The sequence below is a fragment of the Misgurnus anguillicaudatus genome, chromosome 5 (genome assembly GCF_027580225.2).
Source record: "Misgurnus anguillicaudatus chromosome 5, ASM2758022v2, whole genome shotgun sequence".
NCBI classification, from domain to species: domain Eukaryota; kingdom Metazoa; phylum Chordata; class Actinopteri; order Cypriniformes; family Cobitidae; genus Misgurnus; species Misgurnus anguillicaudatus.
The window spans coordinates 20,979,226-21,101,121 of record NC_073341.2 but is presented as its reverse complement, the minus strand read 5'-3'; the positions used below and the strand labels follow the sequence as shown (position 1 = coordinate 21,101,121).

Below are 121,896 nucleotides of genomic sequence, written 5' to 3'. Positions count from 1 at the left end.
AAGTTGTCCAAATGAAGTCCTTAGAAACACATACGTATTACTAATGATGAATAAATTTTGAAAAGTGAGTTTTCAAAAGTCAGTAACGTGTTTTCTTTACTGTAAAATAACCACAGGTAACAAAGTCCTGTACCAACTGACAAGTCAGTGAACTTTCACGGTTTCTTAAGTTCTAAATACCTGCGTCTGAAATGGATATTGGTAAATAAGAAAGCAGTAAAAACCCTTTATTTACTTCTTTACTTGTTCACACTGGCTGTTGCATATCAATTTAAGACTTGAAGATTATACAGCTCATAGAGGATTACAGGCTCTTTAATGTGAACAGCTCCATTATATTTTGTTTTATGCTCTTGTGCACAAATACATTTTTAAAGGCACTATTCATGCATAAACACAACCAAACCATCTCTGCAAGGGCATGAGTGGGCAATCCTTGAATAAGCTGAAATGTGGACCATACCACATGCCATTCAAAAGTCTGGCTACACTATATGGAAAGCTTAAACGTGTTATGCTCTGTAAATTTCATCATGTCGGCCCATCTTCTGAGACCATGTCCTTCCAAAGACATGAAAGAGGCATCACTGGAATTCAGCTTATTCTCATGGACAAGTTTTCATGTATTCCCATATGTCCTAGTTTGTGCTCGAGTGTCTGTAAAAGAAAGGAGACTAACAAGGTGCGTGCACGTGGCCAGCGATGGATAGTTCCCTCTGCTCTACTATACATTGGAAGCAGATGACCATATCAGAAGTCTACGGTAACACAAAGTCAAAGGGTTTGTCTCTCCATCCCTGTGCAACAAGTCATGGTTTGACAAAACTCTCATCACTCTCTCCAGAACGAGAGAGAACAAATAACAGAAACAAACCAGAGACATAAAAATTATCCTGAATGTCGAAACATTTTGGGTAATGCACTGCTTATTGTCAAAACATTAGGATTAAGCATACAAACTGCACATATCACTTAAACTGTACTGTTATCAAACACCTACGTTTCTATTTATAAAGATAAATAGGCTAGCTGCAAATAGTTTCCCTATATTCCAAGCCAAACCATTCCCTTTAAACACACACAGATTGCCATTTAAGCACTGTAAAGGCTCTAACCAATGAGAACACTGAGAACCAGTTCTTTCATTTTACAGTGCGGTCTCAGGATACTATTATTTTCCCTATCATAGAGCCACAGTGAGGCTGAAAGTAAAACCATGTGAGGTGGTTGTTTGAAGAGGCAGAGATGCTATAGGTGGGGGCTGTGATTTTAAGAAAAAAAAAAACATATTTAGCCCCATCTGGTGGTCACCGGTCACCTATACAGAAAACCCGGGCACTGGATGGTGAACTGATCAGTTGCTAATTTTTAAAAGTTATATTGCATACGGTGTGTACTGTAAGTGTGTGAATGAGCAAATTACTGTACAATGAAGGTTATTTACATATTAATGCACGTATTTGCTGTAATATGGGTGATGGAGAATCCTTGACTAACCTTGCAAATAAACTTTAAGCTAAAGAAACTAGAAAGATACAAAGGTGCAAATAAGCACGAAAACAGGCCCCGCTATGCCATTATGTTTTTTACTGGTTAGTGGAAGAATTTACTGGGAAACTAAATGTTTAACCAGCTCATAGGAGTGTGAAGAGAGCTGAGGGGGCGGACAGCTATGACAGCACCCTGTCCCAGCGCTTCACACTATCTGAACGGGTCAGTGAGACAGAACATGTTCTCTTCAGAGTCCCTGCGTGTTACGGTGTGTCACTACAATCATTAACACACCAGTGACTCCTACACATACTTTACCAGAAACCCCTATTAGCTTATCTGGGGAAAAGGACAAAAGTGACACAAAGCATCATTACTAGAACTGATTTCATTAGGGGACTACAGGGGCCAATATCTTTGCCCTTATTATAAAGTGTACCTGAGGTTAATGGAGACACCTCAAAAGGTAAAACATAACATCAGCCTGGTTTCAATTACAGATTTGCACAAAATATACCTGGGAGCGGCCGGCCACGTTTGAGGTATTTCTGGGAAATTATAGTACTAAAATTATTTTTTCGATACATTTTGCAAAGTTAATGCTTTCTTTGGACATATTTTCAATTTGCATGTTAGGTTTGGGCAAGATGAAGTGTAGGATACACACTACACAGAGGATTTAGTTGTGATAGTTTTACCTGTAGGCTGCTGTATATTTATTTGGAAAGTCAACTTTGTTACACAAAAGGATAATATTAAATTTTTTTTTGTAATCTATTTAAAGTTCATTTAAATAACCTAATTAAAGGCTAACTTTTTTATTGATCCTGTATTCCAGATAATGTTCATTGATTTGAAACCAAGTGGGGCATGTTACACAAGTCACCAAGTTCACTCGTTGTTTGTTAGTGTATAGAAATGGCCTTTCTTTGACATATAAAACAGATCTAGAAAAATATCCATAAAGCATAAATAAAATAAAAAAACATTTGAAAGAAAACACAAACATTCACTACTGTTAAAAAAAATTATATATTATTACAAATAAATTGGATTCAGTACTAGATTTCTGGTTTTACGTGTGCAATGTAAAACATGCCAATGCAAATGCAGATCACCTGTACTTTCAAATATCCAGCCATAAATTGATTCCAGTAAAATTTAATGAACAGCATTCATGAAGGCTTTTAATTGCGTATAGTGTGCAAATTTGAATAATTACTGATGGACTTTTATCTGAGAAGCATTTAGTGATCCAACTGTCCATTATGATTCAATTGCAGATCATTTCTCTTTATTTTCTCTATTTGATTTTATCTCTTTATCTACTTTGTTTAACTTTAAACTCCTTTTTAATTTGGCGGCTCCCCAGCTTCCGTCGTCTAATGGGATAGAAAAGCGTCCATCAACTTCTACTTTAGAATCTTAGTGATTGCGCATCCATAGATGCCAGACTGACAGCTGCATCTTGGGTATTATTGGACGATGCCACCATACTGAGGAGGGCAAGACTGTCCTTCCAACACATACAAGTGTGGAGAAAAACACAATATGTTTTAACATTTCTTAACCAATTTTAGGGGTTTATATTCTACGTTGAGTATACACAAACATTTCTCTTCCAGTTACTTATAATCTCGACAGACTTTTGTTTTTAAATTATTATTTGACACCCTGATCAATACAAAACTGATTTAGACACTACTGGCAACCGTTGACTTCTCTTCCGAGGGGCGTGAATTCAAAATATGTGTTCGGAGTGTCATGTGTGTGGCTCGTTGTGTCAAAATATGTGTTTGTTGCGTCAAGTGAACCTATGTGCATCAAAATACGTGCCTGCTCCACACTCGTCGAAATGGTTTATGATAAAGGAGGCGCTCACGTTCACAAAATACTCGCAAGACACTAATTTAACACTACTCTGATTACAGATGAGATTATCATAAACTTCCTCGAAGCGCATGCATTTTGACATGACGCGCCAAACACATATATTGACATGACAACCCACACACATGACGGAGAAAATAAATGTTTTGACGAGCTTCGAACTCTTGAACCCTTGAAAAAGAAGTCACCGGCCAACACTGTCAAACACTACAGTAGGGTGGAAGGCATAATTCAATGTGGAGAGGATGTAATTTCCAATAAGTGCTAACAGCAAGAATTTTTAACACAATACAGTGGTTCATATAGATGCTAAATAGATGTATACAACAATCACTACACATAAATTCAGAAAAAAAGTTGTATTATGCTTTAGTGTTGTAGTTCACAAAATGACATTTTTTCTAATTTTATTAATAAAACACCTGCATTGTATTTGGATGTGCAAGTGGATGGCAAGCCATGGAAAGACAGTTCAGAATAAATGGTTAAGTTGATTTCAGCTCTTTAGTGTTTGTTCATTTTTATTTGCTTATAGACAAAGATAAATTCTCACATATCTGCAATGCCTTTGATTATTTCATCAACTTCTCTGATGGCATACACACATACATGCACACCCATGCACGCACGCACGCACACACACACACACACACAGACAAGAAGTGCCTAATCATATTTATATTCCACCAGTGTTTTAATGCAGTGACTTGCAATGGTCTTGGTCTTGACTTGGTCTTGGCCCCTTCAAAATCTTGGTCTTGTCTCGGTCTGTCTTGGTCTCGGTCATGACTTGGTCTCGGTTTAGGTGGTCTTGACTACAACACTATTATGCTTATTGAGTCCTTATGTATAGCCCTAACCTTAGAATTTGGAGAGTACTGTATGTATATTTTGTATAGGTTATGTAATGCGAGTATTAAAATGGCAAACAAGCCTCAAGGTGGTAAAGATTCCTATTTACATGCATACAACAAGTTGCGATTTGGTGACCATTTACAATATATAAAGTACTGTGCAAAAGTCTTAGGCCACCATGCCACAATGAGATTTGTTGTTTTTGCAATGTTATAGTGATCATATATAATTATCTTTAATAAAATACATCCAGAAAATACAGGAAATGTGTATGTAGTATTAAAAACTGTATACAAATGTAAACTGATGTGTCAAGTTTTTAGGGTAACCTCCCCTTCCACTTGAGCAATAGCAGGAAACTGCAGGATCTCTTAAACCTAAATGAAAGTAAATTCTAATTTTTAAATTTTAAAGAAATTAGTTTTTTTACTTCATTCTGCTCAAAAACGCTCAAGATGTGTTTAGTGCCAAGAGAGGTCACACTAAACACTGACGATGCCTAAAGAAGACATTTAGTCCTGAATTTTTTTTTTTGTACATATTTCCTGTATTTTCCTGTAGTTTGTTTTATTATCTTAATAAAATAAAATTTGAAAAATAAATGTGAATGGATATTAAAACTTCTAAAAAACAAGTCTGGTGGTGGTGGCCTAAGATTTTTGCACAGTACTATATTAATAAATGATATTTTTAAATGAAACCAGGTTTAGGGTTAACCACATATAACAGAACCATAAAGCAAAAAAACGTGCGAGTAATCTATCAAAACATTTATTTACATTTACGTTTATCCATTTAGCAGATGCTTTTATCCAAAGCAAAGATTTTTTGTAATAACATTCTTTATACAGTATTAAGCTGGGAAGTGTCTGCTACAAACTTGAAAACATCTGAAACATGAAGTGCAACAGACAAAAACTAACAACAAACTAAAAGGGATATTATATTTTAATAGCAATTACACGCACGGCTGACTTGCTCACAATAAGTCCAGGAACAATAAGAAAGTAAATTCAAATAGGTCTATTTTGATTTCATGTTTAAGCAGGCACAATCTTCAGATTGTTTGTTGGATGCAACAGATGCTTACATGCATGTATGATGTCAGGGTCACTTGGTCCATTAAAAGGCTGCAGCACCATGTTCAGTGTTAAAAGAGTAACTGTACTGTAAAACAAACAGAAATAAACCAATCAATAACAAAGCTGTCCGTTCAACAGCATAATCCAAACTAAATAATATTAACAATAATATTTCAGTTTTTGCATCACAACATGCTTTGCAGCATAAAACTGTATCATTTTATCTAATGGCAAAGTCTGTGTATTTCTTTCACCTTCTTGCTGAAAGTTTTTTTGTTGTTTGTCTTGCTGAATGCTGAATGGCGCCCTCATGTGTATCTGACCAAGAAACACATGCCACTTTGTCCTATTATAAGGCTAGACTATAAGTTAGCATTTTACACAGTACATCAGAAGGATCTGGGATTCATGCTTATGTGTTATAAATAACTGAATTACATAAAGTTTAAACACAGCAGTAGAATAGTCTGCTGTAAAAAAAAACAAAAAAACTAAATAAACAACACAGGGCAAAGAGATAACAAATGTGGTATCACGTGTAGGATTATTTAAAGGTAAAAGGACTGTAAATGAACAAAACTGTAATGTGTTTCTTTAACCCGTTAATTGGCGCTGTCCCGTGAACGGGACACCTACGTTTATTTCAATATTTTCTATGTAAATGTTAATCTATCACGACACACTATATATTGTTGGAAAGGTCTAAGAATGTAGTTTTCATATTTCAAAACCTTTTAGCAGTAATAATAATGCAGTAACTGTAATTTATTCATTTGTGACACAAGTATGCAGCAAACCTCAAAGCAAACCAGCACAAACCTCAGTTTTTTGACAATTTTATGTATTAAAAATTATACTATATTGCATTTTTATTTATTACAAATAAATGTAAACTGCTTTAAAAAAAATTATATTTTCACCTCCAGACACTTCTCTAAAAAACGTTGAGGTTCTTTAAAACCAAAAATTACCAAAATTAAAACCAAAATTAGGCTTCTAGACCAAAAAAAAAAAAAAAAATGCCAGAGTTATATTAATTTAAAGGTGTATATCACCTTTTCACCGACCCCCCACTCAAAAATGGCTGCGCCAGTTAAAGGGTTAAATATTGGCTCTTATGACCAAAGATGTTTTGATGAAGGGTTTTGCTTAAAGGTCATGTTCTTTCTGACCCCATTTTTTAAACCCTAGTTAGTGTGTAATGTTAGTGCTATAATAGCATAAATAATACCTGTAAAATTATAAAGCACAAAGTTCATTGCCAGGCGATATATGCCAGAATTCGCCTTTCAAAGCCTACAGCGAATGGCCGGTTTGGACTACAGCCCTCTACTTCCTGCTTTAATGACGTCAGTAGAACAGTTTTTTGACTAAACTCCGCCCACAGGAATACGTCAGTCGCCAGCAATGCTAACAGCAAGCTAAGCTGCTATCGAATCACAACACACTAAACAAACTACACATTACGTACATTCGTTACGTATTTCTGAAGGAGGGACTTCATAGAACAAAGAAGACATCAGCCTGTTTTTAGGACAGTGAAAACAGCGCTATACAGATAAGTAAATTGTGGGAAAAATACCGCATTTTTTACATGTAAAACATGAACACATGTTATTGCACACTGTAAACACAATCAAAGCTTTAAAAACACAGAAGGAACACCTTTAATTTCTAACAATTTTTTAACAAAACATACAGAATAATTCAAGTTTCTTTTTACTTTACATGTAAAAATAATCATGATTAAAAAAACCAACAAATATACAAATACTGTAATTTAACCAGAGTAAAATACTCATAGATGTTATTCAGATTCAAAGCACTAGGTGATGCTGGAGGATCACACAACAGCGTTTTTCTTTTCAGAATCTCTTTCCTCCCTCCCCTCGTCTGCTTGAAGTAAAACTGCAAGCTCCACCATCATGTCACATGTCACACGCCGCTTAGTTATAATAAAAAGTCAAACACAGTACCTGACTTAGTAATAAATAAACAAGTATGTGTGTGTGTATGTGTGTGCGCGCGTGTATAAATGATGGATGGGAAGGAATGGGGTGTTATCTCAAAGTGCATGTATCACTGCCTGCCATTTTAACACAGGCCCGTGACAGAACAGTGACATGTGGAACATGGGCGGCAGCCTCCGAGATGAGCAGATCTTCATTTCCTGTTCCTGCTCAGAGCAGGTGAAGATATGTGACATGTTGTCTTCATTAATCCCCCCCTTCATTTGAATATCTACCCGGCTGCTCTCTGGGTGTCCGCCGACTATTTTTCTCCCTCACATCACTTCACATGACCATATGTGCAGTCAGATACGCATTCACATGGTATGGAAATACTTTAAAGCAAATCAATGAGCTACACACTTGCAGACAGTGACATACTGCGCATATAAGTTTGTCCCACTTGTTTTACTGTAGGTACAGTAGCACACATACACACCCACACGCAAAATCATTAGCCTCCCTTCAATAACATTTTTTCAGCTGTGCAAACTACATAAAGACGTCAGCTCAAATCACTAACTAATTAACACTTAAAAAGACACAAATTAGATATGCGTGGCTAAAAGCAATTATAATCTCTACGAGTTTTGCAAATCATTTGGGAAATGAAAAGAATGCGTAATTGCTGGAACCAACATCTTCAAAAAAAAAAAAAAAAAAAAAAGAAATGGCTCAAGTGACGCTTGTTAGGGAGCAGTCTTATCGACGGACGCGATTGTGATTACTACGCTTTCTGCAATTACATGTGCATATGTTTAATGTCACAAAATGCCTCTTTTTAATGAATGTGTTTTTAATAGAATTAGCAATCAGTCAATTACGATGTACGTCAGGGCCCTGAGCAGACGAGTTATCATCAAGAGACTAATGAGAAATACGTGCCGATTCTTACTGCAAATATGTATTCAGCTGTCGGCCAATAAATGCTACTGAATCGTAAAAGTAAAACCGACACCGTTTTGGTAGCATTTTACAATGTCGCACACAGTACATGCTATAAACTACAGGCTACAAAAGCGACATGAACAACACTAAACGGCTCTAAAAAAATAATCACGAGTACCTGTAAATTGCTAAGTGCCAACTTAAATACACAATAACATGCGCCCTGTAATGTAAATGACCTAAATGTTACTGTTTAGAGAGCACTGTTACCAAATCACTTTTTGCTTTTTATTTGCAACATAAAAATTCCACCTCCCAAAACCAATCTGACCCTGTCTGTGAAAACCCAGCAAAAGTCATTATTTTTATTTACTGTTTTCTGCATAAAATGATCTACATAATGTAAAGAACATTCTGTGAAAATATAACCTTGATATCTTTAATATTAACTGGGGAAGGCCATATGCAATTTTGTACAGGATTTTACAGACAGGGTAACACATTGCACTTCATTTAAAAAAAAATTATATATATATTATATATAGACATACAGTATATAGACATATGTGCTGTGCATATTCGTATTTCCGAAAAAAAAAATCCTTTGTTCATTAAAAAAATTAATTCATGAGCGATATATGACCAATAGTCCCTGCATCAGATGCATCCTTGCTTTCATTTCTGACAAGTTGGCAGGAAAGCTGCATTCCAGGTCGGAGATGAGTCTGAAGAACAATAGCTGTGGATGCTTTCACACAGATTCTAATTATCAGGGCAGCGCTCCGACTCCGTAGCCGTCAGCTCTCGCTTCTCCATTAATCTTATGCTGTCGCCCACCTCACTAAACCCAGTACTGTTACACTATCTCTGCTTTACTTCATCTGCAGAGTCTGTGTTAGGCTGTAATTAATGAACCCCCTCCCCTCCCGATAGCTGCTGCTTTTAATCACAGACTGCTTCCAAGAGAGACGCACCATGAAAAGTGTTGATGGGGGTTACCATAATACTACAGTATGTACAGTATAATGAAATACAGAGAAAATGGGCAATAAAATGCAATTGTTTTTGTAATATTTCTATTTGGTTATGATCTATAATAATGCACAACCCATTATCTTGTTTTTTGTACATTTCTGTATATTTATATTTTATAAACCTATGTGCATTATTGCCAAAGCATTCTCTGGGTATTACTGATATTAATATTTGCACTACTATTATATTATTATTATCATCATAACTATTGATCTACTATACTACTTTATGACCTTGTTTGTCAAGGCTAAGTCTCATAACCTACAGTAATTATAATGTTTAGATTAGGAGAATCAAAGTTTGAATTCACTTGATTTCACTGTGATTTCAGTTTTTGACCTTACTCAGTCAATATTAAAGATACCAAGGTTATATGTTTACAGAATGTTGTTATGAAGGATGATTTTTGTTGTTGTTGTAGAAAACATTAAATCATAAAAAAAAAATTAAAGACTGGAAAATACAGTACTGTGCAAAAGTCTTAGGCCACCATGCTACTATTAGATTTGTTGTTTTTGCAATTGTATAGTAATTTATCATATGTAATTATTTCTCAGTCTCTTTATTAGAATACAACCAGAAAATACAGGAAATATGTAGTATTAAAACAAGAATAAAAGTATAAGCTGATGTGTCAAGTATTTGGGTAAACTCCTCTTCCACTTGAGCAATAGCAGGAAACTGCAGGATCTCTTAAACCTAAATAAAATGAAATCCTAATTTCTCATTCTAATCAGTTGACTAAGGACTTCACAAGTCTCCTCAAAAAAGCTCAAGATGTGTTTCGTGCCAAGAGAGGTCACACTAAATAAATACTGACTGATGACTGAAGAAGAAATTTAGTTTTCATTTTTAATTTTGTGTACATATTTCCTGTATTTTCTGTTTTTATCTTAAAAAAGAGTGAAAAATAAATATGGATGGACATTAAAACTTTGCTAAAACAACAAAGCTGGTGATGGTGGCCTAAGACTTTTGCACGGTACTGTACATCAGAATCATTATGATCACAATTATGACTATAAACAAATGTACATAAGTCTGGACATTTTTGATCACTTGGGTTCTTATTAGTGAGTGTTAAAAAGATTTGTCGTTTCAACTTAAATTTTCAAGGCTATAACTTACTTTTTTGAGTTAATTCAACTTAAAAAATATTAGTTGACACAACATTGTTACACAATTTTTTGTGTTAACTAATATTTTTAATTTGAATTAACTAAAAAAAAATGTTAATTACTTTTTAAGTTGAACCAACTAATCGGTTTTTACAATGTGTGTGTAAAAGCATGCTTTGTGTATTTGCTGTAAATATTTAAGTCTTGAAAATCCTTATTCAGTATTCTTTCTTTTATAAAACCTGTTTACTGACCAAACCTGACAGCTGCCTGCTCCCTGAATGCACAGTAATAACCTATTTCTATTATTAGAGTTCATAATAAGCTCATCGTATCATAATAAACCCGTATTAGTGGATATTTTTAGACTTTCCATCTAGAATCACAATGACTGACCCAGACAATAAACTAATAGCACATCACAAATGTGATACTGCAACCCGTTGTAAAAAATAATACATTGTTGTTTCAACTCAAAATGCTGGGTCGTTCTAACCCACTGTTGGGTCAAACAAAAATATTTTCTGTGTTTGTCCATCATTTTTGGTCTAATGCTGGGTTGATAAAACAATACATGTGTGCATATATAAAAACTGTGATCTCTGTGCCAGTGACATGTAGTCCACCTGAGAAGCATACTGTATAGTGTGTTAACTTACTTCCTCCTCAATCTCTTGTGGCGATTTTATGGTAATGCCCATTAAATGGACTGGCTGTATCTGAAAAAAGAAACACAAATCAATGACACATAAAATCAGACAAAAAAACAAGATCTTTAATCCGCTTTCTCTAATTTTCCCTCTGTGTCTCTGACAATAGGAACTAAGCCCTTATGACAGGGGCCAAATGGCTCTCCATGAGCCCAGCTCTGCCTGTCAGTGCAGCATTGACTCCACAGCAGAGCTGAACATCTGGGTGGGGGGACCTCAAAGTTTGATTTGATTCATTAAGTTGCTCCATTCCATACATTTATAGCAGTGTACTGTAATCATAGAGGCATTAATTACTCACTAATTTGACAAATTTGGCTTTTTTTATCATAATCTCACTGCAGTTCTCACACGAACCTCTAGGGAGAAATTGTGAAAAAATGTGTTGTAGGCATACCATGATTCTAAATGTGTTAAGGAAGCACTTACTTCATCTCTGGATGTGGAGACACATTTTTTAGAGATCGTAAATGGTATATCATCCAAGGCTGCAAACAGAGAACACCACGTGATGTTACAAAAAATACCATTAATCCAATATTCTCAACAAAATCCTTCCTAATCAGTGCTGTACATTACGAAAATGCATTTGACTTAACCTAATAGTCGAAAACGGCAGAGCACTTAAAGTTTCAAACTCTCTCAAACAAAGCCAGATGAAAGCCTTCTTTATCCGCCACTGTATTTGAGTCTCCCCCCCCACCGCCCGCCCGCTCTCCACCCTCTTTCCCTGTTAATTACTCTTGATTATTCCTGATCCTGTCTTGTCAAGGAGACGTTCGACTCCAAAAACAAAAGCCCCACTCGCACACGTCGAAAGAAAAAGGGGAAAGAGAGAGACAAAACATTCGCCGGATATCAATTTGCATGAAAATGAGCCCGAGCGCTCGGCTCTCGGAGAGAAAGCGCGAACGAGAAAGAAAGAGAGAGGTGGATTCAAAAGAGGACTTGCCAAGAGTACGGTAGTATAATTAGCATTCTACCAAACAAACGGGCTTCAACAGAGCTATAATTAAGCAGGCCCGTAATTAAGTGTATGCCCTTTATCATAATGATCATGGTTAAAGCGCCTTTGATGGCTGCCAGTGGGTTATTAACGGCGTAACCCCGCGCCACACGGCGCCCACGCAAGAATCAGGGTGTCACGACTGTCAGGCTAAAGAGCGCCCCTTTGTTTATCAAATACATTAGAGCCCAAATTAACACAGGGTGACACGACCGCACAATAGCTCCCATTGACTGCACTGAAGAAAAATGTCCATCCCCCCATGAAAATATCGGAAGGCACCCAACTTCGCTCATGGAAAAGATATTGAGAGTGGCATCTAACGGCAATGCTATATATTACCAACAGACCATGGCTTCTGCTGGCGTGGTAGGAGGAAACTGTAAAAGATCTCTTTTCGTAAGGTACCTGGAGGTTGATGGTGTAAAGTGTTATGCGGAAAGAATATCTTAAACTGGTTTCATTACCTTGGCAAACGCTGAATGACTCGTTGTCCAGCACTTTTCCAGAGCAAATATGTGCAAAAACGTATCACGTCCTGTATTTTTAATGAATATGTCACCAGATGAAAAAGGTGATAGTGCTGGGTTGTTAAAATCCATGGTTGGGAAAGTATGGATAGATCATAGACTGTAAAAAAAATGGACGTAGTGTCCGTGACGTCACCCATAGGTTTCTGAAGATCGTTTTTGAAGTTTAAAGTAGGCGTGGCCTGCCGTCGCCAACTTGGCCGCACGTCACCGCGCATCACTCGCGGATATCCGAAAATGGGTAAAGAGGCGGGACGTGGGTAAAGCTGAGATGACTGGTTGCTGAAACCACTGTAGTGATGGCAGTGGCTGTTCAACCGTCACTCAAGTGGCCACGCCCTTAATAGAACTTTAAAGCTTAATATAATTAAACGGAGGAGTTACAAAAAAATCACCCCCCTCACAGTTGTCATGAAGGGCAAAATTAGCTATACAGACCAAAAACAATTTTTGTACCAGGCTGTAAAAATATTATTTTCTATTGTAAAGTTGGCCATTTTAACATGGAGGTCTATGGGAATTGACTCCCTTTTGGAGCCTGCCTCTAGTGGCCAGTCGATGAATTGCAGTTTAAATCACTTCCGTATTGGCTTCATTAGAGAGATCGGAAGATTGCCCCTCAGGATAGACCCAAACTTTTGGGGTGAATTAACCTAAAAAATGTTGGAAAATCCCTGCATAGGTTAATTTAAATCTAGTCTTGCGTAGCCAGAACCATGGCTGCTTTAAATGGCCAAGGAACGCCCAATATGACTGATACATAAAGCAACCAATCACGTTTCGCTTTGTGCCGCATCACGTTTAGGGGTTGCCACAATAACAGACTGATGTCCAACCACTAAATAATTAATTCACGGACGTCTGTGAAGTTCTTAACAAAAATGGCAAACATGTTAAAATATCTCTTTTAGATTACACTAACCGTTTCAAGCAAAACTATTAGACGTCGTTTAAAGATGACATGCCGTACATTTTGGCTTGGTGATGTTTCCAGGCTTGACCGTTAAAGAACACACACGCCTCCCGAAAATCCTCTGTAAATCCTCTATAATTCAGACAATCAGCATCATGCAATATGCATCAGACGTTCAGCCGGGTGTGCCTCATTTGTCTTGAAAAGTGAAGCCTCTGGCTCTTCGATCGCCCCCTGGTGGCTGGCTGCAGTACAAGTCATAAACCCCGCCCTCTCCATTCAAACGAATAGGAATGACTCTGCTCTAAATAAAAAAAATTACACTCCCAATAAAAATTTCCAAAAGATGGTTTTGGTCGTTTAAGGTTATCACGCTGATATATGTTCAATTGTTCAATATATATGTTCATATATGTTCAGTTGTTCAATTGTGTTCATTTTTGTGATGTTTCATTTTAGCATATATAAACAGGGTGTGTCGTTATGTTTGGCGTGGTTGAATTGGAGTGTTTGGGCAGAAGTTTGATACCGCGGCTTCGCCTCCTGCTCCACCGATGTTTCCTTCTGCGCATGCCTTGGCTCCAAACTGACATTTTTATGTAACATGGTGGTGACAATGGTCGGACATTTTTAGCTTCAATTCAATACAATGGAAGGAGGCGATGTCGCTTCGTACATCTTTTTTTACAGTCTGAGGTTGAGACTAATTTAAACCCAACTTGTGGGGTTGTCCATATTTTACCCAACCATGGGTTAAACAACCCATAATTTTTTAAGTGATTTTCTTTAGAGTTAAATTATAACTCTTTAATAGACAGAAACAGACAAGGTCAAACCATTTCATCACAGTTATCAACGACATACTCAGAGGTTTAGTGGATTTTTTAACACTCCCATGGATGCTACGTTTATGGCCATCAGGCAGAGCTCAGAAAATCTATCACCCAGCTCTGGAATAGACCATTGAGGTCATTTCACCGGCACAGCTTGGATAATCAAATAAAGATAGTAACAACCTGTTTCGGTCCATAAAAATGCGAATAAACATGTTCTTAAGCTTTGTTGAACAACTGTGGGGCGGAGAAGATCTAATGGAGAGCTGTTCGCTAGCTTTGATGAATCAGGTTCACGTCAAACGGATGAAGGTGGAACTTGAAGGCCACAGTGCTCCATTTTATTGTTCAAGCATTCAATGTCTTCAATCAGAAATGTGCTTCGTATTCACCTGTCATTCATATCTGAAGCACGTACACACGTACTTATGACCTGATGGCAGAATTTGGGGGCAACTGTGCGGAGAGAAAAATTGATGTGAGTTTGGGGTCATGTCAGGCAGGAATGTTAAGGTAATGTTTGTCCAGACTGCTGCTGCCTAGACTGTAAGTCATGAAGGTAAAGTATGGCGCCTGGCAGATTCTGTTCATATAGTTTAGAGCACAGGCACCCTGATATACTGTATGTGGAGGAGTATAAGTGAGAATATCAGATGTGGCTGCAAACAGTACAATGGCAGCAGAACATCAGTGTTAAAGGAATAGTCTACTCATTTTCAATATTAAAATATGTTATTACCTTAACTAAGAATTGTTGATACATCCCTCTATCATCTGTGTGGGTGCACGTAAGCGCTGGAGCGCGCTGCGACGCTTCGATAGCATTTAGCTTAGCCCCATTCATTCAATGGTACCATTTAGAGATAAAGTTAGAAGTGACCAAACACATCAACGTTTTTCCTATTTAAGACGAGTAGTTATACGAGCAAGTTTGGTGGTAAAAAATACAACGTAGCGCTTTTCTAAGCGGATTTAAAAGAGGAACTAAATTTTATGGCGTAATAGCACTTTTGGGAGTACTTCGACTCGGCGCAGTAACACCCTCCCTCTCCCATTATGAGAGTGAGAAGGGGAGCGGACTTTTCAGGCGAGTCGAAGTACTCCCAAAAGTGCTTTCAAATTTTATTTTTGCGCAAGTTCCCTCTTACGTCACTCCTCCCAGGGATTCCCCAGGGTCTTAAAGCTCGTAACCTGCGCAGTTTTCAAAAACAGGGCTTTAATTCTGTTTACAAACTTAAAGACGTAAAATAAAATATTTATATATTTAGAATGATGGATATAGAATGCACAACATGTGTTTGCTTATTTTGTTCACAAACATGAACAACATTATAATAACAAGGAACTATGTTTCTAACCACAGGTGAAGAGCTGTCGTTCAAACCACACAGGTTTGTGATGCAGGGGTGCGTTTCCCGAAAGCATCGTTAGCTAACTACTGTCGTAAGTTTCGTCGTTACTGCCAAAGTTCAAGATTTGGTATTTCCCGAAACCATAGTTCAAACGAACATTCGCAAGCTGCATCGCAAACTTGGGTGGTTTGAACGACAGCTCTTCACCTGTCGTTATATGTAGACTTACATTGATTATGCTTTTGAACAAAATAAGCAAAAATCATGAAGTACATTCTATATCCATCATTCTAAATATATTACAATTTTATTTTACATTTTTAAGTTTGTAAATTGAATTAAAGCCCTGTATTTGAAAACTGCGCATGTTCGCAGTCCTACGAGCTTTAAGACCCTGGGGAATCCCTGGGAGGAGTGACGTAAGAGGGAACTTGCAAGTGAATTAAATATCTTGAAAATAAACGACAGATAACTAAATAACGATAACAAAATCAGTCTTCCGATGCAATATATGTTATTTACAGCAATAAATTAGTACTCCACCTCCCACGTGACATCATCAACTATGTTGTTAAACCAACATGGATCAAAAGACGAATGTGCGACAAAGTTACTATGCTTTCGGGAAACAGTCGTGACAAGGTAGTTTGTTTCTCCAACTATGCATCATACTATGATGGCTCAGCAGTGAGTAACGTCGTTGTTCGGGAAACGCACCCCAGCTTGCGAATGTTCGTGTGAACTATGGTTACGGGAAACACCAAATCGTTGAACTGTCAGTAACGGCGAAACAACGACAGTAGTTGGCTAACAATGCTTTTGGGAAACGCACCCCTGGCTAGTGACTAAACTGATCCTTGTAACAAATACCTTCTGGAAAATAAAATGTTTCAGTTTTTAAAATATGCAGGGAGATGGCGAGCATGGATCACTGCTATGTGAAGAGGTTTGGCAGCAAGAATCCAAGGATCGGTAGTTCACATTGTATACTATACATTTTACACGATAACGTTAGCTCAGTGTAATAGGTGATACACATTAGATATGATATATGAACAAAGGTAAGTTACTTGTCATTTATTTAGCTTGATATCAGAAATAAACTTCTCTGAAAGGACTCTGGAAAGTCTACCGGAAGTTAAGATTGTTCCACAAAAGCCGCTTGTTTATGCTGTTATATTGCTGCTATAACCATCTATAGCATATGTGTATGTAGAGCTTCTATACAACCATCAACAGATCTTCAAAGATGATGAACATAGGCTTAAATATCAATAGTTATACATACCAAATACTACAAATGAGAATTCAAATGTTTTGGTTTGCCAATAACTGACATGTGATTAAACGTCTATATAAAATGACTGTACTCAGGTCTAAAGCATGTTATTAATTGTTGATTGGAGCTGCGAGATCAGCATTGGGATTGGTCAGAGTACGTGAATGATGAGGGTGTGCTGGAGCGAGTGCAAGCGTGGCTGTGAGGATCATTGCCTTATTAATAGCGTTGTCAGGTGTTGTGAAAAATTTAGACTTTGTCATCCCCATAGCCCCCGAGTGCTGACGGATGGCTGCTTCAGGCGGAGAAGAGTTCCCCTACACGCCGCTCTGAGCTCTAATCCTTCACACTTCCATTGTTGGATGCACTGTCACACAGGACTTCCACCAGCCGTGCTCGCCACACCGACACACACACACATCAGATTTATACATAGGCTAATGCTAAAAGACTGACAGATGGAGGGCTCGGTCAGCCAGCACAGCACACTTCATGAAACAAAAAATAATTTTTTCCCCAGAGAGGGAGAAAATGTTTGGTATGAGTTTCGCTGACAAAAAACCTGTAGTGCTTGCAATATGCAGTAAACTTTTTTAAAACAATGATAAATTATTTTACTATGTGAAGTTTATCAGGGCAGAGGCAAAAACGTTATATAAAAATTTCAAAGAAAAAGAAGCATAATATACAAATGTGTTTTTGTGCACCACTGGACCATATTAACTATTTAATTTATTTTAAAACTATTTAATTTATCTTATATTTAGGGTCATTCATTTCTCTCATTTTCCATCTGTTATGTAAACATGCACAGCACTTACATACAGCCAATGTTGCATTAGCAGCACAAAGGTCACAGGTTTGGTTCCCAATGAAAGCACATACTGATAATAATGCAATTACTGAGTGCACTGTATATTGCTTTGGATAAATATGTCTGCTAAATGCGTAAATGTTAATGTACTGTTTAATAAAATACTCATATTCAGTTATAATTTAGCAAATGCTATTATCCATAGTAATTTACAGTTTACTTAATCCAATCTTCCTGAATCAACCTGAGGTTACACAGACACAAACAGTAAATCTAGCAGCAGTAAAATGCTTTGTTTTAAGGAGTGCTTTGGGCTTAATGCACGTATTTTCAATGTGCATGCATGCTGTATAACTTTCTAACAGTCTTTAACAGCCATTCAGCCATTCTTCCCATATTTTACCTCTTTACCCCAACCCACACAATTAAATCTCCCCACACTGACAATATCCAGCCAAACCACAGGAGAGAAACAGCAGACTGGGTCTGACTCGCTGCAGTAGCAGGTCATGCATAAAGGACAATAGTGCAAGTGGATGTGAAAGTTGGTAGGTAGGGCAAATTGCCCAGTGGGTGTAGATGAAACTTGTGCACAGAAATACTCAAGATGGTATAGGTTAGACCTCTTAGGGATATCCCAGCATCCCTTTCTCTGTACGGAAGACCGGCTCCAGCCACAGACCTTCGTTCTTTGCAAGAAAAATCGTGCCCGCCGCCTAAAGCCATCTCACAGACATATTGTCGTTTATTTTATCGCCCGGGTTTACCATCTGTGCCATTCCAATAGAAGCTGCTGCCTGGTGAAGCCAGAGCCTGGGCGTGGAGGTCTGCCCGGGCCCCTCCAAAGCCCAGCCTGGTCATTAGTCAAATTGCCTAATGAGAGAGAATACAAATGGCCCCCTGCCCTGACAGGAGGAGTTTTGGAAGTGTCAGCGCTCCTGACCCGTGCTATGAGAACAGATGACGGCTCGCTGCTATTTTCAGCATCTTTTAATGACTCTGTCGAGGCCCTTGCCATTCCGTCTTCTTCCATTCTGAAATTTCATTTCATTTATAATTTGTACCATTGTGTCTCGTCATAGAAATCACTGGTAAAAAATTGTATTAACAATTTTCTTTTATTATTTTGAGAACAATAATTCGAAATGATTTTGATTAAAACATGTTCCTGACAAAAAATAGCTGGGGATATTTAATTAAAAATATTGTAACTTTTTTGAACTGGTCCAAATTAAAGTATGAAAAACTACTTTAACAAATAAACATTGCTTGTGTGTATGTATGCAGAAAACACTTGAATCCAAACGTTGCAGAACAGTTGAAAATCTGTTTAAATCTTTTTTCAAATAAACAATTATGAAAAAAGTGAGACGGCATGAGGGAGAAATGCATACAGTAAGGTTTATTTTAAATACGTTTGGGTGTAATGTGCCCTTGGGTTCAGTAGACTGGGGTCTTCCAGAATGAAGGAAAGACCAAATGAACTGAAGTGAAGGCTGACAATTAGCTTACAGAGCAGAAATGAAATGCTTCAGAGCCACATCATTTCTATGTTACTGTTATGTGACCTTAACTCTCATGCTCTGTTTAAAGCCTTTAAAAATGTCAAAAAGAATAAATAAACATACAAAACATATTTAACCCTAACAAAAAAGTAAATATTTAAAGAGTAAAATGCTTCCAAGACTTAGTATTATCTTTAACTAAATGATATGAACTTATATTGCTCATATCATATTAGGGCGGTTCACATTTCGTGTAAGAGGCTTTTGACACCTGGTCACTTCATGTTTTTTTCTCTGATCAGATAGCTATCCGATCAAAAAAAAAGACAAGGTATAAATGCCCTCCGAAACGTTTCCGAGACGGATTTATATCCGATCGCTCAAACCACTTCAGGAGGGGGTCTGGGATGCATTTCAGACGGACAAGTGTAAATACATCTGGTTGATGAAACCACATATGTCAGCGCTTTACTTCTCCCAAACGTAAGCACTGTTTGCCAAGAGCGCTTGCGACATTGCGTGGCTGGCGGTAGGTTAATTTTCGTTGAGACAGACATGTCAGTCAATTTCAAATGTACATTAGTGGTTACCTTGGTGTCATCGTCAGATAACAAAGTAAAACAAATGGAGCCGGACTCGGGTTTAATTTTCTCGGGTTTGTCTTGGGTTGGGTCTTTCTTTGAAAAAAAACTTATTTATGCACGTGTAAAAAGTGTTTCCGGTCATTTCGGGTCGGGGCATTCCAGAGTAAGGCCGGGGGGAACTGGCGATGATGGAGCGCACATCATGGCGCTTGGATGAGCCAACAGGCTCCTGTTTCAGAGGCGTAACCTGTGGAAGCAGAACTTATTGAGTTAACGTGACATAGGGTTTAAAGTGCTAATCCGTCAACAGGTTAGACAGTGAATGTAGATGTTTCATTCTGCAATTTATCTATAAATCAAATCCAAGTGAGATTTTTAACAGAAGTTTTTTTAATTGGCAGAATTTCATATTTACAATAATATTTTTCATTTTTGTTTTTGCTGTCAAAGGTATTGATTTATTATTTATTCAGAGGTATCAGGGACTGCTTTTGTAACATGAGACGTGCATCCCCTGCCCAACATAGAGTAAGTGCTGCCTTTTGTTGCATAAGCGTCATCTTAAGTTTTTTAAGTTTTTTATTTTTTTAAAGCGGAGGAATGAATAGGGTATTTGCATTTTGCGTGGAAGTTAAAGATCGGATTGATATCCGTTTTGCCAAGATGCGTTTATGTGGCCTAATGTAAAACAGTTCAGATAGCTATCTGATCAGAGAAAACACATGAAGTAACCAGGTGTAAATGGCCCTAAAACAGCATTGAAAACGCAAACGCATTTCCTTCTGCTTCCCAACACGGCATTCGGAACAGTTAAAGCATTTACATTCGGCTGTGGTCTACATTCATCTACATTCAAAATAACGTATGCGCGTGCAAAACACGCAAAATGTGAACCGCCCCTAAGACTTGTTATATTGCATCCACACCAAAGTAGCTTTACTATCCTGAATAATAATAATTTTTCTGTTAAGTAAACACCTACATTCTGATACAAAAGAAAGTTGAATCTTCAATAATATCTACCAAACGTGAAGGCAAAAAACTTTTTTATTTACACAAGCCGGTGAAGTCAATCTCAACAGAACAAGAGGGCTAAAAACACAATTAAAAGTTAAATACAAAACACTAAAATCAAGTGGACTAGGGATTAGTAAATTGGACTAGAGAGATTAGTGCTGGCTCGGGCACGTGAGAGGTCTAGTGTTACTGTAATGCTAGCACAGTGATCTGCAGTGCTCAAGACTCTTAGAGTAAATGGGCTCTTGCCTCTCTGGAGCACGCACGAGCAGCAGAGCTGGCAAAGGACCCGTCGCTAAATTGCGTGTGCCGGATGGGCCGCAGCAGAAGGCGCAATTACACCAAATCCCCTCTTAATTAGCGGTTCTGTGGGTATGCTAACTCACCATGCTGGAGCAGGAGGTAGGGCATGCTAGGAAAGGGACATTGAATTGTACTAGAAAGAGAAGCAAATTAGGCACACGAATGGCGTTGGAGTCACGTGATGGCCCGGTTTGTGCCCACGAATGTAGGCTATGGTCGGCATCAAAGCTATTTTGATCCAAACAAGCGTCCCGTAATTCCACTGGCACTCCAGACTACACAATCACTGGCATGGAGCCTCAAAAGATCCCCTCAGAGCCGGGGAGCGTTATTAAGTTTTCCATGTTGGCGGCTGTAGGGCGATGTAAAGTGGCACCTCGGCCCGGTGAGTAATGATGTGTGCCAGGACTCAGGCAGGAGGGATGACAGCATGAGAGGCCTCGTTGGCAGCCACTGGTGCAGCCATAGGCCCATTCATCATCTCCTTAAACCAATCCACCAATGCCGCATCGCCATTCCTCATTAGTTATGCTAATCGCTGTAGCATTACGTTTGTGGTGACAAGAGGCTGAGCAGACACTGTAGCTCGATATGTCATTCAAAGATGAGATTATGTGCATAAGGTTTGACAGCTACAGTTTGGCCTAACAAACAGTGTGGAATTGACACAGAGATCTAAATGAGTAACCGTGTAGAGTAACAGGCAAGTGTCTAGTTGGGATGTCTATACTCTTAAAAATTCTCGGTTGTTTCAACACACAGTTAGGTAAAATATAAAAAAATCCAACTGGAGATTAAAATTAGACTAGAAAATGTGCACATTTGTCCCATCTATGGGGTCAAACAACACATTATTTTGTGTTAAAATTAATTGATGCAAACCCATTGGTTGGGTTTGTTTATATTTTTCTAAACCATATATTAAAACAACCCATCAATTTTTACTGTGCGTTCACGGCAGACATGAATTAAGCAAATAAAATGCGCTATTCGCTTGTAGTTGGATGCTTAAACATTTGACGCAAAAATGCTCAATTTAGGGGTGTGGTCCTGGTCAAGACAATCTCCTGAATTTAAAACTGAATGTCAGAATGGGAAAGAAAGGTGATTCAAGCAATTTTGAGCGTGGCATGGCTGTTGGTGCCAGACGGCCGTTCTGAGTATTTCACAATCTGCTCAGTTACTGGGATTTTTGCGCACAACCATTTCTAGGGAATACAAAGAATGGTGTGAAAAGGGAAAAATCTCCAGTATGCGACAGTCCTGTGGGCGAAAATGCCTTGTTGATGCTAGAGGTCAGAGGAGAATGGGCCGACTGATTCAAGGTGATAGTAGAGGAACCTTGACTGAAATAACCACTTGTTACAACCAAGGTATGCATCAAAGCATTTGTGAAGGCACAACAAGCACAACCTTGAGGCGGATGGGCTACAACAGCAGAAGACCCCACCGGGTACCACTCATCTCCACTACAAATAGGATAAAAAGGCTACAATTTGCACAAGCTTACCAAAATTGGACAGTTGAAGACTGGAAAAATGTTGCCTGGTCTGATGAGTCTCGATTTCTGTTGAGACATTCAGATGATAGAGTCAGAATTTGGCATAAACAGAATGAGAACATGGATCCATCATGCCTTGTTACCACTGTGCAGGCTAGTGGTGGTGGTGTAATGGTGGGGGGGGGGTGTTTTCTTGGCACACTTTAGGCCCCTTAGTGCCAATTGGGCATCGTTTAAATGCCACGGCCTACCTGAGCATTGTTTCTGACCATGTCCATCTCTCTATGACCACCATGTACCCATCCTCTGATGGCTACTTCCAGCAGGATAATCCACCATTTCACAAAACTCTAATCATTTCAAAATTGGTTTCTTGAACATGACAATGAGTTTACCATACTAAAATAGCCCCCACAGTCACCAGATCTTAACCCAATAGAGGATCTTTGGGATGTGGTGGAACGGGAGCTTCGTGCCCTGGATTTGCATCCCACAAATCTCCATCAACTGCAAGATGCTATCCTATCAATATGGACCAACATTTCTAAAGAATGCTTTCAGCACCATTAGAGTGCAGATTACATTGACTATGGAGTGCGTTTCGTACAGAAAAATGTTCACTTTAAACCATAGACTGTAAAAAAGATGGACGACGTGTCTCTATAGACTTGTAAAAAAGGGATGTCTAAATATTTCGACATCGTCATCAAAAATTACGTCATTTGGAGCCAAAGTCTGTGCAGTAGTGGAGCCATGGTATCAAGCGCTGTCTGTTTTCCCATTTTACACAATCACAGATACACAAATAAAATAATATGCACATAAAAATTATATGCACTTTAAGTCTTTTTGGATAAAAGCATCTGCCAAAAGAGTAGATGTAAATGTAAATACACTGCCACCAAATAATAAAAAAATGATAATACTGTACATTATGACAATACCTGCTACATAATCCTGCACTAAGAATTTAATATGGAAATGTGTCCATTGTTGCAGACAATAAAGTCTTCATACAGCTGTAGAAAAGACTTAAAAACCAAGCAGGCGGCACACATTCCAAACGGCCTTTGGGGGGCTCGCTTGCCCCTTATCAGAAATGACTTCCTTCTCCGAATCTCATTGCGAGTTTAAATCGTGCTATGTATTAGGGGCTCGTTAATAACCAACTTAACGAGTCCGTAGACCCATTAAAAGATCTTTAAGAGCATATTCGATCATAAATCTCCTTAACCTATATTTAATGGCTGGATTTCGGGGGAAATATTTTTATCAAGTTCTAATTAGATGTGCGATAACAAAGACCGCTGAACATGAGGGCAATGGGAAGGCTAGACAGGCCCATCTATTGAGGGCGGCCATGTTTGATGGGCTGGAGACTAATGAAAGAACAGATCTTATTCTGGGCTGCAAGATGGACGGTTGAGGAATGAGACCCAGGACTGTGATTAGGCCGCCGGGCAAGTGACTCTCATTAGTCTTAAATCTCCAAGAAACTTACGGGCGCGTTTGGAAAGAAACAAGAGCACATTTATATCCGTAACAAGAGCAAAAACTATTTTTTGGGGAGGAATTAGAATTTATATTTAATGCTTTAACTTTCATAATAATGTTATGTCTTTGCATCATTAACTGATAAACAAACCAAGTATTGATGTAACATATCACATCATTCTCATGTTACAAGCTATAGATGCATACCCTCTCTATCTACACCTACTAGTAATGATTAAATACCTCCCTGTAGAAAGCTGAATTAATACATAGGCAGAACTTTGGATCCAACAGTAGACTTGGGTTTAGTTGCATTTGCTATCTGAGGCATGCACACAGGCCAAGCAAAGTTGTAAACCCCCTCTGCATTCTCCACAGGCTCCCTCTGCGTAGGCCACGGGAATAAATCATTAATAGGTTTTTTGGAAAAGAAGCTGTATGCAGTCTTTCATGCCCTGTCGCCAACCTGAAGTCCTTGGCTCCCTTTCAGAACGGTTTTATAGCCCTGAAATTGCATGGCTTAAATCGTGTACCCATCGAAAGTAAAACACAGCTGTAAATCTGTTCTATGTCTATTCCCAGCGAGCCCCCCCACCACCAGCACCCATCAAATATCCATACACAATTCATTTAGGGCAATTTAGCTGATGCTAAACAGAATCAAGGTGAACTTTCAATGGGCCACGGGCTATCAGAGAGGAGGACTAGAAAAATGGTGGCCTAGCTTTGGGGGGCTTTAATCAAGTAGCTCCTCAAGGCTAGCCATCCAGCCATGGAGCAGCCACACTTAGCAGATGAGTTTTTGTGTCGCTAGCCGAGTGCGCGTTCTCTAATCCTTCAGGCTAAAGTGTTTTGGTATTGTAAAATATGGCCGCACGGGCGGAGAGAGCCGGCGGGCTACACGAGATTAGAGTCACGATTAAAAGCCTACGGGATCCTCTTCGACTGCCAAGCGCGAGTCACAGCGCACGGTCTGCACCCAGAGATAAGATGGAACTTTTGTTTGAAACCTGATGAGAGGCTTTCTAATGAAAGTGCTGGCCCAAAAATAATCTTTTTTCTCTGTGTTAGTCAATCAAAAAACAGTGTGCTTGGGGACGGGTAAAAAAAAGGACGGGAAATAAGTCATTTTGCATAATCTGTGAGCACCTTCTGTAACAATTAACTAAATTCCACAGAACTCCGAGTATCAGTCATATTGGCTTATTAAAGATCTTGAATTATAGGAGCAATAAATCCGTGGAAAAATGAAGCGTACCCCGGCCTGTCATCACTATTTTAACTTCAAATACGCGAGAACATTCGATAAGGCTGAAAAGAAGAGATTAATATATGCAAATTAAGTCAAGCATTTTAAAAGCCCCCCAACAACTGTCTCCGATTTTTTTCGGTCTCTTATTACGAGCCGTTATGTTTTATTCATACACCGGCTCACCTGTCATTTCATAAGCTCTAATATTATGGGGGTATTATTAAAGTGCGCAAAGTGGCGCTTTAATTGGAAAGCTCTGTTGCATTTTCCAATTATTTAGAGTAAATTAAATGCAGATGCACATTCTTTAATAAGGAAACTAATATCAGTTCGGGAAAATCAAAAATCATTGTCACTCTGATATTTTGTGGTAATTCTAAAACATCCCTGCGTTTTTATCTTTCTCTCCCTCTTAACCGAACTGCCTTTAATGCATTTGGGAATAATTGAGCACCTTATTAAGGTGTATCAAAGGCGCCCTTTGTTGATTAAACTGATACATATGTTAATGTGTTAAACTATATAGGGTAATTGAATAACTGTGAAAATGAAATTTGTTAAGAGACAAGGAAGAAAATGAATCTGACAAGCATGGAAAAATATAGGAGCCTACCTATAAACATGGCTTACAGTATCCATGATATTGTTCATTCAACATTGCATGTCACATCTCATACGTATGTGAAAAAAAATCAAGAAATTAAATAAAAAAGTATATACTGGAAAAAATAACTTTCCCAAAAAAGGCTGTATTCAAATCCATCAATTCCCAGATGTTGCGAACGGCTCTCTTTCACACGGGTTTCTTCGCTAATTAGGAAATATTCCCTTCAACCCATCATGCTAAATGAAAAATAAATGACATCAAAAATCTGCCGAACTTCAAAGAGACTGTGGTGAAACAAAGTAAAGGTTGAGGACTAAAATGAGCGTAGATTGTCAACTGAATGAGGGTGTGAATTAGTTTTTAATGCTCAGGTAATAAATGTCAAAGCACAGGCACCTCAAATCCACACATAACGTGTGTGAGGATGACACGTGAGTCTCATCCACCGGGCTAGACTTTAATGCGCTGGGCCTTTTTCAGCATGTGTGTGTGTTTTGGTGGGAAGTGACGGAAGGTTTAATCAAGAAAGCAGGCAATTCATCAATCCTGAAGGAGCTCGTGCTACGAGTCTGACAGAGCACACATGGTTTAAGCCCAGCTCGAACCTGGCCAGCTGTCAACACACACACATACACACACATACATATATGCACGTATGCATGCGCCCCGAATCCCCAACGATTAAGGCAAATCCAGCTGTCTGTTCCTAATGCCACCCTTGGTCCACAGGTCATAACTCAATTAATAAATGAAAAGCTTTTGGTGATCCGGAAGGTACAGATTGTTGTATAAAATATTTTGTTTAGTAGTTATTTATGTTTACATATATGACAATATGGCAATTTTTGTCCATACTCCAGATGCAATAAGCCATGCTCATGTGAAGACATGGGTTCGATTCTGATTTCATTGGGATATCTTCCCAAAACTTCCCTGGTTCTCTACATTATCTACTAACAAGTTAAAAGTGCCTTGATTCATGAAAATTTCAGAGAGTTTGAGAGAACATCTACATTAACTAGAAAAAAACTGGAGCACTTTACAATAAGTTTGTATTCGTTAACATTAGTTAATGCATTGGCTAACATGTTAATTTTATTTCCTAATATATTTTTTAATTTTAAAGTTGTAAATGTTAACATTAGTTAATGCACAGTGAACTAACATAAACAAAAAAATAAATAAATACTGAAAACGATTTGCTCTCTGTTGCATCATGTTGGCTAATGCATTTACTAATGTTAAAGGTGCGGTGTGTAAATTTAGTGGTGAGGATGCGAATTGCAAGCAATGGATCAGTCCACTGCTCTTTTCTCGCTTTTGAAATGCATAGAAAAGCTACGGTAGCCGCCACTGACGGAGACAAAGTAGTAAAAAAGTTTGTCCGTTAAGGGCTTCTGTAGAAACAAGGCGGGACAAAATGGTGACTTCCACGTAAAGGGGACCCTCAGTGTATGTAGATAAAAACGTCTCATTCTAAGGTAATAAAAACATAATGGTTCATTATTAAAAGGTCTTTATACACCCCTGGTAATATAGTTTTGTATATTATTTTGCATTTCTGTCAAGAGATCCTTTTAAGAATTACACACTGCACCTTTAACAAATACAACCTTATTGTTACAAAAATCAATAAAAACCTGATTACATTAGTATCTAAAAAAAATAATTTTAAGGGTCAAATAAAGGCACTCAGGGTAACAACTGGCTGTTAGCACTTATTACAGTGTAGACCAGTGGTTCTCAAACTGGGGGCCACGAAATGGTGCCGGGGGGCCCCAGTTTTATGACATTTTATAAAACACATTAATTTATCATGAATTCTGTGTAATAAAACTTAAAAAATAAGGCTACTAACCAACAGCACTACATTGTACAATTTAATAAGTTTTGTTGAATTAAAATGTTCTGTTTTAGAACAACTTTGTCATAAATTTTCTTTGGGGGGGCCGCAAATGAATTCACTGTACTCAAGGGGGGCCGCCCGCTGAAAAAGTTTGAGAACCACTGGTGTAGACCACATACAGTGCTGCTTTGAACACAGTTACTGACGGTCACAGAGATGATGTTAAAGGAGGATCAATAGAACACAGTACTTGCGTTGACAGAGTCATGATTGGTGGCAGAGCACGTGTCTGCCTGTCAGTCAAAAGGCATTACCATGGCGACAGGGAAGCAGAATGCCATAAGCCATCTCACTGACAGAACCTTTCCGTTTACTTCGGCCTCACTCGAGAACAAGTCAATCTGCTGTCACTTTAACCACGTGAAATGCAAGGGGCAGAGTTTAATGTGCCACTCACTTATATTAACCACTGAAAATCATCAGTGTACCTGTAATCACGCAGTTATGCATAAAAATATTCACATGACTGGCTGGGTAAAGTCTTGCTTGCTCTGATAAAACTGAAGTGGTAGATAATAAATTCATGAATATACAAAATAAGGATGTAATAAAATGTAATAAAAACTATAAAACTATATTTTAACCTAACAATTAATTAGTCTTTTTCTAAAAATGGGACACTTTTTAAAAAAATAATTATTCGTATTTAAAAGTTAATGAACAACCTAAGGGAAAAAAACGAATCACAAATGAGATGCTTTAAAAACTCAATTGTTTCCCATAGAGAGCAATGACTTCTGCTTTAGTGTCCTGCTTGTACATGTTTTTTCTTCAGTCTTCTCTAAAGTCTACGAATAGATTTACATTTCCAATTATTTTTTAGCAGACATTCTTATCTATAGAGCCTATCAAATGAGAGAACCTTCAACATTTTGTCTTAAGGTCCAATAATAAGCACAGTACACAAAGTTATGAGTTTACAAATGTCTCGTACTGTCCTCTAATTTAATTCAGCAAACAAAATTCACTAAGAACTCAATTTGAGCTGCGCTGTCCACAATAACTGTATAACATTAGATGTAAAGTAAATGACTTTCTCAGAAATAAAAAAAAAATAAAGTTGATACTGTGATTGATATGATAACTTAAAGTTTCATGAGTCATGATGAGACACCAAACTCTCAAGAGCAGTTCCATTTTCCTATTGGACAGACCATGAGAGATACAACCCAGCACAGGGAGATTTCTGTCTTTAAGTTACAGATAAGCTCATCCTCACCACATGGTGTCTCTCTCCAGCCAGAAAAAAACAACAAACAGACACACACATTCCTTTAGGCCAAAAGTTAAAATATAGACCTATGAAAACAGGTTTTTTAGCCTAAAGTGAAAATATCTGTGCATAAAAATATGTGCGCAACAGTGTTAGACATGTCATCATGCAAACTAGAAAAGATTGTTCAAAATTATAATTTGGCCACATCTGCCAAATGTATCAGCCGTAACTAATTTATACTAGACAAAAAGTTATATATCCCTATCCTTATAGCAAAAAATGCATAAAATCACATGTGATCACACAGCCCAGTCACACGTAATTAGTCACGCAATTTTTTGATTCTTTTTCGTGATACCGTCACGAATTTCCGCGTTTTTTCGTGATTGTATCATTAATCTCTGTTTACGTGTCATTTTCATTACTGTGTAAAAGATACTATAAGTGCGCCACAACACTGCAAAACTGCGGAAAAAAAGTTGTATTTTTTGACAAACTAACAGGAAATTGTATACGTGAACATAACAAACATGAAGTATGAGTGATTACAGACAGCTGGCAAATGTTTTCAGGTGTCTTATCTCACATAAAGCATCTGTTATCATGCTTTCAAACCATCGTGTCACTTGATCTATTAAGTGTAACATTATAGAATACAACAAGTTACAGACCTATTAAAATATATATATTTTTTTATAATACTGAATATAGTCATTATTTTAGTGATAAAAGAGTGTAATAAAAATCAGGTCAATATTATTTTATTGTAAGGGGACTGACCTGATTTGGTGTAAAGGTTGGGGATGTGGTGTTCATAATCCGGTCTGACGATGTTCTTTTTGGTAGGACTAGATGCTGGAGACACAGGGAATTGTCTAGGAAAGAGAGCCAGAAGTGAGCCCATTAACAATGTGCAAGTCATAGATATGGAAAATAATGAGAGGAAACACTGTAGTCATTGTAAAGAATCTGGAAGGAGCTGTCACACACAACTGGAAAATTCTGCAATGATTTCACTGTGATCAACTTCTAAAAATATAAGTGAATGAAATAAAAGCATTTAGATTATCAAATCTGCAGTAGCGGTACTAAATGTAGCTATTTTATCAACATATTACACTATTTTAAAAATACAATAAAAGTGTTAGTGTCTGTTGGTCTCCATGCTTAACCACAATGAGTTTCTGACTTCATCTAATCATTAACCTTCTATTTTCTCTCTATTCCTGCCTGTGGCTCATAGGTGCCTGTGAGCGCTTGTCATAGGGACAGTGGTAATAGGAAGTGTTTCCTTATCCAGCAACACACACATACACACATTAACAACAACAACAGTCCAGAACAATTGTAAAACTCTTGCACACACACATGCACGCACGCCCGCACGCGCACATACACACACACGCGGGCACACACACTCTATCAGCGTGCAGGGTTATTAGTGTCACACCACATGGACAGCTAAACTTTTGGACTTTACCGTTTCCTTGGAGCATGATACAGGTTCGCTTGTATCTACTGCAATAATTTTGCAATAACAAATGCAAAACATTTTCTGAGCCAACTTTTCCAAATAAATGCATGGAAGTAAAATACAGTGTTGTGCAAAATTCTTAAGCCAGGTCACCAGCTATGTTGTTTTAGCAAAGTTTTAATGGCCATGCATATACATTTTTTGGTTTTTATTAAGATACAAACCGGAAATATTTACCAAAAAAATAAATAAAAAACAAAACACAATTTTTTAAATAAAATAGCTTCTTCTGGCAAAAGTCTGTATTTAGTGTGACCTCCATTGACACTAAGCACATCTTGAACTCTTTTAGGAGACTGACGTCCTTACGTCACTAGTTTAGAATAAAAAAAATAGGGTATTATTTCAATAGGTATAAGAGAGACTGTAGGTTCCTGCTATGCTCAAGTGTAATGGTCCATTCACACCAGCCGCGGCAAAGGCGTCAAAAACCGTAGTTTGGGGCTTGAACATTTGAGTTTATTCGCCTCAATCGCGTGTGAAATTCTAGTATATTATGCGGAAATTTGCGTCATGGTCGGGGCTTCTGCGACTTCGCTGAGACTCGGCTCGCTTCCTGCAATCACGTCTCTACTACAGCAAGGTCCTGATTGGTTAACGCGGGGCGGGAATCCACCGAAGTTCAGATTTTTTACTTGCGGGTTTCCCGCAGCAACGCTCAATTCGCGCCGCGGGATGCCTAATCGCGTCTTTGCATTGACTTAACATGTAAATCACTCGCGCTTGCCGCCTCTACCGCGTCTGGTGTGAACCCTGCATTTGGGGAGCTCACACTAAATACTTGACACAATGTGGAACTTTTAGCGGCATCTAGCGGTCAGACTGTGAATTGCAAGCAATGTCTCAGTCCACAGCTCACCCCTCCTTTCCGAAACGCATAGTGAAGCTACGGTAGCCATCACAGGATAAACACGTCATCGTCTGAGAAAACATACACTGTAAAAAATGTGCTCTAATTATGCAGCTGGTTGCCAGTAACTTACTGTAAAAGAAAAAGACTGAAAATGTTTCATGTCCATTTAACTTTGAACAAACTGTTGTCAGTAAATAACATAAATGTAAACAGTAAGTTACTGCCAGCTAGTTGCCAGTAATACCCAGAAATACTGTAATTTCTACAGAATTTTTTTACAGTGTAGTAACAAAACCCGCTCTGTAGTACAATTTGTCCGTTTAGGGCTACTGTAGAAACATGACGGTAACTTCTATGTAAGGGGACCTGCGGTGTATGTAGATAAAAACGGCTCATTCTAAGGTAATAAAAACAATACAGTACATTTGGTAAGGTCTTATATGCCACTGATAATATAGTTATATATATTATATTGCATTTCAGTCAAGTAATAAAAGTCCCACATTGCACCTTTAACTTAATAATTTTGTTTAGTTTTTAATGCTGCATACAAATTTCTGGTATTTTTAGGTTGTATTGTAATAAACAAGCTGATAAATAATTATATATATATATATATATATATATATATATATATATATATATATATATATATACCATTATATAACCATTGCTTAAACTTTTGCACAGTACTGTATTACCGGTTAACCAACAATGTTAATTTGGTCATTCTGAAAAAAGAATCAATCTGATGAACATACAAAACAATTTACAGGACGCTGTGTAACAAAATGCACCTCAACCGTTCTTAAACGTTGCATTGACAAAAAAGCTCCTGGAGATCTCGAGTCAAACTGCCTAACCATATCAGTTTTGGGGAAGAGCAAAAATAGCATGCGTTGCAATTCATGGACAGTTTGAACCGGCTCTCCTCATCAATCAAGTGCTGGTGAATTACACTCTCTGACTCACTCACAGGAATCAATAAATCCACTGCCGCGCCGCCCGAGTCTCTCTGCATCAGAAGAGCTGCATAATTCTGCTTTAGACATGCTTTGAAGACCAAATGAGCATCTCCAACAGGTTACAGAACGCATCAGATGCATTAAAGTCAAGCAGAGTCATGTTTGGAAGAAGATTAGGGGCAAAGTGACACCGCCAAGGGGAGTAAGATGTCATTTAGGCGGAAGGAGAACGCGAGTTTGAGAAGGTAAATGCGGAAGCGGATGTTGGAAAAGCTTCTGAAATGCGATATCAATGCAAAGCAGGCGATGCCTAGATGTTGAAAGCAGAGGAGTGGTGCGTTTGAAATAAATGGATCAAGTGGTTGATGTGCTTGGGGCAAGAAAAATGCTAAGTAAGTTAGTTGGAGCTGAAGAATTTACTAAAACAAAAGTGAACTAGAACAACATCAACATTTTATTTTTGGAAGATTTTTAATAAAACTCTATATCTATAAAAATATATCAAAGTATTTTTTTTATTAAATGTTTATTACACATTAGATTACACCAACAAAAGGATTAGATCAGACAGAAATAAGTCTTCCAAATATCCATTACCATGTTAGCACATTCTATGTGTCCAGCAAACAGATCAACATATTCACCTGAATTACTGACTGGAAACTTTGGCTCAGCCCCCAGAATGCACCTCTGAACGTAAACACAACCCAGTGTTGCTGTGAATGGCTATTCTGCATTTCTATCAGGTGTGATGAGATAAATAAATGCAGTAATTTCTATCAGGCGCAATAAAACATGCTCCCTGACAGCCTGTGGTATTTATGAACTGAAGCCTGCAACTCAGATTTATTTCTCTCGATGGGGCCGACTTCTCCCTGTTCATCTGCATCAGCATTTGCCCGTGTTCAATTCGGCCCAATGGTGAATTTTTAAAAGGTTGGCATCAATCTTGTGGAACCAATTGCCACATTTAATGAAGACTTTCCTTCGTTTGCAAAGGTTGACTCGAACGCAGGGGGGAAGAAAGCCGGGGACACGGCTCTCCGCGCGTCAGACGTTTCACAAACAGCCATAAACTGAAAAAGAGACGGTCCGGATGCTCTTTCGTCGAAACCGGCCTCAACCAACCCCAGTCATTGGAGCGGGCGAAAACAATAGAGACTGATACCGTGCGATGCAGAAAATGGAAATGAGATATATTCAGTGAAAAGCCTGTTTACGCCACGAATCTGTTTGGACGTAAAACATCACCATTTTGATAAGGTCACAACAGAGATAAGAAAACTTGGTCTTTAACGAATTTACCATCTGAAAATGATCTGATGTCTTGTATGCGTTTAAAGTTGTCGTTTTATAGTGTCAAGCATCAAACAACTCTCCCAAACTTTCTTTTTGAGCCGCCTCGAAAAGTAACAGGAAACTGGCTATGGTAAAATCAATGTAAGTTTCAGGAGCAAGCATTTTTCTTATCTTCAGACCTGTCAAACAGTATAACCGTACTCAATCCCAATTCTGTTGTTTCAACACGTTTGGGGAACGCAGACTTTGAGTAACATATGGCAAATCAATTACACATCTAATTCCTAAAATACAACCACGCAATATACATCGCAACATAATCAACAGCAGCGCAGGCTTAGATTACGTTGGCCGCTGGAGTTTTGAGTACGATTAATCATCATTCAAACATTTCACAACCGTACTGACACACATCCCTATTGTGAATATTTAATTAAAACATAATACCTCAAAGAATTAAAATAAGACTAAGATGTAAACAATTACATCATTCACCATAGTATATGTACACTGTATGAGAGTTTACAAGGCCGATGGTTGCTTCTTGTGACATTTTACATCCTCTTCAACAAGCTCCAGTCAGATCCAGTGAAAGCAGAGCATTCGTTGAGTACACCGCAATGAGAAGGTTGGAAAGATTGGAGTTTGAAGACAGACAAAGGACTGGAGACACTAAGAGGACAGTTGACGGTTGATTCCTAATAAGGCAAAATGGAAGACAAGTTGAAACAAAAGACGGGATCTCGAGAATATGGCTGGTAGGTGGAGGAGGACTGACTTGGGATGGAAGGTCTGGACAAATTAGAGCCAAGACTTCAAATGAGAAGACAGGCACATCACAGCAGTCTAGCTGGACTACAGGAAGATGGACTTCACTTTAAGAGAAAAAAATGGGAGAATTTACGAAACAGTTGCACCACTTTTGTGTTATATTACAGCACGTATGGTTTATTCACTAACCAGCTTGTTGCATTCAGAATTGCATTCAAGAATCATGTAGTACATTTCTAATATATTCTCAACTCAACTCAACTCAACTTTTATTTATAAAGCACTTTCAAAACCATAAAAATGGACCAAAGTGCTGTCCATAAGTGTAAAACAGCTTTAAAATTACACATAAATTCTAATAATTCTAAAAAACAAACAATAAAACAAAACATCATCACATGACACCACAAATCAAACACATAATCACTCACAGTTCCCAGACCCAATCAAATACCGAACGCTTTCTAAAATAGGTACGTCTTCAAACCTTTTTTAAAAGTCTCCATGCTTGGCAGGGATTTCAGTGGTAGCGGCAAATCATTCCAAAGTGCAGGGGCCGCAACAGAGAAGGCTCGATCTCCACTACGCCTCAGTCGAGATCGAGGTACGGTTAGCAGCATATTCTGAGAAGAGCGTAATTGGCGTTGAGACCGATATGGGACTAACATATCGTTTATGTATGTAGGAGCTTGGTTGTGTAATGCTTTAAAAACAAACGTTAACACCTTGTATTGGATTCTGAATTTAACCGGTAGCCAGTGGAGGTTTATCAATCACTTATGCCTAAATAAAGAGCATTACAATAATCTAACCGGGTTGATAAAAAGGCATGCAGAACAATCTCCATATCATTGTATAAAAGGATGGGTTTTAATTTATATATATATATTTTGTGTCATCTCGTTTGGTAACCAGTGTTGGGGGTAACGCATTACAAGTAACGTGTGTTACATAATAATATTACTTTTTCGGAAGTAACGAGTAAAGTAACCCATTACTTTTTAAATATACACATTACTATTTGAGCCTCAGCCAAGAAAGAAAAAGTAACGCAAAAGTAATGTAAGTATTACTTTCCATAAAAAGTGACTAAGTAATGCAATTAGTTACTTTTTTGGGGAGTAACATAATATTGTAATGCATTACTTTTAAAAGTAGCTTTCCCCAACACTGCTGGTAACTGTCAAGAGTCCTTCGAATGATCTTGTGGCTTTTGCTGACAAATCAACATTAATGTCCTAATCCAGATAATGCAGCAATTGGCATTATAACACAAAGCAGGTTGAAAATCGGGACGAAAGCTATTTCATCAACTAATTTTTGCAGGCAATTCAACACTTTAACACGATTGCAAAGAGCCAATTAGTAATAGTAATTTCAATATCAAAACACCCAACATCACACATAGAATGTAATAATAATGTGTTACGTAATAATATTACTTTTCTGAAGTAACGAGTAAAGTAATGCATTACTTTTTAAATGTACACATTAATATTTGACTTACTTTAAAAAAAAGTAATCTGAGTTACTTTTCAGTTAATTAATTTGATTAAAAAAAATTATGTACTGAATTAAACTAAACGTAGTGATGTAGAATTACACATTATGTATGTACGCCAGTTTGAGTCAGAAACTGGGATGGCAGGCCAGAGCTCGACATTTTTGTGATGGAAATAAGCAATTTCTGAATGCAGAACTTCATATAAAACACCTGCAAGGCCTGAAAGAGATCAAGCCTCAGCCAAGTAAGAAAAAGTAACACAAAAGTAACGTAAAAGCAACGTAAGTATTACTTTCCATGAAAAGTAACTAAGTAACGCAATTAGTTACTTTTTGGGGAGTAAATTAATATTGTAATGCATTACTTTTAAAAGTAACTTTCCCCAACACTGCTGGTAACTGTCAAGAGTCCTTCGAATGATCTCGTGGACTTTTGCTGACAAATAAAAATGAATGTCCTAAACCAGATAATGCAGCAATTGGCATTATAACACAAAGCAGGTTGAAAATCGGCGTTAAGGGACGAAAACTATTTCATCAACTAATTTTTGCAGGCAATTCATTACTTTAACAGGATTGCAAAGAGCCAATCAGTCATAGTAATTTCAATATCAAAACACCCAACATCACACGTAGAACGTAATAATAATGCGTTACGTAATAATATTACTTTTCTGAAGTAACGAGTAAAGTAACGCATTACTTTTTAAATGTACACATTAATATTTGAGTTACTTTTTTAAAAAAAAGTAAAGTGAGTTACTTTTCAGTTTAATTAATTTGATAAAAAAAAATAATGTACTGAATTAAACTAAACGTAGTGAGGAAGAATTACACATTATGCATGCACGCCAGTTTGAGTCAGAAACTGAGATGGCAGGCCAGAGCTTGACATTTTTGTGATGGAAAATTCAATTTCTGAATGCAGAACTTCATAAAAAACACCTGCAAGGCCTGAAAGAGATCAAGCCTCAGCCAAGTAAGAAAAAGTAACGCAAAAGAAACATAAAAGTAACGTAAGTATTGCTTTCCATGAAAAGTAACTAAGTAACGCAATTAGTTACTTTTTTGGGGAGTAAATTAATATTGTAATGCATTACTTTTAAAAGTAACTTTCCCCAACACTGCTGGTAACTGTCAAGAGTCCTTCGAATGATCTCGTGGACTTTTGCTGACAAATAAACATTAATTTGAAGAGTTTCTTTGCAAAAACAAGATAACTCTGTTTTTTTATATTTGAAAAATCTTGTTGTTTGGTTGTGCATTCCAATTAATATCAATTCAACGGCAGTTGTTTTTTTTTTTATTTAAAACTTCATAATTTAAAAAATACAGCTAAGTAGCACCATAAAACAAAATAATAACATGATAACATAATAATAAACATGTTTTGTCAAAAATGTTAAAAAAGGATTTATCTCGTTTTGCAACGAAACTCTTCATTACCTAATCCAGATATTGCAGCAATTGGCATTATAACACAAAGCAGGTCAAAAATCTGCAAAGTTAAGGGACGAAAACAATTTCATCAACTAATTTTTGCAGGCAATTCATACTTTAACAGGATTGCAAAGAGACAATTAGTCATAATAATTTCAATATCAAAACATCACACGTAGAAAACTCCATGGGTGGCTGATGAGAAACTCAAGGAGGACAAGTCCATTTCTAGGCGGAGAAATTGAACATCTGTCACGCTGTGGACAAATTCTCCAAAGCCTCGGATGGAGCAAAGATTAGGATAAAAATGATATATAAAAATAATACGCCGCGAACTGAGCGAAATCTGGAAGCGGGTGTTTTGACACTCATCCGAGATGCTGGATGACAACACCTCAGCGTTCGCTCCGAGCAGGCAGCCCACACAACCCATAGCGTGTAGACAGCTGCTCTCTGCAGTGGCGCCTTTCCTGCTTGTCATTATCCCACTTAAAGTTCCATGTCAGGTGTGGAGGAATCTTGAAGAATTCGGCTGTGGAATATAGGAGCGTGGATTCTCTAAAGAGCCACAGATCTTTGCTGATGAATCTATTGTTTGTGGCACTGCTCAGTTTGAGTTTGCTTGATGTGTATGGAAATTTGCAACCTTTTTAGGGTTTTCTGGGAAAGGGTACACAGAAGACTGTCTGAAAAAAGCGGATTTGGAGACGCCGTCGCGACAGATCTCGTACAGGGCCTGCCTTCCCTGAGAACCGGTAGATCTTCTGTTGTTTACAGTGCTGATGTTCAGCAGGTGATGTGCAGGTCACTGGAATGAACAGAGTACAATCGCTGACACACATCCATCAGCGCTGTATCAACACTGTATAGAGCACTCAGCACTTAAGACTTTTCCATAAACAATCTTTTTTTAGGGGAAGAAAGCACATTCACTATAATGCAATAGGTCACAGTTGACTTATATTGAGATATTAAATTGTTTAGAGACAAAAATACATGATAAAAGTTATAGAACTAAGTAAAATATGCTAAATAATGTACTAAAATGTGAACTATGTATTTTTTTTAGATCTTTTTTATGTCAAGATCATGAGAAAAATCACTGTAAAAAGGTTATCTTGAGAGATCGAGATCTTTTGTAAGTATCAAACTCTCACAGAAATTACATAGTTACCTTTTATATTATGATTATTTTACGTAAAATGTGATTTAATGTGATACGATCATATAAGATGTAAAATGTAAATCTCAAAAGTATTAATATGGCATAGCCTGGAAACCCATATCGCTTTAAAAAAGTTACCACATATCTTTACTCATTTAATTTTGTTGAATTAATGAGTGTTACATTGATATTCTGGTTTGTATTGCTTATAATAAAAACATAAATCAGTTCTTTCAGAAAAAGTAGTTTTTTGGTGATTGTTTTTGTGTGCGTTTTTCTGGAGGGACTGATAAATAAATGTATTTTATAATAATATTTTTATAATAAATATTTTAATTGTTTATTTGAATATTAACAAATATTAAATAACATCAGCATCCAGGATCACAATTATTAATTTTTAATGCAATCTAAACTATTAAAAAGTTGCAAAGTTTTATAAGTCCAGCCCAAGTGATTCTTTATTTACTGACCTCCAGCAGTGAATGAGAAGAGTGAATCATGCGAAAGCATAAAAAAAGCTTTCAGCTCACAATTGGAAATATGCTTGACCTTTACATTTATATTGTTCCGCTTCTGGATATAAACTCTATGCCTGCGCTATATGGCCCTGTCATTCAGAGAGAAATGCCCCAAACCTTGATACTATGAAGAGAAAGAGAAACTGAAAAATTAGCACAAGGCAACTTTATGTTCTCTGTCAATCTAGAGGTCAGATATCAGAGGGAAAGATGACAGTTTTATCTGGAGGACAAATAGCACCAGAGGCAGATGTTCAGGTCTGGTTCACCCTGAAGAACAACAACCCTAAAATCTACGGCTGATGAACTGGACTGACCCAATGCAAAAGAAACGGGGCTCACGTTGACATAGGCAATGAGACACCACAGACTGATCAAAAATAAACAATCACAGAGTAATGCAACAACATACAGTCTTGTTTTATGTGTCCATATAAGGTAATAAAGGTAATGAAAATAAAATGTTGAGCTCATAATGTCATGGTAGTATTAAAAATATATTACATTATGAACACACTGTGGCAACTTATAATGTTTACAATATAAAATATTTTTTAATATAAATAAAAAAACCGTTACATTGCGACCATGCTTTTGGATTCATGCTATTCGAGCCAATACATTTAAAGCCATACATAACTTTGTGTTTTGTTTTGCCAGTTGGTCAAAATTTTACAAAAACTTAATAATCATATTTTATTTTCCCAAATCCTCACAGTGTCACCCTTAAATTTCACAGGTTTATTTACTTGTCATTCATTTTAATACCTGCTTTTACATTTCTTACTGTGGTGTTTGCAAATCTTGGGATCTTTTATGTGTCTATAGCTAACATGAGTCAAAAGAGTGCACACACATATCTCTACGATGTTCTGATTCAGAGATATAGGTCCTGCTAAATGATTGCTGGGGTATTCTGTTTGGTTATTAGGTGGTTGCTCTGCAGTTGCTAGGGTACCCGGGGTGGTGGCTAAGCTGTTGCTATGTGGTTGCTAAGGTGTTGCTATGTGGTTGCTAGGGTTCCTGGGTTGTTGCTAGGCTGTTGTTAGGGTGTTGATATGTTGCTTAAATGCAAGCACCACTAATAATAAGCTGTTTAAAAAACCTATTACAATTATGACAAAATGACAATTTTTTATAATGTAATAAATTCCTCATAATGTAATAATTTATATTAAATTATGAGCTTAGGATTTTATTACTTTTTTTTTAATTATTACACTATGAGCATTTTATTACAGTAATACTATGTGCAGTCAGGGTTTCCCGCAGCACTTTGCAGTTCGGGTGGCCCGCCTAAGCTGGGAAACCCTACCGCCTTAACTAGGTCGTCCCAAAAAAATATATAATTTCGCTGCACAAAAGGCCATCAAGTGCATCTCGCAGAATAGCACGGACGCGCTTTACAACGCGAGCGGGCACGCGCACCACACAGCCTATATGAGGGGAAGACGTGGTCCGTCACTGTCTGGATGATAACTAGCCAGTTGATAAAACATGTGTCTGTGAGAACTGCAAGTGGACTTATGTTTTGGGTTTATTTAAGCCTGTTATTGTATTCGTCTATAGTTCTTGCAAATTTAAAGTAAATTAGCTGGTGATTTTGTTGTTTGAGCAACCTGCTAGCTAGGTTGAACGTGCCTGTTGATTCAATATAATTGTTGAGCTCTCTTGCTCACGTTATTTATGTGCATTATTTACATGCAACACTCCTTTAAGATAATGTAATTAATAGTGGGAAATAATCCGTTTTTACAATCTTCGCGCTATCTATCATCGTTCGCCAGACGTTCTAAAACATCTGCTTCAGTTTGTGTTTATTAACCCTATAGTTTCACTTCATCACACAGCTATTCCCGTTATCTGTTCAAAGCATTTAATTCATTAATAATCTTGTATGTGTTTGTTTTTTGTCATAGTTTCTTCAAATTTAAGTTTTATTAGAGTGTTTTTATTAAAAATATTTTCATTTTACATCATGATGCTTACGCCCCACCCCTTTGATTGTCCCCAGTCCCCGCCCATTCGCCCAACCCTACCACCTTAACTAACAAAATTTATGCTGGAAACCCTGTGTGCAGTTATTAAGTTATGAGTTGCTAAAAGGTTTTATCAATAAAACCTTGTATTTGTTAACATTAGTGAATGCATTAGCTAACAAGAAGTAACAATAAGCTATACCATTTTTGCATTTATTAATCTTTGTTCTTGCCAATACAGTTATTCATGTTATTTCATGATGAATTAACTAATGGTAACAGTTAATACCTTTGATTTTAATAATGTATTAGTAAATGCTGAAAAATATATGTAGCCACTAAGATGAATAAATGCTGTAGTATTATTCATTGTTAGTTCATGATAGCTAATGCATTTCCTAATGTTAACAAATACAACCTTATTGTTAAGTGTTACCCATTTTGGCTGAATATATAGAGAAATCTATGTTGGTAAATTTCAGTGAAGCACTGAAATAGCAAAAGAAAGTGAGATTATAACAGTTTATAATATGCAGTATATCTGCACAAATATTTGCCAAACTACCAGCAAGATAATGGGGTCATTAAACATTTATTTCTTATTGACCGTTTAATATATTTTCAACAGTAAACATAAGCGTTTTAGTCTTTCAAACACTGCATATTCAGAAACAACACCACAAACTATGTACAGCTCTCATAATTTTTGTGATTTACTGTTTTCTACATAAAATCATGCTGCTTAATGTTAATAAAAGTATGTGAAAATATAACCTTGATTTATTTAATATTGACTCAGCAAGATCATGTCAAAGATTAAAATCAATGAGAAATCAAACTTTGATGCTCCTATTCTCATAAATAGATTATAACACATGGGATTTCACAGACAGGGTCACACTTTTCCCATATTTTACTATAGTTCTATATCAAGCACATTCCAGATTTAATTCTGTTATACTTCATAAAACAACAACAACAAATCAAGTAGGTCCTAAAATCTCTTAGATAAGAAACTTTGAAGATTCACAGTTTTTTACTTTATCTCTAATCTAACATAACTTTGCCTTCTAAGATACATTGTGCAGATGAACAGACTGCAGATTCACAGATTGCAGATGGACATTCACACAGATGTAGAGCATGGAATGTAATAATAAGTGCACGGTCTGCGATCACAGCAGGAAAGTGGGAATCATCGCTCTGAGATACAATTTATTCTTCCCATACTTGAAAAGTGGCATTAAAAGGGTGAGGAATTAGCGGGGTGAGACGGAAGTGTGTGAAAGTGTAAAGCAGGATGTAAGAGCACATCAAACGATTCTCTGCTCTAACTGCCCCTACCAAAAACACACAGCACAAAGGGCTTTAAACAAGCTATGAAGCCATGGTACGCTTAGGAAGGTTTGTCCTATTGCACGCAAGTTCAAAGAACAAAACCTCAGATGGAGTTTTAGGCAGAGATCACTGATATGAAAGTAACGATGATCCTAGAGACTTTGTAAGAATCGATCTCAGTCAAAAAAGGCGCCGGTCCCAATTCGATGTGATCAAAACTGAGCGAAAAATACAGTATGCCATACGTTTTTGGACCGCAACTGGGTGTTTACTTATTCAGCTGATGAGATATTAAATATGCTTGTGTAAGATAATAAACCAAGCAAACTTGCAACTACAATTGACAGACAGAGATCACTTTGAATTTTCATCACGAAATTGCATCCACTTGGATTGCAGATTTACAATTCCATCTATGTATACCGACCACTGTGCCTCCACGGCCCTCTGGCACATTACAGTTGGCACCATCTACAGTACTCCTACATGCCCCCAGCCAACCTCTCCACTCTACCAACCACTGAGAGAAGCAGTGATTGTTTATTTACTATTTACCGAGGAAAAACCCAGCTACTTCCTGCTTATAAATAATTGACATGTTTGAGTTGGATGAGGTACAAAGTCACTCTCGCTATCGGTCTTCAGACCTGCAGGCTGTGTGTTTGTGTGTGGCTATGGGGCAAACTGTGTGTGTGTGTGTGTGTTTCTGTGTTTGTATGTCAGACCACACAACAGACTAAGCTCTTCTCACGGTGGTCTCTCAAATCACTTTGTTGAACTTTAGAGTCGTGAAGGAAAACTTGCCATTTAGCAGACACTGCTTAAGCCACCTGCACTGTGTTGACAATCCTCTAAGGAGAATCTGGGGTTAAGTGTCTTCCTGAAGAGCAAGGCTGTGATAAAGCACAACTCATCTCATTGTCTTATCAGCATTCTTAACAACCATTAACTCCCCTGTCATATTATTATGTCACACCTAATGATTTTAACAAACCTTGACACCGTTGCAAAGGACATACTCTATGCTAAAATATTCTACAGCCTTGAATTTACAGCACAGCTTTAAAACTCGATATTGCCTGTATTATTAGTAGAGATGCACAGATATAAAAGTTTTCCACCAATACCAATAGCCGATTATTCAGGCTGATATCTGCCAATACTGATAGTTTGGTGGTTTTATTAACTTGTATTAAATAAATTCTGAATATTACATTTTCTGAATTTTATTCATTCATATAATGATCATTAAAGGGACACTCCACTTTTTTGAAAATATGCTCATTTTCCAGCTCTCCTAGAGTTAAACATTTGATTCTTACCATTTTGGAATCCATTCAGCTGATCTCCGGGTCTGGCGGTAGCATTTTTAGCATAGCTTAGCACAAACCATTGAATCTGATTAGACCATTAGCATCGTGCTAAAAAATAACCAAAGAGTTTCAATATTTTTTCTATTTAAAACTTGACTTTTTGTAGTTACATCATGTGCTAAGACCGACAAAAAAATTAAAAGTTGCGATTTTCTATGCAGTTATGGCTAGGAACTATACTCTTATTCTGGCGTAATAATCAAGGACTTTGCAGCTGTTAAATGGCTGCAGCAGGCGTAGTGATATTACGCATAGGCAAGGGCCGGTATGAGATTTTGGCGGTATGATATAAGCAAAAATACCACAATTTCACAGTATTGCGGTTTTGACATTGCACTACTAAAATTTTTAGACGCCTACGTATACAAACAGCAACTTTTTAACTGGACACAATACATTTTATTTTTAAGCAACATATAACATGTAAGCTGGGTAAAAACAAGCCTTTTAACTCTTTCCCCGCCATTGACGAGATATCTCGTAAATAAAGAGAAAACGCTTCCCTGCCAATGACGAGTATTTCCGTCTTTCCGCTATTATCCACTAGGTGGCGCCCTATGGCAAGCGGCTGCATGTCCGTTTCTGTTTTAAAGATCGCTCTGAAATGGATCTCTATGAAAAGTCCGTCACAAAAATGGAATTATCTCTGCTTTTTGCTCAAAATGTGGTGTTTTTGCAGAAACCTACCCATATTCAAAAGCTGATTAAAAAACACTGAACCACTGAAGTTAGGATGAAACTTTTTTTGTTTGAAAGCAGAGGGTCTGTTCTTTCATTTGGTATATTGTATGTTTATATATTTGAAGAAAAACATTTTCTGGAAGGCATTAAACTTTTGTGAAAATCATGAAAAACGCTGGCGCTGGCTAGCAACTTTTTTTAAAAACGCTGGCGGTGAAAGAGTTAAATTATAATTTTCCTTCAAAAAAATATATATTTTTGTAATATATATTAAATGTAAATTACATGACTTAATGATTTAATTAATTCTGTGTAAACACAGCTCATACCTTGGAAACGTTATCACAGAAAATGTTAATGGTTTTGAAACCTTGACTCTAAAACCTTGGTATACCTAACCGGTAATCTGCCCATGCCTAATTATGCAGCACCTGAAAATAGTCCCCTGCTACTCAAAGTAACAAGGGGACTATTTTCGGGCAGTGCGTAATATCACTACACCTTCTGCAGCCATGTTACAGCAGCAATGTCCTGGATTATTACGCCAGAATAAGAGTATAGTTCCTAGACATATTGGCATAGAAAATCCCAACTTTTAATTTTCTGTCGGTCTTAGTACACAATGTAACTACAGAAGAGTCGAGTCTTATATAGGAAAAAATATCGAAACTCTTTAGTTATATTTTAGCGAGATGCTAATGGTCTAATCAGATTTAATGGATTATGCTAAACTATGCTTAAAGTGGTTGCGCCAGACCCAGAGATCAGCCGAGTGGATTCCAAAACTGCAAAAACCAAATGCTTAACTCTAGGGGAGCTGGAAAATAAGCATATGTCCCTTTAATATTGAACATTAAACTAGTGATGGCTCTTTACATTTTCTATACACAGCTCAAATTCATTGCATTTTCCTGTTCTCTTTTGATTGACAGGATATATCGGCCATGACTATGGGCTGTTTTTAAACTCATCAGCCGATTATAGTGTTAAAAATTGCTCTTATTGGCCAATACCGATTATTGGCCCATATACAGTATATTTGTGCATCTCTACATATTAATTCTTGAAAACTTTATAGGAAAAAAGTATACACAGTTATATATACCAACCCAATGAGGGGCTGATATTTCGATGCATTATGCTAGAAGAGGAGTACATTTTAAATGGGCATAAAAGCTGAAAATATTTCTATAATTGACATTAATACACATGACCATAATGCTTTCATGTGGACTCCAATGTTTAACCTCTATAATTGTTGAAAGTCCACATTTTTGCATATTTTTCCAATTATACTGTTGGTGAAATGTCTTACCTGGCAACATCAGAAGTGTTTGTAGATGCAGACGAGGTTTTGTTTGCTGCGTCCTTCAACTTAGTGATTTTTCCCAACTGACACCAAATCCCCAAACTATTCATCTCTCTGCAATGAAAATACATAACGTTGATGCAAATGAAAGCATTTGAGGTCATGTGCTAGTGAATGCTAAATACAATCCAACGCTAGTAAGAAATATCAGGAACTGCTTTAAACGCTGTTAGAGTAGCGGCATCAGTACAGAGAGGCATGATGCCTGTAGCAGGCCGCAGGCACTGAGGGGCACTACAGGGAACAAAAGCTGGTCAAAAACACAAAAAGACAAACCACAACAACGATTCACTTTGGTTTAAAAAAATTGGGAAATCAGGAAGCATAGTAAACATGGCTTCAGGATATTTACTTTTTTTCTCTATTTTTCTTGGAGGTAAAAATGACCAAAACTTCTGCATCAAACACAGCCTTTAAAGGGATAGTTCACCCAAAAACCGCATCTAAACCTGCAAAAGAAGATATTTTGGCACACAGTTGATTGTAACCATTAACTTCAATACTAGGAAAAACAAATACGACAGAATTCAATGGGTACCATCAACTGTGTGCTTACCACCATTTATCACAATACTTCCATAAGATTTTTTTCCTACTATGGAAGTCAGTGGTTACAATCAGCAGTGTTCTTACCATCATTTATCAAAATATTTTTTTGTGTGTTAATCAGAAAAAAAAAACAATTCATACAGGTTTAGAACAACATGCAGATGAGAAAATGATGACAGAATTTTTATTTTTGGGTGAACTATCCCTTTAAAAACATCAGTCTGTGATTTTAACCTTATATATATATCCATCTCACCCTATATATGTGTAGTTAGCAAGACCATGCTTGGATTTTCCCTGGATGATTAGATCACATATAGCCGTATCAGTAGTGTGTCTGGGGACCAACTTGACACACAACCTTTCCTTCTTCAAAGCCTGTTCCTCTATAAGAAAAAGACAAATAAATAGTATTAGTTAACATAAACAAACCCTAATTATGTCCCATAGTGTCTAAATTTTTCTATATATGGTACCGTCCCAGTCTTATAACTATGAGGTACGTATGCATTATCCAAAGCCTACATTATAGATGCAAACACATTGTATGACCTATTCGTCCTTGGGAAGCACTATAAAAATGACAAACAATGTAATGATCTTTTTAAAAAAAAAAAACTACCTATTTTAAAACGATTTATTTACAGAGACAAGCTAAATATATATATGCATTAATATTTGAACACCTTATAAATGCAACTTATATGTGCCAGGCCTTGAAGCACCGGATCGGCATATAAAGGCCATCACGATTACATAAAAATGGCATTTGTTGGAAGCTAAAGGGGAATCTTCAGTGCCAAGTGTATAAGAAGGATATTAAGGCAGATTTTCACCACGACTTGATTGAGAGTGAAATGGCGATGCAGTGAGCTGAAGCATCTATTAAACATGGCTTTACCACAATAAAGCTTTGCATTAAAACGCGGCCCGATGAGACTTCATCTTCTTTTCAGTCATTCCTCCAGAACCCGCTACCAGTCTCGCCCATATTACTTCTGGGCCCATCCCATTCGTTCCGAAGGAGCGCCGGGCGAGGGCCGTGTAAATGCAATAATAATGAAAATAATAAACATGCTGCCCCCACTCCCAGAGCCAAAATAATATTACATTCTCAAAGGCACGGTGAGAGGAGCAGACGCTGAAGGAGAAAAATACATAGCACTCAAAAAGCACTAAACCATCAAGGGAATGCATTTCATTAATATTAGATAACCACCATCCACTCCCGCTCTGCACAAATAAATACATAAATAAATAAGCACATCATAAAGAAAAAGCTGGGTTCTGGCAGAGATAAACAATGACTCATCGTTCTCTTCTCCTCCTACCTCCGGGGCAAAATGTTTATTTTACTCTCTCCCACTATCATAAATTAAGCTAAACCTGAGCCCGCGAAACATTCGCATTCACAGCCTCGAGAGAAGCACTCCCTCAGGACGACTAGAGAGAGGCAGGATAAAAGAAAAGAGGAAAGAAGATTATTTTTAAGAAAACTCTGCTTACGGCTATCCATGGTGTCTTGAATTGAAGTGAAGCCCTCGGGCAGAGTTTCTCTCAAGTCCATCAGCTTCATGTCCACAACTACGTTGCATAATTGCTTATTTAAAAAAGTGATATAACAGATTATGTAAGGTTAAGCATAATAATGATAACAATTAACTTGTTTAATAAAATACTTTGCAGAGTTAAAATTATAGATGAAAATGTGCAATAAATACATTAATGAATTTGCGTATGAAGTATGTATTTTTCAAGTATGCACACATGGTACTAAATGTACTTTGAGGAAATCAGTATATACCATAAATACTTCTTACTGGCCATTAAAATGTCGTTTTTTATTTAAATATATTTGTTTGGTTATTTTGTGTATTGATATAATGTGTCATTTTTTCAAATTTTTTAATTAAATAGCTCAGATGCAAAACCCGCTAGGTGCATCTAGCATGATTTCTTGTTAATTAGCATATTTTATCAAACTTGGATTCTACCTAAAAATAGGTATGGGCCGGTTACCGGTTTCAAGGTATACCGAGGTTTTAAACAGCAAATATTTTCAGTAATACCGTTTGCAAGCTGGGTTTACACAAAATTAATTAAATCATTAAGTCATATAATTTACATTTACGTTTTTTAAAAGAAAATTATAATTAAAAGGCTTTATTTTCACCCAGCATACATGTATGTTGCTTAAAAATAAAATGTATTGTCCAGTTAAAAGGATGTTGTTTTGTATACGTCTGATAATAACACATTATAGCAATGGCAAAACCGCAATACTGTGAAACCGTGTTTTTTTTTTTTTTGCTTTAGGTTATCATACCGCCAAAATCTCATACTGGCCCATGCCTACCTAAAAATAGGTGTTTATGAATAGCCTGAGTGCAGGATTAAGTGGATTTGATGCGAAAGTATTTGATGAATGTATGGTACGTGTTGGTTAAAATCATTATCTAATTTTTGACGGAAGTGACGTTTAGTGGCTTTTGCCTCTGGACTCTTCAATTCATGATGTTTGTCTCTATATCGCCATCTTTGTTTGAAAGAAAAACTGCAGGCTACTTTGCAAATTATTGTAACAGGCCAATTTTAAAAAGGTGGGAGTGGATTTACAAGGCGCACATTAAGAAAAAGCTTATTTCCACAATGATCAACGCAATCTACCAAGAACAGCACAAAATTTTAAAGGGGGGGTTCAATGGTATTTCAAGCATTCTGACTTATTAACACAGTTATAGAGTTGTTTCCTCATGCTAAACGTAGACAAAGTGTCAAAAAAGCAGTTGGACACGTTACAGAGTATTTCTGTGCCGAATGCACTTCGCCAGGGTTCCTACAAGTTTCGGAAAAGTTTTTTTCGATTACAGGTCCAACTGACGTTTCAGGGGTTTTTATACGTATCACTTCTTTATATGGGCACTTCCCCCGGAAAACCCCGCCCACCCGTCAATCAGCGGGAGACGCTAGAGCTTGCAAACATCTTATCACGCCACTCAGCTTTGTTTAATTTCAAAACTCAACAATGGCACGAAAGATGAAATGTGTTTTTGGATGTAAGGAGAAGATATCCAGCCTTTTGGAAACAATGGATATAGTTTATTATCCGGGGTAGCAGCGGAGTTTTGCGTGTGTGTTTGATGCGCTGGATTTTCCCAACCCGGTCACGAGTTGCATGCGGTAAGTAAGACTTTTGTCTTATGTTGGAAATAGGCGTGTGCATATTATATAAATTACACAAACATTTAGTTAACCATAAGTTATAAGAGTTGTATAGTGTTGCATGACTCGTACTCGCTCCACCCGCGGTAATAACTCCTCCTTCTTAATTTTTTCGTACGTTATCGTAAAGATTCGGTAAAGCTAATCTTTCTTTTATAAATCTGATTAAACTAAAGACGTCTTCGTAGATATAAAGGATGTAATACTACTCTATAGGTACTCCAGATTAACATCAGAAATGCAGAAACAGCGTGTGTTACGTGAGCTTTAAGATTTGCTTTTCTAGGCGTTTGAATAGTGGCGGTGGGTCGCTTCACTTTTGGGCCGGTCGAGTTTATTTTTTTACATTTGTCACATTAGTGAGTCTATCTTCTCTTAAATAACACTACACGCACAGCCTCTGCATGGGTTGTACCATGTGAGTGAGTTCCCCCCTCCCCTCCCATAGAGTTGGTCCATAGCGTGTCTTTTCCAAAACTTTTCTCAGGTAGGCTGGGCCAGCCCTACCGTAACAGTACGCTTTTCAGGGAGGATGGGTGGGAGGAAGAGGCCAGGAGGGTTTGTAAAAGCCAGGTTGAAGAAAAGAAATGCACTGGAGAAGGATGCTGTCAAATGTGCCAAGCTTACCGATTTATTTTCAAGAGGACAAACACAAGTGGTAACAGGTAAAGAGGGATATGCCTAGTAGTGATTACCATTAGCAACTTAATTATTTGGCTAATACTGTTGTCCACTTATTCACAAGCAAAATATAAAACTGAATCAAAATATTGGCCTTTTGTGTATCACCCAATACATGGCAATCCATAGACTATGCAGTTTAATATTGATAACAAAACTCAAGCTGATCTGTGTATGCAGTAAAATTACTTTTTATTATTAGTTTATTTTAATTACTAATTATTTTTTTGTAGTGAATAAGTATATTATTATTTAGTTAATATTAAACCTTAAGATTATTTGTTGAACCATTGTATTAATAAAAACTACACAAAAGTAAGAGCTGTACTGTTGCTTCATTTATCCAATTTGGCAAAAGTGCTTACTTGAAATTCCACCATGGAAAAAGTGGGCTGGTTTTGGGCCTTAAAGGAGTGTTCAATTTTCTTAAAAGAAAAATCCAGATAATTTGCTCACCACCATGTCATCCGGGGTGTTGATGTCTTTCTTTGTTCAGTCGAGAAGAAGTTGTGTTTTTTGAGGAAAACATTGCAGGATTTTTCTCATTTTAGTGGACTTTGGTGGACACCAACACTTAACACTTAACTCAGCACGTAACAGTTTTTTTTCAATGGAGTTTCAAAGGACTATAAACGATCCCAAACGAGGCATAAGGGTCTTATCTAGCAAAACGATTGTCATTTTTGACAAGTAAAATAAAAAATATGCACTTTTAAACCACAACTTTTCGTCTAGGTCCAGTCCAGCGCGACCTACATAAATGTGTAGTGACGTAGGGAGGTCACGTGTTACATATATAAAACGCACATTTGCGGACCATTGTAAACAATAAACTGACACAAAGACATTAATAAGTATCATTCCACATACAACAACGTCGGAACGGTCCTCTTTCAACACACTTGTAAACACTAGGGCGGAGTTTCGCGTTCGTTGAAAAAACTGTTAAGTGTTGAGTTAAGTGTTGGTGTCCATTAAAGTCCATTAAAATGAGAAAAATCCTGCAATGTTTTCCTCAAAAAACATAATTTCTTCCGGACTGAACAAAGAAAGACATCAACATTTTGGATGACATGGTGATGAGTAAATTATCTGGATTTTTCTTTTAAGAAAATTGACAATTCCTTTAAACTACCTGTCTGAAAAGTGGCCCCACTCCGGCCCTGAATAGTGGCACAAATACCAGTAAACTGATGAGTGCAAACCATTTACATACTCATCTCCCTTAAATTCTGTGTCTGAAAATGAAACTCCTACAAATGCATATGCAATAAGGTCAGTCGCAAAAATATCATGCCTCCATGCCTTACAGTGCTAATTTTTTACTGTGCGCCATTAGAAAATACTAACAGTAGTGTTGCAACAGTATAGGCAACCGAGGCGTTTGCACTGTCGCAAGCTGTTAGTAAATCTGGACTCATGACATTTTCCGCGAAAACGTACCTGACAGTTCAAATTATAAATAATTATTGTAAATTTAACAGATGCGAATTGGTGTAAGATGTTTTTTTATACTTGCTCAGTAGCCTTCTTAACAAGAAAAGTTATGGATTGCAGCTTAAATTGACAAAATATTTAACTGTTTTCTCTGATGTACATTGCGACTAACAGCTATGGTCATTGTTTCACTTGCAACATCAGAGTCAGGTTCTCTCTCTCTCTCTCTCTCTCTCTCTCTCTCTCTCTCTCTCTCTCTCTCTCTCTCTCTGTAAAACACCACCAGTCAGACAAATATAAAAGCATATTGTGATTTCCTTCCTCATTTCCATTTTGATGTGTTACCACATGGAGTAATGGGAAAAAACTGACGGCAAAACTTTCACGACGGTGGACAAATGTTTGCTTTAGTAAACAGCTTACTTGTTGTTTATTATTGATTCAAACTATCTTAGTTTCCAATAAAGTTATCAGCCAGCAAGCTTTATTTACCCGCATTTGGCCCTTGGTCTAATTCTGGTCACCGTTTATGCCTGAAAAGCCTTTTGTAGCATTTTGTAGACCCACACATGCACACATTCAAATTTGTTGAATCAGTGCCCTCTTTTAAGCATGCATGCACCTGTGTGTTAGCCATCATCCTCAAACGCGACAGCTTAGCACTCAGGCCAGTCGATGGCAGGCCAAATTGCTTGTGCTTCAGAACAGGGAGTACTTGAAAACAATCAGGAGCTGTTTAGTTGACATTTTCAAGCATGACTTTTTCCCTCAGCCTTCCAAGCCCGTGCTCATTATGCCTCCATTTTTCGCAGTAATAAATAGCAATAATCCAGCGAAACCCCTGAAAGCGTGCAGCTAGCGTGGCGTGACGTGACGGGTCCGACATTCCGCATACCGTCGCTAGTGTTGCCTGGCAGTTATTACCACTACAGAGCATTTTTATTCATAGTTTTTTATTCTGACTCGCGGGTACGAATATGGATGAATGCTATTACTATGCATGAGTCCTGCTTTTTTCTTTTAACACTTTTTTTTTAATAAAAGACGCAGGAGAGATTTTTTCCCATCAGGACCTGACAAAGGGCCATCTACCTCCAACCCTGAGTGTGATAAATCACAAACTGTTTACTTCCCACCACATAATTCACTGGCTAATTCTGCAGAATCTGTTTTTGTCATAGACAATTACAGTGGGGGCCACTTTGACTGACAGACAAAATAGCCTTTGTTGATGGCGCTGCCATGTTTTATTAGCGTCAGGGACTTCAAAACAGTACAGACACGCATTTTAAGACTGCACGCTGGAGAGGTGGCGGAGGGGACTGATGTGCTACATACTAAAACTACAGCTTTCATTGCACTTGATCAACAGGCAGGAGTTTGCAGGAATTGGTTGTTGCAAACCAGCGAACATCTCTTAACCCTTGTGTGATTCCATTGAGATTCTATTCTATTAATCTGTTTAAAAAGCAAGAACCCTCAATTTACAGATTATTTTCATTTAAGTGTAAAGATTTTGAGCACATGTACAAAAGGTTTTAGTGTTGTCAAAAGCCCTGGGTCTTTGGTACCAAGTTGGTTCTAAAAAATATAAAAAGTCATTGGTGCCAGAACCAATGCAGAACCGGTTCTACCGGAACTGATGTGCTGGTTGTCTGTTTGACAGGTTGTCGGCCGGAAACTTTTCATAGACACAACAAAAAATTTAATGATCCAAAAATCATAAAAAATGTGCAGATCGCGTACAGAAATACTTAAGATTTAAGGAAGATCAAAGAATGAGCGAAGTGTCATGATGAAAGAAGGAGAAACACATCAACTATTTCCCCGCCATTGACGAGTTACCTTGTCAATTAAAAGAAAACAATTTTTAATGTTAGATTAAAATAAAACATCATTAGTGAACTTAATGGTTAGTACAGTACCAGCAATGCTAATGCTCATGCTGTCAAGTGTCCTTATTAACCATTTAATGCTTTAAATTCTTTTACATGGGTAAAAATAAATGAGAAAACACAATTTAATACAGAAGAGACTTTTGATAACCTTTATAGAAAAATAATTGAAAATAAATGTAAGAAAATAATAAATGTATGGCTTAGCATTTTTGTCATGTTTGTCATTTTATCTTTACTAATCAGGTACTTTAATCTGTAAATGTAATATAATAGCTTGATTTTGTTATTTATTAACAGTTAGTGTCAGTCATTTAATGTTGTATATATGCATATGTTCAACCAGTTGTCTTACTGAAGTTTATTGTATTTGTCTTTTTAAGCAGCAGACTGATGATGATGTTCATCAGGATGAAGAACCCCAGCAAACACACACAGACAACCGCTGGTGAAACCTTTCAGCAACAAATACATTTTATACTTGATGTATAAATGTAAAGTAAATACAGAATGACAATGTTTTCAGATTATTATTTTATATTGACATTTAACTTTATTAATAATAATGTGTTTAATTAGCATGTTTTAGTGTTTTGCAACCGAAATTATTTCTCTGATATTTACTGGTATCGAATTCAATTACTGAAAATGTGGTACCGTGACAACACTAAAAGGTATGATCATTTTCCTTAGGGGTATACAGTAAATGATCAAACAGGTAAACATGACTGAGTGCAATGAATACTACTAAGGAATATTGTGACTAACAAACGATCTTCTGTATATAGCTAAACTAGTGTAACAAATAACATCAAATAACAACAGCATTTACCTGCACAGAGATAGTGTACATTTTCAGACCATGGGCCCTATTTTAACGATCTGAAACGCAAGTGCGAAGCACAAAGCGCAAGTGACTTTGTGGGCAGATCTTGGGCGCTGTTGCTATTTTCCCGGCGGGAGAAATAACTCTTGAGCCAGGCGCAAATCAAGTGGTTTGGGCGTAACGTCAAATAAGCCAATCAGAACGTCATCCAACATTCCCTTTAAACGGAAGTGTGCAAGTTCCACGGCGGGTTGCTATTATTATGACGGATTTACCGTCGCACGCCAGGAGCGGTTCACAGCCGAGGAGACCGACGTTCGTGTAAGAGCAGTCAAAGACAGAGAAGTTGTTTTGTATGGGGATGAACCCGCCCAAATCAGTGTCGGTTAAACAGGCGTGGGAGGAAATAGCCACAATTGTCTCATCAGCTGGCATCCCCAGGACGTTGCGCCGCAAGCGCTATAATGATGTCAGGATCACCACAATGCTCACCACAATGATTTCCCTTATCTCATGTGTTAATATTTTTTATTGTAACAATTTATGATTTGCAAAAATAACTGTTGCATCTGTGTAGATTAGATAAGCAAAGTGTGTGCGCGTTGTGCACGCTATTATGGTCAAGCATGCGCCCTTAAAATAGCATAATGAACCACGCGCAACGCGCCACTGACTTTAGACTATTATTTTTTTGTCAGTGGCGCAATTGTTTTTTGAAACTGCAAAATAGCATCAGGGATGGTTTCCTTTTTTGCGCAGAACCGCCCAGGGGGCGCAAGTTCATTCCCTAATTTGCTGACGTGCGTCTGTGGAGGGAAAAACCCGTTTTTTGCAAAATACGAATGATACATGCGTCACTGACAAAGTCAATTGCGCTGGGTGCAAGATAGGGCCCCATATGTTAATATGATTAAAAGGAAATAATATAAATTCGCAAAAATAAAAATTCACCTACCCATCATTTAGTTTCTTTTTATTTGTTGAAAATAAAAAAGATATTTGATAGCTGATGGTAGGTACACAGTTGACGGTTCCCAATGACTTCCATAGTAATTTTTTTTCCTACTATGGAAGTCAATGGGTACCATCAACCATCATGGGTATCTTCATGGTTTTCAGCAGAAAAGTGGTTTTAACATAGATGTAACACTGAATTACAATGACCCACCAAACCAAGCTTATTAGCCAATCTATTGTTGCCACCCTCACACAACGAAGGGCAGCATTTTTGAAGAATCTTAATTAACAATACAGAAAGATTTATAAAAACACATTTGCTATGTAAGCTAAGGCAACAACAAGGCATAAAGACTAAAGGCGCGACAGCTCAAGTTTTGCATCGCTCACCCTAAATAAAGACAGATAACCTAAACAGCGTGAACAGGCTGCACTTGTTTCTTTCTGGGACAGAGATACCTGCACAGAAAAAGCCACTCATTCTCAATTTAGCTGAGCTGAACGAGAGGTAAATGTTCAAAAAGCCACAATACACGGAGGAATCATTGGTCTAGGTGCCCCTTTATAAGCCATATTGGGATGGCTGTTTGATGTGTCATATTCAATAAGCAAGAATTCCCGTAATCAAAAGTTTGTCATTTTTGGATCTTGGATGAATAGCTGGGATGTATCTGAATCATCTGCAGGGACCAGTTTAATTGAGTAAAATGAAATCGTAAACTACAAATGCGGAGAGTCTCACTTATGAATAATCATTAACCAAATTCTTTTGGGAGAGTTGGATATCAACATATTTTCAAATGCAAGGACTCTGGGAATTTATACATCAAGTAAAAAAATTCTCAGACCGTTCTAAATTCAGAGTGGTATTTGCATTCATCTTGGATACTTAAAGGACGAGATGTATTTTGAAGGAGTTTGTGATCAAAGATCTGTGCAGAACCCTAATGAGAGACGAACTGAACCAGCCGGGGCCAAACACGGTCCATGGCAGTGTGTGAAGAAATTCGAAGAAAACTCGTGACTTGAAGATTTTCACTTACATTTTTCGAGGCTCGGCTGAAACACAGATAGCGCGTGACCTTGGATTTGAATATGCTGTCCTTCCAAAGGTTGGCGTCGAAGCCATCTGTTGTTTGTGCAACCTACATGAAAGGAAAAACAATACCCAGAGAAGAATGCATTGAGGTGTGATCGAGTTAATGTATGGATGCCATGTGTGTGTGCTTTTTTGCCCGGTTCTGTGCATACTTGGCTTAATTAATGCTTTCTTGAGCTCTCGCTCCATCTCATTAGAGCCCGACACAAGTGAAGAAAGTTCCCTAGACTCTGAAAAAGCCTAAAAATACCACCAACCTCATGGGACCACAAGGATCACATAAGACCTCACAAAGAAGGCCTTAAACCAGCTAAATGAGATTATACTGTGCGATCTTTATAGAGAATCAAGTAGGTGACCTAATGTGTGCCACAAAATTACTATTTTGTCCACATTTCAGTAAATATAAGCTTGGATATAAACTGTCAGGAAAGATTGACATCCTGACAGGGAATCGGATATAGAGGACAGACTGGTGGATGGATCCGGCAAGTGCGGCTCACCCTCAGCAGCGGTGTTGACTCGAGCCAAAGCTCCCAGAAGGAGTCTATACATCAACCACGATTCCCTCCCCACCTTCTCACCACCCTCCTCCCCTTACAAGACAACCCGTCCTGGCCACTTTTTCCAGGTCAGTGCCCCGCTCCTCCTGTCAGCGTAAACAAAGAGCCGGAGCTGTGAAGCCCAAAGTCAAACAGGGAGGAACCAGGCACCAAAGGAGTCAGTATGCCACTGCGCAGCTGGGGCAGGGTACGCACCCTGAATGTGGAAACAGTTGCCAAGCGCTGGGACCAGCAGGGTAGAAGAGACACTTCTCCTTCCTCGAAAAACCTCAATACTTCGTACTTAATAAAGAGACACTTGAATATAAATCTGTCGTATAGGATTTTCTGTCTGCTGTTGGTTAGTTGAGCAAATGTTAAAGGTAATAATAAGAATGCATTTCAAATCAAAACTCGAAAGGTTTTGCTATAAGCAGCTTGCAAAAAACATTTGCACTTACATTTAGTCATTAATATGGTTATTAATAACAACATGTTTGTTTGCGTAAACAAAGTAAAGAAGTAGATGGATGAGCTTTTAAAAATCAGTTCCCAACTCTTACAAAATCTAGCTACTAAAAACAAACTACATGTTGGTTTATATAATAGGTCTGATTTTTTGAAATTTTATTGGCTAAGTGGCATAATGCTGATGTTTATAACAGCATTTGTGCATTATATTGTTTGTATAAATATGCCTTTACATTTTGGCTGATACTCGGTACAACGGCACTCGATCTTCTGCGCTATTGCGTAATTTAGCATTATTAAGTTTTTAATAAATAAAAGTGTTTGTTTGTGCAAACAAAGTGAAGCAGTTGCATCCTGCTTCATGTGATGGAGGGAAAGGCCAAGCGGAATAGGGCCCCCGAGAGCACGCCGGTGCCATGTGGCGCGCACCGGATCCTCAGCGCCAGTGGGCAGAACTCAAGCACCGTGCCAACCCACATACAACCCACCGGAGACGGCAACAGTTGGGGACGTGCGGGGTGGGGCGGGAAGTGAGGGAGTGAGAAGAAAGAAAATGCGAAGGGAAAATCGGAAAGCGGAAAGGAAGAACTCTAGCTACCCGTAAGCCTAGCATTAGGATTTTTTAACAGTGTTTGCTTTGTGCTTTGTTTTATTCACAAAACTTCCACTCTCTCTTTATGCCCTGCTCCTTTCTCTCTGTTTTAAACACACCCACTTACACAAACACACCCAATACACACACACAAAGGATATTCCTAGAGGCCATTGATACAGTTGTCCTAGTTTCCCCTCTCAGTGTTATGGGATTGCTGAGAGTTGCAGAAGTGCTGGAGAACCAGCCACCCTTATGTCACTGCCATTTGAGTCCTAAACAAACAAGGCACGCTAGTGCCAAGCTCTGCTGGAGATCTTATCAGAAAGAGTTGTTAAAGTGTCTCCTCAGGCCAGACAAAAGGAACAGCTTTAGCCCTCATCAGAGTTAACTTAATTAATAAATAGTGTTTAAATCAATACATGGAGAACATATACTATTATTAAGATAGGTCTGGACTAATATTCTTCTTTCTTTTAAAAAATTTAAATGCTTAATTTTTTTAGTAGTTTAAAAATAAATGCTGCCTATTTTAAATTCTGTTTGTTTGACAGCATATATGGCAATAAACGTGGCAAGGATTCATAATAGGTTAATCCATACACACGTTGGGGAAGGGGCAATTTGGCATCTCCAATCCCCCTAACCTGCATGTTATTGGCCCGTCTTAATGTGAGGCAACAGTGCTACCCACTGAGCCACTGTGCCACCCATTTTATCCTCTATACCTTATGAGGCGGTTTCCCGGACAGGGATTAGACTACTCATACACTAAAATAAATGTAAGAGCTGCCCAAACTAAAAAACAACTTGCACTGACATATCTTAAAATACATCAGTGCCCTTTGTTTTGCCTCAAAATGCACACAAGTAATGTTTTTAGTAAGTCATATTTGTTAAAACTAGTTATATTTCTTAATTAAACTAAGGTCTAGTCCTGGTTTAAAGGATTAGTCCATTTTCTTAAAAGAAAAATCCAGACAATTCACTCACCACCATGTCATCCAAAGTGTTGGTGTCTTTCTTTGTTTGGTTGAGAGGAAATTGTGTTTTTTGGGGAGGGCATTCCAGGATTTTCCTCATTTTAATGGACCCCAGCACTCAACAGTTTTGATGCAGTTTAAAATTGCAGTTTCAACTCAGCTTCAAAGGACTCCCAAACGTGGCATAAAGGTCTTATCTAGCAAAACGATTGTCATTTTTGACAAGAAAACACAACTTCTCGTATATCTCTGGTCTTGTGATGCGCCGGCGCGACCTCGCGTAATTGCGTAATGCTGTGAAAAGGTCACGTGTTACATATATGAAACACACATTTGCGGACCATTTTAAACAATAAACTGACACAAAGACATTAATTAGTATCATTCGACATACACGTCAGAACGGTCCTCTTTCTCCACACTTGTAAACACTGGGGCGTAGTTTCGATACGTCATATGTGACCTCATGACGTGATGACGTATTGCGTGAGGTCGCGCTGGTGCATCGCAGGACCGGAGGAAGACAAGCAGCTGTGGTCTAAAAGTGCATATTTTTAATTTTTCTTGCCAAAATTGACAATCGCTTCGCTAGATAAGACCCTTATGCCTTGTTTGAGATCTTTTAGAGTCCTTTGAAACTGCAATTTTTAACTGCATTAAAACTGTATTGGGGTCCACCAAAGTCCATTAAAATGAGAAAAATCCTGAAATGCTTTGCCGAAAAAACACAACTTCCTCTCGACTAAACAAAGAAAGACACCAACACCCCGGATGACGTGGTGGTGAGTAAATTATCTGGATTTTTTTAAGAAAATTGACTAATCCTTTAAGCTAATCCCTGTCCGGGAAACCACCCCTATAAGATCCAAATCACAACTATACTTATATATTTGGCAACTGCATACTAACAACATTGTAGTCTGCTGGAGGGTCTTTCTTGGATGCAAGCACACTAATATCAGTGATGGCTTCAGGCTGCAGCTCTGATATAGCGTTGGAAATGTCCTGAAGATCTGGCATCCTCCCTGCAAAACAGAAATAACACTGTAAAAAAATTCTGCATTTATTGCAAGTTGAATTTGTTTAACTTAATTTGTTAATTTAAAACAACATGAAAAACATAACGATGATACGACTTGCTGTACTGGTCTATAATTTTTTTACAGTGAAGCTTTCAGTCACACATACACTTTGGCTTGCATTTAACAATGATACAACAAAAATGCAACATTTTCTTATATTAAAACAACTGAAAATACAGGATATTACTAAAGTAAACCATAGTAAGATAATACACACAATTCAGAGGTGTAAACAAGGCGTGAATTTATCATCACATGACACAAGTCTGTATTTTATGTTTTGGTTTCTATAAATATATTTTAAGACTCTTATTGCATTTTCAAGCCACTGACACTGTGCTTGACGAAACTGGCAATAAGTGCACAATTTGTCCAAGAAATGAATCAGTATTCAAATTAGGTGTAAGCTGAATCTAAAGTGTTCTACACTGGAATAAAATTAAATGTTCATATTCAAGCATATATTAATTTTCAATTTTATAAAATAATATTTTTTTAAAGTGTACATACTGTGTACTATACACTATATAGTGTTACTGATATAATGCTGTATCTCTATAAGAGAGGCTTTAGTGTTGGACTAAGTGATTGTAACGTCACCGCCCTAATGGTCGGGCGTAGGAGCCTCCTAAAGCAAATGAAACAATCATGCGGCAGGTCTCGTTCGTACACTAAATAAGCAGCACAGACACAGACAATAATACTGCTGAGGGCCCAATTAGCAGGGTAATTAATTACAGCAAACCTTTTTTCCTCTGTAATGAGCTCCAGATATATGGAGTGGGCTGACGTTATGCTCTGAACTGTTTCAGATGAAATGGTTTTACCGGTGGCTGTATATAAAGATGAGGGATCTTCATTCTCGCATTAAACTGTGGGAGTAAACTTTTCACTACATAAATGCCACCAGCAAATCTCTTCTGGAAATGGCGTAACAATAGCCTTCACACTTTTCTCTCGTCTCTGTCTACACATTTATTGAGATGCTGAGGTTTCTCAGATTATAGTTTAGTTTGTGTGTTGCTGCATCTTATTTTATTAGCTACAACTAAAAAGTTTAAAGGGACAGTTCACGGTGTAGCAAAAATTATGGCATTTTTCCCGCCTTCGTATTAATACAATTTTGTATATGACTTTCTTCTATTAAAATTTTTTAAAGAGAGCTGACCCTGCTTCTTTATAAAACATTAAGGTTGAATAAATGACAGAATTGTCATTAATCAATGAATTGCCCCTAAGTACTAATTAGGCATAAATGTTGTGGTTTACCTTTAAGGCCTTGAATGATAATAGGCCTGCGGTAAAAGCCAGTGGACCCAACATACGTGATCTAAGATGGACTAGCAAAACAAACATAATTAGGCTAAGTAAATAAAGTCTCTCTAAACAACAAGCCAAGGCAATCAGATATTTTCAAGGAAATCTAGATCAATCGTTGTCTATTTTTGTCCCGAGATGCTTCAGTCTAATGCGTATGCATGGCTCACCAAGGATTAGTGGCCCGCCTATGCGGAGGGTCCTTTACCCTTTTATTAAATTACGCTTAAAGCGACCAACTAGAGTAAATGACACAGTTATTGCATTCAATCTAAATGTTTACTGAATTTATTGCAATTATGGTTATTAAATCTAAAGGATTTACCGAGGCAGTGGAGAGTCTATGTATAAAAAGTCGGTCAGAAGAACTTATTAAGGGGAACCAAGGATGGCAAATTAGCTTAGGGGAGGAGAATGATTTCTTTCTTGTGTTAATTTGTACACTAATCAATGCGGCCTTTTCCTAGTGCTAGGCCATTTGATTGTAAAGCTACGTTAATGGAGAAATAGAGAACAGCCTGCCCAGACAGGGCTGCGTTTCTAATGATGCACACTCATCTTATAGTGTCTGCATGTTAGTGATCAAACAGAATGGAAACTGCTGCAGATTGAGAACTAGAAGAGAATTAGCCAACGCTCTTTTGAGGACAACATCAAGTCAATGGAGATGAAAAGTCTCATAATGAAGGTTCACCCACATGAAAAAAAATAATGTACTGTAGTATATTTAATATTCACTATAGTGAAATTATATTGTGTGAACCCCACCATGGTAAATATTAAAGTTTACTACAGTATTTATCCCAGTTTATCAATTCACTAGTTAATAAAAACAATACTTAGTAATTACTATAATATGCTACAGTTTACTATACTACTGAAGTATACTACAGTACTGTTTATCAATTCATATGCTATAATGTAAAAAAATCATTGCTGCTTTATTTTTTTTATCAACTCAGATTTACAAGTCAGTTCAGAAGAGTTGTTATAACTTAAAATATAGTTGAACTTATCTCTTGTCAAGATAATAGTAAGTTGACATGACTTGTAATTCTGAGTTGATTCAACAATTTTTTTTTATTCTATACTACTACTATACTATAGGCTTACAGTGCATTAACAAAGTGTAATTATTATAACACACCACCGTATTTACTACAGTTAAGTATTCTACAGTATATACTACATTTCTATATTAAATACTACAGAATACTATAGTATAGGCCTTCACTAACAAAATGTAGTTTTGTTAAACAGTAGTTGGCCTTCTTACTATATTGTATAAAACAATATACTTCAGTTTACTATAGCAAATAGTAATTAATGGGGAAACATATGAACTATATTATCTGATAAACACACACATCATTCTTAAACCCGGAGTATGCTACATAAACAAGCGGCTTTCGTGGTCAACACGTAACTTCCTGTAAACTCTGCTAGGAATAAATAACAACAAAGTACTTTTAAAGTAGTTTATTTATACAAGCAAAACAACACGTAGATTACCCAGGAGACCAAAACATTTGTTATTTTCGACGAGGTATTCTATAGAGAATACAAATAACGTTTAGCTATTCTAAATTGCACGCAAATGTAAATACAGAATGTAATTATTAACAGAAACACCCTTATATCACCTCATCATCTCCAAAGATTTAACAACGTATACTGTTTGAATAAAGAGGGTTGTGTTTTAATGCCGTTCTTAAAGAGATTTAATCACACTCTGAGTGTATTATAGTAGCCTATACAGCACGGTTTAAGATACATTGTTTAACACACACAAACACACACACACACGCACGCGCGCGCGTTAACTTGCGCACTGTCAGCAAGTGCGCGAGTTAACGCGGGTGTGTGTTTGTTAAAACAAAGTATCTTAAACCGTGCTGTACACGCAATATTTATCGTTATGTCTTAATCATTTACACGGAATATAAACCAGAACTTTACCGCAGTCAATTAAGATTGATCGAGTAATACATAATCTATTGTTGTTTTTCTTACCTGAGTGAGAGCGAATGACCAGTAAACTTTATTCTCAAGCCCGCATTGTACTTGTCACTTCCGGAATGAGTCATTTATCAGTGTGATCAATCATTTACCAGGAGGATCAACAGTAACACGTGTTTGTGTATTGTTGTATGACTGAAATAGGCCTAAGTTACTGGTTAATAAAACATTACACGCAGACGTATCATTAATACTGGATGTAAAATACAAACGTGCACTTCATTTAGATTTAATGATGCAATAATAATCTTATCTTGATACTTTATAAAACAATATACAATTATAATAACAAGCATATTTATTTAAATAAAATACTATATATTAAATATATTACTATGCATACATGTTACATGTGTTGTTGTGTGTGAAGTGTAAACTGAAGGACACACATGTGCAAAGCTAGTCAAGGTCCAATCACAGGTGTCATCAAAAACAACTAAATATGGCTTTTGAAATTTCTGTGCATTGTTTGTATATTAGAATAAAATATTTTTTTATTAGTTTCCCAAAAAAATACCTTCAGTTGTCTCCATTTACTATCATACCATTCATTTTTAGATCTGAAGCTGTGGGGTCATTTAAAGCAAATATTGTATACTGTATATGTGTGCCACAGGTTTTTTCATTCTTGCATATCTGAAGATGAATAATCTGTGTACATGCAATGGGAGACTCGTACACACTTGTGAAGCACAGCGAGGTGGAACAGATTACAGCACAGCCAATTGCGTGGCATAAGAATGCATCAGTCTGCATCTTCTAATGGCATCCACACAGTGACATAATCCTGATGGATTTTACTCTGTCAGTCCCTTGAAATCCTTTTTAAAGTGGAGAACCCGTTTTGTGTTATCCCGGAGACACAAACTAGAGCAAAAAGCATCTGTTACCGACCCATTGTTCTGCTAGAACTAATAATGCACAATAAGATCAAACGCACAGGAACTTAACAAGATTTAATGAACATAATAAGGTAATGAGACCTCTTACACTCATCATCATTCATGACAAACTGACAATGAATCAATGCCCTTGCCCCAGAACAGGCGCCCGGCGCTTGTGTACGCTGCAGACGTGTCAATGAGAGACTAATGGATGCCATCTCAGCTGAGACTTGCTGTGTCAGTTTGGCTCGCAACCAAACCACCCAAAAGCTCGAGAAAAACGCGTGGCAGATAGTGCGCGAGCTACATGTGTTTCATGTCAGAGTCGCTATACGGCGCTGAGGCACGTCAGGTCACACCTGCTAAACAGCACTGATATGCGTAGTGTTATATAATGAGCCTTTGTCGATATTTTAAGATGCTAAAGAAATGCCATGGATGTGCATCATCTGTGATGTGAAATGCATTGTAGATTTTACATAAGACTCTTGGTTTTTACGATTTCATTCAGCTAACACAGCTGTCAAGCGGTATCTTACGTGCTTTTGCAGTACAAACATCTCCACTAACTCCCCGAGCTGTTCTCCTTCATCCCGCTGTGTGTTATAGTGTCAGCTGAACTTCTCAATGTCACACCCGACTCTCCTGACGAGGTGGAAAAAAGACTACACGCTTTCTCCAACACCTCAACTACGTTTCACAGACAAGCTGAAGTTGATGAAATAAAAAAGCAGAGTGTGGAGAGATGTTTTCAGAAGGAAGGAGGAACACAGGGAAGTGGCACACCTGTTAAAGTAATGGTCTAATTATGGAAAAGGTGGTGAAGCGCTCAGCACGAAACAGTCAGCGATCAGCATTCTCAAGCTAACTGTGAAAGCCGTCAGCCATTATGGGCTGGTTTTAATGTGCGCCCCAGTGCATGCTGGGGGTTTGTGGGTAAGATGAATGATGCCTGCATGTGTGAATATGTGCGTGCGTGTGTGTGTGATGGGGGTGTGGATGGTCCGCTGAGCGATGCAGATGGTACATGGGAGGGGGGATCATTAGATACGAGGGTGCTTTGTTTGCAATGCTGCATTTCTTACATTCCAATAAACCGCCTCTTCTGGTCCAGTAAATGCCACCCGTACGGTTCACGATCAACGCTCTTAATTTCCTACAAAAGACTTTGTGAAAGATATTGGATATTAAGGACTTGCAAAAATCATATGATGATGCTTAAAAGTCACGAGGGGCATTTAAAACAAACTATAAAACAGGCATGTTCAGATCTAGAGAGCATGTACAGAATGTTTCAACATCTCTGGAACGCTTATTGCAAATTCAGTACAAGGACAGGACTATAAATCCAGCAGTAAATAAAGATTTTGTGAAAAGATTTTAACTTGATTACTTCATACACACACACAACAGGGCCGTGCACAGGGGGGTGGCCCGGTGGCTAGAGCAACTGCCCTTCTGCCCTTATCGGCTGAGGTGCCCCTCTCGCCAACCCCAGTCAAAGTGTTCTGTTACCGCTCGTCTAAAGATCCACTGTTTCTGGTAATCCACTTCGTGATTTCCCGCCCGCTCCGCAGCATCTCTCACATTCTGTGTCCACTCTTTGAAGGGCGAAGACGACAGTTGTATTAACAGGTAGATTCATTACATTACCTCGGTTGTTGAGCTGCTCAATTAGTAATTTGGTGGTTTGAAGCCGAGAGAGGTCGTGTTCTATATTTATTTTTGCTGGCTTGTGTTCTCGTGATCACTACTTAATTTTCTCGTTATCCTTTAGCTTTAATCACATCACAAGAATACAACTCGAGCTGCTGTTTTTTCGTGATCTCGACATAACAAAAGTTGTATTCTTGTGATGTGATTAAAGCCTACGTGTACTCAATAGAACATAATTTTAAGACAGCAAAAGCATATTTAGCAAATTAGCATGGATGAACAAATGAGATTTTACTTCAGAGATTCGCTCAAGATGAAATAGATTTGCCAATAATTGACCATTTGATAGCGCGGTGAATTTAGGGACCGTCTTTAAAGTACTCCATATACGTTTCTACTTTAAACAGCATTAAAATGGAATAACTTAAAGTCGACAAACAGTCACAAAACCAACTATAAAGTGTTCGTGGTTATCAACTATAATGCACACTTTTTTAGATGTTTTATATTTATTCAAATAAACTGTTTAATATTATTGAAGATAGAAACGTGTACAGTGCACTTTAGAGATGGTCCCTAAAATCACGAACATCAAACTTTATTTATTTATTAAGTCTATCGACAATTATGCTGCGTTCCAGGCAACCGGTAACCCGTAACTTACGAGTTCAAACCCACGACTCACGACTCTGAACTGGGAGTACATCGATCTAGTACGAGTTCACGGGTGGGAAGTCACGGGTTTGACTGCCGTTCCAGTGCACTTTCACCGGTAGAAGGTTGTAAAAACACGAGTTACAGACTGCCTGGAACGCATAGGGTCATGAGTCGTGGTTTTGAAGTCGTAACTCACGGGTTTAAAAGCCTGCCTGGAACGTAGCATTAGCTACGCGTGGTAACGGCGAAGACTCCATATGCATCAGCAGTCCACTTCAAAATAAATGAAATATTATGGACAGGAAATTACATTATGGCATTTGGATTATTATGTCTGGATAGCGAAAAAACAACTTTTGTTATCTCGAGATCATGAGAAAACAAGCAGCAAAAATAAAAATATGGATGACCTCTCTCGGCTTTCCTATGTTTTTGTATTTCTGTGGATGATTTGCTCTCTGTCTTCTTAAAGTGCTAACAACTTAGCAAACATTTTTAGAATTACAGTGATTGTCTAATGTGTAATGTACCCGATGAGATCTATATAAATAACACAAAATTTGCTGTTGTTGGCACACTTTGTCGACAAAAAATAAAAAACAATGTTTAAAAAAAAAGAGAGTTGGAAGGGAGGCTGCAAAAGCTGTTCAAAATTGCAAACATGGATTCAAAGCTTCAGCATGTAAATCATATAGAATATTAAGAAGTTTTGTCACACTCGTAATCTTGTTATAAAGTCTATTTTCCATTATAATCACTTATATTATTTGATACTACTCTATAACACATCATATTGTTAAAACCATATAAATTGTGCCCCCCTTTTTGGTTTGGGCCACTGCCCCTCAAAATGTCTGTGCACGGCCCTGACACACAATATATTTTATATACTTGATGACATGCTTATAACCTAAACTTATGTTAAACAGCATTTTGTTGATTCTTTTGTAACATTAATAACCTAATCTAAAAAAATATTATTTGGAAAAAACAACTGGAACAACCGTGACGCAGTGAAAATGAACATAATAGGGCAAAAACGTTACCAAAATTGCAAGTTTATGACACTGCTATGGGTCATCTACCTTATGTAACTGTTATATACAGTATATATTTATTGTAAAGCTCAAATTCAAAGCCACTAAAGGCCATCTCTATCAAAAATTTGATAATGATATTGACCAGATGCCTTTAGCATGTGTTATATGTTATATGTCTCAGGCCATTTAGAAATAACGGTTTGTTGGCAGAATCTGTTAAAGAGTAACTAAACCCTAAACCAACTTTTTTTAGTTAATGATCTGTAAGAATGGGGCTTTATTAGTGCTGTTCATTGATTTAAGGAACTTTTTTGACATTTGGATATAAAGTGTTTCAATACTACACTATATGGTGTAAAAACGTCTGAGTGCTGCCCTCTTTAGGTTGAACGGTGGCTACTGCAGTTGAATTTTCCTATTGAATGTTGGGTCCAAAAAATTTGTAGTGACGTAAGCAGGTTCAAGCTCACCACGGCCTTCTTACGATCTCCCCACACACTTGGTACGAGCTTAGTTCGTCCCCTCTTTCTCCGTTGGGATCTGCCCACTTTTCTTGCATTTTTTAAATATTGCCAGTGGGTGGAGTCAGGCTCTGACCAGGGGTTTAGTTACGCTTTAAACGGCACAAAGGCGCTGTCCCAAACGGCACACCTCATGTGGAGTTTCGGTCTCTTGGCGTTAAATTGCGAGTGCTCGCTTAGTCTATGAGTCCGTAGGGTGTCCCATCTTTATGCTCCCATCTCTTTAATTTTTATGCTCCGAAGTGTGCTCATCAGCGCCCCCTTTGCACCCTTGCTGCGGTCTTCGGCAAACTGCTGCAGGCTTCATGCACTTTACCTACCCAGAAGTCCTTGCGCAAGAGCAATCAGATGAACCAGACGAATCAGATGATAGATAGGCAACTTGTCTTCCTATTTCCGGCGTGACGCTCGAATCTGTCCCAAAATACGACTCTGGTGCGCCCACGTGGACTCACGTCAAGGGTCCCTAAGGTCTGCACTACATGATGTCATCAAAGTGTTTGAGGAAGTCCACAACTCTGGAGTGTGCCATTTGGGAAGTCCTCCAGGTGCATGGGAGAAGAATTGGGTGAATGATGGCCAGCATACGTCAAGGATTTTTTGAGCGAGTGGAGATTTTTGTTTAGAGGGCTTTGCAGCGAAATACTTCAAATTTGTTAAATACCAATACAATTACTAAACTGAAACTAGTGAAAATAAGTCATTTTAGTTGACTTATGTCCTTTTCATTATCGTTAAAGTGAAATTACTGAACCTAAACATAAGATCCTGATAAGAAAACATGTCAGGCGCACTTAGGGGGTTTTGCATTTGAGCTCTTCATATATAGGTGGACACTTATTAAAGACAAATCGTATCATGTTTATTTATACAACTTTATTGAATGTTCTGCAGAAGCTATTTTCTGGAATGTTCAGGGAATGCTTGATGCTGTCAACCAGCAAGAAAAACATTTAAAGAAGCTGAAAATGGCTCTCCCCCTATACGTGCATGAAAGAAAGGTCATTGGTTGTGTTTTCTAATTTACCAACACTTGTCTGGGGACCTAAAGAGATGGAGATTTCTTTGTTACCAGCCAGTGTAATAATATCCTTATCTCAACCTGGGAAATCTAGAGAAGCCCTAGTGACCTCAGTCTGCACGCACAAGCCATTACTAGCGGAAGAGTGAAAAATCCGCCGCGCTCGTTTCGAATATGATCCCCTCCACGCTCCCCGGTCCCCCCGTTTACCCGCAGCATATGAAAAGGCCCTGTGTCTCCTCCTGAATAGCTTATAATAACGTGTTTTAAGAAGCGCAGCCTTACTGCACCCAAAGGACTCTGCAGAGTGCCTGGATGTAATATCCATGTATTTTCCTCAAGTAATTAAAGGTCAGTTTGGGTTAGACTACAGTTGCCTGGCTGGTGAAGTCCCTTATGCGGCCCTGCGCACTTTTTCTTGCATCAGCTCTGATGCTTTGCCAAATGCGATTACATCTTTTTTAAGCCATCTGTTTTCTTGGCACTACCTTTGCATAAGTTAAAAAATTATCCTTGTTGCTATTACGCCATCCCAAGTTCATTTCCTTTAATCAGGAAAGCTATGCTGCTTAAGGTGAGTGCGGTTAAATAGCAACGTTAGTTTAAATTTAGTATCCCAGTACGATTCAATTACTTTTATCCGGATTCCATTTGTATCAACATTAAGCGGACTCGACCTCACATAATATTCCTGACATACTCACTTGATCTTAACCTAACTTTACAAGGTCAGATTTCCAACCCGACTCCTACAGAAGTAAGCAATACCGTATTTGCCAATAAATCCCCCTTGCAGAAATTACCAACCTCACCTTGGTCACATACACAGTGTCACACACACAAAAACGCACGCGACAACACACACACACGCACACAATCTCCAGCGTCTGGCAGCAGGTCTGGCTCGCTTCGACTGGCTGCGCCTCGCTGCCCTTGTGCAGTGGTGTGCCAGTTGTGTCTCCCCCCCACTGCTGCGAATGCCACCATCTGGTGAGCCACGTGGACATCATAATCTCCCCTTAATTACATTAGCGCCGCAATCAGTTACTGCATTACAAGGCCCGGCGAAGAGCTTTTAAATCTTGGAGGAAATCATAAATAATTGCACTAAGTACCCGGCGCCAGATGTGCGTGCCAACTTGGCGGGCATGAGATAAATAGTCGCCCTGCCGATGACGCCGTTCAATATCGGTGGTTTTTTGGACGTTGTCATCCTATTTTAGCCTTTGCTCTCTCCGTCTCTCTCTCCTTCCATCAAACCGTAGTTCTTTTGGCTCTCCTTTCAGCCGCTGGCATAAGGAATAGCAAACGCTTATCGGCCATTAAAGTGGACCTGTTGGTACAGTTTGCAGTAAGAAATGGTCACCCAGAGATGATCGAGTTTTGGATCTGTAGCTGTTGTTTCTTCGGTTGTTTCTGAAACATTACATTTGGTTTGAATGAGTTTTGATGTTGCCATCTGTCATTAATCAGAATTAAAATGCCAAAAGTGCTTTCAAGCATCACTGGCCTTGTCTTGCACAACATCCTGGAGGTCTGTGTTGGTTTGTCTAACAGCTATAAATGTGTTTGATCCCTTTCATATGCTGGGATAGGGGAAAATGCCATTGTTGTTTTTCATAATTGTAGTTGAACTGTAGGCCAATATGTATCTGGCTACACAGAGGATATTGCACAATTCAGATTTTGGTTATATTTTATTTAAATGTGCCAAAGAATGCATTGAAATAATATGTTAAATTGTTCCCTACTGAAAAATCCAGCTAAGACCAGCATAAGCTTGGTTTTAGCTGATTTTGCTGGTGAAGGAAGCTGGTTTTGCTGGTGTAGCAAGCTGGTCTAGGTGTGTTTTGGTCACATTTTAAGCTGGTCTAGCTGGACTTAGCTGGTTATGTTGGAATACCAGCTGGCCCACCAGCATGACCAGCTTTGTCAGGCTGGGAGGACCAGCATAAACCACCTTAAACCAAAAGATTTTTCAGTAGGGTTCTCTGATATCTATATAGAAGGTATGTGGCTTTATTAAAAAAAATTCAAAAAATTATCTAGAGACAGTTTAACATGTCCATTTACAACTCTAGGATTTGCCCTTAGAATGAAATGGTCTTTAATTACCTTATCTGAAAGGGTTACGAATAATAATGTTTTCAGACATGTTTGCAAAAATGGGTGCAAATGCATTTGCTTTTTAAATAACATGACGCTGAACGTGAAAATGATAACTGCGTCGGGTTGAAACTAGCAAAAAAATGCTTCATTGCATCAGGTACGATATGGAATTTGAGGAATAATCAATTGTTTGGAGATCAATTGTTAATGAACATTTCTGACTGTTTTTTTTTTCAGTATGGACCTGCAAAACGTAACTTTAACATCAATTTATGTTTATGTTATAAACAGTTTGCGTAATGTAAAGAACATTCTCTAAAAATATAACCTTGATCTGTGATCTGTATAACCTTGAGAAAGACCATGTCAAGGATTGAAATCAATTAATGAAATCCAACTGTGATGCTCCTCAATAGATTATGAGACTTTAACCTGAATTTAAAGGACAAGTTCGGTATTTTACACTTAAAGCCCTGTTTTCAGATTGTTTATGATGAATAGAACGGTTTTGACTGAAATTTGGACATATAATGCTGGCCCGAGAATTTTTGGGTGTTTGTTGTATCACCTCCCACCTCTACAATGGTTGTATAGGTGCACTGGAACAATCCTTCCTAAAATGCATTAAACTTTCGTTTACAAAGACGTGAAACTCACCGAGTGGTCAGGGGTGTTCCCTGATATGCTCACACAAAAATCGCTGCAAAAGATGCTTTCCAACAGGTTTTGTCGTAGTTTTTGTCCGACTCCATTGACTTGTTTTAGATGTGCTGTGAGGTACGGTATTACTCTGCCCCGGGAACGTTGTTTGTATTCTTGCAATTGGCAAAGGTGGATTATCGCCACCAACTGGGCTGGGGGATCTATTATTCAAGCTCTCAACGGAAGAATATACGGGTGTGAGGCGTTTGGAAAAATAGGTCCACAAGTTTACAACGAATAAAACACCTGTGGAAAGCATCTTTTGCAGCGATTCTTGTGTGAGCATATCAGGGAACACCCCTGATCATTCGGTGAGTTTCACGTCTTTGTAAACGAAAGTTGAATGCATTTTAGGAAGGATTGTTCCAGTGCACCTATGCAGACATTAGAGGTGGGGGGTAATACAACAAACACCTAAAAATCCTTATAGGATAACTAAAAATCAAGTTTTATCTATGGATGTGTGTGTGGCATCATCTGTAAAATGTTCACAGTTCAGTGTCAAAATTGACAAATTCAAGCAAAAGTGATTTCCATTTCAAAATGCTAACTTAATTTAGAGCTACAGCAGAGAAAAAGGGGTGTTACCTTGACAAATGGTCAATTATACTGTAAACAATTGACTTACTAATTGCATTCTTATCGCTCAGTTTGCTAATTGCTCAGATTAACGACAAATATCTGAATTCGCCACTTGTCATTTTTAAAGTCCTCATGAATTATAATGTCTGGCAAGAAGAAGCAGTACGGAGAATGATTCATTGGACCTGAATCTACTGATTCACAATTATTCCCTTATTGTGGAAACACAAACGGCTGCGGCATTTATCATATTTAAATGAGGCCGTTAAATAACAATGCCTGTGTATTGGTAAGTAGCAGATTGCCTTTGGCATTTGTGAAGAAAGAAAGAAAGAAAGAAAGAAAGAAAGAAAGAAAGAAAGAAAGAAAGAAAGAAAGAAAGAAAAAGAAAGAAAGAAAGAAACTCAGTTATGAGTAATCCCCTTCTAGCCAAAATAAACTTGAATTTGGTAACAATGTTTTTGGCAAAAAAAACGATGTGATATTCCATCATGCAAGCAAAAGCTGGATTTCCATCCAAACGTAAAGTGAATCTTTTCAAAATTCGAAAAAAAAAGTGAATTAGGTATGTTTCCATCAAGTTCTACCGTATTGGTAAACTAGTATGTGTCACGGAGTGACTTTTGAAGGGCGGAACCTAAAGTGGTGGAGAGAAGTTCCGCCCGGACTATGATTCCCAAACACCAGGCACTCCCGGAAACTCTGGGCAACCCAAATTTGGGTTTTATTAGCAGGTGTGCAGATGAGCGTGGCGATTGTTGATTGGGCGATGCAATGAAGTGGAGGCCTATAAATAAGGGCATTGAGAAACCGGCAGGCGCAGTTGATTTTCGGGCGAACTTGTTTCCGGCAAAGGCGGACGGAATCCTTGCCTTCTAAGGAGTCGGAAGGCCCCGTTGATCTGGCGGTCGCACAGACACGAGCGGAAAGAATACGGGGCTGAAGGAGACAGAAAGAAGGGAGTTGAATTCCAGCAGATACTGTGGGTAAGACAAAGCGGTTGGGGCGATTGGAGACCGAGAGGTGTGGATGTGTTGTGAACATTGAGGACTCATTAAGCGAACTGGAGGATTTGGCACGACTTTACGTACAGGTTGGCAAGTAAAGAGTCTTTTGGAGGAAGAGTTGTATTTACCTGTGTTTTGTCTCCTGTGAAGAGATTACGTACACAGAGGAACCGTGGGAAATACAGTAATGAAGCGGGAACAAGGATATCATTCCTCTAGTCTTGTACATGTGAGTAGCTGGAAGAGAGAGAGAAAAACAGCATTAACGAAATCGTGAGTACGCGACCCTGATCTTCCCCAGGACGAATCCTCGGCTCGAGTGTAGAGTACTGACGTTATGTCACTGAAGTGTGTGGAGGGCAGTGGGTGAGTCTGTCTTTGACGTGTGTACACCTGAAGGTTGCAGTGTTGTGCTGTGTCCCTGTCGTCTGTATTCATTCACTAGGCCGAGAAAGAACCCTGTCGAAGAGAACGTGTGCTGTGTTGGCGGTGACCATCCTTCCTTATTTATGCCCGCTTGTAACTCCTGGCCCTTTGTCACCACCTGGAGGTGGCGAGGCCACAACAACGAGTAAAGGTATTGTGTGGATATTGTGGGAAAACCGTTTAATGGAGGGAAGTACTGGCTGCTGCATGTAAAACGAGCTGTTGTGGCCGGTGTGTGTGTTTACCAATTGTGGAGTGATTTCAGAAGTTCGCCCCTGTCAAGATCTCTTGGCTCACTTGCTGGAAGTGAGGAGAGTGAAGCGTTCGAGTCGGTCCCGCGGTGCATACCTGCTGTAGATAACCTACCTGAACCCATCCATTGTGGTAATATCAGCCGTGTTAGGCCCAACGAGCAGCAGCCTTGGATTTGTGTCCCCGTCTGCCCTTGTACGAAGCCAAGAGGTGGTGTGTGTTTCCCCACATATTCACTGAAGCCAGTTAACTTTGTGAAGGAATGCTCTGTGTCTGTCTGCTACTAGTTCTACAGGTTTGAGCCTAAGGCTCTGTGTCATCGTGGGAAGATTGCCTGCGGTTGGAAGCGACCGGGTTGAATGCAGGTTCAAGGAGCCCGTGTGGTGAAGAAGTACAAGTGACGCGACAAACACATCCTCCCCAGTCTCCCAAGCTGCAGAAAGGCTAAAGCCTAGTGTCCATCGCCTTGAGGGTCTGTGAGTTGAATTCACTCTGCATCGTTGTACATTCACAGTATGCCCAAGCTAAGAACTACTTACCTTTGAACACGCCTCTGTATGTCCAACTTTGAAGATCCAGTTGCTCTTCTGTACACGTACCTGTAAGACCAAGCTAAAGATACTTCCCGTTGAACACGACCCTGTACGCCCAACGTGAAGATCCAGTTGCCCTTCTGTACACGTACCTGTAAGCCCAAGCTAAAGTTACTTACCTCCGAACATGCACTTGTAAGCCCAAGCTAAAGTTACTTACCTCTGAATACGTACCTGTACGCCCAAGTAAAGCCACTTACCTTGGAAACTCACCTGTACGCTCAAGTAATAGCCACCTGCTTTGGAACACTAACTTGTGTGTTCATTGCGAAGATCCATTCACCCTTCTGTGGATGCATTGAGATGCCAAAGGCTAACCACTAACTCCCCTTGTGTTTCAAGTGAAGTTTCAGGGTCTTGGAGACCTCCTTCTGCATATCATCCAGGCGCTCTTCGAGCTGGGCCCTCGGAAGCGGACACCTTGACCTAAGGTACTCACCTCAGCTCCACCTGTTACTCACCGTGTTTCTCTCTTTGCCTTCAGGAAGGAGGAAGGGGCACCACGGCCAGTCAATCTGAAACAGAGGATTCAGTATTAGTTGGAATCATCAGTTAAAGCCACGTGAGGGAAAAAGGAACTTTCTGGAAAAACTTACCTGCAGATTGCCCGTGGCAAAGTCGAGCACTACAGGCCCAATATTCTCTGGCTCGAGAGTTTGATTTTAGATTCCCCTTCCCCACTCACCTGCTTTTAATTAAATTAAATAAAGTTTGTTTTAAGTTTACTTACTCTCTTGTGTGTCTGGTCATTGGGGTGCTCTTGGGACCTCCTCGGAAACTAAGACTGCAGTCACACTCGCGTTTGCCAGATACTTGCATAATCAAAGTTTACTGTTAAGGGAGTGTCTGCGTGTATTTTCTGAACGCGAGCGTCTCTTTTATCATAAACAATTTTGACGGGTGTGTAGCAGGAACTTATTTTGACAAAACATGTGATGCACATGGTTCACATGAGGCAACAAACACATATTTTGAAAACACAAGCAACACACATGACATTTCGAACACTTTGCGCCCCTCGGATGAGCAGTCACGAGCCGCCACTGGTCCACAGTTAAGCAATATAAAAAATATAAATGTGTAATGTGTAAATCTTATAGTCAGGGTGCTTTAGAATTAGTGGTAATTACAATAAGCTGTATATATAAAGCAATAGAAGTCTATGGTTTTTGAAGTACAGCATTTAACTACTGTAAGTACATGCGTGCGTGTGTGTGTGTGTGTGTGTGTGTGTGTGTTTGTTTGTTTATCTGACCACGGGCACTTTACCTCTCATTTGCTTTCATTCCAACCAGAGCCTTGTTAGAATAAAAACCAGAGGGGGTTGACGACGGAGAATTCCAGGTATTGACTAAATATATCTTTTCATTTATCATAATTTCTCCTTCCCACTTTGTCGCAGCTTCACTGTTTAAGGAAGATGGATGACACAAGATGTTGTCTTGCCTTTCAGACTCTTTCTGCTCGGGTAAGTGTGTCCAATGTGGAATTATTTTGCCAGTTTATTACTCTCCAGTAAGCGGCTGTCACTGTGTTCCCACTCGTGTCACTTCCTGTTCGAGCCCGTGTTAGGGCTTATCTGAGTGGCGTTAGCTGTCAGATGGCTTGTCAGCCATTGTGGCTCTATGGAAACATAGTTGCACTGGATTCCAATTGTAAATCAGCGTGTACATTTTTAAATTATTTTTGTGTTTTTCTGGTCTCTTGAGTGCCTACCTGGTTCTGTGCTTATGAAAATAGACAGTTATTTTTAGCAAAAGCTGAAATCAATAATTCACATCTATCAAGATATCGGGGCATGTATAGGTGAATGTTTAAACAGCTTTGTGCAGTTGGAATATAGCAAACTATAATACAGGTTTGCAAATGCAGTGTGTTAAGGTGTCACAGATGAACAAATACATAAATATATCGCCATCCAGAGATGGCATCCAGACGCTATCAAAACAGGCAAACGTTGGAGTCTGGAATGCAAACGTTACCCTTAAATCCCTCCAGCATACCCCAGACTCCATCGCCCTGTGCCACAAGGGCGGCCATTAATATCAGAAGGGGACAATTCCCCTGGTACTGTGACTTATGAGAGGGGGTCTTGCACGGCACTGTGACACAGACCTTGCTGGAGTGGAGAGATCTAGAAAGCGCTGACTTCCTCATAAGCCAGAGATGAACCCCAACCATCTGCTGCAGCGCTAGTTACCTTCAAGCGTTGAACTTACGGTTATTACTCGTAATACTTCATCTCAGAGCAGACCTACAGTCAGCAGTTCACAACGTATTCAACTTTGTGAACTTTGATTTGAACTTCTAGCAGTTTTTGGAGTGCACCTGTTTCTCTTGGAAGGTCGGTGACTACAGCGCTTTACTATTTGAACTAACATGAGAGGGAGAAGAAAAATTATAGAATGTGAGGTTACACTTTATTTTAAGGCGTCACTGTTACATTGCAATTATATATTTAAGTACCAAGTAATAATCATCAACAACATGTACTTACTGTAGGGTTGGGGTTAGGAATAGGGTTTGGTTTAGGGTTAGTTGCATGTAATTATGCATAATTAACTGTTATTACTATAATAATTACATGTAACATGTGTAACAAAGACACCGTAAAATAAAGTGTTACCGGATGTGAATGAATGTTACGGCAAAAAATATTTTGATATTGGGAAAACATTGGGAGGGATTAAAGGGTACTTGTACAGCATTGTAATAGCAACACAAATGTAATGTTTTTTGCTCTCCAAGGAATATGCAATTCATCAAATGTGTACTCTGGATGCACTGTTGGTTTGAATAAAAACTGATTAAATAGAAAACATTAAAGTCACAGAAATCTAACCCCCCAAAATGCTTTTTAAAATTAAATAATACAAAACATTTATGAACAATAATATTACCATATGAAATGCATAAATGAAAGACAAAATGTGTTACTTAATTACCATATGTTTAGGATTGCCACCTCAGAAGTCTTGGACAAAAATGACCCCATTATCTTAAACAAGAAACCAATCCAACATATTTGTCAATAAACGCTTAACTTTATTGTTCCGTATACCAATGCCAAAATGCAATATGTTACCAAATCAAAAAGCGGTAACATTTGGTAGCAATAAATCTTTCAACAAACACAAAAACAAACACATGTTGAATGAAAACATTATGGCTTCAAAGCAAATATCTAACATTTGACAGAGTTCAGTTCAAATTAGGGATAGTTAATGTGCACAAACTAACAACAATGGGTTTGTTTTTTTCAAAATAGGACGATCATCAGTATGAAATGACTTCTTTGTTCTTTTAATTATAAAATATTTTACAAACTCTTACCACTGTATAGTACTGAACTTATGGTACTTGAGTCATTTATGTCAGTTGATTAAAAAATAATAAAGTTCATGGCCATAGTATAACAATTCATGGCTGTAATGAAGCTGTGTTAAGGTTATATGCTGACCCTGCCTGTGAAAACCCAGCTAAAGTCATTTTATTATCAGATTTACTGTTTTCTACTTAAAATTATCCTACATAATGTAAGATATAACCTTGATATATTTAATATTTACTGACTACGATTGAAATTAAAGTGAAATCAATGATTGCCATACTGAAAAATCCAGCTAAGATCAGCATAAGCTGGTTTAATCTGGCCTTCCAGCCTAGCAAAGCTGGTCAAGCTGGTAGGTCACCTGGTCTTCCAGCCTGACCAACTAAGTCCAGCCAGACTAGCCTGCTATACAAGCTAAAACCAAGCTGGGAGACCATCTTAAACCAGCTCACCAGCTTATGCTGGATTTTTCAATAGGGTGACATCCATATTTAGCCTGGATATCAAAGACAAGGTCACATATTATAACCATGACAATTTTTTTTCATAGCATATAACCAATATCATACACAACAGGTGCAATCACATTTAGCTGGTCAATTAACACTGCGTCAAAACTGTAACATTGTAATATAAAGTGATGCATGAACTCGCACACGAAAACATCGGCATACTCGCACGAATCCACCCGCTCGCACTTCCCCACCCCTCTTCCCAAACTCTCCCAATATCTTCCCCTCGGCATTGTGTTATTTCCATTATTATTAATATCTGCCAGTTTAATTTTCAGCCCTGTCATAACGTGACAGCCTAAATGACTAGAGACAATCGCTTATTGATAACTTTCCCAGCAAACCTGCCACTGGAGCCAGCTGATCAGACCGGTCTCTCACGCTGCGGGCGTCTCACATGGTTGAGATAATGGGCCACTGCTCCCATGCTGAAACAGATTGAATGTGCAGTCAGTCACTGTCTTCCTGAATCATACTTCAGTCTATCAGACAGACAGACTCGGATTATCATTTTACAGACGTGGGGGGAGGAGGAGAGAGAGAGTGCGAGAGAGGAAGGATGCGGTTGCGTTATGTCATTCAATTTCGCGTTCGTCTCGGTTTTACGTTTTAGCACGCTAGCCCACAACATCAGCCCGCGGCTCAGAACGAAGCGTTAACCGACATTTCGATACTCGCCATTCAATTCCTGCCCAGAATTCTTGCTCTGTGATGAATGTCTTTCTCTGTCGAGTACCCTGTCACTCAGATTTGAGGAGAAATCTTTGTTATGATTGCAGACATTACATCACCGCTGTCAAAATCAAAGTTAACAGATCGGGCGTCAATACCAGACCATTCACTCACAGAGTCAGTGTCAAACCTGAGAGCCCGAATGACACATGGATAGACGTTTTTACAGCAGCACCGGTCCAAACGTGTCAGTCTCGGCAGTCAACCGCACTGGACACATACAGTACGGTATGTGTTTTTGTTGGGCTGACGACTGTGGTAATGCACCTTCTGCCAGGAAACCTTCCAGTCTTCCAAGTTTGTCAAACTTTTATACAAAAAAGAACACTTGATAAAAGATAAATAAATAGATATATAAACAAACAGTTAGATATACACTCAGCTCCAAGTCCAAGGGGGATCTTTTTAAGTTTTAACAGCGCAAGGCGATTAATAATACATTAGGATTAGAGAATCTGACTGCATGTGATTTTAATAAACCAAGAGAGATATACTGTAGAGTAATAACAACAACAAAATAATATTATATATATATATATATATATATATATATATATATATATATATATATATATATATATATATATATATATATATATATCTATGGACCTGAGGACATATGGAGGAATCACCGTGGTGACTAGTATGGTACACTACTGTACTGTACTGTCAGGTTCTTCATTATGAAAGAGCTACGTTCCTCATTGGAGAGAGCCGAGAAGAGCTATGAGAGAGGAAATAATTGGCACGGAGGTGTACAGTTTCCCCTGTTCAATGCCAGCTGTTTAAAATATGGATGTTGTTGTTTTGGTTCGTTTGATTCTGTTGGGGTTGTGCTGCATATGACTCTGACCTCTCGCAGCACACTAGAAAGGTAAACAAAACCTCAGTGTTTCTGCTATACAGTATGTTGGTTAAAGACGTGGGTAGGTTTTGAGAAATCCGACTTCTGGTAGCTTGTAAACCTACAAGTTTTACACAAAGTTTTGCAAGCATGTGAAAAAATAGGTCATTGAAATTTGGTTCCCCCTGTGATGTCAGAAGGGGATAATACCGCCCCTTAATCTGCACTATCCAACCATGACACTGCCATTTAGTGCAGAGATCAGCTCATTTGCATTTAAAAAGACACACAAAAACAACAAATTTTTGCTCACACCTACAAAGTGGCAATTTTAACATGCTATAATAAATTATCTATATGGTATACCAGATCTACACAACACCTCATGCAACTTATCTCACAATGCTGAGCGGCTTACAAAGTGTTTTAAAACAGTTTTGCCAATATGATGGATTTATTGACAAGATAGCATCATGCAGTTGCTGCGTATTTGTCGTCTGCACATCCATGATGCAAATCATGTTTCCCAAATGTCCTTATTGGATTGAGACCTGGTGACTGTGGAGGCCATTTCAAGTTCAAAAAATCAGTTTGTGATTATTTAAAGGGTACATATCATGAAAATCTGACTTTTTTCATGTTTAAGTGTTATAATTGGGTCCCCAGTGCTTCTATCAACCTATAAAATGTGATAAAGATCAACCCAGTAACTTAGTTTTGGTAAACCATTCTCGGCAAGCATGTGAAAAAATAGGTTGTTGGAATTTGGTTCCCCCTGTGATGTCAGAAGGGGATAATACTGCCCTTAATCTGCACTATCTAACCACGACACTGCCACATTTAGTGCAGAGATCAACTAATTTGCATTTTAAAGGACACTCCCCAAAACAGCACATTTTTGCTCACACCTACAAAGTGACAATTTTAACATGCTATAATAAATTATCTATAAGGTATTTTGAGCTAAAACTTCACATATGCACTCTGAAGACACCAAAGATTTATTTTACATCTTTAAAAAGTCTTGTGAAATGCCCCTATTAAGCTTAGTGACATCATGTATTAGTAGAAGTAGCTATTAGAAGATGGGTAAACAGTGGTCATAAAGGGGTGGACATAGTCAGCAACAATCCTCAGACAGGCCTTGTCATTCAAACAATGCTCAATTGGTCCTAAGGGGTCCAAAGTGTGCCAAGAAAATATCCCCACACCAATACTGTACATCAACACCACCAGCCTAAACGTTTAAAATAAGGCAGGATGGATCGATGCTTCCATGTTGTTTACGCCAAATTCTGACCTTAGCGTCTAAATGTTGCAGCTAAAATCGAGACTCATCAGACCAGGCAACGCTTTTCCAATCTTCTATTGTCCAATTTTGGTGAGCCTGTGTGAATTGTAGCCTCTGTTTCCTGTTCTTAGCTGACAGGAGTGGCACCTGGTGTGGTCTTCTGCTGCCGTAGCCCATCTGCTTCAAGGTTCGACGTGTTATACGTTCACAGATGGTATTTTGCATACATTGGTTGTAAATAGTGGTTGAGTTACTGTTGCCTTTCTATCATCTCTATCCAGTCTTTCCATTCTCCTCGGACATCAACAAGGCATTTTTGTCTGCTCACTGGATATTTTCTTTTTTCGGACCATTTTCTGTAAACCCTAGAGATGGTTGTGCGTGAAGATCCCAGTAGTTTTTGAAATACTCAGACCAGCCCGTGCACCAACAACCATGCCACGTTCAACTTAAATCCCTTTTCTTCTCAGTTTTGATGCTTAGCAAGTCCTCTTCACCACATATAGCTGCCTGAATGCATTGAGTTATTGGCTGATTAGCAGTTTGTGTTAACCAGCAAATGAACATGTCTATCTAATAAAGTGCCCGATGAATGTATTTTTTATATCTTCTTTTTTGAATAGTTAATTTAGTAAAATTTCACATTTGATAAATTGTGATAAAGTGTGTTTGATACAGTCGGTAGATTTTACTAAGAAACACTATGGACTCCAAATGACACCACAATGCATTTTGTCCATGCATTGGCTAGCCTTGCCACACCATAACACTTATCTTCATGTGCTCGATTTGATTCTCTCCTACACATGCCTTTGTTAAGTCTTGCATAAATGCACAGATAACAAAATTATTAAATTAAAGGGAAGGCCATTGACGTTTCTCACTGTCGCCTTAAATCATGCATGAACGTGATAATTATCCAGGCAAGGCTAAGGAGGGCCCATCACGGCTGCTTTAAATCCAATAAACGTCCTGACCCGATCATTAGAATTGACCATCTATCAGGGCCATCGAGTTGCACATTGTCATTAACCGCCGCTTATAATCCTTCTTGATCAGCACTAATTACAGATAGTGGGAGTGAGTGACCAATATTTGCAGTCTGGGAACTGCATGACGCTTAGATGTTCCTGGCTTTTAGCTTCACAACGGAAAGGATATCCTTCAGGTTAGGGATGACAGTGGTGATGATCACACATTTTTGTTTGAAAATGGAAATTCTGGGCTGGTTGTATTTTTGCATGGGACAGCAGGTCATTTAGAAGTGTTTGGCTGCGTCCGAAACCGCATACTGTTCAGTAGGTACTGAATGAGATGAAGTACTTACTTACTGCCTGTTAAAACAGTAGGTACTGTATAGTATGAATACTAGTAGTATGAATGCATTTCGGACATACTACATCCGCCATGTAGATACATTACGTGACATACGTCGTCGCAACATGATCTCACAAAGTTCCGTGGGATAGTCACGGAATTTTTTGCTAATTTTTCCGTGGCATTCTCACGGATCTCCGCATATTTTCGTGGCCCTGCCACGGACTTTCTTTTCTGTGGCATTCTCACGGATTGGCTACTCAACTGCTTTTTCCTATTTTCAAACCATTGTCGCTTTGGTTTAGGGTTAGATTTGGTGTTTGCGTTAGCTTGTCACTTTAAGTATTGGTTTATACTATTTTTTCTGATGTATTCCTTAATATTTTCTAAACTTTAATCAATTGTCGCCTGGCGTTGGGGTTAGAGTTGGGTTTGGGTAGGGATGTCATTTTATGTAAATCTAACCCTAAACCGAAGTGACAATGGTAAGAAAAAAGGACAAAACAGTTGAGTAACCAATCCGTGAGAATGCCACGGAAAATGAGCAAAAACTTCTGTGACTATGCCACGGAAATCATGTCATACCAGCATGAAAACGGCCGCATCGCTGCATTCTTCTTCGTTGCATAACTCCACTCCTGGGGCATCATGGGATAGTGAAGTGTCCATCGTATGCACACTTCGAAATCTAACCGGGAGTAGTAGATGATCCGGGTACTTTTCGCATAATGTTTTTGGAATACTACGTATTTGGACATACTATTCGCCTCGCCTACTTCTTTTTTGCCTACTACATAGTATGGAAGTAGGCGGTATCGGATGCAGCATTTGCTTCTACATAGCTTTTAAGTGCATGACCACAGGCAGATGTAGCTCTCATAGTGTGAATGCTTTGAATCAGGTTGCATGTGAAACAAAGAAGAAATCTTGTAAATATTTGTAGTAAAATCAAATGGTCATCACAAACTCTATCTAAATAAGAGCAGTGAATTACATTCCTTTATTAAACACTAAAACATATCTTAAAGTCCCATTTCTAAATATTTATAAATAAAGTTTCTGGGTTACATTATATTATTAAAAATAATTATATATTAGAAATTAATAATTTTATAAATAATAGTTGACTTACCAGCATGTAATTAATATGCATATCTAGTCATAGTTATTCATACCATTTGTGTGTACATTATTTAAAGCATGCATAGGGTCCATTAATATTTAATAGTAAAGCTTTGATTTGCGTCTTAGCTCTGAATGCATATTTTAAATATAAGTCAAACATCATAAAGAATCATTATCTCAGAAAAAATGTAACGTTACATTAAACTGCTAAGTTGTTGATCTAAAACACATAAACCACATCTAACTATTAACACAATACAGAACTGCATGTGACCCATTCCTAAAGACCGCCCAATTACTTCCACCAATTACAGTCCTGAAGGCTAAAGAAGAATGATCATACAAACAAACTGGTTTCTACAATGATTCCTGCAGTGATGGAGACCGACATTCCTCTAACAATCCCTCGGGTCTGGCCTTTGCCTCACTGACTGGCAACCTCAGGGTCTCACAATGCAAACAACAGCGGCAAACAACAGAAACAGCTGCAGCAACAACAACAACAACAAAGTCTTGTCCTCATATACCCTCCAGCTGGATTTGTAAGCTTGTCCTATCAGGGCCATTAGCACCAAATTCCAGTTATTCTTTTTACGTTTGTGGGTGACAAGATTTCGCACGGCACCGAGCCAGAGAGCGAAAGAACGTCTCGGTTACATATGTAACCCTCGTTCCCTGAAGGAAGGGAACGGAGACGTCACGTCGTGACCGACGAATTGGGAACCGCTTCGCGGGTGACCTATCTGCTTCGAGAAACCTTTAAAACGCCAATGAACTTGGCATGCAGATAATTGCATCTGCCGGCGCCGCCCCGCCGCACAGCTATTTAATGAGCGGCGGGTGCAGTTATCAAATCAGCTATTTTTTGCTGAGAAAGCTGGCCAGAAAGAAAAAATTGTCCGGCCGATATCAGCAGTGGAACAGCAAACTGTGGCGACGGGACGTGACGTCTCCGTTCCCTTCCTTCAGGGAACGAGGGTTACATATGTAACCGAGACGTTCCCTTTCAGTCGGTCACTACGACGTCACGTCGTGACCGACGAATTGGGAATCCCTACCAAAGCGCCACTGAAGCTGACCCTTCCAGTGCCTGCATAAACCCTCCGACTCTCCTCTTTAAGGGAACGGAAATGGGGTTGAAGCAGAGGCCGGTCACTACTTGTTCCTTAACCCACGATAGTGACTAGGCGAACTGGGAAGCGAACTCGTCAGGCGGGACTAAGATCGCTGCGGAAGAAAAACCCTCTAGGGGTCTACCACTAAGGTGATGGATAAAAAGACACGAGGTCTATAAAAATACACTCTCTTAGCAACACTAGAGAGGCGCGGAACGAACTCCGCTAAGGGAAACGTGGTAAATCATAAACTTTCCACGGAAATACTCACAAAGAAACCACTAGGGGGCGCAATGTGGGCGCTAGCCTCACCCAGATAGTCAAGAATACATCTAGTGAGAGGCTGGCAGCCGATGCTCCGCAACATCGGTCACCAAGCGGTGGAAAAGACAATAAACATTTTTTGTAACGTTTTTGCCTTAATGGCCTTCCATAATGGTGCGGTTTCTGCGCAGCCAAAAAGAAAGGCTCCAAGCCGACACAGGAGCCGTTCCTCGATGTTCTCACTGATCTGACGAGAGAACTCGAGAGGATACCGGCTCAACACGAACACTGTAGAATCTAGTGAACGTATTAGGTGTCACCCAGCCAGCAGCTCTACAAATATCTGAAAGCGAGGAACCACGAGCCAAAGCCCAAGATGAAGCCACGCTTCTGGTTGAATGGGCTCTCAAAAAAAGGGCAAGGAATGCCCTGTTTCTCATATTTCAGGGCGATTGTGTCTACAATCCAATGAGACATCCTCTGTTTAGTGACAGCTTTCCCTTTCTGCTGACCACCGTATCAGACAAAGAGCTGTTCTGGAGGTCCGAAAGCTTTGAGTGCGATCCACATACACACGTAGTGCACGTACAGAACATAACAAAGCCATAGCTGGGTCTGCCTCCGAAGGCAGCGCTTGAAAAGTCCACCACCCAATCTCTAAAGGGAGTGGTGGGAACTTTAGGCACGTAGCCCGGCCGGGGTCTCAGTTTAACGCTGGATTCAGCCGGCCCGAACTGAAGGCACGAATCGTTGACCGAAAATGCATGACAATTTAAGCAAGAAAATCCCCTATCCTTTTAATAGAAGCCAATGCGAGGATCGTCAAAGTTTTCATAGTGAGAAACTTGACGCTCACCGTCAGCAGAGGCTCGAAAGGGCAGTGCTGAACTTTCAGCACCATGGACAAGTCCCAAGGAGGAATAGAGGGAGGCGCGAAGGATTCAGCCTCCGTGCCCCTGTTAAAAACCTAATCACCAGATCGTGCTGACCCACAGATCTACCGTCTATAGGTGCGTGATGCGCGGATATTGCCGCGATATCTACTTTAATAGTAGATGGTGACAGCCTCTTCTCCAAGCGGTGCTGGAGATATGAAAGCACAATACTGATCGAGCATTCTCGGGGGTCCTCTCGCTGAGAGGTACACCAAACAACAAACAGGTTCCATTTCAGCGTATACGCCTGTCTCATAGACGGTGCTCGCGCTGCAGCGATGGTGTTAGATACCGCCTGGGGTAAACCACCTAAAACCTTCGCGCCCCGTCCAAAGACCACACATGGGGGTTCCACAGATCGGGGCGAGGGTGCCATAATGTGCCAAGGAGTCAGCCAGGGAGGGACTGTCGCGAGGAGAGTGAACTCTGTAAAACCAATTCCTAGTTGTCCGGTACGGCGCAACTAATAGAATGCGCTCCTCGTCCTCCCTGACTTTGCACAGTGTCTGCGCAATAAAGCTTACTGGGGAAAACCCCGCGGCCAGCTGTGTGCCAGTGCATCCACGCCGAGTGTTCCTTCGGATAATGAATAAAACATGCGACAATGGGTTGTTTCTGAAGAAGCAAACAGATCTAACTGCGCTCTGCCGAAACATTTCCAAATCAGCTGAACCGACCGGGGGTGGAGTCGCCACTCGCCGGAGCGCGCTGCTCGTGAGAGCGCGACTGCCGCTGTGTTCAGCGACCCCGACATGTGAATGGCACAAAGAGACCTCAGATACTTCTGACTCCAGAGGAGGAGAGACGGGCGAGATGCGACAGGTGACGAGAGCGCAGACCGCCTTGGCGATAGATATACGCTACAGCCGCAGTGTTGTCGGTGCGCACTACATCTTAAGCATCAAATCACGTTGACGAAACGGACGAGCGCAAGATATACAGTGCACAGCTCGAGGCAATTTATGCTAATGTCGCTGGAATGTCGAATAGACCCCCGAAGCGACGAGCCCGCCGTACGTGGCTGCCCACCCCGTGGTAGAGGCATCTTTGCCAACAATAGCATGCCTGGAGACCTCTCAGTGGCACCCGCACCCTGAGAAACGCTGGGTCTGACCACGGGGTGAAAGTGTGACGGCATCTCGATGTAATTATAATACTGTGAAAGCCGGTGAGCCACGCTCTCCTCGGGACTCGGTCATAAAGCCAACACTGAAGCGGTCTCATATGGAGCAGCCCGAGCGGTGTCACGGCCGCGGCTGCTGTCATATGCCCCAGAAGTTTCTAAACTTATTTCAGTGGAACCGCAACCCTGCCTTTAAATGTTGAGGCAAGCCAGAATTGACTGAACACGCGCTTCTATGAGACGTGTTGTTAAATCGACCAAATCCCGTTACTTTCCGAGAAAAGAGATTCTCTGCACGGGGCAAAGTTTACTCTTTCCCCAGTTGACCTGAAGACCGAGACGAGCGAGGTGTTTAAATACACGATCTATGTGTGTGCACAGCATCTGACGAAACTGAGCTATTATGAGCCAATACGCCAAAACGCAAACACCGCTCTCTCTCTCAGGGGCTGCAGTGCGCCATCCGCAACTTTCATGAAGACACAGGGAGAGAGAGAGAGAAAGCCCGAACGGTGAGACTTTGTACTGATATGCCCTCCCCTCGAACACAAAGCGGAGAAACGGCCTGTGTCGGGGGAGTATGGAGACATGAAAGTACGCGTCCTTCAGGTTAAAAGCTGCGAACCAATCCTATGGGCGGATGCATTAAAATATGCTCCTCTGCGTAAACATTTTGAACAGCATGCTGTGAATGTGAATTCTGTGAATTCTCGATTCAGTACGCGCAGATCTAGGATCGGACGCAACCTGCCACTCTTCTTGGGTACAATGAAGGGCTGTAAAGCCCCGAATTTATCTCGGCTGGAGGGACCGGCTTGATCGCGTCCTTGCCAATAGGACAGCAATCTCCGCACGCAATACGTGCGCATCGACAGCCTTCACCGTGGTGAAGCGAATGCATGAATATTTGTAAGGTAGCCGGGCAAATTGAATGCGTAACCGAGACGGATCGTGCGTAAAAGCCAACGCGACGGGCTGGGAAGCTCAGGCCCCCAGATACCGAGCGAGAGGAAATTACCGGCACGATGTTTGTACCCGTGGCGAGCGGAGACGGGGAACTCAACGACGCGTGCTCTTTGGCCGCATTGTGAGATGTTGTGTGTAATGAAACACTCACCCGAAACCGCTGATGGATGCTGAGCAAAGGCTCCTTTGTAGATGTCCCGCTCGATACATCCGCTGGCGAATGAGGAAGAGGAGAACTCAGGGTTTTGAGCCCGTCCGAAACTCCTATATGCCTCCGATGATCTGGAGAAAGAAGAGGAATTCGCTCTTTGAGGTTAGTGGGTGCCGATTGAAGTCGGCGGAACACAAAAGAAACCAAGGATTCCCCACCCGACCCTCCTCCGGGGTGGGGGGGAGAATGATGCTTTCACCATCTCCTGAAGAGCGATCCTCTCCATCTTCAGATCGCCCGACTCAGAGCCGCTAAGTTTCATTTTCCACCTCTGAAGCGGGCTGAGTGGGCGGGTGTACTGCTTACGACAGGTTCCTCAGAGCTGCCGGGATGAAGGAACAAAAAAGCTGTAGCAGGACGCCCTCGGCGAAAAGCAGACCAATATACTGACGTAACGGAGGGGGCAGCTAGGCTCCGACGTGGCATGATGCCTCAGTCTGCTCTAAAGCGGCCGATCATTGTTGGACACTCTCAGCCGCGTCGCCGAAATGGCTGGTCTAAAATTGAACATTTAGGACGATTATTAACGACCTACTTAATGCCCGCAAGACACAACCAGAGATGGCGTTCCTGGACCACCGGGGGTGGGCATAGCACGTCCGGCGGTCTGTGGGGTGAACCCAGTCGCACGTAGCGCCAGGTCAGAGCCACACAGGATTCTTTAGTTGCCGGACCGTGACCTCACCTGTGCAGATCCTTCAGTGCCTTAGCCTGGCGGACCTGCATCACGCCATGGCGCGCACGGCAGAGGCCGCCTCTCACAAGCCCGTGGGTCTGTGAGGGGAGGGAGGCTGGTCTCTTGGAGCAGCAACCTTAGCGGCCCCGCCGTCAGGAGAGGTGAGAGGTGATGGCTGAACGATCGGTTCCGGGAGGAAAACGAGTTTTCCACGACCGTGTCAACCAACATGCACCCCGGGAAGAAAGGCACAGAAGGTCGGGGCTGTTCTTGCAGTCCTGAAGTGCCAATCATCTAGGCGGGACGGTGCGGTGGGGGAGGAGCTCTCCGCTCCACGCAGACCGTCTCCGCGCTCCCGAGCGTACATGGCCGCCACTCGGGGTCGAGCACGGAAGCCCCTACCCAACCCGAAGGCGGGAGTGGGTCCGAGTCGCGACCGAATAGACGACCCCCTCTCCGATGCTGTGACAGACATAGAATCCTCGTGAGGACTGAAAGAGGACGAGAGCGCGTAGAACACGCGCCACCCGTCTCTTACGGCACCTCTGGCTGTGGATGGGGGTGCTGAGAGTCACTGGACGAACCAGCTAACCGATTCAGCACCGTTTATACGGAGATAAGATTTCCGGAGTTTTGCCACCGCACCTTTAACGGGGCTCCGCAACGGAAAAACGGGGGTAACGTTCCCGGAGGTACGAAACCTGTCTCCGCCATCCAAGAGGTTCATGCTCTCTTAGGAGTATGAACTCTCCACAATCGCAGCCTCAGCATGCACTCTTGCGCACGAGAGAAAACGATTGTGGCCACCCGGGGACCCATACATTTGCAGCATCCAGAAACACGGACGGAAAGACATCTTTAAAAAGACGCTCCCGTCTCAGTGCAAGTGAATTGCTGTCTTTAAAAAGACGCAGAACACCGCAATACTCTTTTAGAGGAAATACTCTTTTAATGTGCTGATGTTGATGAAGCACACAGGGGAACGGCTACGCACACACTCAACTAAGAGTGAGAAAAAAGTCAAAAAATTAAAAAGAGAGGTGGAACACCCGCGAGCCTCCGCTGAAATGCCTTTGCCCAACCAAATCGAACACGCAGAGTTCTCCAAAGAGCAGAGAGTAGCTTCTCGTGAGCAGTCAGTCTGCCAGCTTTCGAAGCTAAAAAGCTGATTTGATAACTGCACCTGCCGCTCATTAAATAGCTGTGCGGCGGGGCGGCGCCGGCAGATGCAATTATCTGCATGCCAAGTTCATTGGCGTTTTAAAGGTTTCTCGAAGCAGATAGGTCACCCGCGAAGCGGTTCCCAATTCGTCGGTCACGACGTGACGTCGTAGTGACCGACTGAAAGGGAACCGAGAACAAAAGGGCTGAGCTTTGTGGAGTTTCGTAGGGCCACCAAATCGGTCGTCGCCACACTGAGAGTCCCCTGCCAGCACGAGCTGTCTGACCTTGGTTTATTGGCTCTCGATTGGGCTTGTGGTCGCATTAGCCGCTCCGTCGTTCTGCCGCAAACACCCCTAGGAATGCATGGGTGGCACGCGGCGGGATTCCGCACACAATCCGGCTTTCATTTCACGCGAGGGCACAAATCCTGGTACGCCCCAGCCTCTTTTCCTTCATAATCACATAATAAAACCTATGAAATCATATCCACACAAGACTTGTTTCATTATGTGACTCAAACAATTTTTATTGATCGCCACAATGTGAAACTCTCATTTATTTTGGCTCCATGGTTAATCTCAAATTGTCCACATGTGCGACTCGACACAAATGTCAGATGGGGTTCATTTATATAACACGGGGAGGAAAGAGAGAATTACGAGCCGTACGAAAGAGAGGTTTTCACACAGTAGGTAAGTACGGTGCGAAATAGGAAACAATGGTCACGCCGTGTCTGTGACTTCACAGGGGACCCGCTGAGGTTTTCGGATGGTGAAAATCCACACACTGTATCTCTGTCTTCCTCTTCTCCTCTGCACTCTTCCTTAGAAACACTTAGGCAGCACACCATTCTTCTCCGGCTTTGAGCATTGTTCACGCTCTTTCTGCCGAACGCTTGAAAGCACCCCATTTTTCACTCGGCCACTTCCTCGTGGGACCCCAGCCCAGAGAGCAGCATGCAGTGGATATGTTTTATTGGACTGTTGCTGACAAATAAATCTAAATATGTATTTTGGTCATGTATGCAGGCAGGCGGTGTCCTTAGGGGGTTGAGGTGGGTGATTATCAGCCATAAATAAAAGTAGCAGGTCATTCACATGTGCATACTTATAAAAAGAAGAGAGAGAGGGAGAGAATCAAAGAGAGAGAGAGAATATTTAATTTGTTTATTCAAAGTCTTAAGAGAAAAGCATGCATGCTTTGTATACCTTGTATGTAGCATCATGTTCATAATAGTTTTCTGCTATAGGTTGTGGTAAGTATTGAGTTAATGCACTTTAAAAAGTAAAGGTACTTCATGATAGTGTTGTAGTACTCGAGATCGGTCTTGGTCTCAAGACCGGTCTTGAGACCACTTTTTAAAGGTCTTGGTCTCGTCTCAGAATCGACCGCATTTTTACTCGGTCTCGCCTCGGTCTCTGACGAAGAGGTCTTGGAATCAAGACCAGTCAAGACCACAACTGATGGCATATTGTCAAGAATTTCAAAAATGAACCCAAGTGCAGACGGGAGTAGAAAAAACAATGTATACTATATTACAAAAAACAGCTAAACAAAAATCTACGATGGGGCAAACAACAAGAAACAAGGTTTAAATACAAAAGACTAACAGGACGAGACTAAACTTGACACTAAACTAGACAACGCTTAAATTGGTCACAATACTCACAAGAAAGACAAACACACAAGCAAAGAACATCAAACACAAGGACTTTAAATAGGGACAAAATATATTAAATGCACCTGGAAATCATTACAAGTAAGGGACCGGGGAAAAAGTGACGAGACCCGGGAAATGCATGGTCCGAATAAACCAATATTAAAACCACGCATCTCCCACATAAAACATGGTATTGCCAGGACCCTGTCACAAAGACTAGATATAATTCAAGACATGATTCTGAAAGGATCCTGACACATATCACAAAATTATTTTTTTATCATTAATTATTAAATAATTATTATAATTTACTGACTTTTAGGGTGCCAATTTATTATTATTTTTTATTATTTTATCAACTTCTCTCATGGCATACACACACATACACACACACACGACAAGGGCCTAATATTCCACATTTTATCATAAGTGTTTTAATGCAGTGACTTGCACGGGTCATGGTCTTGACTTGGTCTCGGCCTGTCTTGGTCTTGACTTGGTCTTGGCCTGTCTTGGTCTTGACTTGGTCTCGACCCTTCAAAGTCTTGGTCTTGTCTCAGTCTCGGCCTGTCTTGGTCTTGGTCATGACTTGGTAGGTGGTCTTGACTACAACACTATTTCATGATGCCATAGAAGAACCATTTTTTATCAAGAATGAGAACGTTTGAAGAACATCTGAAGAACCATTCTGTTTCTTTGTAATGAAAAAAGTGTTCTTTAGATTCTAAAATCTTATGGTTCTTAAGGACCTTTAATTAAATGGGTATTTCTGGAACCAAACATGTTTCTCCTATGGTATCGCTGTGAATAACCTTTTAAGCACCTTTATTTATAAAAGTGTGGGGGATATAAGAATTATGCCATTATTATCTATTTTTTCCATAAAACACAAAAGGAAAGTTTAACCAAAACGTACACTATAAAAACACGGTTCCTAAAAAGCTCTTTGTTTGGTAAAGCATTGAGTTAGTTGCGCAAAACCCAATGAACTTACATACTGATAAAAATGTAAAGTCACTTTAGATACTAGTGTACGTGTCTGACAAATGCATTAAATGTAAATCAAAAGTGTCAATTTTAATTTTAAGTTTAAGTTTACTTACACTCTCAGAAATAAAGGTACAAAAGTTGTCACTGGGACAGTACCCTTTCAAAAAGGTTTAACACAGTAACAGGTTGACTGTCAAAGACCCTGCTGCTTAGCACAAAGCAGTTCATCTTCTGGCATTCCGACATTTCATATTTTTCCTAGAGTCAAACTGGAATCTTAAATATGTCAATTCACATTATATAGTAACGGATGAAACACTGAACAAATGGATTCGAAAGAAGGAAAAGGTAACTGGAGCAGGTCACGCAAGTGACAGGCACATATAATATACATAGTTGAGTAGATAAAAGTCAGCAGCGTATTGAGATCTGCCAGCCCAACACAAATCAAGTTGTCCATTACACCAGGCCCTCGCAGGTCACGCTCTTAATGAAATGGTCTGGGCTTGCTGACGGGGCTGAAAGAAAGTCAATGGGAGACGCCGGGCCTTCGTGATTGACACATCCTGAGCCACGGGCCCATCTGAGGTGTCATAGAGAGGAACTGCAGCGTGGCCTTGACTCCCTATCAGCGGGTGCGTACGGGATATAAATTATAGCTTTGTTCGCGCGCTCCAAATGTTAAGTTTGCTCTGATATACGATAGATCCCCTCGGCTCCCGTACGTACTTAAACGCATTGGTACACCATACAGGTATGTCATTTTATACACGCCACAATTACTGTTGTCTCTCCAGCTGTACGCAGAATCGCACACGTGTGTTTGCCGGCATCACGGCGCGATACGGGAAAAAGTCTGCTAAGTTTTCAATCCGAGACGGGTGCTTTGAAGGTAGACAAAACTGCAGGGAATAAAAGTGGGGGCCTGCGGCAGGCTGGGCTTCTGAAGGCTGCCGCGCTTCTCCAGCTGCCGGGCTTGACAAGCGAGCTGAATTATATCCGTGTGTCTAATTATGTCTTTTCAACTGTTCACAATGAAAGACCGTGTGCCTTCCACTCGCGAAGAGTAGGACAGTGAACGCACTCCCGTGCATCTGACACAGATACCTGTCTGTGTGTCAACATAGCACGCTGTCTGACGTCCCGGCATCCTTATAAAAGAGATCTGCACGAGAAGCTTGAGATGTTGACATTTATTTATCTATTTATTTAATCTTAAGATTACCAAATCTTTTTTTTAACACATATCTTGCTGTGTGTCTTGAAGATCATAGTATTTTTGTACGTGTTACAAAATGATTTATGTGAAATTATAACACATTTTGTTGCACATTCGTAAAGTAACTTAATTTTAGCTGGGCTATTAACATCACATTTTTGGATTTGCACTATTCGTTATAAAATATAGGGTACATGCTCATAGCACCACAGACCCAATTGAGCGTGTGTCAAATGATTTTAAATCTAAACTCATTTTCTAATAAAGCATATTCCATCTATTCTCATCTTCTTGCTATGTCCTCATCCTTGTTTTCAGTATTTCTTTATGCTAAAGACTCTCGCCACTCCTGCACCAAACCGGTCACAAGGGGGTAGCATTGATACAGCACTGTAAGGCTCTGACGCCGAAGACATGCTGTGGGACAAACTGCCTTTGATGTAATTGAGGTCTCGGACCTTTTACGAGAGCATATATTGGTTTGTACGTGAAAATCTTCAAGGAACAATGGATTTCCATAAGTGGATGTAAAATTGTGTTTGAAACTCACCTCTGCATACTAACCGCTTCTCTAAACAATAACAGAAAAGGCCACAAAGACACCACGGCTTGTAATTTTACAGGGGCCACGCTGTGGAAATGAAAGAGACTGAGGCATTAGGATTAAATGAGTGACTAAAGGATTCAGACGCGTTCGCTTATGCGTGCTGCATCCCTGTTGATTCGTCAAAATAAACATGCAGATTTCATGAAGAAGTCAAACTGTTTAAGGGAGGAGGAGAAAAGAGTTTAGGAGCAAAGAAATCTGTCAGTGTTCGACGGTAAATATAAATTATTTTGATGGGGAAATACTAGTACACTGAAATAAAAACATTGACATAAATGGGAAGAGCAAAATAACTCACTAAATATATAATTAAAGTTAAAACAATGTATGAATTAGTATACACCTAATAAGTATTTGTGTCTATTTATCTTATCACCCAAAGCGATACTTTAAAGCAAACTAATATTGCAGGCTCATAAATAAAGGTTACACATTTACATATTCAGTTTATCATGAATATTGCATACACTGTACATAAAAATTCAAACACGCTTCTTATGAAATATGATCCAGCAGCAGGCAAGAAATGATACGCGCTGTCCATTCGCATTACTCAACGTTACTTATTAACTCTATGTGTTGATGAATAAAGAATGAAACATATTTGACCTGGTTTATATAATTATATAATTCAAACGCCTCTATTTTACTTTTGTAGAATAAATATTAAGGAAATTGTTTGCATGGCACTTTGAAAATGTTTTGCTAATAAGGAATTGAAAAATGGGTTTAACTGGGGAAGCCGCACAATTTTGTGTGCTATACAACTGTAGTGACCCAAAGAAATGCCACCTTACCTTTCCTCTGCCAGCTGTGACTTAATTATACTGTCTCTGTGCTTATTAACTATATTCATTATTAATCTGAGAGGTAACTATAGCAGAAGCACACAGGAGGAAGATGACACCAGACTTGAGAGATGGTGTGTTTCTCCCCAGAGGTAAGCTGATTGACACATTGTATAATGTAACATGTTATCTGTTGTACATGTCATACTATATATTTTTGTATATTTATGTTGTCATTTCCCATGACAAATGGGATTTTTCTGAAAGGTTTTTTAACAATATAATAGAGCAATTTTACGATTGTTACTTTTACAAATTCGAAAACAATTCTTCTTTTATTTTATTTTTATTCAAAAACAACAATTATGTAACAATTATACAATAATTACTATTTAAATCATGAAAATATTATTTTTTATTATTATATTATTTGTGATAATTACACAAGCTTCACAGTCCCACTGTGTCACATTGTCAATGCATTATTCCACAACATATCTGTTCTGAATGAAATGGAAGAGGCTTCTCTGTAGATAATCTCCACAGTTTAAGCCGAGAGAGTGTGTGATCTTCAAATGTATTCAGTAGGGAAAGAGAAAATGACCTGGGTTTGGTGGAGAGGAACTAATCTGTGCAGGCCTGACACAGGACAGGAGAGGCCTCTTACAGTTATTATGATGTGTCGCCTCAACTTAGAAGAGAACAGGGCGTGATGGCCAGAGAGAGAGAGAGTCGGGTGTGCAGGGAGATTCTGGAGGTCAGGGCATCGAATGAGGAAACGCCACAGGCACCTGCAGTCTGCCTAACCGTGGGGAGCTCGAAAAGGAGGGCTAATGGAGGGCCTGCGACATTAAAGTGACTTTTACAATGAAACCAAATAAAAAATGCATTATTATTATTATTATTATTATATAGTCTAGAAGTAAAATATAGGTTTTCTTTTAATTCACAATGCAACAAAATGGTAAAACTAAGTATAAATAAGATGTATAATAATAATAAAAATTAAAATAATACTAAAATATTATTATTTTCACTATTATTATTATTATACTATAAATATTATAATTAATTTTTTAATATATTTTTATGACTATGATTAGAAGACCATACTTTCAAATGCACACTTTTAAGTAGGGTAACCCCTCCAATAACCAAATATAGCAACTGCAACCCCCCTCACATCAAAACATACTGTATGTACAGCTGACAATCCATCCCCCCAATGTTCAAACGAAATCTAAGCCTTTCCTTGTTTACAGTAGAATTTATTTTTACTGAAGCCTGAACTTCCATCACTGTCTCTCATCTGTCTGTTTGCATTGCCAAGCAGCATTACATTTGCACTGTCTAACAGACAACTCAGATAAGCTCACATGGTCAACACCCTCAATCCATTCTTCAGACACATGATTTAAGACACTTGATTTGAGAAACTCAGCAAAACATAAACACAGTCTCACTCGTACTCTCTCCCTCTGTCCTTTACATCCTGTGACACCCATCCATATCGTCCTGGCGTGCGCGTTTTGGCGTACGGAGTCAAAACGTCAAAAGCGAGGACGTCACACTTTGACAGAAACTAGCCCAGACACAATACCCTGCGCAAGCACAATCGCCTAATGCCGGCGCGCCGCACTTTTACGGCCTTGTTAAGTAAAGCTCTACTCTCTGGAGGCAGGGCAGATGACACACACGTGGGGACAGGACCGTGTGATCTAACAGAAAGCGTGACCAATGAGTGAGCTGCTGGGGGAGGAAGGGACGGGCCTGTATGCTGTCACAGGGCGTTTGTTGACCTTTGAGTGAATGTTGCTCAGAGGAGGGTAAATGACAGGGCGAGTTGAGACTCTTGTGAGTGGGTGGCACTCTTTTACTAGCATGGATTGAGCTGATCTCATTTCATAAATCATAACAGTTCATGCTTTTTAGATATTTAGTTTTCATTTTTGCAAGGAAATCAAACATTTTATAATTACTTTTATTTTGATGTTTTATGTGTAATCTGGTACATGGGTTTAGTGATATAAATTGTAAATAAAATAGACAGAAATGACATAAGACCTTACACTTTTAAAAATAAATGTGCTTCACAATGCCATAGAATAAGCAGAATGCTTCAGTGCACTCAAAAAAAAAAAAAAAAAAAAAAAATTGGCTCAATTAAATTGTGGGCAGGATTTCCATCCAATATGAATGTGTACCCCTAACTTATAAAAAACTGCTTTAGACAATTCAAATATATTGAGTTTGTTCAACTGAATTTAAAGTAGATGGCAGTACTCAATTAAGTGTAGTTGCCTCAACTCAATTTAGTGTAGTCTAAATAACTCAATTTAGTGTAGTTTAAAAACTCAATTTATTGTAGTTTCAATAACTCAATGTAGTGTAGTCTGAATAACTCAATGTAGTGTAGTCTGAATAACTCAATTCAGTTATTTTATATAAAATGTCTTTATATCATACTAATTAGCATGAACACATGTTAGCATGCTAATAATAATAGCATATGATACTTTGGATGAGTACGTGAGAAGAGACTGATCTCCAAAAAGGCATTAACACAGTTAGTGCTCATTGAGAGAAATACGTCACATCCACAACTTAACCACAAGCGCCACTCTTCTGCACGATGGTAACCAAACAATTTGAAAAATATAACACAAACGCTGCAAGACAAATCATTCATGTTGTACATGGACTGAACATGATAAAATTAGGTTGAGATAAAAAAACGGTATTCTTTTCCAGAACCCAAACTCAAACTAATTGTGTTAACACAATTAAAAAGAAATCAATAAATTATAGTACATATTCATTTTGTGTTAGACTAATTTAAATATATATATACTTACTGCTCTTAATGATGTATTTTAAATTAATTCAACACAATTTTAATGTGTCATTTCTAAGAAGGGCTTGAATCATTTTTTGAGTGCATTATGGATGCAACATTTTCAGTCAAAAATAAAAATATAATTTCTCAGAGAATGTACACTGTAAAAATTTATTGTTTCACTAAACTATTTAAGTTTAATCAATTTAAATTTAGAAATAATTTAAACTATCTCCTCTAGTGAGGAGTTGCTATAAATTATAAAAATTAATTTGAAATAATTCAGTTCAACTTTACTTTATAATTTATAGCAACTTCTAAGTAAGTTGAAATGAGTTGTATATTTTAAGTTAATTAAACTTAAAAAAAATGTAAGTGCCACAGGGATTTTTTACAGTGTATTTATTATACTGAAGCTTTATGTTTACATTTTCCTATTACCCTGATGATAAAGTCACACAATTAAAAGTCTTAAAAGTGTCATTTCAGCTTGGCCAAATAGGGTCCCACTTACATTTTCATCCTGATTAGTATATTTGTCAAAGTCCCATTGTAAAAATGCATGATTTTAGTTTTTTTAACTTAAAGGGGACATTTCGCAAGACTTTTTAAGATGTAATATAAATATTTGGTGTCGCCAGAGTACGTATGTGAAGTTCTAGCTCAAGATATCATATAGATAATTTATTATAACAAGTTAAAATGGGCACTTTGTAGGTGTGAGCAAAAATGTGCATTTTTGGGTATTTCCTTTTAAATGAAAATGAGCTGATCTCTGCACTAAATGGCAGTGCTGTGGTTGGATAGTGCAGATTAAGGGGCGGTATTATCCCCTTCTGACATCACTAGGGGAGCCAGATTTCAATGCCCTTTTTTTTCACATGCTTGCAGAGAATTGTTTACCAAAACTAAGTTACTGGATTGTTCTTTTTCACATTTTCTAGGTTGACAGAAGCACATGGGACCCAATTATAGCACTTAAACATTGAAAAAGTCAGATTTTCATGGTACTGTACGTCCCCTTTAAAAATATTAAGTTATACAATTTCAACGTGTTTTTATAAGTTATGTCAGCTTATCACAAAACTTAAAATAGTAGGTTGAATTGACTTGCAAAACCAAGTTCATGAGGCATTTTTATTTTACAGTCAACCTAAGAATATTTAAAGTAGATGTTTCTGTGTATTAGGCCACGGTAGAAGAAAGCATTTTAAAACTGACAAAATGACGTGTTTTATCTTTAAAAGTTATGCGTTTAACAAGTGAAATGTAATAATTATGAGCGAAAATAATCCCTTCACTTAAACTGTGTCTTACAGGAAACCCACCCATGTTCTCTGGGTGTCAAAGTGTGAGTACTTAACCAGTCAGAGAGTAGGACAGCGTGGCCTATTTGCTGCTTACTCTGCCACTGAACACAGAAAGAGGAGAGGAGAGGTGCTCTGACATTATTGAGTATAACCCTGCCTCTACCTCCTCCCAAAAATGATGATTGATTACCCCATTACAACCCTGCATTACCCCTACCACTAAACTCTCCTCTCGCTCATGTTTTCAGCTCCGCTACGGCACAGTGAGGAACAGTGTTGGGTCCAGAGGTGATGGAGGGACATTTCAGAACCGGTCATTTTATTTATTTATATACAGTATATGTGATATGGTATCCTATAGAGATAAAAAAATCTATGAAGCATTGCATTGCAACTCTGCATAATATATGTTTTTTTCCCAATAAAAACACGCTTTGCAGAAACAACTGTTGTGTGATTCTGTTTTTCAGTTTTGGAAGACACTTTAATTATTGTTTATGGATAAAAGACAGCTCACACGTGAACCAGATGTTGCTAACGAAGAAAAAGCGAAAGTGTCACTGAAACGTGAGACACTGACTTCATCAAGTGCATCACACATTGGCTTTGGTTCGCATCTGGTTGGGTTTAAACAACAAGCAAATGCTAACATTCAGATATTCACTTGCCCAAGGCTAAAGCCTGTCTACTTAGAATAGCTGAGTAGCTAAAACACAGATTTTTTTTACCAAAATGTCCACAAATGTTTGACTCTTACCTAAAATGTAACAGAATTCAGTTTTTCTTGAAATGGTAATCTGCTTTACAATATAACAGCGGGAATTCACTTTCCTTTAGACGTAATGTTTAACATACTTACAGCAGTATACAGCACTTTCCTTTGAGGGTGCTGATTCTCCTGGTTGGAGGCTTTGGTTTCCCCTCCCTCTGCTTGCAGGTCCCTAGGGCCCGACAGGAAAGTGCAGGTAGAGACGGATGGTGCTCCTGCTTGGCCTGGTAAAGATGGGAGGTGCGGCCCCCACAGTGGGGACGCATGCACTGAGCTGCTCACTGGGGATAACAGCCGGGCCCCTGCACCTGCACGAGCATTCATCTCTGTATCCTGAAGAGATTAATGGAGAAAAGCCCTTTGAAAACACGCAGCAACCAGAATTCACACAAAAGGAGCAAAGGTGCTTTTCAATCTGAATCTCTTTTTAAAGACAACCTCACTCAACTGTCGTCTGTTGTCACCCAGAATTTGTAGCCTTCACTGAGAATTGAGCGGTGATGTGTCAAGTTTTCTTTTTGTTGACTAAATACATTAATCAGTTTAATATGCAGAGACAACTCTAAGTGAGCTACAATATTTGCTGGTTAATTCCACCTAAAATCAAATTAAATAGGATCTGTGATGCTATTAAAACATTTGTGTAATAATCAACTATGTATTTTTTCAGTTGTTTTTGGGAACACCTGTGGCAAAGAATTGGCCCACTTTAAATATATATGAGGAGCTCAGATGCAAAAGCCGCAGAATGCCACCTTTAAAATGTCCTAGATTTAATCGTACGATCATTTCTTAAAAGCATGCATGTGTGATTCATAAAACGAATATATGCATAGAAAACGCGTGTAAACCTCACTTTCAGACGTGAGATCTATAAATCGCAAATGAGCTTGAAATTGTACGCAGCCGAACAGTTGCAATTTTCCACCTTTACACGATGCCTAATTAATGTCTTTGACAAATAAAAGAGCACCTGTCTATGTTTAAATTCTTTTCGAGCAGCAAGAATGGCTTATATTTCCAAAAACTTGCAGCAATTGGACAAGAAAAAGTGTGCACGTCTGTTCAGGCCATGACGTGACGCTAAGCACTTTGGCACGTCAGTTATAAATATGAACTTTGCCGTGGATTTTTGCATACGCGTACTTTACGATCAAATCTGTGTGTACGTTTAAAAAAGAGGCCCTATATGTTCATCAAATACCTTTGCTTCAAATCTGCTTAATCTCCGCATCAGACCATTTCTGAAATGCAGGTTTGTTGGCTAAATCTGTTAAACACTTTTTTTTTAAACGAATTTTCAGCAAAGTACTTTATAGAAGACGAATTGGATGAACAATGGCACCTGACGCAATTGTGGATTACATTCAGATTTGGGTCCCTTGTGAGTACTGGGACCTGAACACAACCTAAATTTAGCAGTGACATGGATAACAGCCATCATAATGTGTGGTTCATTTTTACATTCTTACTTATTTGCAATGTTTCTAGCTGCATCTTTAGTGATTTTGCAACAGTTTACTATTTCTTCTCTAAAGAAGTGGATTATTTTAGAATTGGAGGTTCATGTAAAAAAAGTAAAGATGTTGCAAAAAGCAGTGAAAGACAAAAGTCAAAATTGTTAAATACCAATGAATGACCAAAGTGACATTTGTGGATTGTTATCGGCAACGCATTATTGGTGTATATCGGCATTTATCGCCACATCCCTACTATAGTTCAAATCACAACACTGGTTTGGGTCTGTTAGTTAATGTTTTATGGGTTGGCTATTTTGTATGAATTTGTACAAAGTAGAAAAAGTATAATTAGAAAAAACAATATTGAAACCCCACCCCTAACCCCAAAGTCACAGGGGCAGAAGCCAGTCATGCAAAAACATGAATGTAGTCTTACAAATTAATGTGAATTAGCCACCTTGTAAAATATGTACCAATTGCCATGAGATTATGTTGGACAGTCACTATCACAGACAGGTTAAACTTTTATTTGTATTTTGTTTTATTAATTCGACTTTAGGGATTTGTGTTGTGTTGGTAACATTGACAAATGATACCTAAATGTTGTGCTTTTTCCAAATTGACAAACTCATTGGTTCCTCTCATAATGTAATAAGGACACAAATTGAATTGTGCATTTACATTATAATATAGATTTTTTAAACTTAAATGGACACTCAGCTTTTTTGAAAATATGCTCATTTTTCAGCTCCCCTAAAGTTAAACATTTGATTCTTACCGTTTTGGAAAATTAAAAGTTGCGATTTTCTAGGCATATATGGCTAGGAATACACTCTCACTCTGGCATAATAATCAATGACTTTGCTGCCGTAACATGACTGCGGGAGGCGCAATGATATTACGCAGTGCCTGAAAATAGTCCCCTGCATTGAAAGATACTAAGGGGACTATTTTCGGCTGCTGCGTAACATCACTGCGCCTCCTGCAGTCATGTTACGGCAGCAAAGTCCTTGATTATTACGCCAGAATGAGAGTATAGTTCACAGCCATCTGCCTAGAAAACTTTTAATTTCCGTCGGCCTTAGTGCACAGTGTAGCTGCAGAAGAGTCAAGTTTTGGATAGGAAAAATGTCGAAACTCTTTGGTTATTTTTGAGTGCAATGCTAATAATCTAATCAGATTCAATGGATTATGCTAAGCTATGCTAAAAGTGGTACCGCCAGACCCCAAGATCGGCTTAATGGATTCCAAAAATGTTTGGATGTGTCAAATGTTTAACTCTAGGGGAGCTAAAAAATGAGCATATTTTCAAAAAAAGTGGAGTGTCCCTTTAAAGGTGGCCATTTTGGACCAGCATTTTGTTTTGACACACAATGTATACTCAAATAGCACGTGCAATCTATTCAGACAAATCTTCTTTTATGATATGAGAGGTCCTTTTTGTCATGATAGAAAACCCAGTTTTGAACCTTTATTTTATCAAAATGATGTGATCTTTAGATTGCCCTTTGTCTTGGAGGAAAAATGAATTCTCATTTGCATTAGCGCATCTAAATGTCAAGCTCAGATATTTTGTTAGACATTAGTGGAGCTGGCAGCCACAGGAGCAGGATAATTGCACACAGCCTTCTGCAGGGATTTACATAATTTTAGACAGCAATTAAAGAATCCTTGGGAATTTTATTCCTGGCCTGCGTCTCACTCTCCGTGTCTCCCTCTGTTTCTCTCTCTCTCGCTCTGTGTCTTGCTCTCTGATCTCCCGCCCCCCTTCAGAACCTACAGCAGTACGAAAGGAGCATTCGTTTACATTAAGCCTCCCGCTCCGTGCTGTTCATTTGCATGAAATTAAAGGTTTTCATGATCTCGAACAGCAGGGTAACATTTAGAATGCTGTTTCAAAGCCTTCACCTTGGAATAATAAAATGCTTCTCTCTCTCTCTCTCTTTCTTACAGGCTGTTGGGGGTTGTATGTTTCCTCCATGTGGTAACCTTTCACACTTCTCGGCAGTCATTTGCAATATTGCACTTTGAATAAGAGTGAAAAAAACTTATTTACACACATTTTTCTAAGACCCTATGTGAAATAGCCTGTATTAACACGTTTCAATTGTATTTTTGCACTTCTGCAGCTTTACAGAAAATACATTTTAAAACAAACTGTAAAAAAGCAATAAACAGCACTGGGAAAAAAAACTACAAAAAAAACCTTGTGTCATCATCAATATTGCATGTCGGTATAACTACTAAAAATCAATTCACAAACTGATTTCACTCAACATTATGGTTTATTTGTAAAGTACTGTTGGGACTTTTTATTGACCATGCAACTGTCCGATCAGACATTTAAGATAAGGTTAATGCAAAATATTGACCGAAACATCCAGTGCCAATCCATGCACTTGTCACAGCCGATCCACTGAATAAATTTGGCCACAATGGTCCACAATTCAGTGAAAAAGCCAGAATGAATATTTATACAGCAAAGTCCTTGCGTCTAAATAACAGGGCTGAGGTGTCAGAAAGCAGCCACACAATTTGAATAGATAACGTTAGAATATTATAATCTCAGCGACCCTACTGGCGCAGATAAAAACATCACGAAAAGATGTTCTGGTGTAAAGATACTGCCTGCCTAACTAATGCTCTCCAGAGCAGGACTTTAATTAAGTCCCTATAGGTTCCAGTGTAGCTGATTAAAATAAGCACTTGTGGAGGCTTTCCGCACACAAAGCTTTCTTCCACGGACTATTTCTTACATTTTTTCTTAGGATCAAGGGTTAAGAAGAACCGCTGTTGGGTAGACATTGAAAAATCACACAGAGATTTTCCACAGAGGGGCGAAACGGTGGAGTTTCTTTAAATATAATCACATTTAAAGCTGCTTTGGATATTTCGCATTGGACGCCCTGGGAAAGTGACTGCCAGCCGGCGTGGTGCGATTGGTCCCTCTGCGAAAACCTACCGGACTTAAATTACAGCGCGCAATTGCTCGGCTATTGTCGGCACGGAAAAGATGACACGTTTGTTAAGCTTCATTGAGCAAAGGGATTACTCGAAAGAAGAATCCGGAACGCACTTTACATACCACATTTCCTTGCTTCCTTAAGGCGTAACGGGCCGTTTTATGCACAAGTGTGAGCTTCGTCTATGAAATAAATTGTGACACCAACTCGATATGATGGGAAATAGCTGAGATAGCCCCGAGTTCACTTGCGCTGACAGTGCTGTTTAATTCCATCTTGTGACATTTCTCCTGCCACTAAATATTAAGCATGTATTCCCCTTTCATTTGCATCTGGTAATGAGCACGGAGACAGCACCCAACTGGTCAAGTCTACGCTATCACACTGGCTTCCACAAAGTCACGTGGCCGAGAAACAGAGGGTGGGAGAGATTTTCTCTGTGACCTCTGCGTTGACATTTTGCCATCTTTTACACACACGTCTCCCCTAAAGCTTGTGGATGCACACCGCTCTATGTCCAAACCCCTTTCCCTGGTGTTTTGAAACAGCAGTATGCCAGGAGAGGTAGTGCTAAATGCATTTGCTCCAAATGTCACCCAATCTTCGTAATGCTATATATATTCATGATCTGGCAGGCACGAAAGAGCAGAAGCCAAAATATGCCTAGTTATTCCTCGTGTTTGAGTCAGGTCTGTAGCAATCAATCTGCAGATAAAATTTCATATATTGGGTTATGCGCAGGAGCATCTGAGGTCAGGAGTCAACCAAAATTTGTCATCAGCGGTGGCTGTTTTAAATTGAGTAAAACCAAGATTAGTAAGTCCCATCAAAATTCAGTTCAGATGCAAAACCCCCTATGTGGTCTGACATGTTTCTTGTAATCTATTAATCTTATGTTTTGGTTCAACAAAAGTTATTTATATTTGGGCTGTGGACAGTCATTGGGATGCTTTGGGGCTAGTTTTTAATGTCCATTTGGATGGTTTTTATATGCGAATCTGGCAACCCTGGCTGTGCGCTTGCGCAGACGTTCGGTTCGTTTCTGTAGAATGCACGTGTAAACGAACATTTACATCAGATTACAATGTTTAGCATGCATGTAAACTGTATTGTCCCATCAAAATTCAGTTCAGATGCAAAACCCCCTATGTGGTCTGACATGTTTCTTATAATCTATTAATCTTATGTTTTGGTTCAACAATTTCACATTAATGGCACTTAAAAGGTTATTAGTCGGCAATTTAAATGCCACTCAAAGTCATTTTCATCGAATTTAACAAATTTGACTGTATTTTCAAGCAAAACCCTCTAAGTGCATGCAAGTTTTTTTTGGCAAAAAACCAAACCTTAAATCGTCTCAGGTTACAAATGTAACCATTGTTTCCTGAGAAGGGAAAGAGACGCTGCATCTCCCTGCCATACTCCATGCATACCTGTCAGGCCTTGCTTCGGCACAATCTAGCTGAAGTCGGCTTGCCGGGTGCTCTTTTTATAGCTTCCTGGTTCCCACTTCACCCGCCTATGATGTGTCACTTGACCATTGGATTGATTTGACATACGTGCTTCAGATGCAATCACGTAGAGGGCGTTCCCATAGCGTAGCTTCGGCGAAGCAGCTCGAGTACCCACGAAGGGGAACCACTTCTTTGGACAATCGTAGTCGGATGAAAAAATATATTGTGCACATGCGCAGAACATTTGTGCTCAAGTTCACGTCTTATAATTACCTTTTATATCACATGATTCTCGTCACAGGGCAATGGCATCACGCATTATTAAGGTAACGTTAATGGGGTCACGCGCTGTACACGCGGTGTACATTCTGTGTACTTTTAAAACATTAGGCTACATAAAATAATAAAATAGCGTTTGTGCCTTTTGAAAAGTGTTTTCAATCCCTATGTCTGAAAATGTCTTAAGAACAACTTTCTTCAACTCAGTATTGACTTTTATCCAGAGATAAAGCGTGAACTCGACGAGAGATGCTGTCTGCAGCGTTGCCAAATCCACTTCTTTTTTTTTCGTGTTTAGATTTGGGCTACTGTGTAAACGGTTTTCACCAGTTGTTGTTTTTTCTGCGGGTTAAAGATGAAATAATTTCGTTGATTAGTTATTTATATTTGGGCTGTGTACAGTCATTGGGATGCTTTGGGGCTAGTTTTTAATGTTTGGATGGTTTTGATATGTGAATCTGGCAACCCTGGCTGTGCGCTTGCGCAGACGTTCGGTTCAGATTTTATAGAATGTACATGTAAACAAACATTTAAATCAGATTATAATTTTGCGTGCATGTAAACTGTATTGTCGTAACCTTCAATCTTATTAAATTAAGTCGGATTGACAAAATTTTGTGCATGTAAACATAGCCACAGTAAACAGTTGCAAAATCACTGAAGCTACAACTAGAAACATTGCAAATGATAAATGTCAAAATGTAAAATGTATAAATGAAGAAACTGAACCACACAGGGGGCGCTGTGATGCATGTAGCTGCAACATTCGAGTTGTATTCAAGTCCAAGTATACTCACAAAGGACCCAAGTTTGACTGTCAAGAGCTTTGAGTTAATATCATTATCAAATTTTTAATGAAGGTGGTTTTTAGTTAAACATTTTAAGATAAAACCTTTTTATAAATCATGTAAACACATCACTAATCAAATAATTGGTTGAATTGACTTGCATAACCAAGTTAATTAAACGTAAGGCAACAAAAAACATGACATATTCTTTTGTTAAAATAAAGTGTCTGGCATGTAAATAGTATCATACTGTTATTTTGCAACAAATTCAACTGTGGGAGCTGTGATGTGAAATAGTAGCTTGGTCATGAGGTCAAGTTATCATAAAGAAACCAAAACATCCAGAACCACAACTATTCATTTCATACAGTTACATGCTCATGTAGGGATCTTGTACAACAAAATGATAAATGAATCTAAAGCATTACAGGTTAAATAGTATGAATAAACAAAAATGTGTCATATTATGCTGTCTTTACAGTCTTTACGTATTACAGTTTGCAATAACTGTTTTAAAGCACTTGAGTGCATTTTAAGTTAATGTATTTACAAAACACAAGAAAATTTCCCAGCTTGACATTTGTAAAGAATAATAAGGAACGTCTTAAATGAACTCCCATTTTTCATAATCAAATTTAATGAATTTTCTCTTTTTCTGTAGCGAGTTAAAATAATATTGTTTGTTTGCTTTATGCTATGTGTCACGTGAAACAAAAAACCACATGTCTGCAAGCTAGACCGAAGAAAAGGAAAAGATAAAAAAGCCCCCAAATTATGCCATTTTCTCTTCTCTTTGACAAAATCACTAGACAGCGCAGAAATACAATGACTTTCAAAAGGAATCATCTGTCTGTGGGCTCTGAAGAAACTTTACAAATTAATTTCTCTTGTACGGCACTTGGCAAGAATGTTTCTTTTTCATACACTTAGAGCGTAGCATTGAGCGTATCACCAACGCTGGATGTCGAGCGATTCTGAAGACCTTTCAGAAGAATTGTATTGCTTTAATAAAATGAATCAGATATGTCAGGTTATCAAACTATGATCAAATGCAGAGCTGACTGTTGAAAAGACAGAAGAGCACTTCAAAGCTTTGGAAGACCAAAAAAGTAAAATAAAACAGGATGAGGGAAAGATAAAGGATATTGAAAAGTATCTGGGTTTGTATGGAGGGATGTTCCCAAAACTGTAGAATGTAAGGCTTGCGATGGTAGCTCTACGTCCAGGCACATGCACACCTTGAATGTACATTGTCAGAAAAAAAAATAATGGTCCCTAGCTGTCACTGGGGCAGTACCCTTTATGAAGGTCTTAATATGTACCGTTTAGGTACAGATACAGTATGTATATATTTATATCTTTGAAGTATTTGTTTGAACTCTTGAGGTACTAATAGGAACTCTTTAAGTACAAATGTGTACTTTTTTTTTAAAGGAACGCCTCCAGTAACATCTAGGGGCCATCTTTGTCTGACAGTGACCTCTTAAGAAAGTAGTATCTGCCAAAAGCATTAATCTACTCATTTCAGTTTTCTGCATAATTCCCATTGCTTGTTACATTACACACATTCAGGATAAAATCCAGTCCACCCCAAAAGAGTCCAATGGGATGATGCATCCTATAGTTGGCTTATGGTAACTGGTTATGTCTGTGTCAACTGGGCTCAGGTATTTAGTCACAGGTTTGGTTTTCGCTGCCTCAAATTCTCTGTCACATTGATGTCATTTTATAAGCGGTATAGGGGGCTTGAAATAGACTTGAGCAATATCACCTATAAGTATTTCAATAATAACACTGTTGTCAGCATGCTTAGCTATGAACTATTTTCTTTTCAGTTCTTGAGGTAACTAGCTAGTATAACATACCCATACAACAAACACTATTGAGTATCAGTATCATGAAAATGGCTTTCATTACTCTGAACACACTTCTTAAATGTTTAATTGCTTTATTTTTTGCAAAACCTACAAACAAAAACAACAACAACAAAAAACAAAAACATAAAAGGTGACCAATAATGATTTATGAGAAAAAAAAAGAAAATCACAAAATATTAAGATACGAGATTTCGGAAAGGACATCGACAATATGCAAAAACCTAATCGTTCATATTCAATCAAACATGTTTTGGCTTTCTGTATGGAAATATTATTAATTTATGTATAAGATATACTGTATGTTTATCAGTATGTTTTCTGGGAATCAAACCTGTGACCTTAGTGTTAGCACAATCTGAGCTAAAAGAAAAAATAAAATAACTTCATTAAAAGTAAAATCAGTATTTCAAAATCAAATTGCCTTCTTTGTCTTAGCAATAGTACTTTCTAAATCTTTACCAATTTTAAACTAATAGTTAACAATTTTATTCTCCTTGGTAAATGCTGCTTGACTTCCATCTCAGCTTGTTTGTGAGCTCATTTCTCTTTCATATTTGTCTTGTCTGATGGCCAGGAATAGTCCTCTATTATTTTAATACGCACTTGGTTTTAATACATTATTGATCTTTAGGTTGAACTAAAGGGCACTGCATTAGGGCTGCGATTCTGAAGCTTTCTGCCGCATGACATTCATGTACTCGTGAAAAATTATACCAATTATGAAATCAACCAGCAGCTACCTCAAAAAGCAATCAATTGTCACATTGAACAGCATTTTGTTCCATTGCTATCAATGGCCCTATGGTTACACAGAGTGTGCATGAGTGGGGGTGTGAGGTGCTTTTACACCCTATGATTGCTCATTTCTCTTAAGCTTTCATCATTTTGTCTTTTGGTGTGTTGATGATGGGGAGGGCTTTTATTCTGGAATGCACAAAATAAAATTCGTATTTTTCCTAAACACATACTGTATGGAAGCATAAAGCATTGTGCCCTATTGATCTCCTCTGCGTTTTTAATCATTTTGTTCCTTCATGTCTCATACTGTATGTATGACGGCAATTAAGGGAAAGCAGGAGAGGTGTGTTTGTCACTCCTGGAGAGTGTGTCTCACCAGGACACATGGACAATTAGCCTGAATGTCTCCCTGCTATTGTGAATGAAAAATAGGCTGAACCCAGCTATTTTTGTACTTCGTTCTGCTGGAAGAACTGGAAAAATACCACAGCAAACTGGAACATTAACTGGGAAAATGTTGCATGAATTACATTAAATAGTCCTTTTTCAATCAATAATTCTAAAAAGTCTTGTGTTGTTATGTTACCTTAAATATGTTGTCTGTAAAGTCTTTTTGATTTTGCCAAATAAGAGATGTTCCTGAGTCAACATCATTGTTGACACTGCAGCAACAATACAATCAACCAATCAGATTTGAAGAATAAGTTTACAGTTAATCTCTTACTTTATCAATCATCAAATCATTTACACTGTGAAAAAATTCTGTCGAAATTACAGTATTATTGGGTATTACTGGCAACTAGCTGCCAGTAACTTACTGTAGATTTTACATGTATGTTATTTACTGGCAACAGTTTGTTCGAAGTTAAATAAACATAAAACATTTTCAGTCTATACCTTCTACAGTAAGTTACTGGCAACCAGCTGCATAATTACATTACATTTTTTACTCTCATGTTGACCTGTATGAGTTTCTTTATTCTGTTCTCGTCTCACGTACTACTGCACTGCAAAAAATGACATTTTACTTTGTATTTTTCTCTTGTTTTATATATCTATTTATATATCTATTTTAAATATCTAAAAATTCTTAAATTAAGATGCTTTTTCTTGATGAGAAAAGTGACCTAAGAAAATAAGTCTAGTTTTTAGACTAAAAATATTCAATTTAAGTGAATTTGTGTTTAAAACAAGCAAAAATATCTGCCAATGTGGTGAGAAAAAAAGAAATTGTGAAATAAGATTTATTTTTTCTTAAACACTTAATTAAAAAAACTTAAACACTTATCTTAAACTTATTTTCTTAGATCATTTTGCTCATTTAGAAAATGCATCTTGATTTAAGAATTTTAAGATATTTCTACTGAAAACAAGACAAAAATACTTAGTAAGAAAGTAATTTTTTGCAGTGTGATGGTCTGGGAGCCATGGCTGCTTTGAATGGCCAAGGACCGCCCAAGAGGCCATATGACTGACACATAAAGCAACCAATCACATTTTGCTTTGTGCTGCGTCATGTTTAGGGCTGTGGAGATGTCTCCACAATAACAGACCGGTGTCCATCCATCATTCAAGGATATCTTAAAATTTTACAACAACAATGGAAAACACGTTAAAATATCTCTTTTGGATTACACAGCTAAATACATCTTTTAAAGACTTTACGCCGCGAACCTTGCATAAATGTAGCATTTATTCGATCTTGATTAAGCACTGTCACCGATGTAAACATGAAAGCTTTCTTCTTCGATTAAACATCTTTGTGTAGTTTTTAGGCGGACCGTTAAAGATTGCGACACACATGTCTCCTGTAAATCTTTTTAATTCAACCAATCAGAGGACTTTGAATCAGCTAAAGTGTTTTTAGTTAAATGTACCGTATGCATCAGACATTCACACGGTCCGTGTGCTTTTTGGGTCTCATTGACTTCCATAGTGGGAAAAACAAATACGGAAGTCATGCGTACAATCAACTTTGTGCTTATTATCATTTATCATTATTTTGTTCAACAGAATAAAGAAACTAATACAGGTTTAGCTCAACATGAGGGTGAGTAAATGCCAGAATTTTTATTTTTCGATGAACTTTAAAAAATTTATTTCATAGCCACTATAACATTCTTCTGTATACGGTACTGTATAGTTTTATCGGTCACTGGCTATAAAAACATGACTTATTCACTCATGTACACTTCTTTTTGCTTGGCTTCACCTGCTGATTATTCAGAAACAGGGTATTTTCTTCTCCTCACAGAAAGAGGTGGATTTCTTTATTTACATCTTCCAGAGCCCCGGGTTACAGGGGGAGAAGAGAGAAAGGTCCAAAGCTCTTGTGGAATAGTAATTTGGTTGAAATGCTCATGAGGTCAAGTGTAAACCAAAGCTTTGACAATGGCAAAACTGTCTGCAACAACACTCAATCATGCTGCCCTCTCATGCAGAGAGGTTTTATCTAAGAGACTGGAAGCTCAGCTTGAGCCAGACAGCGGTGTTTACAAGGAAGTTATTGCATTGGAATGTCACTCAGGAATCAACTGAAACAATCGAACAACAACAGAAGCTAAAACTTGGTTAAATGTGTCTCAACAGAACATATACACATTTTAGTGGCTAATGTACAACAAAAATGTAATGTCATGACTGACCAATCAGAATCAAACATTCCAGAAAGTCACATAAAAAAAACACATTAAAGAAGTAAAAACAACGTTTTCTTGTAAATGCACATTTTTTATTAGGCTCTTGTTCAGTAATTTCACTTTAATGGCAATAAAATGGTTCATTGGTACAAATTTAAATGTCGTACTGTAAGTACATACAAAAATCTCAACTTTTGCAAAGAAGTCTCCAGTCACTCTTCATAGTAATTTTTAAATAATGATTAAAGGCTCTTAGAGGATTTTGCAAAAAAAAATAGTTGTGGTGTTGATTCTGCCAACAAACCTGTATTTCTGAATGGCCTGAGGCCAGGATTAAGCTGATTTGAAACTAAAGTATTTGATATACATTAACACATGTCGAGAGCATACGCTCAATACCATTATCCAATTTTTGAAAGAGGTGATGTTTAGCGGCTTTTGAGTCTGAGCTCTTCACTTACAGTCTTAACTTTACAATGCAAATGACACATTTGTGTATATCCGAGGAATAGAGGTACACTACTGCCACAACACTGTGCAATCTAAAAGAAGAATTTATAAAGTAAAGTAAGGCAATACATGGTGTTCCACTGGAGACTGACAATCACACCGTCTACCCTGAAGCAGCTGAGCTGGCAATAAACAGACTGGGTAGGCACTCAGTAAAGCGCTCGCTTGGTTATAAGCAACGGTAATATTAAAGGGAAGGTGCGGCAGAGCGGGCGGCGAGGATAGGGATGGCCTTAACCACCCAACTGGAGAATTTAATTTTGCGCAGGGGGTCTCTCTTCAACCAAGGACCCGCATGGAGACAGGATACCTGGCACACTCTCTGAGCATTATGGATCAGTGTTCTCTGGTTTTGATTGACTGGATGAGAGGGAAAGGATGGAAAAGAGGCTCTTAGAAGTCAGTCAAGAAGGTAAAATGTTGAAGTTTAGAAAGATTACTCCTCTCTTGAGTAGTATATATAAGTGTGTGTTTGTGCGCGTATTTATGTGTGAAGTTTGCAGATGGCACATCCAGTGCACATTGCATGGGCGTGTGCCAAAAAATGGATGAAAGATGATGTTTCTAATTTTTCAGGATAGGGATTTATTACCATTTAAAGGATGCTGAAATGAAAATGAAAAGAAATAAAAAGTTTAAACCATAATTCAGTTTTAGATCATTTTAATTCCAGGTCCAATACCCTCAAATTTAAGGACTAAATGTGGGGACACATTTCAAGTGAGAGCAAGGTTACATCATGTTACCTTTTAAGATACATTGTTACAGTTCCCTTTCAAGGGAACTCGTGCTGCGTCACTGCGGTGACACTTTGGGGATGCCTCCAGGGGTAAGTGCATCTGAATGTGTATATCAAATTCAACCAATGGTGAGGCTTAATGACAAAGACAGGGTGACGTGAGAGCCAGGAAGTATATAGCTATCTGAAATATTGCCAAATATGGTGTTATAGGGATGCAGGAAGTATGGCAAAGGAGATGCAGCACCTCGTTCCCTTCTCAGGGAACAACAGTTACATATGTAACCCGAGACGTTGTCGTGTATCAAACACAACTATGCAAAAAAGCATTTTGGTATGAATCAACATTCGCATACAGAAGATATATAAGCATTTAAAGCAAAGAATTTTTAGGATATTATCCTACACTACACAGGGAATAATATGGATTTTTTTCCCAGAAAACTTGCATAAAATATATTCAAGAACTTTCAATGACCTGTGTCTATGTATGTATATTTTCAAAAACTTTCCAGGGCCTTAAATTATTTCCCCCAGATTCACAAACTTTCAAGGATTTCAAGGACCCGTGGGAACCCTGGTTTTTACAGACTGGGTCACAAATAGGGAATTCCATATGTCAAAAAGGCCCAATCCCCATACATTGTGATTTCATGAACATAAGTCACAAGTTCATTATTTAAAAATATTTTTGCATGCACAGAAGAAATTTAAACACATTTAGGACTGATGTTTAGGACAAGGGTTTTATTTGTATAAGCTATTTCTTAAAAAAAAAAAAAAATTTCTTGGGAGTGGCACGGCACTGTTGCCTCACAGCAAGAAGGTCCCTGGTTCGAGCCCTGGCCAGGTAACCCCTTACGAAAATTAACCATGGTTTTACTACAGTTAAAACCAAAAAACATATTTACTGTAGTAAAACCATGGTAACCACAAAACCATGATTTTTAAAAACCATAGTTTAACCATGGTTAGTGTAAAAAAATCATGGTTTTACTGATAGTAATCAATACACCAAAAACATGGTTACTACACTTTTACCACAATAAAACCATGGTTAATTTTCGTAAGGGACATTTCTGTATGGAGTTTGCATGTTCTCCCTGTGTCAGCATACTCCAGTTTCCTCCCACAGGTTAGGTGAATTGGAGATGACGCATTGCCCCTCCCACAACATATGTATATTGATTAACCTGTGTGGATCAACTTGTGTATAGATTAATCAGTTCTTGTCATGAATATAGTCATAGATGCTGGAATGGCGTTAAGAATAAATACATAAATAAACAAACAAAAACCCACAATTTTTCAGCCTGTATGAGCCTCTGTGTGCAAACATATTTGGACCTGACAAGCAACATTCAATTCAAGCTACACTGCACAGCACATCTCAAATGAAGTCTGTGATTTATATGTGTGACGTTTGCCAACATTGTCTGAAATGTCAGAAGGAGCTTCTTTCCATGGTTGACGGGTCCTCAAGGCTTTTTACATATCCTGCAGCTAAAACTTGCATCTTCATGAGCAAGCACAAATGGAGAAAGATCCCAGCCCCAACACCTTTCCATAAACTTTGTTTCTCACCACATAAAAAAGGCCATGGTGTAGTTTAGTTCAGTATTTTCACAACCCTATTTTCTCTTCAACACTTCCTCAAAAGTGGCTAAAGTTAACTTTTTTTCATCTTCTCGGTCACATTTTTCATAAAAAATGAATAAGATCCAATAATGAGATACTTCGTAAGACACTTTTATTCAGAGAACCAGACTCTCATACTGTATGCTCATAAATGTGTGAGCAAATAAAGAACTACTTTGGTCAAAAGTCACGCATCATTATGGGATGTTAATCATAGTTTTATCATCTGCCTAATTTTCCTTTGGGTTTAAGATGATAGCTATCTTATCATAAGCGTTCCCTTATCTGATCAGAGCGCTAACAGAGTTATTCATTCAACTTGGAATGAACCATAGATACGATAAGCAGCAGATGCTAACCGTCAGGGATTAGGAGTGATATAGATTTCATCCGCATCGGCTATCCTCACATCACACACGTTAGCATGTTGAATAGATGAGTGAGTTTTACATGCACAAGCACAAAAATACACACACACACACACACACATGCACACACACATAGACACAGTGTGGTTCTGGGTCTGTGGTTTAGTGGACCTGCCAAGGGTTCAGGTCCTTTAAGTGGAAGTAATTGAGGAAGAACACGCTCCATTAAAAACAACTATTTAATACAATAATCATTCAATTAAAAAGCCCTTGTAGCAGCTGCCACAGTTGATTTGTGTCAACTGCATATTTTATTTGCCGAATAAGGCACAGATTTGCCATTAAGCAATTTCTTAAATGAAATATGTATTTAACACAATTTTCAATAACAACTTTCAAAGTCATTGCTTTGTAATTCTTAAATACTTCACAGTAACATTATTTCATTCGAAGATAATCGTCTGCACTGATCTGTTCATCTGGGCAAACTGTACTGAACCTAAAGTAATTCAAATAATCTTAAAGTTGCTGTTCATGTTGATACAAGTTTACCTATTTGGGTTGATTCAAGTATACCTATTTGGGTTACTTTAATTTACAGTCTTTCCAATGTACTGAAGAAATGCTTCTTTGGAACAAGATGCTAAGTTTTGTGAACTTTCACCTTTTCAGCCTCTTTGAGTGACACTCTGTGTAATGCTCACATATGTGTTTGCCTGTGGACATGCTAGTGCTATCTAACTGCAATGCTGCTATACAGGAAACCTCTTGGCATTTAAAAATTGTTTCCACCGATCACATTAATGCACCAATATGGAGTCTGTGCCATACACTGTGTAACTAATACACTACTCTCAACCTCATAAATCTTTAATAAATAAAACCGTAGTGTACAAAAGTATGTATATATCATAAACCCCACTCACACAGACCTTTGGTCCCAGAAAATACCCGTAAAATTGACAGACAAGCTTCTGTGTGAATGCAAACACGTCCCGTAAATCTTCTGGGATCGTTGCCGGAAAGAGGACCTAGTAAGATACACGGAAAACCCTTTGTGTGAACAAGAATCTGAAACAATGACATAATGGGCTTGTCGTAGTAAGGACGCGCGTCATCACAACAAAAGTTATTGTTCAGCTCTTTAAAAACAAGAGATTTACATGCATATCAACATTTACGATGAGAAATGTCGCAAACTAGAAGCAGTTATCAAGAAATGATAAATGAGACGCATAAACGATGACGCGCGTGCCGTAGTGAGGACGCGTGTGTCATGGCAACATGAAGTTGGTTCAACTCTTTAAAATGAGGGATTTACATGCAATTCAACATTTATGACGAGAAATGTCAGCAAACTGGACTGCGGCTGCATGACTGCATTTGTGCATGCTCGTGAGGACGTTTTCCCACGCGCGAATAGTGTTCTGTACGCTTGCTTGCGCGTGATTTTTGTGCGTGCGACTTTTGGGTCTGATTAAACCCATAGAATACCACCAACCTCAAGCGGCACCTGAAGGCTCATCAGGTTGATATTTTTTCAGAGGTAACTAACAAGTCACGCTGTTAACATATCATATACATTCAATTTTACTCGCCAGTCAGCTTGTGACACATTAAGTGGCTTTTTTGAGTAAAACAGTGATTCTGCTGTTACCACTTTATCTGTGTGTAATGTTGTAGTAGCTCAAAAGTTTTTTGCTGTTTAAACTTTAAACCATTCCTTTATTACTGTGATTACTGGTGAAAAAAGCCAATGTGCTGAAATTTTAGAACAGCATTAATTCATGGTAAAATATAAGTTGAAATATGGGCATTAAAGGTTTCTGCCCAATGCGACAATGAAGTACAGCTTGGCAGCACTACATCTCCATCAATGAGAAAGTCTATTTTATTATGCAAAGACTGTTGTTTTATGGATTGCAACACTTGCTACAACCTGTCAAACCTAAGCCCATTTCCAATACTTTTTAACCTAAATTAATTTGTTAAAGACTTTTTTTTTTTTACTAAAATTTACTTAAACTTAACTAAAACCTTTATGCATTTTCGTCGAATAAAACTTGACTAAAACCTTTTTGTGTTTTCGTCGACTAAAACTTGACTAAAACTATCAAGTTTATAAGTGACTAAAATGTGACAAACGTAAAAGCATTTTCGTCCAAAAGACTAAGACTAAAACTAAAAGGGCTGCCAAAAACAACACTGTTCTGGAGAGAGAAATAATAAATAATGCAAACTTCAGACACTGCGTAGAAGAAAGTGCAGGACTTTAAACAGGTCACGTGTCTTTTCAGGGACCTTGCAGATGCCGGCAAATCATTGGCAGTGTGAATGAACAAAAATCAAACGATCCTGGAAAAATCCAGTATGCATTTGCTGTGTATTTTCCGGAAGGTTTGTATGAAAAGGGCTATATACTGTACCAGCCTGATCTCATGAGATTTACGAGTTGGCTAATTCATATGAATTAATACGAAACTAATCGTGCAAAAAACGTACGATTATCAGATAAAAAAACAATAACGAACCCCAATGTGACAGGAGCAAAGGAAAATCGTACAAAAATTTACATGTGTGGTCGTACGAATTAATACGATTTAGCCACCTCGTAAATACATATGCATTGCCATGAGATAGCACTGACTGTACACAAACTTAATAGAAAGTATATGCTTATTGCTTGTAGCTCAAAAACAAGAATATTTGTATTAAAACGACTATGTAACTAACTATATATAATAATTATATAACTTGGTTGTGAAATAATGAGCAAAATTAGTATGAATTGGATTGTTTAAACAGAGAATCAGTACACAAACATTAGCTAAAGATATGGCCTGGGATAGGGTATGGGGGTTTGTTTGATCAATAACAAAAGGAATCAGTATTTTTGCAATTGCCTTTGGAGACCCTGGCCTTGCAGAAATGTATACACTTTAACTTAACATAAGTTATGAATTTACATTTCATAATGTTGCATTACTATAATTCAAACTATTGAGCTATTCAGTAGGAATGGGTATAGAAGTTTACTTTTTTAGGCACCGGCTGAATTCCCTTGATACCATTCACTATTAAAAAACTTATTTTTGTTCAATACTAAATTTCGAATACCTAAGGGGTTAATCTCGTCAACGTGTGTGTGACTTTATATATATATATATATATATATATATATATATATATATTTTTTTTAAATACCCAGCCCTACTATTCAGAGAAGACAGAAAAAGATAAGGCTCAATAAGAGTAGAGAGTTTCCATGGCAAAGTTCAATATCGCAAAGGGCAAAGAAGAGCAGACAATTTGCAGAAACCACATGGCATTTGCCAAGGTTAACATTGACAGCATATTAATCACCATCTAGCTAAATGAAAAAGTATAATCCACATTAAAGAGCTTCACATTTACTGTACTCTTAAGTGGCTCATTGTAAAACCTTATCGTGAGGATGATTTTAATCAGATATTAAATATCGCCAGTGTCTTACAAAGATCACTCATCTCTCTTGTGGCACTTTAGAGAAGGCCCAGTTAATTAAGAAAGCCCGTCTCACTGGGGCTTCTCCACGCTTCAACAACAGATGTCTTTTTATGGCTGCATCGCAGGGAAAGGTAGCACAGAGCTGATGGGCAACATTTAAGCTCTGCATCAATCAAACCCTATTGAGAAGCTGTTTGTGGAAATAAACAGTTCGGGAGCATCAGGTCTAGTTGAACCAAGAGGGCACATGCCCTTTCATATTTTTGAATCAAGTGTAATAAAAAAATCTTAAGAATTTGTCATCTATTCATTCATAGTGTATGACTCATGTTATGAACTCATATGACTTTCTTATAAGACACAAAAGGAGTTAATATCAAAATTAAAGCATATCTTTTGCATACAATGAAAATGCATGATGTTCAACGGCTGTCAAGTTCTGCTGCAAAATAGCTTGGTTTTAAAAAAAATCATACAGTACAGTATATGAGGTAAGCATTTTTTTTACTCAGGCCCTTAACAAAAACTACAAAGTTATTGTGACGTTTGTATTTTTTCTGTTTGTCTTAACAAAATGATGAAAATGATGTCAGAAAGGTTTTGTTTTGGTTTGCAGTGAACAGTGGCACGGGAAGATGTTTTCAGAATGAAGGTGCTGTGTGTATGGCCGTAACCAGCTATGATGTCACTGAAGTCCTGATAGGAAAAGGTAGTAGAGTGAGGTCAGCAAAAGATGGATTCAAACCAGTAACATCGCGCCAAAAGCCTGACCTACGAGCAACGTGATCTCACAAAGTTCCATGGGATAGTCACAGAATTTTTTGCTAATTTTTCCGTGGCATTCTCACGGATTGGTTACTCAACTGTTTTTTCCTATTTTCAAACCATTGTTACTTCGGTTTAAGGTAAGATTTGGTGTTTGTGTTGGTATGTCACTTTAAGTAGGCCTATTGGTTTAAACTATTTTTTCTGCTTTATTCTTTTATATTTTCAAAACTTTAAACAATTGTCGCCTGCCGTTACGGTTAGAGTTGGGTTTGGGTAAGGATGTCATTTTTTTTAAATCTAACCCTAAACTGAAGTGACAATGGTAAGAAAATAGGAAAAAACAGTTGAGTAACCAATCCGTGAGAAGGCCACGGAAAAATGAGCAAAAAATTCTGTGACTATCCCACGGAAATTAGTGAGATCACGAGCCTTACGCACTACTGCCCATGCCCATACGGGACACTCTGAATTAATAAATATATTCATTAACCAAAATTTGTGTTGCATGTATAAACCTGTGGAATTAGGGGGTGCTGCAGCACCCTCAGCACCCCTACTTCCTGCACCCCTGGCAGTAAATACCCAGTGAAATAACCATTTTTGGTTACTCAAATACTGTTTCTATAGCCTAGTTGGTAGAGCATTTTCCAATTCTGATAAAAAGGTATAGATTTGCACTGTAATTACCTTTTTAGTGAAAGTGTCTACAAAATATGTAGTATAAATGAAGAGTTTTGTTGCAAAACGAGATAAATCCATTTTTTAACATGTTTGTCAAAACATGTTTATTATTATGTTATCATGTTATTATTTTGTTTTATGGTGCTACATAGCTGTATTTTTTAAGTTATGTAGGTTTAAATCAAAACAAACCAACTGCAGTTGCATTGAAATTAATTGGAATGTACAACCAAAAAACGAGATTTCTGAACAATTAAAAAAACGGTGGTTATCTCGTTTTGCAACGAAACTCTTCAAATGTTAATTTCAAAGATTTTCTTTATTCTTTAAATAACACATTTGCTCACCATTGGTGCCTTAAAAAAAAAAAAAAAAAAAAAAAAAAAAACACTGGCCCTGAAACAGCTTATAGATAAAAATAATAAAATCCTTTCTGGCTGGTAAAAAAATCAACATCTAAAATTCAGTCATGTTATTTCCTATACACATTCTGCCCCATCCCTGGTGAGACGTTCTGTTTTTAAGACGCTTTACTACACCGTGTTTTCATTCTCGGAACGCAGACGGGCTCGTATTGTATTCTGCCTGCCTCAGCAAAGCAGCTCATTACTTCCCTCCTT

At 38.6% G+C, this 121,896-nt stretch overlaps 1 protein-coding gene across 1 annotated transcript; it reads right to left on the bottom strand.

Moving 5' to 3' along the window:
* Positions 1–4,991: 4,991 nt before the first annotated feature.
* mvb12bb (multivesicular body subunit 12Bb) lies at positions 4,992–63,670 on the bottom strand. The gene is made up of 11 exons (XM_073867732.1): positions 63,648–63,670; positions 60,145–60,260; positions 56,596–56,693; positions 48,037–48,137; positions 46,787–46,916; positions 45,928–46,035; positions 29,971–30,065; positions 22,725–22,781; positions 11,508–11,566; positions 11,028–11,087; positions 4,992–5,403 (listed from the first exon to the last, which is right to left on the bottom strand). The coding sequence occupies exons 2-11, from the start codon at positions 60,253–60,255 to the stop codon at positions 5,359–5,361; spliced, it is 864 nt and encodes a 287-aa protein (XP_073723833.1). The 5' UTR covers positions 60,256–60,260; positions 63,648–63,670; the 3' UTR covers positions 4,992–5,358.
* Between the last annotated feature and the right edge of the window lie 58,226 nt (positions 63,671–121,896).

What these genes read in the sequence shown, in the direction of transcription:
- mvb12bb (XM_073867732.1), bottom strand. Translation starts at nt 60,255, where the DNA reads ATGCCAGATCTTCAGGACATTTCCAACGCTATATCAGAGCTGCAGCCT. An exon ending in TCAAGACACCATGGATAGCC is followed by an intron (nt 46,917 to 48,036) that starts GTAAGCAGAGTT and finishes TTTTTCTTATAG; the next exon opens with AGGAACAGGCTTTGAAGAAG. An exon ending in AACACTTCTGATGTTGCCAG is followed by an intron (nt 30,066 to 45,927) that starts GTAAGACATTTC and finishes TCTCTTTCCTAG; the next exon opens with ACAATTCCCTGTGTCTCCAG.